We start from the raw sequence: 144179 nt of genomic DNA on the forward strand, positions 1-144179 counted from the left end.
ACAAGCACACTTATCATTGCATTTGCAAAAAGCATACTTTGCACTTATCTTGATTTAGATTAGTTGAATTCCTTATCAATACATTTGCATGCATATAATATCCATGATGATTGATTAACCTTATTGATTAATTGTTGATACACTTAGGAGGTAAATGTAACACTATTTAACAGTTAGTAATATTGCTTTAACACAATTCCACGTGGTCTATGAGCCAGCTATAAACCTTGGTTTACTACATTTTGTTTTGTTTTGTTGCAACACTGCCATCTACCTAGATTAGCCTACCTGACTCTTCCTTCCCTAAAGTACTATCCACATGGGTGCGCTGTGTTCACAAGAAAGCTGCGGTCGCGTGCCATATCCTTTTAGGGAAATGACATCATTTTCGCTTCACGCTGCTGTGTCTAATGGAAACGCGCTAGATTGGAACTTGAAAGTCTGAACATTTGTAGTCGTGGGAGGTAAGACACACTGCAGTTTTATTTTCTATAATGAGATGCGACTATTTTGTACCGTACCGTTAGCTTCTGCCTGCCAGTGCCACATTGTTATAGATGGGTTAGCTTAGTTGTACAGAAAGCTAGCTAGCAGACGTTAGTGCTAGCCGGCTGATATTAGCTAACGTTAGCTAGCTAGCTAGTCAGCCAAGCCATGGTTTCAGCCACGTCTAAATGTATCGTCTAGCTAGCTATCTTGCTTCCTATATTTAAACATGTTGTATCCATCTCTGTACTCATAGCTAACGTTAGTTATCTAGCTAGCAATGGTGCTACTGCTAGTTAGTTTGCTTGACAGAAAGAAATGTCAACAAAGCCCCTCTCAACCCTTTCTGCTTTGTGTTCTCCCCAGGTGTCAAGTGGATTTTGAAACGTGACCCGTCTCGAATAGAATCTTATATGGCTGCCCCAGCCTTGCAACAGCCCAGTTTTCTTCTGGTTAGTGGTAACTCCTATATTGTATTGCTCATCATGAGCTAGTTACATGTGAAATATATGTTGCCTGCCTGAAGTTCTCATGAGCCAAGTCAATGTCACAAAACGTCAGTTAACTAACACTGTGACAGCAGTAACTGTTGTCTACTCTTATGATGTTCTCTTCTCGTTACAGGCCAATCTGAAAGTTGACTCGACCACCAAACCTTTTCTCCAGCGGTGCCAGGAGCTGGTGAAGGTCATTGATGACTACCCTGCAAAGGTGCAGTTTGCTTGTATAGACCAGCGTTGTTGAAGCAAGTTGTCAAGTCTGGATAAAACATTGAATCAAATTGTATTTGTCACCTGCGCCGAAAACAACAAGTGTAGACCTTACCGTGAAATGCTTACTTACAAGCCCTTAACCAACAAAGCAGTTCAAGAAATAGTTAAGAAATTATTTACTAAATAAACTAAAGTAAAAAGTAATTCAATAACAATAACGAGGCTGTATACAGCGGGTACCGGTCCCGAGTCAATGTGCGGTGTGGGCAGGTTAGTCGAGGTAATTAGTACATGTACAGTACTAGTCAAGTTTGGACACCTACTCATTCAAGGGGTTTTTCTTTATTTGTACTGTTTTCTACATTGTGGAATAATAGTGAAGACATAAACTATGAAATAATACATATGGGATCATGTAATAACCAAAAAAGTGTTAAACAAATCTAAATATATTTGAGGTTCTTCAAAGTAGCCACCCTTTGCCTTGATGACAGCTTTGCACACTCTTGGCATTCTCTCAACCAGCATCACCTGAAATGCTTTTCCAACAGTCTTGGAGTTCCCACATATGCTGAGTACTTGTTGGCTGCTTTTCCTTCACTCTGCAGTCCAACTCATCCCAAACCATCTCAATTGGGTTGAGGTCAGGTGATTGTCACCAAACTAGATGGGATGGCGTATCGCTGCAGAATGCTGAGGTAGCCATGCTGGTTACGTTTGCCTTGAATTCTAAATATATCACGAACATTGTCACAAGCAAAGCACCATCACACCACCACCTCCATGCTTCACGGTGGGAACCACACACGCAGAGATCAAAGATTTCAAATGGACAGATTTCCACCGGTTTAATGTCCATTGTTTGTGTTTCTTGGCCCTAACAAGTCTTTTGTTATTATTGGTGTCCATTTTATTTTCATTTAACCTTTATTTAACTAGGCATGTCAGTTAAGAACAAATTCTTATTTACAATGACGGCCTACTCCGGCTAATCCCGGACAACGCTTGGCCAATTGTGCGCCACCCCATGGGACTCCCAATCACGTCCTGATGTGATACAGCCTGGATCCTTTAGTAGTGGTTTCTTTGCAGCAATTCGACCATGGAGGCCTGATTCACGCAGTTTCCTCTGAAGAGTTGATGTTGAGATGTATCTGTTACTTAAACTCTGTGCGGTATTTATTTGGGCTGAAATTTCTCAGGCTGTTAACTAATGAACTTATCCTCTGGAGCAGAGGTAACTCTGGGTCTTCATGAGAGCCAGTTTCATCATAGTGCTTGATTGTTTTTGCAACTGCACTTGAAGAAACTTTCAAAGTTCTTGAAATTTTTTGGATTCACTGACCTTGTCTTCAAGTAATGATGGACTGTTGTTTCTCTATGCTTATTTGAGCTGTTCTTGCCATAATATGGACTTGGTATTTTATCAAATAGGGCTATCTTCTGTATACCACCCCTATCTTGTCACAACACAACTGATAGGCTCAAACGCATTAAGAAGGAAAGAAATTCCACAAATTAACTTTTAAGAAGGCACACCTGTTAATTTAAATGCATTCCAGGTGACTACCTCATGAAGCTGGTTGGGAGAATGCCAAGGGTGAGCATTTGTTAGGTTAGATTACTTGTTAGATATTACTGCATGGTCGGAACTAGAAGCACATGCATTTCGCTACACTCGCATTAACATCTGCATAACCATGTGTATGTGACAAATAAAATTGGATTTGATTTGAAGCTGTCATCAAGGCAAAGGGTGCCTACTTTGAAGAATCTCTAATATATTTTGATTTGTTTAGGACTTTTTTTGGGGGGGGTTACTATATGATTGCATATGTGTTATTTCATAGTTTTGATGTCTTAACTATTATTCCACAATGACTTGGGTGACTGAAGTCTTTGAAAACATTTTGGGCCTTCCTCTGACACAGCCTAGTACATAGTTCCTGGATGGCAGGAAGCTTGGCCCCAGTGATGAACTGGTCTGTACACATGACCCTATGGCAACTGCTTGGTCTAATAACGAGCAGTTATCATACCATGCAGTGACGCAACCGGTCAGGATGTCATACCATGCAGTGATGCAACCGGTCAGGATGTCATACCATGCAGTGATGCAACTGGTCAGGATGCTCGCAATGGTGTAGCTGTAGAACTTTTTGAGGATCTGGGGACCCATGCCAAATATTTTCAGTCTCCTAAGGAGGAATAGGTGTTGTCGGGCCCTCTTCACGACTGTCTTGGTGTGTTTGGGCCTTGATCGTTTTTTGGTGATGTGGACACCAAGGATCTTAACTCTCGACCATCTCCACTACAGCCCCGTAGATGTAAAGGGCGGTGTGTTCGGCCCTCCTTTTTCTGTAGTCCACGATCAGCTCCTTTGTCTAGCTGATGTTGAGGGAGAAGTTGTTGTCCTGGCACCACACTGCCAGGTCTCTGACCTCCTTCCTCCTCCTTCCTGTCTCATCGTTGTGATCGGCCTACCACTGTTGTCATTAGCAAACTTAATGATTGTGTTGGAGTCGTGCTTGGCCACACAGTCGTGGGTGAACATGGAGTGCAGGAGGGGACTAAGCACGCACTCCTGAGGGGCCTCCATGTTGAGGATCAGTGTGGCAGATATGTTGTTGCCTACCCTGTCATTCTTAGTTGCTTGGAGGTTTATGATTTATATAAAACGCTTACTAGTGTTTGTTTTTTTTAAAGGGTTGGGGCAGACCCATAAGTTGGATTCTCCAGGCTTTCATGCCAATGTGGAATGTGTTTAGGCAGCTGTTACTGTGTGGTATGGTGGGATCAGAGGGGATATCAGGGTAGGGTGACACAGTTCCTGGAAATCAGTGTCTCAGGAACAGCTGCTACACTGCAGATGCCTCACTCTGCGTGTGCGCGTTACAGAGGAAGAGCACCTATCTGGCAGTAGGTCAGAAAGAGCATTGAACATCCCTACCCAAACCGATTCAGCTCAAATCAACCATGTTATCCAATCTCATTCATCCTCTTGTCTTCCACCGGAAGTTTCCTCTCCATGATCTGATGACATTGTTGTGGAGGGAGACTTAAGCAGGGATAATGGAGGTAAGCTTGTGACTGACAGCATTAATATCGTTCTCTCTTCAGGAGCTGCACCTGATCTTCCCCTGGCTTGTAGAGAGTGTTTTTGGCAGTTTGGATGGGGTCATCATGGGCTGGAACCTGCAATTCCTGCAGGCACGCAGCAATGAGTACAACATCGTCATGGACTTTCTCGATCCTAGGTAGGCCTCACAAGCTCCTTTGGTGTTAGCTGCTATTTGTAATGCTCGTGTAACACTACAGCGTTGCTCCCTATTGTATTCGGTTGCACAAAAACAGTTTGTGGGAAGCCAGAAGTTACAAATATATATATATATTTCAACTTTCTATGCCAGTGGGCAAGACGGTTGGTCATTAAAACGGGGATAATGTGAGAACGTATTATAAAAGACTTTCCAAACACATAGGGTGTTAATGTTACTTTGGTGTGTGTGTCACTTCACTGTGACACACTATGTATTACAGTGCATTTGGAAAGTATTCAGACACCTTGACTTTTTCCACATTTTGTTACGTTACAGCCTTATTCTAAAATGGATTAAATACTTTTCCCCCTCATCTATCTACACCCAATAACACCATAAAGACAAAGCAAAAACAGGTTGACATTTTTGCAAATGTATTTAAAATAAAAAAACATAAATATTACATTTATAATAAGTATTCAGACCCTTTACTCAGTACTTTGTTGAAGCACCTTTGGAAGCGATTACAGCCTTGAGTCTTCTTGGGTAGGATACTACAAGCTTGGCACACCTGTATTTGGTGAGTTTCTCCCATTCTTCTATGCAGATCCTCTCAAGCTCTGTCAGGTTGGATGGAAAGCGTTGCTGCACAGCTATTTTCAGGTCTCTTCAGAGATGTTAGATCGGGTTGAAGTCTGAGCTCTGGCTGGTCCACTCGAGACTTGTCCCGAAGCCACTCCTGTGTTGTCTTGGCCGTGTGCTTAGGGTTGTTCTCCTGTTGGAAGGAGAACCTTCACCCCAGTCTGAGGTCCTGAGCGCTTTGGAGCAGGTTTTCATCATGGATCTATCTGTACTTTGCTCCGTTAATCTTTCCCTCGATCCTGACTAGTTTTCCAGTCCCTGCTGCTGAAAAACATCCTCACAGCATGATGTTGCCACCACCCTGCTTCACCTTAGGGATGGTGCCAGGTCAGACATGCTGCTTGGCATTCAGGCCAAAGAGTTCAATCTTGGTTTCATCGGACCAGAGAATCTGGTTTCTCATGGTCTGAGAGGCCTTTTGGCAAACTCCATGCGGGCTGCCATGTGCCTTTACTGAGAAGTGGCTTCCGTCTGGCCACTCTACCATACAGGCCTGATTGGTGGAGTGCTGCAGAGATGGTTGTCCTTCCGGAAGGTTCTCCCATCTCCACAGAAGAACTCTGTTAGAGTGACCATCGGGTTCTTGGTGACCTCCCTGACCAAGTCCCTTCTCCCTAGATTTAGCCTGGCTGCCAGCTCTAGGAAGAGTCTTGGTGGTTCCAAACTTCTTCCTTTTAAGAATGATGGAGGCCACTGAGTTCTTGGGGACCTTCAATGCTGCAGAATTGTTTTTTGTACCCTTTCCCAGATCTGTGCCTCGACACAATCCCGTCTTTGAGCTCTATGGAGAATTCCTTCGACCTCACAGCATGTTTTTTGCTCTGACATGCACTGTTATCTAGATAGGTGTGTGCCTTTCCAAATCACGTCTAATCAATTGAATTTACCGCAGGTGGACTCCAATCAAGTTGTAGAAACATCTCAAAGATGATCAATGGAAACAGGATGCACCTGAGCTCAATTTCTAGTCTTATAGCAAAGGGTCTGAATACTTATGTAAATAAGGTATTTCTGTTTTTTTTATTTGTAATTTGCAAAAAAATTCTAAACCTGTTTTCGCTTCGTCATTGAGGTATTGTGTGTAGATTTGAAGAGGGGGAAAAATGTATTTGATCCACTTTAGAATAAGGCTGTAACATAACAATGTGGAAAAGGTTAAGGGGTCTGAAAACTTTCCGAATGCACTGTATGTGTAACTGTGTTGTTGTATGTGTCGAACTGCTTTGCTTTATCTTGGCCAGGTCGCAATTGTAAATGAGAACTTGTTCTCAACTTGCCTACCTGGTTAAATAAAGGTGAAAAAATACATAGAAAATCAAATGTATGTTGCTGTACAATGTGACAATGTCTCTTTTGTACCATTACTGTGTGTCTATGACAACCCCTCAGGAACCTTACATTTTATTCTTTTTAATTGGACATTTATTTAACTAGGCAAGTCGGTTAAGAACAAATTATTATTTACAATGATGGCCTACCGGGGAACAGTGGGTTAACTGCCTTGTTCAGGGGCAGAACAACATATTGTTATCATGTCAGCTCGAGGATTCGATCCAGCAACCTTTTTTGGCCCAACGCTCTTACCACTAGGCTACCTGCCGCCCCAGCCTAAATTACTTTATAAAAAGCATTTTTCGAAAAATAGTAATGTACTGTATACTACCTTAATTATGATTGTATATGCTTTTCAGTGGGCCAATGATGAAGCTTGTGTACAAGCTTCAAGCAGAGGAGTACAAGTATGAAATACCTGTCAGCTTTCTCCCTGTAAGTCTCATCCCTTTTTAAACATTTTTTATTTTCTCAATTTGAAACATAGCAAGGTCGTCCACAACAGTGATTGGTGTAAAGCTTGGATGTTATTTTCTCTTGCAGGGTCCTGTAAAGGCATCTATACAGGAAGGTGTCCTCCCAGATTGTCCACTTTTTCACAACAAGCTGCAGTTTCCTCTGTCTGGTCTCCAGACACTCAGCCTGGCGCTCAGTATCCTTGATGCTCAAACTCAAACTCACTCTGTCCTCACCTTCTCACAAACATACAATGTGGACAATGACAATGTTTGCTTACATTATTTACATTTGTTTTGTAGTCTGGTGGTATGTCCTTAAACCATCTGCAGATCCATTTGAATATTACATGTTCATATTTGCTTCCAGTCTTATCACACCAAAGGTAAACCCTACTCAACTGTCATTACAACAGTACATGTTTTGATAGTTTGTGATAACTTCCATGATAATCAGACGTATTTGACCTAACATGATAGTTTTGATGTGATTTTCTCAGAACTACCCTCTGGGCCAGCATGTGAGCAGCTTGGACAATGCGTACTTTGTGCTTGTGGACACCTACCTCAAGTACTTCCTCCCTACAGAGGGCAGTGTTCCTCCCTCTCCATTCGCCGACAATAGAGGCTCTGTGTCTCCACCTGCTCCCAGGTACTCTACAGTGGGGATAGGTCTTATCAAAATAATGTTTCTGATAGTGGTGTAAAAGGTACTCTGTGGTTATACTTGAGTAAAAGTAAATACCTTTTTTCATATAAAATTACTCAATTAAAGGTCACCCAGGAAAATACTTTTAGACTTTTATTCAAGCAGTATCTGGTTTGAAATGTACTTAAGTACAGTGGTGGAAAAAGTACTCAATAATCATACTTGAGAAAAAGTAAAAGCTATACAAACCAGATGGCACAGTTTTATTACCGACAGACGGGCACACTCCAACACTCAGGCATAATTTACAAACACATTATTTGTGTTTAGTGAGTCCGCCAGATCTGAAGCAGTAGGGATGACAAGTTGTTGTATTGATATGTACGTCTATTGGACCATAATTCTGTCCTGCCTTAACATTAGAAGTACTTTTTGGTGTCAGGGAAAATGTGTACTAGTAAAAAGTATATCTTTTCTTTAGAATTGTAGTGGAATAAAAAGTTGTGAAAAATATATAAATAGGTCAACTCATGTGCAGATACCCCAAAAATGACTTAAGTTGTACTTTACACCACTGGTTTATGTGAAAGGGTTGTGATCAGTAGAGTGAGAAAAGATGCTACCTGAACTTGTCCAATAAGAGCACACACTTTTACCTTTGGCTCCTCTTAGTTTCTCCTTCCTTCCTCATGCTATAACTCTGAGCTCACGGTTATGTCTTTGGCACCCAGGGCTCCCAGCGTGCCTTTTGCAGGGTATGGCATCCACAGCACCAGCCTCCTCAAGCGCCACATATCCCATCAACCCTCGGTCACTGCTGACCCTGCAGCCCAGGAGATCTGGAGGTCAGAGGCATTACTACAGGTGAGGCTCCTTCATCCTTTGTCAGTCATGAATGCATTAAGTCTGAATGATGTCAGTCAGGTGTTTAGGGAATCGGGAATAAGACGTGTGTTTGCGTGTGTTACCCCCAGGTTTTTGTGGAGATCTGGCTGCATCACTACTCCCTGGAGATGTACCAGAAGCTGCAGTCCCCCCAGGTGAAGGTAAGAGCATGTCACATGGACCCTCCCACCACCAAGCTCCCCCTTCACCCCTGCACGGCAGCAACGCACGGCTGACTGGCTGATGAACCCCCCCTCACTTGAACAACGGCAGGGCTCGTCCCACTCAAGTGCCATGCTAGAGCTTCCTCCATGGACCCCACATGGTGATCAGTGTCAAATCAACCTGTCCCCTGGCTGGGACTGGGACACAAAAAGGTTGTCCTATTTTCAACTAGAGGGGAGTATTTCTATAAGACTTGCACTCCCACACCTGGGCTATAAAAATGTAGTTTATATCCATCTCCTTTGCGCTGCATAGATGGGTATACTGTATGTTAGTTGCTGTTTCTTATGCTTCTTTGAGGGTAACTGGAAAATCAGGCAGAGGGAGGTCTGGCTTTGGTTTGTACTGATCTATAGTCTCCTTATTTGCACAGATTAGGAAACATGAATGCTATCAAAATGATCAAAGTTCAATGTTAAACCAATCAAAATGGGGCACAGTAAACATCAGGCATTTGTAATTATTTTTGAAAGGCAGGCTTTTTTTATTTTCTTTGTTGCTGAATTATTGGCTTATGGGCAACTGCAGAGCAAATGTTCTGCACTGATTTGGCATGTGTATCTGGTAGTAGTGCTTTAGCTTCCCGCCTGACCTGTGCATGCCGTGTGTGTGTGTGTGTGGCACCATTAACTGTTTCAGTGCCCTTCTCTGTTGTTTATTTGGCTGCTAGGCTGGTTGCCAACTCTACTTCTGTTCATGTATCATTTAGCCACCACCCTTTGTCATGATCCATACACCTGTCAAATCCCCAATGGTGTACAGGCCATACCCTTCCCATCCCTGCTGTCCCCTAGTAACTTAGTACATTCCCAGTAGAGGTCGACCGATTAATCGGAATGGCGTATTAATTAGGGCCGATTTCAAGTTTTCATAACAATCGGAAATCGGTATTTTTGGACACTGATTTGGCCGATCTTTAATTTTTTTTCACCTTTATTTAATCTTTATTTAACTAGTCAAGTCAGTTAAGAACACATTCTTATTTTCAATGACGGCCTAGGAAAGGTGTTAACTGCCTTGTTCAGGGGCAGAACGACAGATTTTTACCATGTCAGCTCAGGGATTCAACCTTGCAACCTTAGTTACTAGTCCAACTCTCTAACCACCTGCACTCCACGAGGAGCCTGCCTGCTACGCGAATGCAGTAAGCCAAGGTAAGTTGCTAGCTAGCATTAAACTTATCTTATAAAAATCAATCAATCAATAGTTAACTACACATGGTTGAGGATATTACTAGTTTATCTAGCTTGTCCTGCGTTGCATATAATCGATGCAGTGCTTATTCGCGAAAAAAGACGGTCCTTGCTCCAATGTGTACCTAACCATAAACATCAATGCCTTTCTTAAAATCAATATACAGAAGTATATATTTTTAAACCTGCATATTTAGCTAAAAGAAATCCAGGTTAGCAGGCAATATTAACAAGGTGAAATTGTGTCACTTCTCTTGCGTTCATTGCACGCAGTCAGGGTATATGCAACAGTTTGGGCCTCCTAATTTGCCAGAATTTTACTTAATTATGACATAACATTGAAGGTTGTGCAACAGGAATATTTAGACTTATGGATTCTACCCGTTAGATAAAATACGGAACGGTTCCGTATTTCACTGAAAGAATAAACGTCTTGTTTTCGAGATGATAGTTTCCGGATTCAACCATATTAATGACCTAAGGCTCGTATTTCTGTGTGTTATTATGTTATAATTAAGTCTATGATTTGATAGAGCAGTCTGACTGAGCGATGGTAGGCAGCAGCAGGCTCGTAAGCGTTCATTCAAACAGCACTTTCGTTTGTTTTGCCAGCAGCTCTTTGTTGTGCTTATGACATCAAGCCTATCAACTCCCGAGATTAGGCTGGTGTAACCGATGTGAAATGGCTAGCTAGTTAGCGGGGTGCGCGCTAATAGCGTTTCAAACGTCACTCGCTCTGAGATTTGGAGTAGTTATTCCCCTTGCTCTGTATGGGTAACAATGCTGCGAGGATGGCTGTTGTCGATGTGTTCCTGTTTCTTGCCCAGGTAGGGGCGAGGAGAGGGACGGAAGCTATACTGTTACACTGGCAATACTAAAGTGCCTATAAGAACATCCAATAGTCAAAGGTATATGAAATACAAATGGTATAGAGATAAATAGTCCTATAATTCCTATAATAACTACAACCTAAAACTTCTTACCTGGGAATATTGAAGACTCATGTTAAAAGGAACCACCAGCTTTCATATGTTCTCATGTTCTGTGCAAGGAACTTAAACGTTAGCTTTCTTACATGGCACATATTGCACTTGTACTTTCTTCTCCAACACTTTGTTTTTGCATTATTTAAACCAAATTGAACATGTTTCATTATTTATTTGAGGCTAAATTGATTTTATTGATGTATTATATTAAGTTAAAATAAGTGTTCATTCAGTATTGTTGTAATTGTCATAACGACAAAAAATAAAATTGGCCGATTTAATCGGTATCGTCTTTTTTTGGTCCTCCAATAATTGGTATCGGCGTTGAAAAATCCTAATCGGTCGACCTCTAATTCCCAGTCTGTTAAATTGCATAGTTTAAGTTAAGTATGTGGTCCTCCATAGTGTAAGAGATGCAGTATCCCCTCTTCCTCCCCCCCTAAAAAAAACCCGACCTGTCATGGCCATTGGACAGAAACAATCCTTTTACCTGTGGACTGTTCTTCAACCTAAAATAACAAACCCTGTTATTAACCATGTGTTGTGTCTTCTGTGCCTCATTGATGAGGATATTTACTGTTTAATCTCTCCTGTCTTGGGTGTGGAAAAGGCTACTGCATCACCCTAGCTGTCATAGCATTGTGTTCTTGTGGCCAATATCTTTTTGTTTCTTGTTTTCGCCCATATTTGGTGTTCATTCCTTTTCCTTTGTGGATGCACTATATCCCTTTTTTCTCCTTTCTATTCTCATGTTCACCTCCTTCCCTTCTCCCCCTCTCTCCTCCTTTCCCAACTGTGTTGTTGTCGTTTCCCTCCTCTTCCTCCCCTGGTTGTGATGGGTCGTACAGCTGGCGCTGCTGCACTATCGCCTCAGTATGTCCAGCATGCCGTGCCAACCCCTGACCCCTCCTGGCTCTGGGACCCTCGACACGTACCAAGTACTTTTACCTTTTCATCCACTCCCACCGGGCCTGCTGGAGGTAAACCTAGGCCCTGAGGACAGAGTAGTATTAAGGTTAAGGTGGGGAGGTCAAGGGTACTTCTCTTCAACAAAAAAACAAACATTTGAATGCCGTTACAGTGCGTTCTGTAAAACCAACTGCCTGGTTGACGCAACCAGTCAAAGACCTATCCTTGGATGGACCCCATTTTGACGGCACGAAATTCACATAACGTTAAACATCTCACAGTAGGATCTGGCCCATAGAGAAGTATCCTTGAAAGGAGAATGTGCCTTCAAATCATGTTTTGAGTTTGAAGAGTGGCGTTTTCATTGTATGTAGCATGTGGATGTCTGTTGTGTTGCACACTATCCTTAGTTAATGTGTCATTGTTGTCTTTCCCATCTCACATTCTTCCATTGAGCAAACACTACTACAGTATACAAAACATTATAAATAACAATTGCCCTAAATCAATTAAATAATTCATCAAATTGTCTACTTTCCTCATTCTAAGAATAATGGATCTGAATATCAATTTGAAGTACTGTATGTGCCTGTTTCTGAGCTAGACACGGATTGAATTCTGTTTTCAGCTAGGCTTTTTCAACAGCAGGGTAATTTGAGAAACAGTAACAATGGCTAGGGGAGGAACCAGGATTAGGGGAATGTTCCAAGCCCAATGTGTGATTGGTTGTTATCCGAGGAGCTTTGTGTGATTGGCTGCTGCCCCTGTGGATCTCTGTATGACTGGCTGCTGTTTCAGGAGACTTTCACCCCGACAGAGGAGCACGTTCTGGTGGTGCGTCTCCTGGTGAAGCACCTCCATGCCTTTTCCTGCAGCCTGAAGCCTGAGCAGGTCTGCTCCTCGCCCTCGGCCCACTCCCACGCCAGCCCCCTGGAAGAGTTCAAGAGGTGAGCTGAGCAGTGAGCACCCCAATAGTCAGACATCAGGGTCCACGTTCTCTCCAGGAAATCAGTCGATCTAGTTTTGTCTGTAATTCACTGTGGCCCTGTCTCTGTAGGGTGGTGGTGCAGCGTTTTGTCCAGCAGAAGCTCTATGTGTTCCTCCAGCACTGCTTTGGTCACTGGCCTTTAGATGCCTCCTTCAGAGCGGTAGGTGTTCCAACTCCATCCTCAACCTTCTCAGCTTGACTGGTGTCAATCACAACTCTCTCTCATTGGGTCCACTTTTTTATTTTTTTTGTGCTCTTCTCTATACCACCACTGTGTTTAGGTGTTGGAGACGTGGCTTAGCTACATCCAGCCGTGGAGGTACACAGGAGAGAATACCAATCCTCAGACAGACCAGAACAAAGGTGTACCTGAGAAATGGTGAGTTATCTGTTGGATTACAGTATACAGTGCCTTGCGAAAGTATTCGGCCCCCTTGAACTTTGCGACCTTTTGCCACATTTCAGGCTTCAAACATAAAGATATAAAACTGTATTTTTTTGTGAAGAATCAACAACAAGTGGGACACAATCATGAAGTGGAACGATATTTATTGGATATTTCAAACTTTTTTAACAAATCAAAAACTGAAAAATTGGCCGTGCAAAATTATTCAGCCCCCTTAAGTTAATACTTTGTAGCGCCACCTTTTGCTGCGATTACAGCTGTAAGTCGCTTGGGGTATGTCTCTATCAGTTTTGCACATCGAGAGACTGACATTTTTTCCCATTCCTCCTTGCAAAACAGCTCGAGCTCAGTGAGGTTGGATGGAGAGCATTTGTGAACAGCAGTTTTCAGTTCTTTCCACAGATTCTCGATTGGATTCAGGTCTGGACTTTGACTTGGCCATTCTAACACCTGGATATGTTTATTTTTGAACCATTCCATTGTAGATTTTGCTTTATGTTTTGGATCATTGTCTTGTTGGAAGACAAATCTCTGTCCCAGTCTCAGGTCTTTTGCAGACTCCATCAGGTTTTCTTCCAGAATGGTCCTGTATTTGGCTCCATCCATCTTCCCATCAATTTTAACCATCTTCCCTGTCCCTGCTGAAGAAAAGCAGGCCCAAACCATGATGCTGCCACCACCATGTTTGACAGTGGAGATGGTGTGTTCAGCTGTGTTGCTTTTACGCCAAACATAACGTTTTGCATTGTTGCCAAAAAGTTCAATTTTGGTTTCATCTGACCAGAGCACCTTCTTCCACATGTTTGGTGTGTCTCCCAGGTGGCTTGTGGCAAACTTTAAACGACACTTTTTATGGATATCTTTAAGAAATGGCTTTCTTCTTGCCACTCTTCCATAAAGGCCAGATTTGTGCAATATACGACTGATTGTTGTCCTATGGACAGAGTCTCCCACCTCAGCTGTAGTTCTGCAGTTCATCCAGAGTGATCATGGGCCTCTTGGCTGCATCTCTGATCAGTCTTCTCCTTGTATGAGCTGAAAGTTTAGAGGGACGGCCAGGTCTTGGTAGATTTGCAGTGGTCTGATACTCCTTCCATTTCAATATTATCGCTTGCACAGTGCTCCTTGGGATGTTTAAAGCTTGGGAAATCTTTTTGTATCCAAATCCGGCTTTAAACTTTTTCACAACAGTATCTCGGACCTGCCTGGTGTGTTCCTTGTTCTTCATGATGCTCTCTGCGCTTTTAACGGACCTCTGAGACTATCACAGTGCAGGTGCATTTATACGGAGACTTGATTACACACAGGTGGATTGTATTTATCATCATTAGTCATTTAGGTCAACATTGGATCATTCAGAGATCCTCACTGCACTTCTGGAGAGAGTTTGCTGCACTGAAAGTAAAGGGGCTGAATAATTTTGCACGCCCAACTTTTCAGTTTTTGATTTGTTAAAAAAGTTTGAAATATCCAATAAATGTCGTTCCACTTCATGATTGTGTCCCACTTGTTGTTGATTCTTCACAAAAAAATAGTTTTATATCTTTATGTTTGAAGCCTGAAATGTGGCAAAAGGTTGCAAAGTTCAAGGGGGCTGAATACTTTCGCAAGGCACTGTAGGTCAGGCTAAATAAGTGTGCTAGCAGTGTTTCCTTGATGTTTTACTCAGAGGCACGGTTTAATATTGGTGTATTTGTCTTACTGATTCCGAAAATGTTCTGATCCATCTTCTTGACCAGGGGCTTGTTTGTTCAGGAGAACCTGCTCATGTACACAAAGCTCTTTCAGGGCTTTCTCAACAGGGTGGTACGCATAGACCTGGTCAACGTCAAAAATGCACTAATGGTCTTCAGGGTGGCCAAAGTCTTCGCTCAGCCAAACCTATCAGAGATGATTCAGAAAGGTAAGAACAGAAACAATCACCTAGTCTTATGATACTTGTGTGATGCAGATGCACTAATAGTAATGTCCAACTACAGTAGACTGTGCTATCGCTAACCTGTCCTACCCTAACCCTCCTATCTGTCCCTCCCCAGGAGAGCAGCTGTTTCTGGAGCCGGAGCACGTCCTCCACCATCGGCAGCACCGGGTGTTCCTCACGCCAAGCCACGGTGGAAGCTTCCTGTCTGCCCGGCAGTCCGTGGTGACAGACGGGGTTTTCAGGGTGAAGAGCCACGTGTACGGCCTGGAGGGCCAGGACTGCCAGTACAAACAGATGTTCGGCACAGAGCTGAGGGGCGCGGTGAGTGGAGTGGAGGCAGCATACTTGGGGGTGGTTTCATTGCAATTCCAGATTTGCAAGTTTGTTATTCCAATTCCCATTTCTGGATTTGAACCCAACTTTGGGAGAAAAGTGCTAATGAGGCTAATGGTGAGCGTTAACCACCTGCTACAAGCACAGTCTGTGTGGACTTTATTGAATTTGCTAGGCTGACTGTTCACACATTTTGTCATCAGTTAACTGTAGTCTCAGTTGAGTAAAATGAACTATCTACGCTATGCAAGATTAGATTGAACTGTACTGTGTTGCTGACTTTCTGGAGAAGACGATGTTCTTCTTGCTTCTCACAACCGCCCAGGCCTGCCCTTCATCTTAGATTTACATTTGTCATTTAGCTCAGGGTCCAAACTCAGTCATGCCTCCCCCTGGGTAAACGTTTTGGTTTTTGCCCGAGCACTACACAGCTGAATCAAATATCCAACTCATCATCAAGCTTTGAATCAGCTGTGTGGTGCTAGGGCAAAAAACTAAACGTGCACCGAGAGGGGGCCCCGGGACCGAGTTTGGGAAACCCTGATTTAGATGCTTTTATCCAGAGCAACTTAGAGTAGTGAGTGCACACATTTTCATACTGGTCCCCTGTGGGAGTTGAACCCGCAACCCTGGCATTGCAAGCGCCATGCTCTAACAACTGAGCCACACAGCACCACTAGAACCAATCAACAACTACTCCTTTAGTCTGATGTTTTGAGGCTGCATATAAGCATGGTCACTGTCATCCTTCTTTGATGTAGGTCCTGAAGCTCATTCAGATCATCGCCCAGGCGAGGCAGACAGCTAAGAGGATATCAGATCACTCAGCTGAAGTGGCGGCCAATAACTCCTTCATGTCTTGGTTTGGAATGGGCTCCCCCGACCTCAACTACACCTTCAATGGAGGAGAGGTGGATGACACTGGGGAATGTGTCAAGAAGACCCACGAGTTCCTGGAGAGGTCACTGGACTACCTCTGTCTGATATTTCGTGTAGGTTCACACAGACTTTTTCCTTAAGATTTTCGCATGTGCTAAACTGCTGTAATTGATATAATCAAACTTAATTCAACTAATGTTGGGTGAAAATGTGTCATGCTATTCTGTCTCGTCTCCAGCTGAATGCAGGGCAGCTTTCTCAGCTGATGGCAACCCTGGGCTCTGGTCAGGACGATGGGAACTCCAGGCAGCTACCAGACTGTGTTCAGGGTGAGAATGGACTCATCCTCACAGACCTGGGCCGAATGCAGGTCAGACTACTTATTCAACTCACCCAAAACTACAACCCCAACCATGTCATAGAGGGATTGTTAAAAATGTGTCATGTTTTTGCAGATCATCAATGGACTGCGTAGATTTGAGATTGAGTACCAAGGAGACCCAGAGCTTCAGCCCATCAGGAGCTATGAGAATGCCGTCCTGGTCAGACTGTTTTTCAAGATCTCGTCCCTGGTGAATGAGAGGGTATGTGATATGTAGCCTAACAGAATCTGAGTTATCATAGCCCAAGCATTCCGTAATCAGAACCATTCTCCCCTCCATAGTTCGGAGGTCACATGGAAGTTCTGTGCTCGCGGCCGGACTTCCTGGGCCGGTTGGGACGACACTACCTGGCCAGCCCCGAGGTCATGGCGGACGGCAGGCAGAGGAGCCCAGAGACACGGCGAACAGCGGAGAGGAACCGACGGCCGCGGCTAAGTCTGCGCACACTGGCGAGCTACAGAACCCTGCTGATGCTTCTATTTCTCTACCTGTTTGGGGTGCTGTTCTCATTCGGGCCCATATCCAGCACACTGCTCATCCTTACAGGCGGCTTTCTCTATGGACTCTTCATAACCCTGTTTGGAGATAAACTCAAGTCCCAGTAGCAGGGGAATGAAAAGTTTTTTTTTGCCACCTGCCTTTGCTTGGCCATCTTATGATATATTCAGTCCCTTTTTATTCTTGTAAATAAATACAAGTGCATTGCTTTTCAGATGAAGTTTGCAAAATCTTTTTTTTAAGCAGTTTTACTGATTGACAGTTGTATGATTTAATATTCTAACAAAATATTGAATGTTTTTCAATTGAACATTGAAAGGATGGTGGTGATTATCCTCAAACTACAAGATTGACCAGTGTAATAAATAGTTACATGAGTCTTGCACTAGTATTTTGAATTGATGCTAATCATTTAACTGAAGATGGTATTCTTTGCCTTTATCGTTTTTGTATGATTGCTTGTCTGTATGTGTGAGCTTGCAAAGACGACAAATGTAGTTGTACAATGTTGCATTCGAATGGCAGAATTATTTCCCGTCACCGATTGAGACAGTCTGGTTGTCATGGCAAAGTTAGCAGGCGTGCTTGTCCACTAAAGACAGGTGAGAGGAAAAATAAATCGTAAATGCACTTGGGTGATCTGTGTTTTGACCTTATCTCGTTCAATTGTTCCTGAACTTTGCACATTGTGGCGGTGAACAATCCTTGCGCTCGGGAACGTTTGTGGTAAGGGGTTCTGCGCGATTATTGATGTGGGACTTGCTAGCTAGCCGGGTTAAACGGTCGTCAAGTTAATGTATCTTATTAAAATGTGATTTTTAAACGTAAGCTTAACCACACCGCTAACCGTATGCCTAACCTTAAATTAAGGCAAGTCTGTCCGAAATCTACCTCACTGGTCCCATGTTATATGCTTTGACAAGCCTTTTACTTTCCACAACCACTTCATGTCCCAGTCTACGAACCAAGTTAAGTCTCATCTCACCGCAATATGGATACCTGCGTTGCATCCAGTGTTGCCAATTTAGCAACTTTGTCGCTACATTTAGTGAGTATTCAGACCCCTCTAGCGACACATTTTCAAAAAAGCAACTATTGACAAATCTAGCGACTTTTTCTGGTGTTGTTGGAGACTGACGTGAAAGCGCCTATCGTTCTTACTCTTCTCAACGAGCAGCGGGTGCTGCCGTGGGACTCACCCCCGTCCCAAAGCACTCCCAGGATGCCCAGTCCTCGCACAGCAGTGCCTCCCAGCTGCAGTCAGAGCAGGAGATGTTCACCTCTCTGTGTCCAGACTGCAAATGAATCGCCGCCGCTGGCTGATCCCTCCCTGGTTTACGTATTTTTTTTTAACCTGAATTAGGGCCAGACTAGTTACCATAATTTTCTCACATTGCCATTGACAGTTTTTTATATTGTCTCTTGTTGGTCCATTTAGATTGTTAATGTAGATTCTACTGTAAAACAATTTTATGGTTAAAAATGTTTATGTTTTACTGTGACTTGTTGTAGGCTCCTAAGTGGACCATGAGGTTAAAACCAAACCAAATTCTGGAAACTAAACAAAAAAACGAAGTAACTCCGCCAGAGTGTTTATTTTGGGTCACTGTTGCCGGTCCCAAGGAATTGTGACATATAAAAAAAACAAATCGATAGAAGAAAGTTCATTTGTAGTTCTAAACATATTTGGGGTGTTTTTTTACTCGCTTTTTGTCTCCCACGACATTATTCCCCTCTTCTACAGCGTCCATCACAATTACGTTCACATGGCCAATTATGCAAATTCTGCGATGACGTCATTTAGCGACTTGTAGCTACTTTCCTGACTGAGGAGTTGGCAACACTGGTGCATTGCTTCAGATGAATATTCAGTTGTTGCAACTACAGGACAATGACACGTCAGAACCTATGTTTGAACTGCTTCCTCCATGTCCCTGCACCTTTTTTGGGAACCAGGCAAGGGTGACCCTCCCAGCCCTCAAATAGCCTGAACTCCAGAATCGCAGGGAGATACAGAAGGAGGCTGGACAATAGAACGAGTCAAAATTCACCCAAGGCTGAAAACGACTTTAGAACGTTGGCTAAACTGGAACACTAGCGCGTGCCCATAGCAAATGAATGGAATCGAATGTTCGCAGAGCCTGTTTTGACTGGAGTGAAGCTTGTATCCCGTTTTATTTTACCACTACAATCTGTTCTTAGGACAAAACTGAAAAATAACATCTCGTGTAGAAAGTAAACATCCGCACCTCAATGGTGCCAAGTGTGCTTATGTGTCTGCATAACGAGGAAGTAGGAGGAAAAATGGTCTAGCGTTTGATGACGAGATACACTGCCCAGCCTTACTTAATTAGAAAGAGATTCTCATGATTAAAATGGTGTCCAATTAAAAAAATCTAAAATATACACATTGCGAGATATTTGGCAAAATAGACAGACATACCTATATTTCCCTATAGTAAACAATGGGACAACCTCAGAGTAACATTTTGTTGTTTACATTAACTATAAACAACGTGAGCAGGTAGGTCTCCATTGCCAACTATAGCGAAGCTGCCATTGTGACATAGTACAACAAAATGGGATTAGAACGTTCAGAAGGGGAGTTGGTGCCACAGTGTTCAATATAACTAATAGGAGCTGGCAGGGTGAAAAATGCCACAAAATAAGGCCTGTTTTTTCGTGATTACTTCAAAACTAAGGCTGGGATATATGGTAATATTATGAAACTGGGCTCCACCACGGATGCAATGAACTACTTTTTATTATATAAAAGCATTGTTAAAAATGTCATGTGTCCACAGAGGATCAGGCTGAGAAACAATGCATTGAGGGACTAGCAGTACAGCAGGCCCAGCCCACACTAACAAAAGTACAGACTCCTACCATGGCCATTGAAGGACTTCCAGTAAATTACCACTGACTGAATGCTAACTTATAAAGTTTAAGTTCAATGTACATACATTTATATTTCTCCCTATTAAACGTATTTTGGTGTGGCGTTGTTGGTCAAGTTAGTTGTATTTTGTCTTATTGATGTACAGGTAACTGCCAAAACAAACACCATCAGTGTCTTAAAGTAGGGTGTTAGGCCACAACGTGCCTTGGCATAGATTCTACAAGTGTCTGGAACTCTATTGGAGGGATGCTACACCGTTCTTACAAGACATTTCATAATTTGGTGTTTTGTTGATGGAAAACACCACCTCAGGTGCTGCTCCAGAATCTCCCATAAGTGTTCAACTGTGTTAAAATCTGGTGACAGACACCATTTAAACCCCCTGTAATCCTTTGAGACACCTATTTCCAAGACACTGAGATCACTTCTAGCCACAGTAGCCAAAACAATGAGCTACTGGGCATTTTATACATGACCCTAAACGTGATGGGATGTTAATTGATGAATTAACTCAGGAACCACACCATTGTGGAAGCACCTGCTTTCAATATACTTCGTATCACTCATTTACTGAAGTGTTTCCTTTATTTTGGAAGTTACCTGTATCTAGGTTCATGAAAACACAGATGAACAGAAAAGTTTTTATTCATGAGAACAAAACAAAAATCCCTTATGAGTATATACACACACACACACACTTCAAAGCTTTACACCGCAACGTGTTCAGTTATTGGTTATACATTTTCTCAACTCAAAATTCTTTACATAACTCATCCCAAATGGACCTTCTCATAATACAGTTTGTATAGAACCCTCAGCAGCACACCCTAGTGATAGGGGAGAGCTGGTGCTCCAAGATGTGGTAGCCCACTCCTTCCAGTTTGCACCGTCTTAGTGATAAGTTATGCTGGACAGGTGAGGTGAGCTTCTTGTCTATGCTGCTGAAAGACAGGCTTGTCTGACACTCTGGGCCCAAGTATTGAGAAGTGCAGTCACTGAGTGCTTGTCTGGGAGCTGTAGGAGCTTGGAGGTCATATTTCTGTGAACGTTTTGTAGGAAGGGGTTAGCACCTGGAGAGTAGAGGAAGACAAAGTAAAGCATAAATCAACTCGAAAATGCATTGAAACCTGAGACGAGCTAAAAATAAATAAATATATATGTAACATTTTAAACTGTCATGGTAATGTTGAGCTACTTTCTCCATTACACCCAAAGTTAGTCAATTTGACTAATACAGTGCATTCGGAAAGTATTCAGACCCCTTGACTTTTTCCACATTTAGTTACATTACAGCATTTTTCAGCAATTTTATTTTTCCCCCTCAATCTACACACAATACCCCATAATGACAAAGCAAAAACAGGTTTGGACATTTTTTTAAATGTATACAAAATAAACTGAAATATCACATTTACATAAGTATTCAGACCTTTTACTCAGTAGTTTGTTGAAACACCTTTGGCAGCGATTTCAGCCTTGAGTCTGATGCTACAAGCTTGGCACACCTGTATTTGGGGAGTTTTTCCCATTCTCTGCAGATCCTCTCATGCTCTGTCAGGTTGGATGGGGAGCATCGCTACACAGCTATTTTCAGGTCTCTTCCCCAGAGATGTTAGAATGGGTTCTGGCTGGGCCACTCAAGGACATTCAGAGACTTGTACCGAAGCCACTCCTGCGTTTTCTTGGTTGTGTGCTCGGGTCGTTGTCCTGTTAGAAGGAGAACCTTCGCCCCAGTCTGAGGATTTAATCGCTCTGGAGCAGCTTTTCATCAAGGATCTCTGTACTTTGCTCCGTTCATTTTTCCCTCAATCCTGACTAGTCTCCTAGTCTCTGCTGCTGAAAAAAAATCCCCACAGCATGATGCTGCCACCCCCATGCTTCACTGCAGGGATGGTGCCAGGTTTCCTCCAGACGTGACACCTGGCATTCAGGCCAAAGAGTTCAATCTTGGTCTCATCAGACCAGAGAATCTTGTTTCATATGGTCAGAGTCCTTTAGGTGCCTTTTGGCAAACTCAAAGTGGGCTGTCATGTGCCTTTTACTGAGGACAGGCTTCCGTCTAGCCAGTAAGCATAAAAGCCTGATTGGTGGAGTGCTGCAGAGATGGTTGTCCCATCTCCACAGAGGAACTCTGGAGCTCTGTCAGAGTGACCACTGGGTTCTTGGTCACCTCCCTGACCAAGGCTCTTCTCCCACGATTGGTCAGTTTAGCCGAGGGCCAGCTCTAGGAAGTGTCTTGGTGGTTCCAAACTTCTTCCTTTTAAGAATGATGGAGGCCACTGTGTTCTTGGGGACCTTCAATGTTGCAGAAATGTTTGGTATCCTTCCTCAGATGTGCCTTGACACAATCTTGTCTAGGAGCTCTACGGACAATTCCTTCAACCTCATGGCTTGGTTTTTGCTCTGACATGCACTGTCAACTGTGGGACCTTATATAGACGTGTGTGTCTTTCCAAATCACGTCCAATCAATTGAATTTACCACAGGTGAACTCCAATCAAGTTGTAGAAACATCTCAAAGATGATCAATGGAAACAGGATGAGCTCAATTTCGAGTCTCATTGAAAATGGTCTGAATACTTATGTAAATAAGGTATGTGTTTTATTTTTAATGTCTAAAAACCTGTTTTCACTTTGTGTGTAGATTGATGAGAAAAAAAAATGTTTTTAACCATTTTAGAATAAGGCTGTAACAACAAAATGTGGAAAAAGTTAAGGGGTCTGAATACTTTCCGAATGCAATGTATGGGTACAGAGAAGCCAGTGTGTCTTACCATACACTTGCCCGTCGTCTGCCCACTGAGGGCTCTGGTCTGGGTAGTCTGCTGGGATGCTGAGCTGGAGAGGAGGCACACTTGGCAGGTTCTTATCATCTGGAAGAGAGAGGCAAGGAATAACGTCAGGCATCAATTTATTTTATATTTGAGAGAGAATAGTGAGATTTCCCCCGGTCTTCATCTCTTAATGCCCTACACTAGCGGTTGGCCCATAAGTGATTGACTCAGCCATGCCTTCTTGCCCATCCAACATTTCCTCATCTCCCAGCCCTTCTAATGCGACTAGCCCCGATACTCCTCCCACTTTCCCCCCTGCTCCACTACAAAGTTTCTCCCTGCAGGCGCTCACTGAGTCTGAGGTGCTAAAGGAGATCCTTAAACTTGACCCCAAAAAACCCATCTGGGTCAGGTGGTTTAGATTCTTCTTTAAGGTTCCAGCCCCTATCATCGCTGAGCCTGTCTCTCCTCTCTGGGGAAGTTCCCATTGCTTGGATGGCAGCCATGGTGCATCCTTTATTTAAAAGGGGGAGATCAAGCTGATCCTGTTATAGGCCAATTTCTATTTTGCCCTGTTTATCAAAGTGTTGGAAAAATGTGTCAATCAACTGACGGGCTTTCTCGATGTCTATAGTATTCTCTCTGGTATGCAATCTGGTTTCCGTTCAGGTTATGGATGTGTCACTGCAACCTTAAATTTCCTAAATTATGTCACCATTGCCCTTGATTCTAAGCAATGTTGTGCTGCTATTTTTATATAAAGTAGACCATTCCATTCTTGTGGGCCGGCTAAGGAGTATTGGTGTCTCTGAGGGGTCGTTGCCTGGTTTGCTAACTACCTTAAAGAGTGCAGTGTATAAAGTCAGAACATCCGCGGTCTCAGCCACCGCCCGTCACCAAGGGAGTACCCCAAGGGTCAATCCTAGACTCCATTGTCTTCTCAATTTACATCAACAACATAGCTCAGGCAGTAGGAGGTGCTCTCATTCATTTATATGCAGATGATACAGTCTTCTACTCAGCTGGCCCCTCCCCGGATTTGATGTTAAACGCTCTACAACAAAGATTTCTTAGTGTCCAACAAGCTTTCTCTGCCCTTAACCTTGTTCTGAACACCTCCTAAACAAAGATCATGTGGTTCGGTAAGAATAATGCCCCCCCCAGTGTTATTACTACCTGAGGGTTTAGAGCTTAAACAAGTACTTGGGAGTATGGCTAGATGGTACACTGTCCTTCTCTCAACACATATCAAAGCTGCAGGCTAAGGTTAAATCTAGACTTGTTTCCTCTATCGTAATCACTCCTCTTTCACCTCAGCTGCCAAACTAACCCTGATTCAGATGACCATCCTACCCATGCTAGATTACGGAGACGTAATTTATATATCGACAAGTAAGGGTGCTCTCGAGCAGCCAGATGTTCTTTACCATTAGGCCATCAGATTTGCCCCCAATGCTCCTTATAAAACACATCACTGCACTCTATACTCCTCTGTAAACTGGTCATCTCTGTATACCCATCGCAAGACCCACTGGTTGATGCTTATTTATAAAACCCTCTTAGGACTCACTCCCCCCTATCTGAGATATCTACTGCAGCCCTCATCCTCCACCCGTTCTGCCAGTCACATTCTGTTAAAGGTCCCCAAAGCACACACATCCCTGGGTCGCTCCTCTTTTCAGTTCGCTGCAGCTAGCGACTGGAACGAGTTGCAACACACACTCAAACTGGACAGATCTCAATCTCTTCATTCAAAGACTCAAATCATGGACTCTGACACTTGTAGCTGCTTCGCGTAATGCATTTTTGTCTCTACCGTCTTGCCCATTGTGCTGTTGTCTGTTTCCAATCATGTTTGTACCATGTTGTCGTCATGTGTTGCTGCCATGCTGTACCGTTCTCTTAGGTCTCTATGTAGTGTTGTCTCATGTCATGTGTGTTTTGTCCTATATTTAAATTTTTAATTGCAGCCACCGTCCCTACAGGAGGTATTTTGCTTTTTGGTAGGCCATCATTGTAAATAAGAATTTGTTCTTAACTGACTTGCCTAGTTTAATAAAGGTTAAATAAAATAAAATAAACAATTAGCAGAACATCCACTCCAACTAAAATCGCCCCGCGACTGAATCTAGTTGCCTACCTCAGCCCTTAACTCACCTAGTTTACAGATGAGGTGCACAGTGCCGTTGTTACTGCAGAACGAAGGGTCCAGGTTGACCAGGAACTTGGCATTAAGACGGGCCACCTCCCCCTGCAGGATGTTGGGGATGGTCTGACGGTCATCCTCCTCGTGTTTCCTCTTCCGGGCCGCGATGATGGGGCCCCTGTGGAGTGAAGAGAGAATAGACATGGGTGTCAGATGACGGCCTGATCCCACAGCTTCTGTACTCTTTAATACACTTTCTCTATGCACTGTAGGAAATGAGGATGGTCTTGTATCAACGACAGAGTGGTAGACAGATCTAAAACAGGGATGCTCCACAATGCCCGTCGAAAAATACTTTCCTACCCTGACCTAAAGTGTAGTGTTTCTGGACATGAAGGAGTGGTTAGGGTAAACTCACATGATGGGCGGCCCGTGGATGGCTGTCATGGCTGGGGCGAAGGTACGGTACAGGGAATGGTTGAAGACAGGCGAGCGGATGTTTGCCATGACGGCATCCAAGAGGGGCTGGCACAGGTACTGCTGCTTGGTGCAGGGCACAGGTGGAGGGGGTGGCGTCGGCTAGAACAGGTTTAGGAAAAAGACTGTTGTTAAGGAGCTAAATAAGCAAACGTTTTGTTGAATTGTTGACGATTCACATTCAATGGGTAACCTTTAGGAATTCACAACAGAAAGACATTTTGAAAACCAAGGAGCAATTAAACAGCACAAAGATTAGCAACACAGTCTCATGCTTACCACAGCCATATCATTCTTCAGTTTCTCCAGTGCTATCTCACACTTCTGTAAGGTTCTGAGAGGACACCTGCAAGTCCGGGAGAGGAGATATCATTCAATAACCATTGCTGAGACAAACTTGGATGGACACTGACACACATAAGCAACACACTTGTATTATTTTACCTTGTGTTGGGGTCAGTGAGAATGTTCAGCAGGCTCTTCATCTTACTCAGGTCCTTTTTCCTATCTGTTGGGAACGCAAACTCCCTTTAGTGAGTGGGAACAGCCAAGAGTGGCAAGAAAAGTAAGAAAGAGCATGGCGTGAATGCATACCTTCATTTTTGTCTATCTTGTTGATCATCCTGCGCAGCGGCTCGATGTATTTGGAGAGCTGTTTGAGTTTCTCCATGTACTGCTGGTCCTCCTGCTGATTGGCCCCGGATGGACTCATCACTGAACTGGGGTTCCCTTCACGTCACCAGACAACCACGTGGGACAACAATTAGAATCCTCGGGTACATTCAATGTGTTTACATAGTCTTGGGGACACTGGGAAAAGGCTTGATTGGTCTTCCAATATTTGGCATAGAATGTAAATAGAAAATGATACGGTTCCAGACAAATCAAAATCCTACATAGAGCCGATTTAAGGATGTAAACTATAGTAAGTAAAACAATCCTTACTATAAGGTATGATATTTAGGGGCTAAGGCCCCCACCTCTGCTCCAACGAGGAGTTGGGACAGTACCTGGGGTGTTGAGGGGTCCTGGGGAGGGGACGCTATAGTTCTGGGGGGTGCGTGCGGTGGCTGGGCTATGCGAGGGCTGGGGGGATGGGCTAGGCTGGAAGCCACCTGGCGACGGTGTGGGACCAGAACTGCTGTGAAGAAACACAATACAGTTGACACCAGAGAAAGCCATTCTATTTCAAGACTAGACCTGAAATAAAAATGGCATATTCAAGTCAATAAAATCACCACATAAAGGGAGAGAGTGGGCTTGTCATCTTTGCTCACCTGACTGAGTTGGGCTGGGAGGACGGGGGCTGTGGGGATGGCTGTGGCTGGGGAGGGGGGGGCATGGACTGGGGGGTCTGCACCTGTACCGGCGAGGGCGATGACATCATCTGGTGCTGCTGAACCTATGGAGGGAGTGAAAAGAAAAATTGGGGGCTCACACCAGACGAACCAATCACTGGAGACCCCAGCACATCTTTAGCTGGTTGGATGCTGCATCACGTTACCATCCATCCTAGATAGCAGGGGGAAAAGATCCTTCAGCCATTACACCGACCAGGGCCTGAGTGCCTACTGAGGAAGATAGGAAGAAAATACTTGTCTTACTGGTACTTACCATACACAATGAATACTGGCCAGACGCCCTTACACTGAGCAAAATAAACAACATCATTCCCAATCACATCTATAGGCCTGCCCTTAATGGATTCCAAATGGGAACCTGCTTGTAAAAGGCACAGCTCTCTTTCCATGAATCCACATACATATCTATACTGAGCATGAGAACAGATGTTTACTATCCGATCTAATTCCACTGGTCTGTATAAGAAGCAGAAGTGGAGGTTTGGGTAGAGTGGGGATGAGATTTGAGGGCTGCACTGAGGGATGAGGGTTGGCATAAGGAAGCACACCAGAGGGACACGGTTTTAGGAGAAGTGGTGGTCACCATGAGGGTCAGGTCAGAGTAGGAAGACTACCTGGTCACTCTACCCTGGCGTAAATACCTGTGGCATTTGCTGTCCTCCCATGGCAGCAGAGTTTGGAGGTATGGCGGGGTTCGGGGCAGCGCGGGGCAACCGGGGTGGAATTTGCATCCCAAGGCGGGGCATCATCATCTTGGAGGACAGAGGGGACAACATACATGTCACAAGCAAAACAAGAAATGCAATGCATTAGCGGAGATGATGCACATGCACGCACAAAAAAAAAACACATTCGGACACATGCAAGCACACTCCCAGGAGCAAAATCTGTAAAATACATTACACAAGCAGACATGCACAAACACATGGACGCACACTCATTGACACACAGACAGAGCCACAATTACAGTCATATCTTAAACCCTGGTGAGAGAGAGACAGCCAGGCAGCTTTGCCAAGCATGTGACCCTGTCTCTGGAGTCAGAACAAGCAGTTGCTATGACAACAGTGATGAGGCCAGCCGTAGCCAGTGGGAACATGCGCCCTCTCCTCTTTAGGCCAAACCATGCAGTGTGTATGACAGTTATTTAAATGGCTTAGCTAAGTGCAGTAGGTCAACATTGCCAACTGACTAGAAATAACATAGATCTCAATTTTTGGTTACTAAATTATTCAACATTAATTTATTAAACATTCTAGTCTGGAAACTATTTCAATGGTTTCATCAAACAACGGTTGCGTAGATAGGCATTGCATTTTGAATGGTGGAACCTCACTGGTACCCCCAGTAGGAGGTTTGGCAGGGATTTCCCAAACAGTATCTATTGGTCAATTGGATGAGAGAATCGGGGCCCTGTATTTGCATCTACAGTAACAGTAGCGCTGGTAGATGTAGCAGCCGAGTTAATGAATATTGTTGGTTTGCAGGGCAGAGTAGGCATGCAGTTGCAGCATTCACTGCATGAACAACACACATGCATGGAGGGGGACCAAGACATTCTAACGTTGCTGTGAGGTACAATAAAGAGACATCCTCTGGGAGATCAACTTTATTTTCTCTCAGCAGCCCACCCGTGGGTTTCATTCTGAGAAATGCAGTAGCACACTTCCAGGGATTTTTAATAGGGAGAAGTAGCGGGGGGAGAAGAGGTCAAGGTGAGTTGTAGTTTGGTAGAGAAGAAAGGGATGGGGGAAGTGGCTTGTGGAAGTGAATCCTAGCTCCATCCCTATTTTGCTTGGAAGCGATAGAGACAGGAGTACCAAGCCTATCAAGGAATTCTCAGAAAGCATCATATTCAAATGACAACAAACTAAATTGATTTCCTGGGTTATGTAGGAGACTCATCATTCAGTTCAAACCTAAGAACCCCTTAGCCTGAGACATCAAGCAGCAACAGTGCAATTATTAGAATAGATACTAACTTAAGTCTCTGTAGGTAACATTGAGCTATAAAACAAGCATTACTGCCTCCTGGCTATGGCAGTAGCTTAAGTATGGCAACGGGCAACACAGAGAAATATCCTGTGTCTTCCTCAAGTCATTTAACACCAACAGAAGAGCTTGCGACCCAAAATTAAATCAACTGCTGAAATTTCAAAGGGGTGAATCTGAAAGCGTGCACTCACTCCAGGCCAAGCTCAGTGACAAGTGGCAGTCCCCAGTCAGTCAATGAGTCCCACTACACATCAGCTTGCAGTGCTGTGCTCTTACCTGTCCAGGTACTGCTGCAGCTAGCTGGGCCTGGGCTGCCGCCTGTTGGGCTTGCTGCGCTGCCTGCTGGGCCTGCTGGACTTGCTGCTGCTGTATCGCTCTAGCCTGGCCACACAAACAGAACACAGCACATACACAAACACACACGCACACCCGCATAGGGAAGCAAGCAGAGGGGTGTGTAAAAAAATAAAATAAAAACTGGAATGGGTGTGTTATCCCAGAGACTCGAGATTACGAATTTAGAGTGGACAATAAAAAGGTCACCACTATTCTACAGAGGGTGAACTAAACATAGTTCATATCTTTCCATATTTTTCCATAACACCACCTCTGCTTTACCTGCAATGCTTGGATCTTGAGCTGTTGCTGCTGCTGACTGAGCGAGCTGATGGGCACGTGCTGTGTGGAGGTCATCTGTCCAGCGAGAGACTGGGGCACCATGCCCTGCTGCTGCTGGGAGTGGGGGGGTAGCTGGGCCGCCTGGGGCTGAGACTGGGCCTGAACCTGCTGCTGCTGCTGGACCATGTGCTGAATGGACTGCGCCTGGGCTTGTGCTTGGGCCTGGGCTTGGGCCTGGGCTTGAGCTTGTGCCTGGGCCTGGGCATGCTGCTGTTGGAGTTGTAACTGAACTATCTGCTGTTGTTGCTGGAGCCTTGATGGGTGCATCTGAAAAGAGATGGGGAAGGCATGTAAATACTTAAATATAGATTATTTGAAGCCCCAAAATATGCAAATGTTATCCTTATATTTATTTACCAAAAGATCAACCAATTGAACTGCCTTCTGTATGTCTCTGTTAGCTTTTGATGTACATCTAGGCATGCCATCATGGTGGGGATTGGAGCTTATACAGGGACACAAACTGGTGAGGGGCCTAAGGTGAAAAGAATTGTCACAATACCAACATTTTACTAACAATGTGATACCAGGCCAAGTATCACAATACCAAGTAGTATCATGATACCACAGGGTTTGCCCCTTGATCACTTATTATCCATCCAAAAATGTGAGGCGCGCAAGTAGTTTAAAATTGCCAGCGACATGGTTTATAAAATTATATAAAATGTGTACCAATTAGAGGTAGAAAGGGGGAGATGGTAGCTCCGGTAAGGAGTGGTTTGGGCTAGAAACTTATGGCAAACCTGACTGTCAATGTGCTCCGTTTTTCCTCTATGGCACTAAGAGGTTGGGTGACAGCGAAGCCAACTGCCCTTATTGTTCTTACAGGCGAAATGAAAAGAGGCGTATCCACTTCGCTTGCGCAGCGAGCCGCTCCAATAACGTCTGCACACCCCAGCTCGCCATCACGGCAAAATAACATTTAAAAACTGATGGAGATGCACAGAAAGAATGGACAGAGAAGCAGCCGAGTAGGCTAATGGCTGGTTAGGTGATGTGGCTGGCTGCTCACAGCTGTCACGTGATATTGGATGAAGCACTCATTCTGACATGACAAATCTGACATCACGCTCTGATATTCTATTTGTAGGCCGTGTAGGGATACATTCTGTGCTCAGTCATTCATTTTGAGAGAGAAGGTAGTGATCACAGGGAGAAGATCTGTTCGAGGCTCTTTCGTATAGCACTATGGGTGATACACTCTACGCCTGCACACTTTTTGTCCGTTTTTTACAGCTCTACACAACTCACGTAGATGACCTATTTTGAGATCCAAGTGGCGAACATCGTCAAAAATGGACAAGTTTGCATCCCTGTTATACCTGGTTCTGTTGTTGCTGGTTTTGGGCCTGCTGCTGCTGCTGGTTTTGGTGCTGCTGTTGGAGCTGTTGGTTCTGATGGTGTTGCTGCTGTAACTGTTGCAGCTTCAGCTGCTGCTGGACCTGAAACTGCTGCTGCTGTATGGCTGTCTGTTGTTGCATAGCTGTCTGCTGCTGCTGCATGGCCGTCTGTTGCTGTTGTTGCATGGCTGTCTGTTGCTGCTGTGCCTGGAACTGCTGGAACTGAATGGACTGCTGCTGGGCAATCTGCTGCATCTGCATCTGCCCTGGACCTCCTACTACAGGGAGGATGAGGACAAAACAGACACACATCCTCCAGCTGAGAACTTGGGGAAAGCCCTGGAGGAAAAGCACTACACCTGAGCGTTACTGAGGAAACAGAAATATGAGTGTAGAGCAGTGCCTGTGAGCCGAGTTGAGCGGTCGGAAATCCAGCTCACTGCACACAGAGCGCTCCACGTCCATTTCCCCAGCTGCAGTCAAATTCTGCTCCTCGCTCTGCTCCCACTCATCTCTGCTCACATGCTCTGAGCCTCATGGAGGACACAGGAATATGAGTTTGGAGGTCCCTGATCGAAAATCAAAATGTCATGACCAGTAGGCTACTGATCCAATTGTTTCTGTGGGCTAACAGACAGCAGCATTCAAATAAACATGAATAACGTGAGAACGTTAAATAGCTTCAGAAATACACTCACTCGCTTGAGGATTTCCAGCCACACCTGCCATTGCATGCTGACCCATTTGCATCTGCCCCATGGTCCCCATGCCACCCATGGGTGCACCAGGTGGCCTAGGCCCCATGGCGATGCCCCCTGGAACCCCTGTGAGATTTGTCAGGGCATTCATGGGATCTGGATGAGGGGAGACAGTATATACATTTTACACATGGGTAGCGGCATGAGTAGCTACATAGATATTCTTCTGAATGTCTTTCAGTAAGGGAAAACATATTTAGCAAAATCACAACTCACCCAGACCTCCTCCTTGTGCCTTTTTATCTGCAAAACAAAAAATATACCATTACGTAACTCAACTTTACAGAATAGTTGTCTCAAAATATGAACAAGAGTTAGACCTACATTGCAGATAGGAAAAGTATGTGGGGTACTTACGAATGTCTCTGAAGTGAATGATCAACCTTGCTACCAGGGACAAGTATTCTTCCTGTTCAGAATTAAACAATAACACCATTATTATACTGAACAAAAATATAAATGCACCATGTAAATTCAACTAATAGATCACAGAAATGTTCCATTTGTGCACACATTTGTTCACATCCCTGTTAGTGAGCATTTCTCCTTTGCCAAGATAATCCACCTACCTGCCAGGTATGGCATATCACAAAGCTGATTAAAAAGCATGATCATTACACAGGTGCACCTTGTGCTGGTGCCAATAAAAGAGTACTAAAATGTGCAGTTTTTTCAACAACACAATGCCAGAGATGTCTCAAGTTGAGGGAGCATGCAATTAGCATGCTGACTGCAGGGATATCCACCAGAGCTGTTGCCAGTGAATGTAACGTTAATGTCTCTACCATAAGCCACCTTCAACATTGTTTTAGAGAATTTGGCTATACATCCAACCGACATTACAACCGCAGACCACGCCAGCCCAGGACCTCAACATCCAGCTTCTTTTCCTGCGGGATCGTCTGAGACTTGCAACCCGGACAGCCGATGAAACAGCGGGCTTGCACAACCCGAAGAATTTCGGCCCAAACTGTCAGAAATGTCCTCAGGGAAGCTCATATGCGTGCTTGTCGTTCTCACCAGGGGCGTGAACCGATTGCAGTTCGGCGTCGTAACTGATTTCAGTGGGCCAATGCTCACCTTCAATGGTCACTGGCACACTGGAGAAGTGTGCTCTTCAACTGTACCGGGCAGATGGCAGACAGTTTAGTGTGTATTGCGTTGTGTGGGCGAGCGGTTTGCTGGTGTCAATGTTGTAAACAGAGTGCCCCATGGTGGAGGTGAGGTTATGGTATGGGCAGGCATGAACGAAGGACAACGAACAGAATTGCATTTTATCAATGGCAATTTGAATGCACAGAGATACCGTAACAGGATCATGCCATTCATCCGCCGCCATCACCTCATGTTTCAGAATGATAACGCACGACCCCATGTCGCAAGGATCTCCACACAATTCCTGGATGCTGAACATGTCCCAGATCTTCATGGCTTGCATACTCATCAGACATGCTGGTGGTCTGGATCAACATGTACAACAGTGTGTTCCAGTTCCCACCAATATCCAGCAACCTCGCACAGCCATTGAAGAGAAGTGGGACAACATTCCACAGGCCACAATCAACAGCTTGATAAATTCTATGCAAAGGAGATGTGTCACGCTACATGAGGCAAATGGTTGTCGCACTGACTGGTTTTCTGATCCACGCCCCTACTTTTTCTGGGAATAACAGATGTATATCAGTCATGTGACATCCATAGATTAGGGCCTAATGAATTCCTTTCAATTGACTGATTTCCTTATATGAACTGTGACTCAGTAAAATCTTTGAAATTGTTGCATGTTACGTTTATATTTTGGTTCAGTGTAGATGAGATGGTCATTCTTCACCAATAATTCCAGTTAATTATATAGAATGTTACTGAGTGTTGTCTGGTGATCCATGATGAGGTTACTAGTTACTACTAAAAAACGTTCACTCACTCTAGATTTGGCTTTGACATAAACATGATTCTCCATATCATTGCTGGACTTCGTGTGTGCAGTCCCAGCCTTTCTCATCGCCTCTTCACTGAAAAAGAGATTAAGATCAAACGAATGTTGGAAGATTATATATTTTTGCCTGCTGTATTTTGCTAACACACATTCCAGTGATATTATATTCATGGATGATTAACTGCAATTTACTCTAAATGAGGCCAAGAAGAAATGTCACCGGGTCTGTGATGACTATACCTCGCATCTAGCTAGCTAGCCAGCTAACATTAGCTAGCTAGTTACATTGGAAGCGAAGTAACAATAGCAAAGGCTAGTTTGGCTAACCTTTAGCTGAACGCCAATTAGTTCGTCTCAAAAGTTCTCAAACTGCAGGCATTTTTTTTATGGTCAAATTAGAACACATGCAGCTAACTGCATCAACCCAGATGATGCATTGCTTACGGCCTCACATCAAGCATGTTCAGTAGCGAAGCTAACATAGATGGCTAGCCACTGTCGTGATAATAGCGGAGTGAATAAAATATCGCAACGTTTACAAAGTTTTAATAAAACTAAATTGTCTCACATTTGTGCAACAACTTTCTGTCGGAATGCAGGGCTTCTCCAATCGCTTTCTGGTCCTGGGACCTCCATTGCAGACATCGTTTTCAGACAAGCCGCAAACGTAGGCTTTGAATGAATGCAGCACCAAAAAGCAAAAATAGAAAACATAAACGCACTTCCGGTTTAAATTCTCCATCCATTCAAGAGCTGCTACATCTGCAACAATGTAGCTGTAGTTTTCAAAGACATCTCTGATTAGAAAGATTTGAGTAGTGATAAACTAATCTCTGATTGGAAACGAATACTTTCAATGGGGGTGGACTTTTAGGAGTAGGCCTCTGAATTTTGGCAACATGAAGTGAGGCATCTGCATGGGGCTGTTAATCTGAACTGCTAGGATGTACAGTGTACATGTACGAGAGTACATAAACAAGAGTACATAAACCTAACAGACAGGGGAATTACATATCAAGATTCATTTTCAATTTGTTAAATACTTTTATGGTGCGTATTGCTTTTTTGTTTTTACATTTACTGATCATTTCTAAGTAATATTGAAATGATATCTTAAATAATGTGAAGTGGGGTTTGTTCTCTGCCCACTTTCGTTTTATGGATAAAGAATCTTCCATGAAAGATAAACAAATTAACAATGAGTTAAATCAGGGTCCATATCATTTGGATCGAAACAAAACAGAATATCAGAGTCCCTCAGATTAACATAGTCGTTTATTTTAAAATAAATGACTAACTCAGTCCAAAATCTTCTAACATAAGAACAGTCCCAAAAAAAATGGTCAAGAGTCTGGGTCACAACCACAAAATACACATTTGTTATCAATAGCTATTTTAAATCTGTGTATGATAAAGATCTTTACAGGGTAGATTCTATGAATGAGTTTGTATGATACTTCTTTCACCTTATTAGATATACAATATTTACCAGACAACAACAAAACTTTGTTCCAGTTTACTTGTCCTAGGGCTGCATTCCAGTACATTTTAGCAGAGGGAATAGCAACATATTGACATAGTTTCCGTATATACATGTTATTACATTTATAGTTTAACATGTAAATTCCTTCATATTGAATTGAGGCTACAAAATCCTCAACAGTTGCACTTGGAGTATTGTTATATTGTTATAAATTCTTGATAATCATATAGTTGGCCCTCATTGTTCAATAATTGTTTAACCCAAATTATGTTGTTGTCAATCCAGTTATGGAAAAATAAAGACTTGTTTTTGTATTTATGTCTTTATTATCTCTGATAGAGTTCAGTGTGTCAAATCGGAGGGCCTGTTGTCCGGGCCTCTGGCAGTCTCTATGGGGGTGCCACAGGGTTCAATTATTGGACCGACTCTCTTCTCTGTATACCTCAATGATGTCGCTCTTGCTGCTGGTGAGTCTCTGATCCACCTCTACACATACGACACCATTCTGTATACTTCTGGCCCTTCTTTGGACACTGTGTTAACAACCCTCCAGACGAGCTTCAATGCCATACAACTCTCCTTCCGTGGCCTCCAATTGCTCTTAAATACAAGTAAAACTAAATGCATGCTTTTCAACCGATCGCTGCCTGCACCTGCCCGCCTGTCCAACATCACTACTCTGGACAGTTCTGACTTAGAATATGTGGACAACTACAAATACCTAGGTGTCTGGTTAGAGTGTAAACTCTCCTTCCAGACTCACATCAAACATCTCCAATCCAAAGTTAAATCTAGAATTGGCTTCCTATTTCGCAACAAAGCATCCTTCCCTCATGCTGCCAAACATACCCTTGTAAAACTGACCATCCTACCGATCCTCGACTTCGGCGATGTCATTTACAAAATAGCCTCCAATACCCTACTCAATAAATTGGATGCAGTCTATCACAGATCCATCCGTTTTGTAACCAAAGCCCCATATACTACCCACCACTGCAACCTGTACGCTCTCGTTGGCTTCATACTCGTCGCCAAACCCACTGGCTTCAGGTCATCCCTTACCTCAGCTCGCTGGTCACCGTAGCAGCACCCACTTGTAGCACGCGCGCCAGCAGGTATATCTCTGGTCACCCCCAAAACCAATTCTTCCTTTGGCCGCCTCTCCTTACAGTTCTCTGCTGCCAATGACTGGAACGAACTACAAAAATCTCTGAAACTGGAAAAACTTATCTCCCTCACTAGCTTTAAGCACCAGCTGTCAGAGCAGCTCACATATTACTGCACCTGTACATAGCCCATCTATAATTTATCCCAAACAGCTACCTCTTCCCCTACTGTATTTATTTATTTATTTTGCTCCTTTGCACCCCATTATTTCTCTCTCTACTTTGCACATTCTTCCACTGCAAATCTACCATTCCAGTGTTTTACTTGCTATATTGTATTTACTCCGCCACCATGGCCTTTTTTTGCCTTTACCTCCTGGGACCTCAGTCTATTCAGAATCTATTTCAGGATCTTATGACCTCACCACTAGTTTCCATTACCCACTAGACAAGAGGGTGTTGAAATCGAGGAAACCTGAAAGTGTCCTGAATTCTAGTAGTTGCACAAACAAAGAGATTGCATCACCCAAATAGCCTAAATGCATCATTTTTTTACATCAATAACACAACATATTTAATGGGTGATTTTTCTTTTGAAAGGGGAAGTGTATTTCAAATGGACAAAGAAAAGGGTCTTACTTTGATGTGCATAGGACTTCAGTAACTGGAAACAGATTTGTCTGTCCTTCTTTCCAACTCTGCCATATTAGTTGTTATTTTTTGTGTGTGTTTTTATTGATTTTACTGAATTTTCTGTCATTCTTGGATGAGGAATTTGTATGTCCCCCCCTCACTTGAACCAAGCAACCTACTTTTGACTGAGCTGGTGCTGCTTCCTGTGGGAGTTGTAATTTGAGTCATTCTGACCCATTTATTCATAATCACCAAATACCTTTATTGCAATAGAAGGCTCTGCCCATTACCTACATCACATAGCCCTTCAGTAGTCATGTTGGTAAGTTCATCAAGTGACAATGAAACAAATGACCTAGAAGGCATTTTTTGGGAACCAGAACGCAAAAATAGTAGATAAATCAGTAGGGTCACAGAAATTCTGTTAATCCTTCTATATGGTATTTCATTTCCCTCTTGGTCAGTGAAGTAGCCTAGGCCTATGTTTTGGAGTCAGCAGATATTATACATTCACATAAAAAAACTCCTGTAGGTTTTCATCCAATTTGTTGCACCAGTGAGCCTTTGCAAGAATGTGGGAATTGGCCGGCGTTAGCCATTAAGAATCAGTGGGTGCAAATCTATTAACATTCAGACTGTGTTGCCGTGATGAGACCAACTTGGTGCCAGTAGCAATCTCAAGAGGTATGTACTCTGAAAACTATTCTATTTCCAAACCAAGAGAGGAAGATAGAAACTGAATGTGACCAAATGTTATGGTTGACTCACAAAATCTACAAAACAACCTCTCATGCTAATGCTAGTCCTAATGTATTCATGTATTCATTTGCATTGTTTTTTGGAGGGTCTTGGGTGGCAATGTTTCCTGCATTCACATGCATCCTGTCCCTTTCAGAATGGAATGCTGAGTGTGGGGAGGCCTAAGTCGATGTGTCATGGTTCTATGCCAGATGACACTTCAGAGGAGCTTGAATGGAGGGGAAGTTGAGGATTGACAGGAATTGAAAATAAGGAAATATGCTGGTGGGGACATCTATTCATGAATCGTGTGTAGACTGAATAGCGTACACTAGGCTAATCACCAAGCAGGCCGCTATACCTATAAATGTTGATTTGAAGCACAAATTGTCTGAATCACAGCACATTTAAAAACGATACATCAAATCAAATTTTATTGGTCACATACACATGGTTAGCAGATGTTAATGTGAGTGTAGCGAAATCCTTGTGCTTCTAGTTCTGACCATGCAGTAATATCTAACAAGTAATCTAACAATTTCACAACAACTACCTAATACACAAGTGTAAAGGAATGAATAAGAATATGTACATATAAATATATGGATGAGCGATGGCCGAATGGCATAGGCAAGATGCAGTAGATAGTATAGAGTACAGTATATACATATGAGATGAGTAATGTAGGGTATGTAAACATTATATAAAGTGGCATTGTTTAAAGTGACTAGTGATACATTTATTACATCCAATTTTTAATTATTAAAGAGGCTAGAAATTTGAGTCAGTATGTTGGCAGCAGCCACTCAATGTTAGTGATGGCTGTTTAACAGTCTGATGGCCTTGAGATAGAAGCTGTTTTTCAGTCTCTCGGTCTCAGCTTTGATGCACCTGTACTCACCTCGCCTTCTGGATGACAGCGGGGTGAACAGGCAGTTGCTCGGGGGGTTGTTGTCCTTGATGATCTTTTTGGCCTTCCTGTGACATCGGGTGGTGTCGGTGTCTTGGAGGGCAGGTAGTTTGCCCCCCCCCCGGTGATGCGTTGTGCAGACCTCACTACCTTCTGGAGAGCCTTGCGGTTGTGGGGGGAGCAGTTGCCGTACCAGGCGGTGATACAGCCCGACAGGATACTCTCGATTGTGCATCTGTAAAAGTTTGTGAGTGTTTTTGGTGACAAGCCAAATTTCTTTGTTTAAACCAAATTTCTTTGTTTAAAGGTGAACCATCAAGGTCCTCCTATGATTTGGACATAATGATGTCCTCCTATGTGGTCATTTGGACATGATTGGATGTAGGTAGGCTAAGAACATGTTTTTACCTCCACTCATCATCAGTGGGGTTTTTCCAGGCAATTAGGGGGATAAGCCTACTAATTATCCAACACATTGTGTCATTTCAGATTGGCATCTACTTCATATAGGCAGTAATAGTGCTATAATTTTTTTCAGACACTCACAATGTATTTTTTTTTACCATCGCTAGCTAGGTTTCCATCCAATTGGTGACAGATTTTCATGCACATATTTGAAAATCCGCATTAAGAATATATGCGCATTTTCCCCACCAGTGGTGTTTCCACCAAACTGAGTTGCTTCAGATAAAAATCTGTGTGATGAGGTAGGGCAAACATAATTTACTTTTTTGCGTTTAAATGTTCATGTACCGAATAAAAATCTAATGTTCAATGTTTCCATCACATTTTCAACTCTACCGATAGTTTTGTCAGAAAAACTGTTGCCTTAAATATTAGGCTGCAAGTGCCTAACCTGGTTTTGGCACACGCCCTCTAGCCAACAGCTCGCAGATACTGTGTGTGGGTAGGTTAGTCTATGATTAGATTCTTACGGATATAATATTTTTTATAATATATATTATAATATTTTTTATTTGTGTAACGTCAGTCAAGCATTAGCCTGTGCTGGTAGGCTAGTCTACATGATGAGTTTTTATGCCAAGTCATTCCAGAATTAAAAAATCATGACAGCTGTGATGGAAACAGGAAGTTTCGGTACAATATTATAAATGTGTACATCAATTTTTGCTCGACCTGGTGCTATCTTTTTGTGTCATTAAAATGAATTATGCCAGAAATTAGGGTGGAAACGCCTTTATGCGCAAATATCGATATAATAACCATCATATCCAATTCAACTTGGAGTCACGCAATTATATGGTGTATGGTCTCACTATGGCTATTTTTTTATTTTACCTTTATTTAACCACGTAGGCCAGCTGAGAACAAGTTCTCATTTACAACTGCGACCTGACCAAGACAAAGCAAAGCAGTGCGACAAAAACAACACATAATTAATTACACATGGTATAAACATACAGTCAATAACACAATAGAAAAGTATACATACAGTGTGTGCAAATGAGGTAAGTTGAGGAAGGTAAGGCAATAAATAGGCCATAGTGGCAAAATAATTACAATTTAGCAATTAAACACTGGAGTGATAGATATGCAGAAGATGAATGTACAAGTAGAGATACTGGGGTGCAAAGGAGCAACAACAAAAAAATAACAGTATGCGGATGAGGTAGCTGGATGAGTTATTTACAGATGGGCTATGTACAGTTGCAGTGATCTGTGAGCTGCTCTGACAGCTGATGCTTAAAGTTAGAGAGGGAGATATTAGTCTCCAGCTTCAGTGATTTTTGCAGTTCGTTCCAGTTATTGGCAGCAGAGAACTGGAAGGAAAGGCGGCCAAAGGAGGAATTGGCTTTGGGGGTGACCAGTGAAATATACCTGCTGGACCGTGTGCTACGGGTGGGTGCTGCTATGGTGAGCAATGAGCTGAGATAAGGCGGGGCTTTACCTAGCAAAGACGTATAGATGACCTAGAGCCAGTGGGTTTGGCGACGAATATGAAGCGAGGGCCAGCCAACGAAAGCGTACAGGTCGCAGTGGTGGGTAGTATATGGGGCTTTGGTGACAAAACGGATGGCACTGTGATAGACTGCATCCAATTTTCTGAGTAGAGTGTTGGAGGCTATATTGTAAATGACATCGCCGAAGTCAAGGATCGGTAGGATAGTCAGTTTTACGAGGGTGTTAGGCAGCATGACTGAAGGATGCTTTGTTGCGAAATAGGAAGCCGATTCTAGATTTAATTTTGGATTGGAGATGCTTAATGTGAGTCTGAAAGTAGAGTTTACAATCTAACCAGACATCTAAGTATTTGTAGTTGTCCACATATTCTAAGTCAGAACAGTCCAGAGTAGTGATGCTGGACGGGCGGGTAGGTGCGGGCAGCGATCAGTTGAAAAGCATGCATCTAGTTTTACTTGCATTTAAGAGCAGTTGGAGGCCACGGAAGGAGAGTTCGTCTGGAGGTTAGTTAACACAGTGTCCAAAGATGGGCCAGAAGTATACAGAATGGTGTCTGCTAGAGGTGGATCAGAGAAGTCAGGGAAACCATGCAGTGTATACTGGCCTACCAGCATCTGCAAGCTGTTGGCTAGAGTGCATGTGCCAAGACCAGAGTAGGCACATTTGCTATTTAACAACAGTTTTTGTGACAAAACTATCAGAGTTGAAAAAGCCATGGAAACATGTTCAACTTTAGATTTTTAAATCGGTAGGACTACAAGAAAACGTAGACTACTTTTTGCTTAAGTTGTGTGCATTACCTCATCACGCACTGATTTTTATGCAACAAGTCCATTTGGTGGAAATACCAGTAGGAAAATGCACATATTTTTTAATGCAGATTCTACAATATTCGCATGAAAATCTGTACCCTACTGCTGTTGGCCGTGCTTGAGCAGAAATGCTAGTGATGTGCAGTTTGCGAAAGATTAGTTATTTTTGAACGACTCTTTTTACTGACTCGAGAGTCACGATATGTCTTTCTGATTGACTCGTTAATGTTATTCGTTCGTTTGCCATGATAGTGCTGGCCGCAATGAGTCCTAGGCCTACAGCAGGATTAATACACGCTCCTCCGGCTCAGTGGCTCTAGAGACGTGCTCTGACCACCAACTGTGTGCCATATGCGCGCAGGGAAATATATCATGTGCAAAGAGAAGAAAAATACATGTTTGGAACTGAGGATTGGCAAAAAATGTATGCAGTTAATTGGTTGGATGTTATTATTTACACATCTTTGTAAAACCAAAACATACACAGCCTGTATGATGTCAACGTCATACTTTCAAAATCTTAGCTAGCAGTCATCATCATGAATCAAGTCAACAATCAAGTTGCCTGGATTTAAGGTGTCCTATTTATATCAGTACACTCATAACTGAAACCTTATGACACTTCTATTTGATCAAATAAAAACCTATGTGAGAAATGTCGGTGGAAACACTTTGGAGTCACGTGATAACATGTTGCGCGGTATTCCCACAACGACTCCTCAGTAAAGCATGCAGTTTATTAGGCTACATACGAACTAAATAATAATGAACTTCACATGGTGGTGAAAGTGCAAGGTGATGAGCTTGATGGTCCTTTCCAATAAATATCGAGGGTCTTATTCTGGTGACATGATAATCGATGTTTGGTTGCCATTTGACAAAATAATCTCTCTTTTGTCCATAATAATCTCATCATGAAGGCTATTACACGCAATATTGGCAAGAATTTAACTGCCAATACCGGAGGTGGCACACTCGCTATATAACGCAACATTATTTTGTGAGATAGATTTGAAAATGCGGTAGATTTGAAAATGCGATGGAATCTAATTTTATATTTAGAACATCCGAATTCACCCGCAAAATATAGTTTAATGTGGCCTACTTCCTCACGCACATACTTGTATCCACATGTTTGATGGGGAAATATTATTTTTATGCGGATTTTAGAATATTCGCATGAAAATGTGTCGCCAATTGGATGGAAACCACTATTGACCTCCAAACGAAACTCTTTGCTTGGTGGGCGAAACAACGGAAAAACGCTACCTGCTGGAGGAAGAAAGATTTCCCGTCGAGTTGGGCCTCTGTCTTCCTCTTCCGTAGCGCTCGCGCGAGGTGTCAGTGACGTGAAAATATACTTGGTTGACACAATCATATACACTCCGCCTATTTCTACAATTTATTTTCTTAACATATGATTTTAAAACCCAATCGTAAAGACTAAAAAGCAAATGTTTGTTTTTATTTAAAAAAAAAAAAATATTAGCCCTTTTGACTTTGTGGCTGTGCTAGCTAGTAGAACTCGAAAGGCTGGGAGCGCACAGACCCGCCCTCTAGCCGCCATTTTTCGGTCTCGGACTCCATCAGGCAGGAGGAGTGGAGCCGAGTATAAAGAAGGGAAAGACAATTATAGAGGGACCCTATTATTCAACTTTCCAGAGGATCCAAATATACGCAACAAACTCTACATTTTTGTGGCTAAAAATGCATGCATTGGAGCGGAGTCACTATTTAGTGAATTAATTTTGTGGGAAGACGTGTTGCAGGCCGCCATTTTTGTTACTGCCTCAAAAGTCTGTCGGGACTCCAGAATAGGATTTTTAAAATATATTTCCGCGAATCGTGCCAATGTTCGACCAAGAAATTCAACAATTACAATTTAGGCTCCAGCGCTCAGCTATTTGCAACATTGTTTCGACATGGAGATTCGTTTAATCTAGTAGTGAGGCGACCTTTTCTGTTCTCATTTAGACAGTGACTGGATATATATTGTTTCATGACATCGATACGATTATATTTTTTTCGGAAGAGGGAACGAAAAGGGGAACCTTGATTGATCATTGTTGCAGCCAGGCATTCTAAATGTGTGTCACTTCTCGTAGTTTGACACCGAGATCTGGCATTTATCATTGACAATAAACGTAGAAACATTATGCTTCGAAGTTGGCTCAAGCTAGTCACAGCCTGTCTCTGAAACGCCAGGTAACGTTTCTATTGGATGTAGCTAGCTGAAACCTGCAGCCTTCGGCTAGAAATTGATTCAAGACGAGTATAGGGCGACGGCTTGCCCTGCCCTGGATCTTCAACCTTTAGTTGTGAAAATCGGTTTCGCATCGTAATCTATCTATCTATCTATCTAGCTTATTTAGGTAACTAGTGTATTTTTATTTATTTATTGTTTAAACTAATATATTTGTTATTTCTATATTGAGTTAATTTAATTTAGATCAAATATGTCATCTGCACGGTTTGATTCATCGGACCGGTCCAGTTGGTATTTTGGGCCGGTGTCGAGACAGGAGGCGCAGAATAGATTACAAGGACAGAGGCATGGCATGTTTTTGGTTCGGGATTCCTCTACCTGCCCTGGCGACTATGTGCTGTCAGTATCTGAAAACTCCAAAGTGTCCCACTATATCATCAACTCCTTGCCAAGCAAGAGGTTCAAGATCGGTGACCAAGAATTCGAGCACCTCCCAGCTCTTTTGGAATTCTACAAAATCCACTACCTGGATACGACTACACTGATAGAACCTGCCCCCAGGTAAGGAACTGTCATTCATAGGCTGCACCTGCGACCACAAACCACTCAAAGGAATGCAGTTAAATGCAATTAGGACTTAGGTTTGCAAGATATTTAGAATTCCAATTGTTTGACACATTTCCTGGTATGTGATTGACCTATTAGAAACCGATTCTGATGGTTGTACCACATTTCAATCACAAACTATAGGCTACCAGGCTTATACTTAATGAATAAGTGACCGGATTGACCTCTCTTGTAATGACAAGTCTAACAAGGAATTGTGTAGTTCTTTCCAGTGCTTCTGCCGGTTTGAGTTATTGTTGCTGCATAACCATTTGAACCTTGTCTAGTTGTGTGTTCACAAAGAGGGTCACACTTTAAAAACTGTAGTGACTGCTGTTTTGTGAGAGGAATGTATATATTTCCAGCTTGTCAGCTGATGGTTTCAGTAGTTCAGCAGTAAAACTTTTTAATATTATCTTGAAACAGTCTTTTGAAAATCTACATGTTAATCTGTATTTTATCCTCACCCTCCTGCCCAGGTACCCTAACACAGCGATAGGCACCGGACCCATTCAGACGATGGGGGGTCTAGAGGACAACCTGGAGTACGTGCGAACTCTGTACGACTTCACGGGCAGCGACACTGAGGACCTGCCCTTCAAAAAGGGGGAGATCCTGATCATCCTGGAGAAGCCTGAGGAGCAGTGGTGGAGCGCCAAGAGCAAGGAGGGCCGAGTGGGCATGATCCCTGTGCCCTACGTGGAAAAGCTGGTGCGACCCTCCCCTCACCCTGGCCAGCCTCCTCACAGCTCCCGCAACTCCAACAGCTATGGCATCCCAGAGCCGGCCCACGCTTACGCCCAGCCTCAGACGCCCTCGCCCCTGCCTCCTGGCACCCCTGGAGCAGTCATCACCCCCCTACCCTCCATGCAGAACGGGCCAGTCGTGGCTAAGGCCATTCAGAAACGAGTGCCCTGTGCATATGACAAGACTGCCCTGGCTCTAGAGGTAGGAGTTCCTCACTTTCTGTTCTAGTATGGCTTTGTGAAGGGAGGCCTAAATGCTCCCAGTTGTCCCCTATTCTCATATTTGATTAGTTGGTTCACTATGTTGTGTACATTTTATTAGATTTAATGAGCTGGTACTGTGGAATCTGCATTGTAGTTTGTCAGGAACTATAGCCTGCAGCCACAGTACACATTGTGCCAAATATTATGTATCAGGTCATTTAAATACAGTTGTGTTTGAGACAGTTCTGATGCAGCAAGCATATTCTGTCTTGCATCCCTCATTTTTAAGTAATCTCCTTTCCTCCCTTTTCTCCTCCTATTCTCTGCTCTCTTCTCCTGACCAGTGGTATAGATTCCATCAATCAGTCTGTGTAGATATTTTGTGAGGAAGTGCAAAGTTGTCAGCTTTTTTTGGAGTATAAATGCTGAGGTGGGTGGCTTTGAGCTCTCTGGGCTCCTCTCTCTATTTGTTAAGCTCATCCTCAAGAGCCACCCGCTAGGCTTGGGCGGTATACCACATACCGGGGTATTTGGAAATAGCCACAAGGTGGTTTTTCAATGCTGTTGAAACTGTTTTTCAATACATTTCTATATTGTTAGCTACTTTTTAAGTAAATACCTGCAGTCAAATTGTACAATGCGTTAGGAGATAAAGCAGATTGCGTTTTTCATTTCGCCTGACGTGCAAGTATAGTTTATCTTCACAGAAAATATATTAGTGCAACACATTTGGCAGAAAATAGCTTCATTGTCACCAGATGCCAACAGAAGTGCAACACTATTTGGCTGGCAGCCACACAAGTAAATGAGCTTACAATGAAAAAGCAAGGTTTTTTTTGCCAAACATGATGCGTGGCCATCGTATTTCTAATGTGTATCATAGAAAAAAATGTAAACGGCTACATTTCAAAATGTTTTAGCAGAGAAAAGTAAGCTAGCTACACATCAGTCAGAGCGCTGTCTTTTGATAGAAGGCCCATTGCCCTAGTGACACCCACTTTATAAGCTGATTGCCTGTTTTTGCAATTCGTTTATTTTTGCTTGCGCTCGTGAGCATATTTAGCAAGCAGCCTCCATGGAAATTCATTATTACTTGTGCTGATTTTGTTAGCATTCTGGTAATAGGCTTTTTTGAGTTTTGGTGACCCCTTGTGTACTAAGCCGTTAATACTGTAAATCCCGGTATGAGAGGAAGGACTGCATGAGAATATGAAAATTCGGATAATGCCTAACTCCCGCCAGGGTACCCCACAGGGGGAAGCTAGGGCCGATGACATGCCAAGTGGGTATCTAACGCCACCACTCAAACTTCATTTTTGATCTGTTTAACCATTGAAGTCAACTCTCTTGATTATTCTCTGTAGACCTCTTGCTCTGGGAGAGAGAGAGAGATCCTGAGATTATTCAATAATTAGAGGGATGTGTTTTGTGAGTCAGGTCAGTTTGTTCTCATCATGTATCCTCCAGAGCAGATGGAAGGTTTGCGTTTAAATTCCCATCTGCCAGAAAGAGAGTCGGGTTGTGTGAATTGCACCACCACTTTCACAAACTAGAGCAAGGCTGACTAATGCCTTGGATTACCATCCTCCCCCAGAATTCAGCAGAGTTTGAGTCAGTGGAGAAAAATGGGGTATTACGGTAGCTTCCACCACCTTGGATTAAGTCATCTGATGTAATCATGGAAACTGCTGTGGCTCCACATCAGAATCTCTCAGCTTTTGTCCTCGTCTCTCTGACTATAGTTTCCATCACACCACCTGAGGCAATGGTCACTCCTCCTAACTCAGGTGACTTATTTCATGACTTTGAATGTATTGTTTTGGTATGAACATCTGTAGGTAATGTCCAGTCTCCTTTCACCCACAGCCCTCGACTGTAGCAGTATTTTGATTGGAGATTAGCATGTTGTCAAATGTGCCATTAGTCATAGTGCACATTTTCAGAGGGAGAGAGAGAGATCTGCAGCATTAGTCATCAGTAGCTAGAACTAGACCTCCACACTAAAGTTAACCATCTCTCATTTAGAGGTTCTGCTCATGGTGCATCCGTGTTTCCACAGCAGGCCTCTGGTGGGTACAAGTTTGTTGGGGACTTCCCCCTGGTGTTGCTGCACTGTCCTCAAACACCCACTCATCACACATCCACTCTTCATACACACACTTTAAGCATTTATGAGCATGGTCTTATTTCTGTTACAGCATATTGGTTGACTTATTCATATTCCATTCACCCAAGTCTGTAACATGGATAGGTTTAGGCTACTACATGATATTGTGTTAGCTTTGTGTTACACATTATCAGGTTGCTACAACCTAGCTTATGAATTAAAGTTTATAACGTAGGTACACAGTTCTAGAGAATTTTGAATAATCAAGGTGATAGTGACACATTCAATACTGCTTTGCACACTCTTGCCTGCATCTAGCTGATCTAGGGTGTAATCATTAGTCCAACAGTGTGAGTTTCTGTTGGACAAATTCAGGCATTTTTATCTGCTTTCTGTTGCTTTTGTTTAAGAAACATTTTTCAACAGAATCAGTGGAATGAATACACCCCTGATGACACGCAAACACAGTTCACTTTCATAGCAGCCACATAAAAACAGCATGATCACTTTGCTCATTGTGTATATATAATTCCTTTTCGCAGCTACACTGAACAAAAAAATAAAACGCAACATGCAACAATTAAAATATTTTACAAAGTTACACTTCATATAAGGAAATCAGTCAATTTAAATAATTTTATTAGGCCCACCTCTATGGATTTCATTTGGCTAGGAATACAGATATTTATCTGTTGGTACCTTCTTTTTTTTTAAAGTATAGGCGTGGATCAGAAAACGAGTCATTATCTGGTTTGACCACCATTTGCCTCATGCAACGCAACACATCTCCTTCGCATAGAGTTGATCAGGCTGTTGATTGTGGCCTGTGGAAAGTTGTCCCACTCCTGATCAATGTCTGTGCAAAGTTTCTGGATATTGGCGGGAACTGGATCACACTGTTGATACATGTTGATCCAGAGCATCCCAAACATGCTCAATGGGTGACATGCCTGGTGAGAATGCAAGCCAAGTAAGAACTGGTACATTGTCTGTATCCACAAATTGTGTACAGATCCTTGTAACTTGGGGCTGTGCATTATCATGTGATGTCGGCGGATGAATGGCACGACAATGCACAGTATCTCTGTGCATTCAGTATGCCATTGATAAAATGCAGTTGTGTTCGTTGTCCGTAGCTCATGCCTGCCAATACCATAACCCCACTGCCACCATGGGGCACTCTTTTCACAACGTTGACATCAAGACCCTGGCGAGGACGACGAGTACACAGATGTCCCTGAGTCCCTGAGATGGTTTCTGACACTTCGTGCAGAAATTCTTCAGTTGTGCAAACTCAGTTTCATCAGCTGTCCAGGTGGCTGGTCTCAGACGATCCTGCAGGTGAAGAAGCCGGATGTGGAGGTCCTGGGCTGGCGTGGTTACACGTGGTCTGCGGTTGTGATGCCGGTTAGATGTACTGCCCAATTCTCTGTAGAGAAATTAACATAAAATTCTTTGGCAACAGCTCTGCAGTCATCATGCCAATTTCACGCTCCCTGAACTTGAGACACCTGTATTGTGATGCAACTGCACATTTTAGAGTGGCCTTTTATTCCCCCCCGCACAAGGTGCACCCGTGTAATGGGCATGCCGTTTAGTCAAATTCTGGGTATGCCACCCCTGTCTGGTGGCTGGTATATCTTGGCAAAGGAGAAATGCTCACTAACAGGGATGTAAACAAATTTGTGCACAACATTTGAGAGAAATTAGATTTTTGTGAGTATGGAACATTTTGCCTATCTTTTATGTCAGCCCACGAAACATGGGACCAACACTTTTTACTTGTTGCTTTTATGTATTTGTTCAGTATATAGTACCAGTCAAAAGTTGACACACCTACTCATTCCAGGGTTTTTCTTTATTGTTACTATTTTCTACATTGTAGAATAATAGTGAAGACCTCAAAACGATGAAATAACACATGGAATCATGTAGTAACCAAAAAAGTGTTAAACATCAAAATATATTTGAGATTCTTCAAAGTAGCCACCCTTTGCCTTGACATCTTTGTGTACTCTTGGCGTTCTCTCAACCAGCTTCGTGAGGTAGTCACCTGGAATGCATTTCAATTAACAGGTGTGCCTTGTTACTTGTTATGGCTGCAATCCCACTAACGGGATCGATATGACAACTACCAGTGAAAATAGAGGGCGCCAAATTCAAACCACAGAAATCTCATAATTACAATTCCTAAACATACCATTTTAAAGCTATTCTCGTTGTTAATCCCACCAAAGTGTCCAATTTCAAATAATGCTTTTCAGCAAAAACACTACAAATGATTGTTAGGTCTCCACCAAACCACAATAAGCACAGCCATTTTCCAGCTAAATATAGCATTCACAAAAAGCAGAAATAAAGATAATTCAAGGTTAGTGATGAATTTTATCTTCATCAGATGACACTCATAGGACTTCATGTTACACAATACATGCATGTTTTGTTTGATAAGATTCATATTTGTATAAAAAAAAAAAGAAGTTTACATTGGCGTATTAGATTCACTAGTTCCAAAAACATCAAGTGATTTTGCATAGCCACATCGTTTCAACAGAAATACTCATCATAAATGTAGTTGATAATACAAGTTATACACATGGAATTATAGATATAGCTCTCCCTCTTAGAACTACCCATCCCGCATCCGGTATATTTGTCATCAGCAATGCTGAATAGCATAGCGCAACAGTCAAAAAATATTACTAGAAATGTTCATATTCATGAAATCACAAGTGAAATATAGCGAAACACAGCTTAGCCTTTTTGTTAATCACCCTGTCGTCTCAGATTTTGAAATTATGCTTTACAGTGAAAGCAATACAAGCGTTTGTGTAAGTTTATCGATAGCCTAGCATAGCATTATGTACACTTAGCATCAGGAAGCTTGGTAACGAAAAGCAATCAAATTAACCGTTTACCTTTGATCTTCGGATGTTTTCACTCACAACATTAGTTTTCACCCAGTTAGACAGCAAATGTTCCTTTTGTTCCATAAAGATATTTTTTATATCCAAATACCTCCGTTAGTTTGGTGCGTTATGCCCAGGAATCCACCGGAAATAGCGGTCATGACAAGGCAGACAAAAATTCCAAATTATATCCATAATGTCGACAGAAACATGGCAAACATATTTTTTATAATCAATCCTCAAGGTGTTTTTCAAATATCTATTCGATAATATATCAACCGGGACAGTTGGCCTCTCTCTTTTCCGCAAAAATCACTCTGAGAGCCCCCACCTGACCACTTACATAATGTGGTCGTTCACGCTAGTTCTTCAAAATAAAGGCCTGAAACTATGTCTAAAGGCTCTAGACACATTAGGGAAGCCATAGAAAAAGGAATCTGGTTGATATCCCTTTCAATGGTCAATAGGGATGCATAGGAACACAGAGCTTTCAAAATAAGAGTCACTTCCTGATTGGTTTTTTCTCAGGCTTTCGCCTGCAATATCAGTTCTGTTATCCTCACAGACAATATTTTTACAGTTTTGGAAACTTTAGAGTGTTTTATATCCTAAGCTGTCAATTATATGCATATTCTAGCATCTGATCCTGAGAAATAGTCCGTTTTACTTTGGGAACGTTATTTTTCCAAAAATAAAAATAGTGCCCCCTAGCTTCAAGAGGTATGCAACCACTGTGTCAGATTTCAAAAAAAGTTGATGGAAAAAGCAACCCATGCAATAATCTGAGACGGCGCTCAGAACATTAACCAAATTAGCCGCCATGTATTAGTCAACAGAAACCAGAAAATACATGATAAATGTTTCCTTACCTCAGATTGCAGTCGTAGGAATCCCAGGTCCACAATAAATGCTTGATTTGTTCGAAAATGTCCGTTATTTATGTCCAATTAGCTACTTTGATTAGAGCGTTTGGTAAACAATTCCAAAGTCACAAAGCGCGTCCACTATAACGTGACGAAATGTCCAAAAGTTCCGTAACAGTCAGTAGAAACATGTCAAACGATGTACTGAATCAATCTTTATAATGTTGTTTACATATATCTTGAATAACGTTCCATCCGGAGAATTAGAATGACTTCAGATGACCGGTGGAACGCAGGGCCTTCCCCTGTGAACGCGTATGGTGAATGCATGGTCAACTCGTGGAAGTGGTGACTATTTCCTGTCTCATTTGACCCCCCCTTCACATTAGTCATCAGACAAAGTTCAATTGACTGTTGACATCTAGTGGAAGGCGTAGGAAGTGAAAACTCATCCATATCTCGCTGTAATTTCAATGAGAGCTTGGTTGAAAATCTGCCACCCCCAGAAAGAAAAAACAGGAAGTGGAATTTCTCAGGTTTTTGACTGCTATATGAGTTCTGTTATACTCAGACATAATTCAAACAGTTTTAGAAACTTCAGAGTTTTCTATCCAATACTAATAATAATATGCTAATATCAGCAACTATTGACTGAGGAACAGGCCGTTGAATATGGGCACCTCTGTGCACCTTTCATCCAAGCTACTCAATACTGCCCCTGCAGCCATAAGAAGCTAAAAGTTCATCTGTGGAATTTATTTTCTTCTTAATGAGCCAATAAGTTGTGTTGTGACAAGGTACATGTGGTATACAGAAGATAGCCCTATTTGGTAAAAGACCTTGTCCATATTATGGCAAGACCAGCTCAAATAAGCAAAGAGAAATGACAGTCCATCATTACTTTAAGACATTACTTTAAGACAGGTCACTCAATCTGGAACATTTCATGAACTTTGAAAGTTTCTTCAAGTTTCGTTGCAAAAACCATCAAGCTAGCTAAATAGGACAAATGAGATAGCAAGTGCAAGCTAACTAGCTAAATTGCCATAAATGTTTAATGCTTTTTGACCTGTCCCCAAATTAATGTCATTAGTTCAGAGTTTGTTTTGATATTTTAACCTGCGTGTCGTGTTTGGTGTGGGGAGACAAAATAAATGTATGCACGATGGCGCACGCGCGCAGCTGGTTTGGATTGTTTTTCAACAGGACAATGACCCAAAACACACCTCCAGGCTGTGTAAAGGCTATTTGGTCAAGAAGGAGCCTGATGGAGTGCTGCATCAGATGACCTGGCCTCCACAATCACCCGACCCAATTGAGATGGTTTGGGATGAGTTGGACCGCAGAGTGAAGGAAAAGAGCCAACAAGTGCTCAGCATATGTGGAAACTCTTTCAGGACTGTTGGAATAGCATTCCTCATGAAGCTGGATGTGAGAGTGCCAAGCTGTCATCAAGGCAAATGGTGGCTACATAGAAGAATCTAAAATATGTTTTGATTCCTTATGTGGTGTTTTAGGGTTTTGATGTCTTCACAATAATTCTTCAATGTAGAAAAACATTTTAAAAATAAAGAAACGTTTGAATGAGTAGGTGTCCAAACTTTTGACTGGTTCTGTAGCTCTCTCTGCTTCTCCTTAATTTGGGAATAAATGAATTTGTTCAAAACTGTTCAACTATCATTCTCTCTCTCTTTGAGTCAACTACTCACCACATCTTATGCACTGGAGTGCAAGCTAGCTGTAGCTTATGCTTTCAGTGCTAGATTCTCTGATCTTTTGATTTGGTGGACATGTCAGTTCATGCTGCAAGAGCTCCGATCAGATGGAGGACGTCTTCCGGACGTTGTCATAATCACTGTGTAAGTCTATGGAATGGGGTGAAAGCCATGAGCCTCCTAAGTTTTATATTGAAGTCTATGTACCCAGAGGAGGACAGAAGCTAGCTGTCCTCTGGCCATGCCATGGAGCTACCCTACAGTGTTGTTGAGACTACTGTAGACCTTCATTGCAGCACAGTGTGTTTTAATCAAATATTTGGTGACGTGAATATATTTCTAGTTCTATCTAAAAAGGTTAACTTTAAAACATATATTTCACAATTTTTCTGATATTCACTTAGGAGTATAGTCCTCCCTAGGGCTGTCCCTGACCCCCACAAAAAAACCTGCCAACTTCTTTCAACCAATCGTTTTAGCCAAAGTGTATTTTTCCATATAAAGACACACCCCTATGTGTTTTAATAACATCAACTATATGTAGGCTACTGCGCTTGTCTGATGCATTAAGCACACTGATTAAATAATTAAGACGCACAATTCATTCGAGGGAGCCAGAAATCAAGAGCCTAACCAGAATTTTTTTAAATACCCTGTTCCCGAACCATCTTCTGCTGTCTTTCACAAATTCCATATTACGCTCCCAAAGTTGCCGGTAATAGGCTACGTACACCAGGGGTTGGCAACCTTTTCCACTTGGAGTGCCAATTTATCTTGTCAGTTCTATCGATCTGCGTGCCAGTTATGATTTTCATATGCACATTTTTGTGGAATAGTTTATTTTATGATAGTCTTCGTATCTCAGTCATTGTCATGTGATTTAATAATGAAATTCTATGAAAATTATGCAAGTCTAAAAGTAACTTCCATTGCCAACTTTGTAAAAATATCCTAGATAAAGCTAACAAATAAAAACATTGCAGCCTGAAGGTAGAAAATATCCTGATTTTGAAAAATAAATAACTTTGGCTACTCCTGGCTTGTCTGCAAGGAACTTGAAACATTGTATCAATTTGGTCAGGCCTTAAGCTTGTGCTAACAAACTTACAACATTGTATAAAATATTCTGGACCCTCAGTTAACCATGCTGGTGAGCTCTGGATAGGCACAGCTGTAGGCTATTTGCGTGTAGGATAAGAAGTAATCAGATATTTTCTGACTTTTCCACCCACTATATCAGAGCATTACATTTGTTTTCTCTTTCACACAGTGGTTATTGAAAGGGAGAGAGCTGGAATGTTTTTTCATATTCTACATTAAGGAAGCATTGTCATTGGATGTATACACAGACTTTGTTTACTTGCTGTTTGAGCTGAAGCTAAATATGGCTTTGAGAGGCTCCACAGCTCAGTAGTGCTGAGTTAAGACAGTCAGAAATGCTATTAGATTCCCAAATGGGCACATTTATAAGCCTACGTTTGCACGCAGGCCTGGTAGCCTAGGCCTACTTCTATGAGTAGTCAGGTGCACCTTACTCAACATTGACAGGAGCGCTCCAAACAAAACACAATTAATAAATTGCCAACACGTAAATGGAATGAAATTAACCAAAATTTGTTTCTCACAAGTGTAGCCTAGGTTGCGCGCTCTGTAAACGTGTCAATTCCAAAAATTGGGTCAACCCTAGTCCTCCTCTGAGGAGCCTCCACTGGTCCATATGTGTAAAGTGTTTTGTTATTAGTCTTTTACACTTCATCTCTCTCTGTCTCTTTTTTTCTAGTCTTCTCATCGCTCGCTCACTCTCGCTTCCTCTCACACACTCACTAATGTGATCTCTTTCACTCTCTGAATTACTTAGAGTAGGTAATTTCCTACTGCAGAAACCTACAATTTAGCAGCAGTCTATTTTGGGGCCTATCTGCTTCCGGAAACAAAGTCATTATTCTGACTCCATCTGAAGGGAGGAATATACCCTGTGATCTACCACCCACCCACTCTTATTACAGATAGGCTTACTGAAATCTGGTTATTACTAAGGTTTTATTATTGAAAATATATTAAAGTTATTCTTAACCAAATTTACATTGTAATGATAAGGACCATTTGCAAAATCAGTTTAGGAAAATTGTATCACCACACAACAGAATCATTTCTGATATGAAGAAAGTGCTAGTAGCCTATACATTGGGATTTTACACAGGGGTTAAGCAGAACCCCATTCACCCATTACTTTGTAATCTTTGTAGTCAGATTAGTTCTACTAAAGCTTTTTGGTCGACCTGACCCAATTCACATAAATGTGATTTATAGATCTGTCATTCTTCATTGAAAGCAAGTCTTAAGCAGGAGATCTGTTCTATGTACTCATTTCTATGCTTCCTGTTTTTAAATGTAGTGTTTACTACTTTTACTTTCGGTTTTTGTACACAATATATTTCAGTGGTTTAGCTGGTACAATGATTCTCTACACTATACATTGCTTGTTTTGTCACACAAACTGAAATTAAGCTTACTATTAGAATTATCGCAACCAGGAAATGATGGAGCGATTGGTGCATATTGCACCTTTTTAAATGTTGACTACATTAACATGTTCTTTCACTATGCAAGAAGAGCATGCTTTGATTGCAAAAGACAGTATTAAAGCTGAGGAATTTGTCTGAAGGATTATGATTATCGATTGCCGATAGGTCTGGATGACTTCAATGTCCATGAAGCCTCATCTGATCCAATGTTTCTACAACATCTAAAGCCTTCCCTCCACTTTCAGGTTTTAATCTTCCTCTTAACAATGCCAACTTTCCACATTTACTCCTGAGTAAATAGCATGTGGTCTGAAGTTTGGGGTCACGCAGTGTCACAAAGCATCCGATTTATGGCTTTCTGCTCAGCCTGTCATAACCATAGTACAGTGTCAAATACATGAAGGGTTGGCCAAATCATGTGATAGTTGCGGTTGGCACTTATCTTACATTTTCCACCCCATTTTTCTGTGCTATTAAGGAAAACTCTTCTAACGCCATGCTCCATTTCTCCTCAGGTGGGTGATATAGTCAAAGTGACGAGGATGAACATCAGCGGTCAGTGGGAGGGAGAGGTAAACGGCCGGAGAGGTCTCTTCCCCTTCACCCACGTCAAAATAATAGACCCCCTGAATCCAGATGAGTGTGAATGACCTGGACCCCAACCAACCAACCCTTCTACAGTGACACCCAAAATGCTGGCTGTCTCCACCCTGTCTGCCAGTGTCACCACGGTTACGCGCTTGCCTGCTTGAAGCTATACCGCAGCGCTCCCTGTTATTGTCACGCCAACCATCGTGCAGCTTTCTGACTGTTTACAGCTACAGACTTAACTAAACTCCTACATCGCCAACTTGGTTACAGTTTGGTCTGTGGTTTTTGCCTTTATGTCCTTTAATGTGTGTTGCCATGGCTCCCACGACGCCATGTCTTACCTGGTCATTTTTTTTGTTGTGTATATTTTGTTACATTTGAAGACTTGGGAATTTGTTGAGAGCTTGCTTGTGTGTTTCATCTTGTGGATTGGAGGAGGCTAATGTAAAACAAAACACAAAAGAGGGGCGGGGGGGGGAGTGAAAGGTGACTGAACATCACATGAACTGACTGAGGTCAGGAGAGCAAAGGCATAGAGGGCTTCAGGTGTGGCCTGAGGTTAGAACCAGCCAGGTAACTGTCTCTCACCAAACAATCATTCACTGTTGTACCTTAACCACAGCCACACATACACACCGGTAGACCATTACTTGTTTAGGGCAACTGCTGTGTGTGTGAGGATCAGTCTCTTTTCAGCTCAGCCTGTGTCAAGACAGGGACAGGAGGACAAGCCCACATGGATCCTGCCTTGTGGAATAGCCCACAGCCTCAGTGACATGAACCTAGTCGACAGAGTTCCCTTATTTATGTTTTCCCAAGACAACATGTGAAATGGCCATGTGTGATATCTTTTTGTTTTATTTGTGCCATAAATTCAGGAGTTCTGCAAGGTGTTTGTCATAGTGTAAGTGCATGGCTGTGACCAGGCTATAGCCAATGTTATAAGAGGGCTTATAAATACTTTTGAGGGGTAAGGGCTTTTCTATGAGACAGATGCCTCCTGCATCCAATGTTATGGGTCATGGGAGGCGGGCAAAGGTTTCATCCAGCCAATGACATCCCATCAATACCTTTCACTGAAAATGCAACTTTCGCACAAGCAATCCTTTCCTCTTCTCTCTCTCCAGGTTCCCTATGGTGGTGATTGGTTACACTTTTGTCTTGTTGGTAGATGGTGTTTACTGTCGAGCACAGGTTCTGGGCAGACAACATGGTTGTCTTTGGTATGTCTGATGTTGTGATGCCAGAGCTGTCCTGCTCTCAGGTGTGTGTATGTGTGTGTGCACGCGCTGATAAAGTGCTCTACTAGATCTCTGCTGTAAAGAAGAAAACAGACTTACTCTCCCTGAGTGCTTTCCCTCAATCCCCCTGAGCTTTTTCATTGGGTAGAGTAATACCATTGTACAGCTAGCTATCAATCGTGTCCCAACTGTACTGTTTTTGTTCATTATGTTAGCCAGCTGTTAGACTGAAAATTAGACCGAAGGTCGCTTTCTAAAAACGGAGACAAAAATACCTGTTGGTGGCCTCTGCATGACTTCTTGGCCTTGAGGTTTTTCTTCCTGGTCAAATGCTGCTTTGTCAGTTCTAATTTCCTCCCAAGTATGAATTTAACTTTTCATTTTTAATATATATTTTTTTAACATTATTTGTGGAATAAATTCTTTCAAATCTAGTTTGGTTTTCCTTGTTCAACCTCTCATATTAACCCATTTGATTAAGCAATACACCAATCCTAATTCTTGTTTTTGTTAGGTGAAGATGTTTTCAACCTGCTCCAGATTTTTTTTCTCTCAAGGCATTAAAAGTATTACTGTGTTTAAGAGAGCCTCCATGTTGTATTCTTAATTCAAAATGAAAAATTGTGCCTTTTTATTTTCTTATACCATTTACATGTGTTAATATTTCCCATGGTTAACACCCGTGCTGGTATGACCCTTTATGTACAGAACAAGTCAATAAAATGTACATCTACTTCTTTTAAGTTGCTCTGACGTCTTTCTTATGAGATGGGAATACGAATGCCCCAAATAAGTCTCCTGCTCAGCATAGATGGGGTGTACGTTAAAGTGGAACAGGAGAGGAGTAGGTGGGTGGGATGTTTTTGCTCTCTGCTTCATTTCTATTAGTTCCAGTTTTGATTGTGGCTGTGCCCAGGAGAAAGGAAGCAATTAATTAATGTTAATGAAGTGCTAATAAAAAACTTGCACACACAGCGCTGACCTAGAGAGAGACACTTTTAAAGGGCAAGGTTTAGTCTCTTCTCCTTACATGACCGGTATCCAAATATGTACATTTAGGTCTACTACATGCATGTTTCATGTTAATAGGGTATACTTTTGGAAACCTACTCAATTCATTCAATATCATCTTAGTTTGGGCATTGTAAAATTATACTGAACAAAAATATAAATGCAACAATTTCAAGTTAGTTCATAGAAGAAAATCAGTCAATTGAAATGAATTATGTCCTACTCTATGGATTTCACATGACCTGTATTCATGGACGCAAAGGGATGCCAGGCTACTGCCCCCCCCCCCCCCCCCTCCACAGAAAAATACAAATTATGTCAAATAATTGATCTTTTGTCTCTGTGTTTCAGAATTTTCCTTTATTTCGCAAGAGGCTGAATGTATCTCACAAGAGAAAGCATCTGAGTGAGCGAAACAGCGCCCCTCTGTCTCTCTATGTGTAGGCCATCTATCTGATACTGTCTGGTCCAAACGAGTATGACATTGTTGTCACCCATAGCATTGAATGCAAGGGAAGCCCGTGAGCATTTGGCCTCCCTTGACAAAAAAGGTATGCAAAAATAGCCAATCATTGTTGAGCTAGACTGAGCGAGCTCAACTGTGAATGGTCCTGGCGAAAGAAAGAAAAAAAGTGTCTGGGGAAGCCAGGTTGGATGTGGCGTCTCGTATATCAAATCGCTTTGAGAGCATACGTCATTAACAGAAACAACTTATGTTGTTGCATCTCGTTGTCTTGTTCTCAGATGGCTAGCTAGCTAGCTAAAATTGTCCCTTTCCTAAATTAGCCATGGATGGAGATAGGAATTTGGACTTGTAGTTTTACTTAATTCTCCATACTGGCCAATGATTATAACGGCGATTCTGATCCAACCATAAATTCATACATTGTTGTGCCCTTGGCCTGAGAGGATAGAAGTTCAATATGTAGCTAGATATAGAAGGTTAACTAACATTGCTCATGAATGGAAGTTAGGCTAGTGAGCAAGCATTTTAGCCAGGTAGCCTAGGACAGCAAAAAATACAAGTGTGTACTGTAATAGACCGCTTCGTCAACATGAAAGAGAGGAGGATGGCATTGGCGTTTCTCTGCAAGTAGGTTGAGTCAACATGTTTTTCTACTTGCGTGAATGCATGCGCAAGCACACACACACACAAACAGAAATCAGAACCATGGACAGCCACATCATATTTAGCTCATGCTGATTGGACTAAATTGTTTTTGGTATCTTTTAATTGTCACTGTATTAGACTAAGCAGAGGTGATTTGATGATGTTGAAGTGTAAATGGTGCTGGAATAGTGGAGGCAGTTCCTGTTTTCTTAACTCTATGTGGTTCTAAATCAATAGTTGTTCAGTGGTCCGAAATTGTCTGAAACATTAACTTGACCATGCTGTAGGTCATGTCTGTTCCATGCAATTTGCGTCATGGACTTCACCGGACAGAGGTTGCTATCCTGTTTTGTGATAAAACAACAGTGTGGTTGAATTTATTCCGTCTCCGTCTTCTCATTGTCTCGGCCTTTAGGCCTATATATCACAGACACAAGGCATACAACGCAATTATCACACACAACACGTAAGTTGTAATATGGCATTGGGGTGGGGTATGCAGATGAGCATCTCTGAGATGGTTTCTGACAGTTTGTACAGAAATAATACCGTTTCATCAGCTGTCCAGGTGGCTGGTCTCAGACGATCCCACAGGTGAAGAAGCTGGATGTGGAGGTCCTGGGCTAGCGTGGTTACACCTGGTCTGTGGTTGTGAGGCCGGTTGGATGTATTGACAAATTCTCTACCTTATGGTAGAGAAATTAACATTAAATTCTCTGGCAACAGCTCTGGTGGACATTCCTGCAGTCATCATGCCAATTGCACGCTCCCTCAAAACTTGAGACATCTGTGGCATTGTGTTGTGTGACAGAACTGCACATTTTAGAGTGGCCTTTTATTGTCCACAGCACAAGGTGCACCTGTGTAATGATCATGCTGTTTAATCAGCTTCTTGATATGCCACACCTGTCACGTGGATGGATTGTCTTGTATTGTTTTGTGCACAAAATTTGAGAGGAATAAACTTTTTGTTCGTATGGAACATTTCTGTCATCTTTTATTTCAGCTCATGAAACATGTGACCAACACTTTACATGTAGCGTTTATATTTTTGTTCAGTACATCTTTTTGTAAGGTCTTCATGGTGAGAAATAAGATTGTGGTCTGTGTTGAAGGAGGGGAGAGCTTGACTTATCTGGCCTTTGGAGATTGCATTACACAACAGAGGTGCATTGCACATCTGCGTCTATATCCACTCATCTTCCAGTATGTCTCACACTTGATTGAATGGCTGACTCCTGCTTCTAGCAGTCTACGTGGTATATTGTACTCTTTGAGCTCAACGTTTGTCATCTCCAGCCACTGCAGCCCAGGCTGACTGGAAGGCCACAGATGCTTGCAGTGATACGCAAGAACAGGTGCATACGAGCAGAGTGCTCAACTACGGCCAACTCTGGGGATACCACCGCCAACGGGTGTCTCGCAGACAAAGTGGCACTACACTGGCGGCAATATAAATAAGGCCATTACGTAACTGTTTCTAGGCACGTATGCTTCTGAAATAAATGATACAGTAGCCTAGATGTAACTGCATACACAAGAGGGCATTGTTTTACCCCAAATTTGAAACCGTTGTGTTCCTCTTTCTCCTCCCCTGTTGATCCTTCCTTTTACAGGTATGGGCCCCCATTTGATCGAATGGACTTCTACCCGCTGCTCCACTCCAGCCAAGTAGACTTCTCTACCTTCTCGCCCTTGCCACAAAGACTCGAAATCAGACCAACCTGCATCATGTTCTGTCCTATTTAGCTTCCAACACAAAATGCCAGGTTCAATTAGTCATTAAAGGCTAACTTGATGTATTCATTTAGACTGTTAAGGCTTCAATGGTACTTCCTGAAATGAATCAGGCTGTGTAGCACAAGGTCGATACAGGCCTCTCTCCATTCCATTAGCAGCTCGCCCCCAAGCTATCTGTTGGTGGCTGCCATGTTGGAGTGCTGAACCCATAGTGATGTGTTACCCTGGGACGTGTGAAAGAGAAGTCAGGCTCTATCTTCTCTACAATGTCTATATGCTAAGTAGTGGAGCAGGATGAAATTCTGTGGCAGTCTAGATAGGTTAATGAGTCAGCATTGATTGGCTTTGTAAATGCTAGTGTTTACCCAATCCATATATTCTTTTGGCTATTTCCGTGTGTGTGTGTGTGTGTGTGTGTGTGTGTGTGTGTGTGTATGTGTGTGTGCATTTGTTTCTGTGGGTGTTAGCGTGTGTGAGAGAGAGGAGATGCTCCCTGACTTTCTTCAACCTCAGAGAAAAGGAAGTCTTTGTGGCATGCCTCTCCTATGTTATGTTCTCTCCCTGTGATGGCCGTTCCTCATCTCTGCTTGGTCAGTCACGTCTTCCTCTCTGACGCCTCATCTCCCCTCTGGTCCATCCATTTGTCCTGTCCGGGGAAAGGAATCCGATTTTCTCCTTGGTTGACTTGCTCAAATGAAGCAGAAAGCACAGAATGAATGATGAGCCTATTTTTAGCCAGTTTTCATTAGTCACGGTCAGCTGAACGTATGGCCAGCTCAGGCTCTTGTCATGCTAGGAACAGCTAAAACAGATGTTTAATTGGCACACTGGTCCTGGAGTATCACAACCACTGTCTGTACTCAAGCAGCTGCAGTGGTGTAACTTAAGTGGTGGTGGTGTACTTAAGTAGTATCTGTACTTTACTATTTATATGTTTGACAACTTTTACTTTGACTTCACTACATTCCTAAAGAAACTAATGTACTTTTTACTCCATACATTTTCCCTGACACCCAAAAGTATTCGTTACATTTTGAATATGCTTAGCAGGACAGGAAAATTGGCTAATTCTTGCAGTTATCAAGAGTTATCAAGAGAACATCCCGGGTCATCCCTACTGCCTCTGATCTGGCAGACTCACTAAACACAAATGTTTGTAAATTATGTCTGAGTGTTGGAGTGTGCCCTTGGCTATCTGTAAAAAATATAAAAGGAAATTGTGCTGTTCAGTTTACTTAATATAAGCAATTTGAAATGATTTATACTTTTACTTTTGATAAAATTGTGCTGTTTGGTTTGCTTAATATCAGAAATTTGAAATTATTTATACTAAGTATATTTTTGCAATTGCATTTATTTTTGATACTTAACTATATTTAAAACCAAATACATGTAGACTTTTCCTAAAGTAACATTTTACCGGGTAACTTTCACTTTTACTCAAGTATGGCAATTGGGTACTTTTTTCACCACTGAGCAGCTGTCACTCACGGTGTTTGCATGGGCATCAGTCCAATAATAATTTTCTACCTAGTTTAATATCTGTGAATATGTTTTCGGCACTTTTGTGCGATTTAGATTACGATAATATAAAAGATAAGAATGTCTAAATGGTTCATGAATATTGAATTTAAATGACTGAATAGGAATGCATTTTGTTCATTGCATTGCAGCTCCTTACATTTCAAAATAGGTTCCACTAACTGATCTGTGCTCAGGTATAAACTAACAATATCTAACTGATCTGCTCTCCGATATAAACTAACAATATCTAACTGATCTGTGCTCAGGTATAAACTGCATCTGTTTTGGGGGTATCTGTACTTTACAACTTTTACTCTACTACATTCCTAAAAATAATGATGTACTTTTTTCTCCCTACATTTTCCCTAACACCCAAAAGTACTTGTAACATTTTGAATTTTTAGCAGGACAGAAAAATGGTCCTGCAATTCACACACTTATCAAGAGAACATCCCTGGTCATCCCTAATGCCTCTGATCTGGCGGACTCACTAAACACAATTGCTTAGTTTGGAAATTATGTGTGAGTGTTGGAGTGTGCCCCTGGCTATCCGTAAATGTAGGTTTTGACATTCTTACGTAGGTGCCATAACCAGCCATAAAATAATGCAATATATGACACAAACATTCATGGCAGTGTTATGACTGTATTATGACAGGTTATGCAAGTTATGTCAGCTGTTGTGACATTGTTATGACCGTGTCATAATGTGTTACCAACTATTCTTAGTGCCCTTCTATGTCCGTCTGTACCCTGCATTACCAACCATCCTATGAGAATGACAAACTTATGGACTTGTGGACTTGTTTACGTGCTGCTGTGCGGTTTGTTGCTAACGCTACTTTGCTACCTGACAATTTTCCAGTTTTTACTTTTTAATTACCGTATTATATATTTTAAAAAATGTGCTTGCTCGACTTTCCTAATTCAACTTTTTCACCCTAGACGCTTTATCTGGACATGGTTCTACAGGGCCTCCACCAGCCAAAGCTAAGTAGTAACATTAAGCCTTCTAATTGCAATCTCTGTACTCATAATATACAGGAGAACAATCGCCTTACGGAACCCAAACCGGCTGCGTGCGTGCGCCATCGTGCATAGATGACACGCAGGTCACGACATGCAGGTTAAAATATCAAAACAAACTCTGAACCAATGACATTCATTTGGGGACAGGTCGAAAAGCATTAAACATTTATGGCAATTTAGCTAGTTAGCTTGCACTTGCTTTTCTAACTTGTCCTATTTAGCTAGCTTGCTGTTGCTAGCTAATTTGTCCTGGGATATAAACATTAGGTTGTTATTTGACCTGAAATGCACAAGGTCCTCTACTCCAACATTTAATCCACACATGAAACGGTCAACCGAATCGTTTCTAGTCATCTCTCCTCATTCCAGGCTTTTTCATCTTTAAACTTATATTGTGATTGGCATCTAAACTTTCATAGTATGACCACGACAACCGGCAACACGGTTCGTCTTTCAATCACCCACGTGGGTATAACCAATGAGGAGATGGCACGTGGGTACCTGCTTCTATAAACCAATGAGGAGATGGGAGAGGCAGGACTTGCAGCGCGATCTGCGTCAGAAATAGAAATTACTTCTATTTTAGCCCTTGGCAACGCAGACACTCGCTGACGCGCGCGAGCAGTGTGGGTGCAATAATTGAATAACATAGATTTCAAAATGTATTTTGCAACGCTTGCGCACGCGACACGAGCGGTGTAGTCAGGGTATTATGGTGAGGTTGACCCTTCAGCAAGCCCAGCTTCAGACGCAATTGTTAGGCAAGGGTAATTTAAGTGTAGGAAAGGATGAAACAGCATCTGTGCCACCAATAAGTACAAATAGTAGTATAAATTCCCTCGCAAAATCCCCGCAGACGGACAATTTTCTCATGGCTTCTGGAAGGAAATGCTGTAGGAATGCTCAACCGATGTCGCTAATTCAGCCGACAGAAACTTTCAACCGGTTCTCCCCATTAAGCAACGAGTCGGAGTCAGAGGCCAAGCCTTCTCTGGTCTCTCCTCCTCCCATTATGGGGTCTGAGACGTCGAAGCCTCCCACCATTAGTTCTGACAAATTGAAATCCCTAGTCATTGGAAACTCCATTATCCGCAGTATTAGACTCATCCAGCGATCATTCACTGTTTACCAGGGGGCAGAGCTACCAACGTTAAGGCTAATCTGAAGATGGTGCTGGCTAAGGCTAAAACTGGCGAGTGTAGAGTATAGGGATATTGTTATTCACGAAGGCACCAGCGATGTAAGGATGAAACAGTCAGAGGTCACCAAGCGCAACATAGCTTCAGCATGTAAATCAGCTAGAAAGATGTTGGCATCGAGTAATTGTATCTGTCTCGTCCCAGTTAGGGGGAGTGATAAGCTCTACAGCAGGTCCAATCGCTGGTTGGAAACTGTTTTCTGCCCCTCCCAAAAGGTAGAAATTGTAGATAATTGGCCTTCTTTCTGGGACTCACCCACAAACAGGAACAAGCCTGGCCTGCTGAGGAGTAACGGACCCCATCCTAGATGCAGTCGCACCCCTAAAAACAAAAAACATTTCTCATAAGAAACTAGCTCCCTGGTATACAGAAAATACAGAGCCCTGAAGCAAGCTTCCAGGAAATTGGAACGGAAATGGCGCTACACCAATCTGGAAGTCTTAAGACTAGCTTGGAAAGACAGTACTGTGCAGTATTGAAGAGCCCTCACTGCTGCTCGATCATCCTATTTTTCCAACTTAATTGAGGAGAATGAGAACAATCCAAAATGTGTTTTTGATGCTATCGCAAAATTAACTAAACAACAGCATTCCCCAAGCAAGAATGGCTTTAACTTCAGCAGTCCATCTGTCCTCGTGCTCCTAGACCTTAGTGCTGCTTTTGATATCATCGATCACATTTTGACATTTGTCCTCTGACAAATCAACTGTAAATTTCGGTGTTCCTCAAGATTCCGTTTTAGGACCAGTATTGTTTTCACTATATATTTTACCTCTTGGTGATGCCACCCGGAAACATAATGTTAGCTTTCACTCCTATGTGGACGATACACAGCTGTACATTTCGATGAAACATGGTGAAGCCACAAAATTACCCTCCCTGGAAGCCTGTGTTTCAGACATACGGAAGTGGATGGCTGCAACTTTCTACTTTTAAACTCGGACAAAACAGCTTGTTCTAGGTCCCAAGATACAAAGAGATCTTCTGTTGAATCTGACAAAATTAATCTTGATGGTTGTACAGTCGTCTCAAATAAAACTGTGAAGGATCTCTGCGTTACTCTGGACTCTGATCTCTCTTTTGACGAACATATCAAGACTGTTTCAAGGACAGCGTTGTTCCATCTACGTAACATTGCAAAAATCAGAAACTTTCTGTTAAAAAATTATGCAGAAAAATGTATCCATGCTTTTGTCACTTCTAGGTTACTTTCCGGCTACCCGGATAAAGCACTAAATATACTTCAGTTAGTGCTAAACACGGCTGCTAGAATCTTGACTAGAACCAAAAAATGTGATAATATTACTCCAGTGCTAGCCTCTCTACACTTGCTTCCTGCAGGGCTGATTTCCAGGTTTTACTGCTAACCTACAAAGCATTACATGAGCTTGCGCCTGCCTACCTGTCTTTCCAATTTGGTCTTGCCGTACATACCAACACGTACGCTATGGTCACAAGACACAGGCCTCCTTATTGTCCCTAGAATTTCTAAGCAAACAGCTGGAGGCAGGGCTTTCTTCTATAGAGCTCCACTTTTATGGAATGGTCTGCCTATCCATGTGAGAGACGCAGACTCGGTCTCAACCTTTAAGTCTTTATTGAAGACTCAAGCATTTCCCTTCACTCGCATTAACATCTGCTAACCATGTGTATATGACAAATAAAATTTGATTTGATCTCTTCGGTAGGTCATATGATTGAGTGTAGTCTTTTGCCCAGGAGTACTATTATTTGACCATGCTGGTCATTTATGAACATTTGAACATCTTGGACATGTTCTGTTATAATCTCCACCCGGCACAGCCAGAAGAGGACTGGCCACCCCACATAGCCTGGTTCCTCTCTAGGTTTCTTCCTAGGTTTTGGCCTTTCTAGGGAGTTTTTCCTAGCCACCGTGCTTCTACACCTGCATTGCTTGCTGTTTGGGGTTTTAGGCTGGGTTTCTGTACAGCACTTTGAGATATCAGCTGATGTACGAAGGGCTATATAAATAAATTAGATTTGAGTGTGAAGGTGAACGGAAAGGCTCTGGAGCGACGAACTGCCCTTGCTGTCTCTGCCTGGCCGGTTCCCCTCTCTCCACTGAGATTCTCTGCTGTAACCCTATTACAGGGCCTGAGTCACTGGCTTACTGGTGCTCTTCCATGCCGTCCCTAAGAGGGATGCGTCACTTGAGTGGGTTGAGTCACCGACGTGATCTTCCTTTCCGGGTTGGCGCCCCCCTCGGGTTCGTCCCGTGTGGAGATCTTTGTGGGCTATACAGGGCCTTGTCTCAGTGTAGTAAGTTGGTGGTTGAAGATATCCCTCTAGTGGTGTGGGGGCTGTGCTTTGGCAAAGTGGGTGTGGTTATATCCTGCCTGGTTGGCCCTGTCCGAGGGTATCGTCGGGTGGGGCCAGTGTCTCCCGACCCCTACTGTCTCAGCCTCCAATATTTATGCTGCAATTGTTTATGTGTCGGGGGGCTAGGGTCAGTCTGTTATATCTGGAGTATTTCTCCTGTCTTATCCGGTGTCCTGTGTGAATTTAACTATGCTCCCTCCAGTTTTCTCTCTCTTTCTCTCTTCTCTCAGAGGACCTGAGCCCTTGGACCATGCCTCAGGACTACCTGGCCTGAAGAGTCCTTGCTGTCCCCAGTCCACCTGGTCGTACTGCTGTTCCAGTTTCAAGTGATCTGCCTGCGGCTTTGGAACCCTGACCTGTTCACCGGATGTGCTACCTTGTCCCGGACCTGCTGTTTTCAACTCTCTCTCTCTATCGCACCTTCTGTCTCTAACTCTTAATGATCAGCTATGAAAAGCCAACTGACATTTACTCCTGAGGTGCTGACCTGTTGCACCCTCTACAACCATTGTGATTATTATTATTTGACCCTGCTGGTCATCTATGAACGTTTTAACATCTTGGCCATGTACTGTTATAATCTCCACCCGGCACAGTCAGAAGAGGACTGGCCACCCCTCAGAGCCGTGTTCCTCTCTAGGTTTATTCTTAGGTTCCTGTCTTTCTAGGGAGTTTTTCCTAGCCACCGTGCTTCTACACCTGCATTGCTTGCTGTTTGGGGTTTTAGGCTGGGTTTCTGTACAGCACTTTGTGACATCGGCTGATGTAAAAAGGGCTTTATAAATACATTTGATTGATTGACTTATTTACATGTGTTCCTGACCTGTCCTCCTGTGGGAGTGAAGGACTCACCTCTGTGTCCCTTTGTATCTCTCTGTCATGCAGTCTCTGCTGGGTAACATTGATGACCCTTCATGTTGGAACCACTTGTGGCTTGTGAGAAACCTCTTAAGAGTTGTCATATTTACAACAGTTATGATGTAGAGAACTATACCGATATGGGAATCATATTATTATTTATTTTTGGATATCATGATATCCTTTTGGTCATAATCTGATCTCAATTATCATCACTTTGATAAGTAAACAAACAAGCATGCGCACATCACATGCGTAATACAAGCATGAATGCCCACAAACATTTGAATGCAGTTCATATGGAGCACCAGGCACAGTATGAGGAGGCTCAGTCCATTAAGTCCAGTATATAGCTCAAATAGCCTTCTGCTATTTCCGCTAAATATGACTGCAGCTCTGCATAGACTTGGAACAGAAAATTGCACACACTTCTCTTGACACACATGTCCATAGCAGAGAGCAAGTTTTTTTTTTAAACACACTTGACGATATTTTGGTTTGGACCTCGTGCACAAAGATCATAGGCTCTCACTTTTCTGAAATGTCACAAGTAGCTTTGTTCACAGAATGAATCTCAGCTCCTTCACTTTGTGAGTCAGAGTCAGCTATTCTGATCATTATCCAAACTCAAGTACTGGCTCCAGCTCCACTCTGCCTCTGTGTTGCCATGGTGATGGACGCTGCGTTGGTGGGTGCCGTGGTCTGCAGTCAGTGTTTGACTGGTGAAGAAGGGCAGGTGGTGAGTCAAGGACTGTCCAGGGTACTGTCCTGTACCACCCTCACTCCACTGACCCATGCCCTGGTTAGTAGTGTAGTGGCCATAGAGGGGGTAACTGTAACCCAGGTACCCAGGGTAGGTTTTGGAGGACGTGGGCAGATGGACAGGGGACATTCTATAGTCCTGGGGCATAGCTTGTGCCAAGGGGGTGTGTCCCATGTCCCTGACAGGGCCAGGACTGTTAGTCTTGTGCCCAGGGACAGTGGCTACATCACGGAGGTGAGACTCATAGCTGCGCCTGCCTTTGCAATCCTCCACTACAGAAGATGGAGATGGAAGTCTGCCATGCTCAACAGATCTGGAGAAAATAAAAGTATGTAGCGGGTTACTAATATGTCATCAACCCACATACAGTATGTGAACTCAAACACTCTCTGACTCAAAGTGTCACTTTTAATTGCACAGTATGGAGGTGTAGTCTGCACCATAGAGTGCCTGTTAAGTATAGCGCTGAGTCACTGAGTTTTCTATTGGCATAATGGGTCAGGATTCTGCATATGAACCTGTGTGGGTGTGCAGGCTGTTAGAGTGGGGATTCGCCTGTATGTTGGGTTTCACCTCCATAAAATGGAAGTCAAAGTATGCTTTACAATCTAGTTTATGATGCTACAATGTTGCGCTTATACATGCATGCATGTGTGCCTGGTGGTTGTACAGTACCTGCATGGTTGGGAGGACATAGATGCAGGGCCAGGCACCATCTGCTCCTCGGTGCTGTAGTCCTGTCTGTGGTCGTGGAGCTCCAGTAGTTCAGTGTGCAGGCTGTGGCTCTGGGACGGGTCCTGTTCTATGGCCCAGGGGGAGAAGAGATCCTCCTTAGCCGACACCATGTTCTCCGTTGTTCCCGAGGTTATCCCCCGTTCTGCTGGCTCACAGTCTAATGTTGCCCTTTGGAGGTCTAAATGGGAAACGATTGTGGATCAATGAGACTGCCTGTAGGCCTACGGACTGGACAACCTTTGACATTATACAGATCTGATCAGTCTAATCTTACTGTATAGAGTTAAGATCCACACCTGAAGGACTTTTGAATTCTGTTTCTCTGTCTTGTTTGGCTTTCTTTGAAGCATTTCCAGAACTCTTGTTGGATCGACACCTATATAAAAAAAAAAGACAATAAAAACTTGTAAAGCACATCTCCCCAACTCACACGCGCGTAGTGTTATAGTTCTATTGATCCCTACCTCTTGCTATGAGTACGGGTGTTCTCCCCTTTGAATCCTTTAGCAAAGGGGTTGTGGTCAATCTTCAGTTTAGCGATCTGAAAGCAGGAGTGGAGATGAAGACATCAGATTGGGTTACACCCATTCCCAAAGAGCAAGTTAATTACGAGGCTACGCCGTTTGTATGTGCTTAATACGTGAGTTGATAGACGGACCTTAGTGTTCTGGTAGGCCGTGACTGCAGTGAAGGAGGTCTCAGGGAAGGAGAAGTAATGGAAGTGTCCCCAGCGCACACTGTGCAGACTATCAGCCTGGACCACAGAGAAGCGTGGGATGTAGCGATGCATAGAGTGCAGGATGATCTGAGGAGAGAACAGACACCACTAATGAGTCAACTAATAATGTTGTTTACAGAAGTGACAGCTGTCTACTCTCAGACTGTGAGAGGTTGCGGGCTGGGGATCCAGTAGAGAAGGAGATACGTGTTCTTACATGGCCGTGCTGGTCCAGTGTGTGGTTGGTGAGTTTGAGCTTGAGAAAGGACACCGATTGTTTCATCCAGTAGGAGCCCGGGGTGGGGGAGTCTGGATGCACGTACGTCCGACAGGGGAGCTGGGGCTCGGCTTTCCCAGCCATGTCCCACTGGCCTTTATTCCACTACAAAGAGAGAAAGAAGGGGGGAGGGGACGGGCGTTACTCAGGTGTGAAACGAACCACAAGACAAGCCTCGACACGTAGACGCTCCACAAAAACTCACATACCCCCAGTCTTTACACTGATATATATAAGGAATCTGTGGTGCATATTATTGCAAGCTTGAACAGTATCCTATAGGTATGTATATAATTGCGTATAATCTACCAACATATATACATGAACTGCTATAGCAAAGGAAAAACACTCCTCTCTCTCTCTCTGGAGCATATGGTCAAAAGCAATGTGTACTGAGGGGAGGGCCAGTGGATGCATGGAGGGGGTATTGCTCCCCATTCACTTTGATTGGAGCGGGGGGGGGGGGGGGGGGGGGGTTGTTAAATGGCCGTGGCTGAACCTCCAGCCGGGGGTAGAAAAACAGGATGTAGTAATGGTCTTTGATATGCAGTGTGTGTGGTGATTGGCTGGGTGTGGGCGGGGCACCGTCTGGACTGTATGCTGGATGCAGACTGACTGCAAGCTTGTCTTCTACTTCATCTCCTTATGTTTCCTTTTAAAACAATGCCTGGCTATATTCCAAACTGTGACACATTTAGCTTATCTAATTGGAACTTTCCCAATAGAAATGTATTGTAATGTGTGTGTAAGACGTGATATATCAATCAAATGTATAATCAATTAAATGCATTATCAATCAAATGTATTTATAAAGCCCTTTTTACATCTGCATATGTCACAAAGTGCTTACGCAGAGACCCAGTCTAAAACCCCAAACAGCAAGCAATGCAGATGCAGAAGCACAGTGGCTAGGAAAAACTCCTTGCAACTGAGGCATTATATAAGGATGGTGGACATGTTGTTTTTACCCTGTATCTGGAGTTGTCCACCGGAACCATTTCCACCATGAGGACATAGTTGGTATAGGGTTGGAGTCCAGATAGACTGACGTTGCAATGGGGAAACATCCTCCTGATACATACAAATCCACACTAATTGTATTATCCTCTCAATTCCTGATCACAACTCTAGACAAAGCATACTAGCAGCAGATACAGTTTCACAACGTTGGTAAAGCTACAATATTGGTAAAGCTACGATATGGCATGAAAGTACGGGTGAATTGTACTTTGCAGTAAACACACCATAGCATAGAATGTGTTTAGGAGATTTACGCAGATCAAAAATGATGATGAAGGATATAACAACAATTGTACCGGCCATGTTTGGTGATTATCATCTCAGTCCCCAGGTTGTGGAAGGACTTCCAGAGGTCAGCCTTTTCCAGGGTCATCCTGACGTTGCCTTGGTGGTAGGGTTCAGCTGTAGGGGGGGACGGGATCATCATGTTGGGCCTCGGTTCTGGAGAGAGAGAGGGGGACATGGAGCCTTACAGAGTGGACCAGTGCTGGAGAAACCCTTTGTACACAGGGATTTCCACAGACAATGCAACATTTCAACTATGCAATAGACTTGCTGTTACTCTCTTGCTAGACCACTGACTGACGTAGCAAAGGTTGAAAAAGTGATGCTTACCAGAGATATGCTGCATTGCCTGCACGGTTCACCACAATGGTCAAAGAGAAGAGAATTCCTTATCCAAATGTGTGTGCTGATATCGCTGCTGTCAGACCCACATCACTGTGAGAATACTGTGAGAGGAGCTGTAGACTTAGTGGTGGTCCTTGGATCATGAAAGGTTTCCTATCAATACCAAGACTTTCCTTTCCATATCCTTAACTTGTGGAGTCAGAGGGGCTGACCTCTGGAGTTCATTGGTCAGCCCAGAAGGGGAATGGCCCGTGAGGGCAAAGTGGGTGTGGTTACAACAGAGTGGTGTGCCTGGTTTCAAACCTTTGAAGTGTCAGACAAGAGGGTGGGAAATGGAGGGGGTGGGCATACTGTGGTGCTGTGAAGAAATAGCTGCCTGAACGTGACCTTTTGTTTCTAGAAATCACTGTTTTAAAAAAAATGTATATTTTCCAAATAAACTAATGTACCTTTATTTAACTAGGCAAGTCAGTTATTTACAATGATGGCCTACACCGGCCAAACCCGAACGATGCTGGGCCAATTGTGGGCCGCCCTATGGGACTCCCAATCACGGCCGGTTGTTAAACAGCCATCCCTAACATTGAGTGGCTGCTGCCAACATACTAACTCAACTCCAGCCACTTTAATAATGGAAAAATTGATGTAATCAATTTATCACTAGCCACTTTATATTATATAATGTTTACTTAACCTACATTACTCATCTCATATGTATATACTGTACGCTATGCCATCTACTGCATCTTGCCATCTTGATGTAATTAAATGTATCACTAACTACTTTAAACAATGCCACTTTATATAATGTTCTCATACCCTACTTTACTCATCTCATATGTATATACTGTACGCTATGCCATCTACTGCATCTTGCCATCTTGATGTAATGTATCACTAGCCACTTTAAACAATGCCGCTTTATATGTTTTCATACCCTACATTACTCATCTCATATGTATATACTGTACTCTATACCATCTACTGCATCTTGCCTATGCCGTTCGGCCATCACTCATTTATATATTTTTATGTACATATTCATTCCTTTACACTTGTGTGTATAAGGTGGTTGTTGTGAACTTGTTGAAATTGTTAGATTACTTGTTAGATATTACTGCATGGTTGGAACTAGAAGCACAAGCATTTCGCTACACTTGCATTAACACCTGCTAACCATGTGTATGTGACAAATACATGTGATTTGATTTATTTGTGATACAGCCTGGAATCAAACCAGGGTGTCTGTAGTGACGCCTCGAGCACTGAGATGTGGTGCCTTAGACCGCTGCGCCATCCAGGAGCCTCATTTACATTGACCCCCCCATTTGTTTTGTTTTTACACTGCTGCTACTCACTGTTTATTATCTATGCATAGTCACTTTACCCCAACGTACATGTACAAATTACCTCGACTAACCTGTACCCCCGCACATTGACTCGGTACCCACTTTATATAGCCAAGTTATTGTTATTTTATTGTGTTACTTTTTATTATAATTTTTTACTTAGTTTATTTGGTAAATATTTTACTTAACTCTTTCTTGAACTGCCCTGTTGATTAAGGGTTTTAAATGGGGGAGCGGGGGGGTTGAGTTATCTCCGTCCTTGACAATGGGAGGCAGTTCTGGCTAATCGTGGCCGATGGCCCCCCAGGCCTGGAGAGGTGCCGTATGGGGCCTAATGGGGCTGGCACAAGTGGCCTGTTAGCCTGAAAGGACAGAGGGAGGGGATGGGGGGACGGATGGAGGCTCCAGTGTTTCTGATGTGTGATAACCCCACCGCAGGGCCCTCCATTCTGGCTGGGATCTCTGATCCCGTGCGGCCCCTGTCTGGGTCTGGAGCACCCTCCTGATCCCCGGCTGAGATCCACACACATGCTAAACACACCCAGAGAGCAGTGAAGGAGTGACGGTCACACAGCCCAGGCACATCCTATCTGAATTTCAGACGCAATCATCATTGAGGTTTGAGAGGACTCCAGAAGTTGGGTTTGAGTCTGTGTTGTGCATACTGTATTTGTGTTAATTACGCTGTGATAAACTATTACTGCACTGTTTTTGAGCACATGACATGGCCCAGATTGGTGAAGAAGTGCTTTGAATAAACATTGTTTAGATTCTGAATAGGTTACTGTGTCTGTGTGTGGACATTGTATGCAACACTTTTCATAGCACAAGGGTAGAGGGTGAGGCCTTTGTGTGTGGTAGCTTTAGTGGCTATTGTCTCAAGAGTTAGTATAGGGATATAATTAAATTCACACAGTGCTAAATGGAATATCTCATAGGGATACAACAGAGGACGTATAACAAATGCATGACACAAACTTTGTATGTCAGTGTGAAACTCATTGTTGCAGAAGGCTTAGTATCTCTGTTCGACTTTGCACCTTCAGCTTTAAGAATGTTCCAGATGGGAAAACCAGGATGACTCAGGCAGGCCTAAATACTCAGGTAAAATCAAGGTGTGTTTGTGTGCGTTGTACAGTAGCCTCGGAGAAGTTGAAGCACATCGGAGTGTTCAATTAGGCCCATCTACTTTCCAGACTGACATGCAGAGACACGTCCCTACCGCCTAGATCAATCTCAGCCTGGAAGGTGGAATTCTGTAGGCCTATGTGCCTGAAGTGTAGGTTTTCCAGATGACCTTTGCAACTCTGATACAGTATGCATGGTAAAAATGGTTACACTTACATATCTTTTGCGTTGGGGCCGTATAATGTCAAAAAAGTTAGACATTGGCTTAATAAAGCGACAGGCCAATATACCACGGCTAAGGGCTGTTGTTAGGCATGACGCAACGCTCGACTTCATCTCAGGCCTAACAACACCTGTGCCAATACATCCTTCAAACACCGGCTTCTCTGGCATTCTCTGGTCTCTTCAGATGAAGTTTCTCTGCTGCAGTGAGCATCTCTGTGGGACGAGCTCACCCTGGTGGATTCTGGTTGCATGGCAACCTATTGGGCTCAGCTGCTTCTGTCTCCCCACACATGCTATTCTAATAATGTGGAAAATAATCTGAGTCACTCAACAGATAAGAACACGTTGAACCACTAGAGGGTACTCTAATTTCTCCTATAGATTATACATTGATACTCTAATTTCTCCTATAGATTATACATTGATACTCTAATTTCTCCTATAGATTATACATTGAACAACTCTGGTATTTACTTCCATATCAACACCACTGTTAGTAGGTAGCATTTAGCCTTTGCCTGCTCAATAGCACATTCAACATTATAATTGTGTTTTATATTTGAAAAATGGAGAGAAGTCAGTTCTGGAGCTTGATCATGTATTATGTGGATGAATACTTTTCACTTTAAATGAAGGATTTTATTCAATGCAAGAAGAGAGAAAAAACTATTTTTGAAGCAAGATTGATTGGAAAAGCTAAGTTGTTTGTGTCAGTGAAGACATGGATACCTTACAGAATAGAACCTGAATAAGAACATCTGAATGCCTTACAACGCACTGCTTTATAAGGTTGGTTGTAGTTGAGAATTTAATTAAAGATTTTCTAACTTAATTGACGGAAGTATGATTTTATTTATCCACTTTAGAACAGTGCTGTGTTTAGGATCCAGACTAGTTAGTGTAAAATGTTATTTTACTGCTGTCCCAGCTCTAGGTTTGATGTCATTTGCGTTCAATCTAATGTGAAGGCAATTCCTTTTAGTGTCCCCTTCTGTGACCCAGTCATCTGACATACAGCCATGATCTAAATTATTGGCACCCCTGATTAAGTTGAGCAAAATAAAACACTAAAATAAATCATACAAATACTGAGCTATATTGCCACACACACTGACTTTGCCCTGGTACCTCACCCCCTAAACACACACACACACACACACACACACACACACACACACACACACACACACACACACACACACACACACACACACACACACACACACACACACACACACACACACACACACACACACACACACACACACACACACACACACACACACACACACTATCCCCTGCACCTGTCCTTTTGTCTCCGGAGAGAGCGACTAGTCCAGTGTTAAACGTGTCCCTGGCCCTGAGCCAGCCCCAGCCAGTGTACTGTGTCTGTACTGAGGAGATGAGAGGGATGGGGAGGGACGGAGTCAGACAAGGTGCTGCTGCACCACAGGAACGCTGCCAAAAGGAACTCAGTGACCTTCCTCTTCTCTCTCCTCCCCGCTCTGCTCTGCTATCTGGATAAGATTACACAGCACCACCATCGCCATGCTGATACCAGTGAATTACCCATCAGGGAGAGAAGGAAGATCAGGTCATGGAGGATAAATTTCCATTGAGAAAAGGTGGAGCAAGAGAGGAAAGGATGAAAAAGATTATAAAGGAGGAAAAATGTCAAAACAGATGGAGAAAGAGGAAAGAGATAAAAGCAGAAACAGGAAAAGACACAAAAAGGTGTTTTCTTTATTTGTTGTGTCAGACTGTTGTGCCCTTAACACAGGGCTTCACCAACACCTACAGTGGGACTGTGACACTCCACAATAGTGTGTGTGTGTGCGTGTGTGTTTGGTTGAGTGGACAAGGCTTGAGCGGGGGGAGGGACAGTCACTTTTTCTCTTTCTCCTCTTGATGTCTCCAGGCTGGCTTACTTCTTAGCTTTGCCCTGGGCAGCTACAGCCTCCATGGCCTTCTTCACAGTCTCAGCGTCTCCCAGGAAAGCCATGGGCTTGACGGGCTTCAGGTTTGCATCCAGCTCGTACACAATGGGGATACCTGTTGGCAGGTTCAACTCCATGATGGCAGCGTCTGACATGCCTGACGAGACAGACAGAAAGACGTGTTAGGAGTGAGCAGAGGTTAGTCTGTGAAATCAAGACTGATCATCCACATAGAGGAAATTCACATAAGGCAATGTATTTGACATGTGTATTCCCAGTGGAGGGTAAGTACAGATCCTCAAAGGCTGGTATATTTCTTAGCTAGTACCACCTTTGACAGGGGAGGTCGTCCATACTCCTCTTTCAGGGGAGCGCTAGGGGGGCCACTAAGTAGCTTGTTTCAGCAGACTTTACCTTTCTCTGCCCTTTCCCTCTGCCCTTTTGTCACCCCCTCTCCCTCTGCAACCCTACAACCCAGCAACCCTGTCGGCATCACCCCGGTCCCACCACTCCTGGAGAATGCAGAACCTTTCTGCAGAAAGGTCGTGTCAGTAACGGGAACCGTGCCCATGGCCTTTTCCACTGTGTCTGTCTGAGCTCCAGGGAGAGAGCAACAAGCTATTTATAGACTCCTGGTTATCTGGAAATGTGCCTTCAGAAAATATTCACACACCTTAAGTTTTTCCACATTTGGTTGTGTTACAGCCTGATTTTGTTTACACAGTACCCCATAATGTCAAAGTGGAATTATGTTTTGAGAAAAATATATATATTCATAAAAAATAATTTAAAAAGCTGAAATGTCTTGAGTCAATAAGCACTCAACCCCTTTGTTATGGCAAGCCTAAGTAAGTTCAGGAGTAAAAATGTGTTTAACAAGTCACATAATAAGTTGCATGGACTTTATGTGCAATAATAGATTTTAACATGATTTTTGGATGACAACCTCATCTCTGTACCCCACACATTGTCCCTCAGTCAGGCAGTGAATTTCAAACACATATTCAACCACAAAGACCAGGGAGGTTTTCCAATGCCTCGCACATTCATAGACTTGTCCTGAAGCCACTCCTGCATTGTCTTGGCAGTGTGCTTAGGGTCGTTGTCCTGTTGGAAGGTGAACCTTTGCCCCAGTCTGAGGTCCTGAGAGCTCTGGAGCAGGTTTTCATAAAGGATCTCTCTGTACTATGCTCCGTTCATCTTTGCCTCAAACCTGACTAGTCTCCCAGTCCCTGCCGCAGAAAAACATTCCCTCTGCATTATGCTGCCACCACCATGCTTCACTGTAGGGATGGTGCCAGGTTTCCTCCAGACGTGACGCTTGGCATTCAGACCAAAGAGTTCCATCAAACCAGATAATCTTATTTATCATGGTATGAGAGTCCTTTAGGTGCCTTTTGGCAAACTCCATGCGGGCTGTCATGTGTCTTTTACTGAGGAGTGTCTTCCTTCTGGCCACTCTACCATAAAGGCCTGATTGGTGGAGTGCTGCAGAGATGGAAGGTTCTCCCATCTCCACAGAGGAACTCTAAAGCTATGTCAGAGTGATCATCTCCCTGACCAAGGCCCTTCTTCCCCGATTGCTCAGTTTGGCTGGTGTTTAGCTCTAGGAGGAGTCTTGGTGGTTCCAAACTTATTCCATTTAAGAATGATGGAGGCCACTGTGGTCTTGGGGACCTTCAATGCTGCAGACATTTTTTGGTACACTTCCCCAGGTCTGTGCCTCAACACAATCCTGTCTCGGAGCTCTACGGACAATTCCTTTGACCTCATGGCTTGGTTTTTGCTCTGTGCTCTGACATGCACTGCCAACTGTGTGACCTTATATAGACAGGTGTTTGCCTTTCCAAATCATATCCAGTCAATTGAATTTACCACAGGTGGACTCCAATCAAGTTGTAGAAACATGTCAAGATGATCAATGGGTACGGGATGCACCTGAACTCAATTTCGAGTCTCATAGCAAAGGGACTGAATACTTATGTAAATAAGGTATTTCGGTTTTAAAAAAGTATAAATTTGAAACAAATTCAAATAACCTGCTTTTGCTTTGTCATTATGGGGTATTGTGTGTAGATTGCTGAGCAAATGTTTTCTTTAATCCAATTTAGAAAAATCAATTTGACTACTACATGATTCCACATGTATTATTTCATAGTTTTCATGTCTTCACTATTATTCTACAATGTATAAAATAGTAAAAATAAAGAAAAACCCTTCAATGACTAGGTGTGTCCAATCTTTTGACTGGTACTGTGTATATATTTATATATATATATATATAATGTATAGACACTACAGTTCAAAAGTTTGGGGTCACTTAGAAATGTTCTCGTTTTTGAAAGAAAAACACATTTTTTTGTCCATTAAAATAACATCTAGTTGATCAGAAATAAAGTGTAGACATTGTTAATGTTGTAAATGACTATTGTAGCTGGAAATGACAGATTTTTCGTGGAAATCTACACAGGCGTACAGAGGCCCATTATCAGCAACCATCACTCCTGTGATCCAATGGCACGTTGTGTTAGCTAATCCAAGTTTATCATTTTAAAAGGCGACTCCGGGATGCTAGCCTTCTAGGCAGAGTTGCAAAGAAAAAGCCATATCTCAAACTGGCCAATAAACATAAAATATTAAGATGGGCAAAAGAACCCAGACACCGGACAAAGGAACTATGCCTAGAAGGCCAGCATCCCGGAGTCGCCTCTTCAATGTTGACGTTGAGACTGGTTTTTTTGCGGGTACTATTTAATGAAGCTGCCAATTGAGGACTTGTGAGGCATCTGTTTCTCAAACCAAACACTCTAATGTACTTGTCCTCTCTCTCAGTTGTGCATCGGAGCCTCTCACTCCTCTTTCTATTTTGTTTAGAGACAGTTTGCGCTGTTCTGTGAAGAGAGTAGTGCATAGCGTTGTACGAGATCTTCAGTTTCTTGGCAATTTCGCACATGGAATAGCCTTGATTTCTCAGAACAAGAATAGACTGACGAGTTTCAGATGAAAGTTATTTGTTTCTAGCCATTTTGAGTCTGTAATCTAACACACAAATGCTGATGCTCCAGATACTCAACTAGTCTAAAGACCAGTTTTATTGCTTCTATAATCAGGACAACAGTTTTAATTTGTGCTAACATAATTGTAAAAGGGTTTTCTAATATTCATTTAAAATGATAAACTTGGATTAGCTAACACAACATGCCATTGGAACACAGGAGTGATGGTTGCTGATAATGGGCCTCTGTACGCCTATGTAGATATTCCATAAAAAATCTGCCGTTTCCAGCTACAATAGTCATTTACAACATTAACAATGTCTACATGGTATTTCTGATCAATTTGATGTTATTTTAATGGACAATTTTTTTTGCTTTTCTTTCAAAAACAAGGACATTTCTAAGTGACCCCAAACTTCTGAACGGTAGTGTATATATATATTTATATGACTGGGTGCATGTGGTGTACCATACTATGCCTACAGGCCCAGCAGCTGTATTCTCACTGAACCACAGTAAACAAACAGTTAGGTGATTAACTGTAATGTCATGAGTGTATCATTACGTTAGTATTATCATTGTATTGCCATTACCATCATTACTACTGTGTACCATCATTACTACTGTGTACCATCATTACTACTGTGTACCGTCATTACTACTGTGTATCATCATTACTACTGTGTATCATCATTACTACTGTGTACCATCATTACTACTGTGTATCATCATTACTACTGTGTACCATCATTACTACTGTGTATCATCATTACTACTGTGTATCATCATTACTACTGTGCATCATCCTTACTTGTTGCAGGCTGCAGACCTTTCAGTTTGTGCAGGGGCTATGCATCTGTTAGATCTGTGAGTCATGTGATGTTTGACAACATGCCAACATTCCTTGTGAAACATTATCTCTAACCTTTTCTCTGTACCTCCTCTACCACTTCCTGACTCCCCTGTGTCCGCCACTGCAGCAGCCCATAATACCAACCCTCTAAGTGCTTGACAATTCCGCGGAGGCTGTTGCCGTGGGCAGCGATGATGACATTCTTGCCAGCCTTGATCTCAGGTACGATGACATCGTTCCAGTAGGGCAGGGCACGGGCAATAGTGTCTTTCAGGGACTCACATGTGGGCAGCTCACCGGGCTTCAGGCCCTTGTAGCGCCTTGACTGGTGGGAGGACAGAACAGCATGTTGGGTTACACTGCACAAATGTATCATCACAAAAGCAGGTATGATGTAACATCCTAGAGGGCTGCAAATGAAACCTGGCAAAGCCTACGTAGTACCTCAAGCAGTACATGTCAGAGGAAATCACCCAAGTCATAGACTGTTGTCTCTGCTACCTCACGGCAAGCGGTACCGGAGCGCCAAGTCTAGGTCCAAAATGCTCCTTAGCTTCTACCCCCAAGCAATAAGACTGGTGAACAATGAGACTGCCCCCTCCCCTTTATTTTACACTGCTGCTACTCGCTGTTTATTATCTATGCAGTCACTTTACCCCTACCTACATGTACAAATTACTTCAACTAACCTGTACCCCTGCACATTGACTCGGTACCAGTACCCTCTGTATATAGCCTTGTTATTGTTATTTTATTTTGTTACTTTTAAAAAACATTTTTACTTTAGTTTATTTAGTAAATATCTTCGTAACTTAACTTAAAACTTAATCGTTGGTTAAGGGCTTGTAATTAAGCATTTCACGGTAAGGTCTACACCTGTTCTATTCGGGGCGCATGTGACAAATAACATTTGATTTCATTTGATTCGTACAGTACATGTTTTGGCTCATACAAGTAACAAGTCTTACATGAGAAGTTCTAGAATTTCATCCAACACTGTTCCATCCATCCAATGAATGCTTTTTTACTTCGACTGAAACCTGCAAGTCTTGCAGGATCTCCTAAGCAAGTCATAAATCTCCTGAAATTGACTGGTTTCCTTGTACAATGGGAACATATTCCAGGGGTAGTTGCACGCAACGCTTTAAAATAATGTGTCAGGTGTTATTATTATTATTATTATGTTAGCAGTCACAGACCTAAAATGTGGTTCACAAGTCTGTTTTGTGATGTACTACTATTCACCACCAGCAACACCGGCCTCTTACTTCACTGATGATCTTGTGGAAGGCGTGGTCGTGTTCCATGGGGGGAGGGGGGATGTCGAAGGAACGACGCCAGATCTTGACCTGCTCCTCTCCGTGCTTCTCGGCTGTCTCTGCCTTGTTGAGACCTGTCAGGCCGCCGTAGTGGCGCTCGTTCAGACGCCATGTGCGGTACACGGGAAGCCACATCTGGTCTGTGCCCTCCAGGATGGTCCACAGGGTCTTGACTGCTCGCTTCAGCACGGAGGTGTGGCAGATGTCAAACTTCATTCCGGCGTCCTTGATGGCCTTAGCACCACGTTTGGCCTCTTCCAGGCCCTTCTCGCTGAGGTCGGCATCAAACCAGCCGCAAAATTTGTTGTACTGGTTCCACTCACTCTCGCCATGACGGACGATCACCAACTTATGGGCAGTAGTCATGCTTGCAGTGTTGCTTTAAATTCCTTTACCAAACACACGAGACACGGCCCTACCTTATGGTACAAACACTCTGAGACCAACAGCCCAGAGCGACTCCTCACACACTCTTTTTATAGCATTCTGGAATGAGGCCCTGCATAGCAGCCGGGCGTAAACTGCTCTCCACCAATGAGGGCACTTCACCCCCTGATGGACAGCTAGGCTCAGCCAATAGGGCAGTGCCTCACATGGACTGGAGGGACATGTCCCAGCTGGGAAGGCCAGAGGTCAGGGATTGAGCTAAAATAGCAACATGACTTTTAAACCGAGAGCTGTGAAATAAAAGTGTAAAGATCAGAGTAAGCTTCTGCTGCTGAGGTGCTGTAGAGTGCACAGGAGGCTGCAGAGGGGAGGATGGCTCATAATAATGTCCGAAATGGAGCAAATGGAATGGCATCACACACATGAAAACCATGTGTTTTATATATTTGACCTATTCCACCTATTCCGCTCCAGCCATTACCACGAGCCCGTCCTCCCCAATTAGGGTGCTAACAACCTACTGTGGTAGAGTTTCTGACATCAATAAAAGACAATGGAATTAGTAATCTAACTCCAAAACTAGAACTGATACAGGCAACTATACTATGCAATGAGGTAGTAGTGACTAGGGTAAAACAGACTAAAACATTCTGTCTCAACATGGGGTTACGTTAGGGGAAGTTGAATAATATCACACATACTCCAGTGGTCCTACTGTTTAATATCACACATACTCCAGTAGTCCTACTGTATAATATCACACATACTCTAGTAGTCCTACTGTATAATATCACACATACTCCAGTAGGTCTACTGTATAATATCACACATACTCCAGTAGTCCTACTGTATAATATCACACATACTCCAGTAGTCCTACTGTATAATATCACACATACTCCAGTGGTCCTACTGTTTAATATCACACATACTCCAGTAGTCCTACTGTATAATATCACACATACTCTAGTAGTCCTACTGTATAATATCACACATACTCCAGTAGGTCTACTGTATAATATCACACATACTCCAGTAGTCCTACTGTATAATATCACACATACTCCAGTAGTCCTACTGTATAATATCACACATACTCCAGTAGTCCTACTGTATAATATCACACATACTCCAGTGGTCCTACTGTTTAATATCACACATACTCCAGTAGTCCTACTGTATAATATCACACATACTCTAGTAGTCCTACTGTATAATATCACACATACTCCAGTAGGTCTACTGTATAATATCACACATACTCCAGTAGTCCTACTGTATAATATCACACATACTCCAGTAGTCCTACTGTATAATAACACACAAACTCTAGTTGTCCTACTGTATAATATCACACATACTCTAGTAGGTCTACTGTATAATAACACACATACTCCAGTAGTCCTACTGTATAATATCACACATACTCCAGTAGTCCTACTGTATAATATCACACATACTCCAGTAGTCCTACTGTATAATAACACACAAACTCTAGTTGTCCTACTGTATAATAACACACAAACTCTAGTAGTCCTACTGTATAATATCACACATACTCTAGTAGGTCTACTGTATAATAATACACATACTCCAGTAGTCCTACTGTATAATATCACACATACTCCAGTAGTCTTACTGTATAATAACACACAAACTCTAGTAGTCCTACTGTATAATATCACGCATACTCCAGTAGGTCTACTGTATAATGACACACATACTCTAGTAGTGCTACTGTATAATATCACACATACTCCAGTAGGTCTACTGTATAATATCACACATACTCCAGTAGTCCTAGTGTATAATATCACACATACTCCAGTAGTCCTACTGTATAATATCACACATACTCCAGTAGTCCTACTGTATAATATCACACATACTCTAGTAGTCCTACTGTATAATAACACACAAACTCTAGTAGTCCTACTGTATAATATCACACATACTCCAGTAGTCCTACTGTATAATAACACACAAACTCTAGTAGTCCTACTGTATAATATCACGCATACTCCAGTAGGTCTACTGTATAATAACACACATACTCCAGTAGGTCTACTGTATACTAACACACATACTCTAGTTGTCCTACTGTATAATAACACACATATTCTAGTAGTGCTACTGTATAATATCACACATACTCCAGTACGTCTACTGTATAATATCACACATACTCCAGTAGTCCTACTGTATAATAACACACATACTCTAGTAGTCCTACTGTATAATATCACACATACTCTAGTAGTCCTACTGTATAATAACACACATACTCTAGTAGTCCTACTGTATAATATCACACATATTCTAGTAGTCCTACTGTATAATATCACACATACTCCAGTAGTCCTACTGTGTAATATCACACATACTCCAATAGTACTACTGTATAATAACACACATACTCTAGTAGTCCTACTGTATAATAACACACATACTCTAGTAGTGCTACTGTGTAATATCACACATACTTCAGTAGGTCTACTGTATAATATCACACATTCTCTAGTAGTCCTACTGTATAATATCACACATACTCCAGTAGGTCTACTGAATAATATCACACATACTCTAGTAGCCCTACTGTATAGTATCACACATACTCTAGTAGTCCTACAGTATAATAACACACATATTCTAGTAGTGCTACTGTATAATATCACACATACTATAGTAGTGCTACTGTATAATATCACACATACTCCAAAGAACACAAATTAGAAACTGTACTTATTCCCAGTACAACCACTTTTGGGTCTCCACAGGACAACAGTCAGCAAATAAATACAGTCAGCAAATATTTATTTGGGATGTTTGAAATTCTATGTAGAAATGCACCAAGGTTTCAAACCACCCACTTAAACTCTGGGGCCATTACAGGTGAAAATACTGATTCAGCATTAAACTGACCGAGAGTCAGGGCGGAGCCCAAACTACAGGGCCAAGTCAATCAATGCCCCCTTTTACCAATCAAAGTATGAGCCACGTTGAGGAAAGAGAGAAATACAATATCAGCGAAGACAATAGTAATGGAACTCTGGGCATGTAGCCAATCTGCATATCTTATATCACAAAAAAGGACAGAGAGATAGAGGAATCACAAAGAGAGAGAAAGACTGAGGATGCTGCCGTGAGAGAGAGCGAGAAATAGAGAGAAAAGAGAGAGGTAGAGAGAAAGCAGGTAAAGCTGAAAGAGAAGGATGTATGAGAGAGAAGTGGAGAGGATACTGCGGGGCTGGGTGTGGAGGGGCTGGGTGTGGAGGGGCTGGGTGTGGAGGGGATGGGTGATAACACTACATAAGCCCCAGGCATTTTAAGAAATCAGTCGGGGGCTCAACTTACTGTTGAGAGTTAGAATAGTAGAGTATACAAGGTGCAATTTAGATTGTTGTGCATCGGCATTTTGACAGTCACTCAATTAGCCCATGTCAGTCACTGACAGTCCCTCAACTAGCCCATGTCAGCTAAAATGTTTTAGATTGGTAAATGAGTCTAGCCAGGTATCTATACTTGTAGTTATCATGGTCAAATTACCCTGACCTCCATGGGGCCCCCATTGATTTTGTTAGTCACTCTCACTCAGAAGTCATATTGACATGGCAAATGTGTAAAATTGCAGCAAACTTGCTTTGAAACTGCAACATTTTCTTTACAGCCCATGTTGTAAAAATAAATTAGCTTAGAGCCCCAAAAAGTGAAAGCCAGCCCTGAATACAGTTGATAACGCCTGGAACCGGCCCCGACTTTACTTATGACTCAGCTTGCGGCAGCACCCCGCACCTACTGTAGCCTAGCAACCCACATCCATCTCACCTTCAATGCTTCTGCTTTGAGAACTGTCAGCAAAATACACACATACAAAAGAGACACACAAACACACGTAAATTCATACACTCTCCTCAAATGTGTACAGGCAAAATGCATAATATACTCCACCTAAACATGGACTCATACCAGCCTGTTCTCTCACAAGATCCTCATACTATGCTTAAATGTATGGCAAGTCACTGTGCTATCCATTCTCTCAATCAACAGTCTGGGACAGTATAAAATGTGTATCTCCCCCACCCCTCTCAGGAGGAAGTGGAGGAGGAAAAGGAGGAAGTGGGTGTCAGCAAGGAGGAAGCAGAGTGTTATTGACCAGCTATGGTTCCCTCTTCACTCTGGAGCTGAAAGATAAGAAGCCTGTTTCTCTTGTTAGGGAATAAACATGACAATATAAAAAGACCATTCAACTTCTCTTCAAATTCCTCAGTGTCCCTTCCAACTAAGGCAATCATGAAAATGTATTTGAATTCATTTGACCTATTTTGTATAATAGATGCATTATCTATCATTATTATTATGATGATCTATTATTATGATTATCAATGCATTATCATCCCAAAAACACAAACACATCTTCACAGGCATCATCATATTTATACACATTATCATTACAGCATCTGATTCAGAACCTCACAAGTATCTACAGGCACCAAACAGTAGCTTCCCAGCCATAATGTATAAATAAATAAACACATACCATCCAGCCATGTGTTCGGTGTTTATCAATGTGGGTTTTCTGTGGTCATGGGTGTCGCTCTCTAATTGGCCAGCAGGGCAGGTGCTGTGTCACTGTATGAGGAGAAGCTGTGTATAATATCAATGCATAGGCTGCTGTAGAATGAGGACAGCCCATTCATTTTCTTCCCCTACAGGGAGGACTGCGAGACCTACATTCAAATGAATGACTCAAGTAATTTCATGCGACTATTCATTTTTACTCTCGGTGCAGGTACAGTGCAGATTTATATTTCATTATCCAGAGGCTTTAGCTATCTAACTCTACTTTCATGAACATTAACTTGTGAACATTAGTAGTCAAGGTTACTGTGTATGACAGAAACAGTGTAGAGAAACTAGAAACATGTTAACCTCCTTTGTACCCTCAAAAACACAAATATCTCTCCATCTGCAACCTCTCCCTCCCCCTCTCTTTCCTTCTTTCCTTTCCTTTCTCCCTCGCTGTCCGTTGCAGTGTAAGGCTATCGATCCCGCATAGTCAGAGTTTGGGAATGCGCCTGCGTCAGAGTTCTTCCTCCTGCTATAAAAGCTGGAGCCACTGCAGCAGCATCAGTCTGGGTTCTTCACCTGAGCCCTACAGACACATTGACACAGAGCCAGACAGCTGCCTGCCCTCCCAGCCCAGCCATGAGTACCCTCGGCTTTGACCCTTACTACTCATCCTCCTCCTATCGCCGCTGGCACGTGGAGGGAGCCCCCCGCGGAGTGGTGACCAAGGGGAGGTCACGATCGGCCTTCTCCTCCCACGCCTCCCCCCTCTCCTCCTCCGTGAGCTCCCGTCTGCAGTATTCCTCTCCTGGCCGGGCTCTGCATTCATCCATGGCCTCTTCCTCCTCTGTGGAACTGGAGCTGAGCCAGGCGACCCAGGTGAGCTCTGAATTCCGCACAGTGAGGACCCAGGAGAGGGCCCAGCTGCAGGACCTCAATGACCGCTTCGCTGGCTTCATCGAGCGTGTGCGGGAGCTGGAGCAGCAGAACCGTGCACTGGAGGCTGAGCTGGTGATGCTGAGGCAAAGGCACGGTGAACCCTCCCGCCTGGCGGCCCTGTATGAGCAGGAGGCGCGGGCCCTGAGGGCCGCCGTGGATGAGGCGCGTGGGGAGCAGCAGGCCGCCTTGGGCCAGAGGGAGCGTCTAGAGCAGGCCCTGAGCGCCCTGCAGGCCCGCTACGAGGAGGAGGTGGTGGCCCGCGAGGACGCGGAGGGCAGGCTGCTGGATGCACGGTGTGGGGCCGACCAGACTGCCCTGGCCAGGGCTGAGCTGGAGAAGAGGGTGGAGACCCTGCTGGACGAGGTGGCCTTCCTCAAGAAGCTCCACGAGAGGGAGGTGGTGGAGCTCCAGGCCCAGGCCCAGCTGGGGGCCCAGGTGGCTGTGGAGATGGAGGCAGCCACACCAGACCTGTCCGGTGCTCTGAGGGACATCCGGGCCCAGTACGAGAGGCTGGCGGCCAAGAACATGCAGTCTGCTGAGGAGTGGTTCCATGGGAAGGTGGGCTCCCTGACGGAGAGTGTTGCCCAGCACAGCGACGCGGTGAGGAGCTCCAGGGATGAGGCAGGGGAGTACCGCCGGCAGCTCAAGGCCCACCTGCTGGAGATCGATACCTGCCGCGGTCTCAACAAGTCTCTGGAAAACCAGCTACACATCATGGAGGACAAGCAGAGCGCTGAGATCAGCAACATGCAGGTCAGTGGTGGTACTGCAGGACGAATTAAACAGCAAATCTGGATTGATGCAAATACCTCAGAATAAATGCAATCTTAATGTGAATTTATTTATGTTTAGAAACTGCTTACTAATAGGTAAATTACTATATCAGAATACAAGACACCAACAATGTTTTATATTTTGTGCCAAGTGTAACTGATTTAGTAATACAGAATAGGAACAAATAAGATTATTTTGAATACATTTAAAATTTCATCCATTCAGACATTTTAGGCATATTACCTGTATTTTTTTTTATCCACTTCATAACCTTTAAACGTCTCCCATAGGACACTATTGGCCAGCTGGAGAATGATCTGAGAGCCACCAAGCAGGAGATGGCTCGCTACCTGAAGGACTACCAGGACCTGCTGAATGTTAAGATGGCCTTGGACATTGAGATTGCTGCCTACAGGTAGGATGCTATGAGGAGCATTGGCCAGAGCTTCAACTTAAACAAATATAATGTGATAATACTAATGCCAGTCCAGGTCAAGGAAAGTCTTTTGCTCTTTTATTCTAAAGTTTTATCTTTCCCACGATCCTTTACTTTTCCAGGAAGCTGCTGGAGGGGGAGGAGTCTCACTTCAGTGTGGGCGGATCAGGGGGTATGTCCAATGTCTATGGCCACAGCTTGTCAGTCATGCCCTCCTTCAGCCGCTCCATGTTCTCAATGCAGTCAAGCCTGAGCTCTGGCGCCCCCTACCTGATGACCTCACGCTTCCTCGGCTCCTCATTCGTCTCTGGAGAAGACATCATCTCTACCAGCCTGGCCCAGCGGGACTCTGCCAGCCCACCACAGGAGGAGGAAGAGGGGGAGAAGGAGGAAGAGGAGGCGATGGCAGAGGAAGAAGCAGAAGAGAAGAAAGAGGAGGGACAGGAGGAGGAAGAAGAGGGTGGAGAGGAGAAGGAGGAAAAGGGAGAAGAGAAAGAGGAAGATGAGGATGAGGGAGGCGAGGAGGAGAAGGAAGATGGAGAGGATGCTAAGGATGGAGATCAAGGTTAGCGTTGGGATATTTCCCCTCAAAGAGTATTCTCTATTGTTGTTGTGTATGGCTTACATGCTGACATTTTTACAAACCTGTATACTAACTAAATTATTCCTCTATTCTCAATTATTTCCTTTTTTGATATAGGTGGAGATGAGAATGCAGAAGAGGATGGAGAGAAAGATAAGGACGAGGGTGGGGAGCAGGATGGAAAGGAAGGTGTGGAAGAGGAGCGGGTAGAGAAAGAGGGAGGAGATGATAAAGAAGGGGGAGATAAAGATGAAGAGGTGAAAGATGAAGGTAAAAGTGAGGAGAAAAAAGATGACGACTCAGAAACCAAAGAAGGGAAGGGCGAACCAGAGATGTCCAAGAGTGAGGAGAAGAGAGAAAAATCTGCCGAAGAGAAAGACTAATCTGAAATACCAAAGGCTGAAAAGTAAGTTTGTGGCCCAAGACCACACAAGCCAAAAGACAGTCTAATAAAACCTCAGCTCGGCAAACAGCAGAAATACCCAACATTATCGACTCCAGTATGCTTGTTAACAAGGTGCTCAATACAATGTCTTTTAGTGCACTAATGCATCAAAATCAAGGTTATCTGCTAGCAGTTATAAGTCAATAAAATCAATAAAGGTCACACAATTCCTCTAGTGTGTGTGTAAGAGTGTGTGTGCTATGCCTGTGCAAGTCTGTGAGAGTGTGGTTTTGGATGGTTGAATAAATACTTTTGAAAGCCATGCAGAGTGTGAAATTGATTGTTTTTGTCCTTATACTGAATCATGCTGAATAATAACTCAGTAAACAGTATTTATCATAGTTTGGGTTTTATCAGGATGAAATGTTGAACATATCATTGATACATCTTGAAGGTGCTTAAAAACATGACCACATAGTTAACCACAATGTGAAAACATATAAGGCCTGTTGTTCATCATACATGACGGCAGGTCCTTTCTCAATGAATTCATTAAAACATTTAACAGGTTATGTGTCATGATTTATAAACATTTTGTAAATGTTGAAAAAAACGATCTATAGAATGGTTTATAAGCTGCTTGTAACAAGACAGAGTACTGTTTAACGATGCTTATTAGCCTATCAGACACACACACACACACACACACACACTGGTGTGTTGCACAGAATTAGATATCTCTGTGTGTTGCATTTCAGGTAACCTGTCTATAATGCCGATCATGAATGCCGAACACAGCTAGTTCTCTGGGTTTGGAGTTGCCTACATCGACATTCGGGGCACGCAGGCACAATCACGACGCACTGGCAGGGATCTGATCTTTTTTTGTACTTTATTCCATCTTGAGGGAGCACTAACCTGGCAAGGTCCACATCAGAGGCTCCATCAGCTATGCAGCTCAGGTCCAATGTGTCTGAGAACAGATGCCGAGGAACGGGAGGAACTTCAGAGAGGGATGGCATTTTTATTACCTAATTTCAGGGCTGAGAACGATCAAATCTGGGATCAGTCCTGTGTTTTTATTGCTTTTAAGACATTGAAATACTGTGGAGCTGATTTTATGACTCTTCACAATTTAGTTGCTTCCTTCGGCACTCTACGTGAGTGCTGAGCTAAAATCCTGAGAGGAAGAATGTTAGCAATCAGCAGAGTCACCCATGGACAGCACCCAACATGGGTCTGCAATCAGCAGAGTCACCCATGAACAGCACCCAACATGGGTCTGCAATCAGCAGAGTCACCCATGGACAGCACCCAACATGGGTCTGCAATCAGCAGAGTCACCCATGGACAGCACCCAACATGGGTCTGCGATCAGCAGGGTCACCCATGGACAGCACCCAACATGGGTCTGCGATCAGCAGTCACCCATGGACAGCACCCAACATGGGTCTGCAATCAGCAGAGTCACCCATGGACAGCACTCAACATGGGTCTGCAATCAGCAGAGTCACCCATGGACAGCACCCAACATGGGTCTGCGATCAGCAGAGTCACCCATGGACAGCACCCAACATGGGTCTGCGATCAGCAGAGTCACCCATGGACAGCACCCAACATGGGTCTGCGATCAGCAGAGTCACCCATGGACAGCACCCAACATGGGTCTGCGATCAGCAGAGTCACCCATGGACAGCACCCAACATGGGTCTGCGATCAGCAGAGTCACCCATGGACAGCACCCAACATGGGTCTGCGATCAGCAGAGTCACCCATGGACAGCACCCAACATGGGTCTGCGATCAGCAGAGTCACCCATGGACAGCACCCAACATGGGTCTGCAATCAGCAGGGTCACCCATGGACAGCACCCAACATGTCTTCAATTTAATATAATAGTCACATACTAAATTCCAAACAACCAAAATCGCTTAAAACAATTAACTTGCGCGTAATGAGGCACCAGGCAAAACTGCATTGCAGAGGACTGGATACAGCACCTTCAGAAAATATTCACACATCTTGACTTTTTCCACATTTTGTTTTGTTACTACCTGAAATTAAAATGAATTAAATTCAGATTGGGTGCCACTGGCCTACACACAATACCCCATAATGTCAACATGGAATTATGTTTTTTGACATTCTTACACATTTATTCAAAGTGAAAAGCTGAAATGACTTGAGTCAGTATGTATACATTCCCTTTGTTATGGCACGCCTAAATAAGTTTAGGTATAAAACTAAAAGCTAATCAAGTCACATAATAAGTTGGATGTGTGCATAACAATGTTTAATATGATTTTTGAATGACAACCTCATCTCTGTACCCGACACAGACAATTATCTGTAAGGTTCCTCAGTTGAGCAGTGAATTTCAAACACAGATTCAAACACAAAGACCAGGGAGGTTTTCAAATGCCTCGCAAAGAAGGGCACCTATTGGTAGATGGGTAAAAATAAAAAACGCAGACATTGAATATCCCTTTTAGCATGGCAAAGTAATCAATTACACTTTGGATGGTGTATCAATACAACCAGTCACTGGTTGGTCGGGGTGGGTGCTCATATAACATGATTGTCTAGCAACCGCTTGGTGGGTGGGCATATAAAATGTACTTAACAGATGTACTTTTACTATGTTACTGCTATGTTACTGCTATTTACTATGTCTGCCCCTGGGTCCAGTTTGACGTACTAGGGCAGAGGCTTTACATGTATTGGAATTAAAACGTGACAAGTTTTATAACCCACTGCTTTTTTGCCTGCTTTGGTTTGTTTTTATTCATGCAATTTGGCAAAGTCCACTGATGAAAAGGGTTGAAATCGCACTGAGTGAGCATAGAGCGTCGTCCCCGCAGTGTCGTCCCCGACCAGCAGTGTCGGCAGGGGCAGTAAGGTTCAGCCCAGATCAGATGAGGACAAGCAACGTGAGGACAAACAACGGAGAAACAGCTCATATAGTCAATTTACAGTCGTAGCCGACAGGCAGACCTCTCTAAGGTTTTTCTTCTTGTGATATATGTTGTAATCTTATTTGTTTATTTTACTTCATGAGATTACAGCTGGATGCGCTCACATCGGACAATTTAACTTAAATTGAGCTGCTTTCGTGTGTCCCTTTTACAGCACGCAGCAAAGGGAAAGTGTGCAGACACATGCCACAGTCCTAGCTAGGCTACTAAAATGTTGCAGTCTGGTTTGGGTTTTTAAAGCTTGACAATGAATAACCAAAAAACAAAACCTGCAAGAAAACACCATGCAAAAGAGAAACACGGAGGCATATTTTAGCAACATATTGAGCAGTAACCCAGGCTGGCTACTCAACTACAATATAATGTTGCATTCTACCGCACCTGTGATCCATGCAGTGCAAAAAAATGTAAAACATGTTTTAAGTTTAAATGTTAAAACAAACCTATAGCTATGTTTTTGTTATTTGTTGTTAAATACTTTCTGATTAGGGTCGCAGCATATTATGCACATCTGCAAGCATAGCAGCCAAGGCTGGACAAATATTATTTATAAGAGATAAAATAGCATGCAAAATAGCATGTTTAAATATGTTAGAACGCTATATACAGCATTCTCTGTATATAAGTGGACATTGTAAAGAGCCATATTTTTTCTAATAAAACAATGGCCAGTTTGGGTTGCAGTTGCACGTTTTTTTGTGAAAACAAATAGGTTATGTCTGGCCTGCAAATTCGTTGTGTTTTTTATATAGGTCCCCTGCACTGATTGAGTTTGACACCCCTGGGCTAGCTGATCTACATAGCAAGCTAAAAACACAGTGCCTAACGTTAGATAGCTAGCTGCTGGGAGGATGTCATGTCATTGGAGGAGTGGGTGAGTGACCAACAACCCCCCCATATCGTTTCTCAGTGTCTACAGCTAGAGATGCAGTTGTCATTTGGTTAGCTGGCAAGAAATGTGATTCGCTTAGCTAGCTAGCTATCTATGCTGAATTTGAACGATTGTTATCCACATTTAGCATATCTCTTAGTTGTCAGTCAAATGTATTTGGCATTGATGAAATGGGTGGGCAGGCAGACAAGTTCCCATTCAGTTGTCTAAACGTGGGTTGGGACAAGCATGCATTGGCAGGCAAGATGCAGAAGGACAAGCAAGCTACTATTCCCCATTGTTTCACTGCAATGCTGATGAGCAACTAGCATCAAAAGCTTGAGAGGGTTTATCCAATGTTCCCTTGTTAGATTTTAGCTTATCTTGCTCTGGCTAGCATTAGTTGTTAATCTTGTTGTTGTAGATGTGCAAAGGCAACTGAGGGAGAGATACCTTGTTATGGTTGTTTGATCAATAGGACTGTGAAGTTCCCAAATGTAAGAGGACTCCTGTGGTATGTACATATTTGCAGAAATCCATTCAGGTGTATTTTGTGGCTTTTGGCCAATGCCTTGTAATGCTCTAAAGTCGGCACTGTTGCTTCTGCCTGTAAACACACAGTCCATTCCAAAGTGAATGACAGCAGGCCTGTGTGGCAAATGGCTTATTTGATTGGCTATTAGCTCTGATTGGCTATGGCATACCATTCTGCATAGACACCAGTCCTGGACAAGACAGTTGTTTTTATTAGGTTTTATTTGCTGCAGTGTCTATTAATTGTCCAAACAGAATTTTCACAAATGCCTTACTATACGTCATTCCCAAACATTCTACAAATGTATGAACATTTGAAAATGACCATAGCTAAGTGCTCGCTTGTCAGAAAATAAAAACAAGGTGTCATATTCTTACTGGAGGTGTATATGAACCAATTTTAATACGATGTCATGTTACTAAAACACTGTCAGTTCCACTTTAAGTGCCATTGAACAGCGTATGGTAGTAGGTGCCAGGCACACCATTTTGTATCAAAAACTGAAATGTTGCTGGGTTTTTCACGCTCAACAGTTTACTGTGTGTATCACAAATTGTCCACCACGCAAATGACATCCAGCCAATCTGACACAACAGTGGGAAGCATTGGAGTCAACGTGGACCAGCATCCCCGTGGAACGCTTTCGACACCTTGTAGAGTCCATGGCCCGACGAATTGGAAGTTCTTAATGTTTCTACTCTCAGTGTATGTGGATAGGATTTCAAAGAAACTTATTCAGAGGTTTTTCCAGTGTGGATTGCGCCTGAGACCGTTGCTGTCCACTTTCCTGTGGTGCTGAACTTCCAAACGAGTCGCTGTCTGTTTCAATGTTGCTGAATCTCCAAATTACCTATCACTCCATTGTTTAAGTTGTAAATTATGTATGTAAAATGTAAAATACTTTAAAACAGGTATAGTTTCAAATCATGTTTAACATCGTAGGTAATGTTGTTCTCGAATAATATAGCTAATGGCTGAAAGACTATGTCATATACCATACATTTCTCAGTCTAAATCTTTCATATTAGTCTCTCATGTCCACTGTTGTTTTATTTTCTTAATTAATCTATCTTCATTGTATATTTGTCGAGAAATGTATGTATATATATATTTTTTTTAATCTTTCTCACTTTTTATTATTTTATTTATGTACAGTATGTAAAGCACTGAAGTGCAATTTTCTTTGTTTCAGAAATGTGCTTTGCAAATAAAGTTTGATTTGATAAATCAACTCTAATCAAGTGCTATTTGCATGTGATGGCATAGGATTGCATTGTTCATATTATTGTTGGTGGCCTATTCTTAGATGGCATGCACGTATTACCTACCGATTGTGACTTTAAATATCTGTAGAGGACAGCCTGTGGATGTTTATGTGGCTTTGTATATATTCTAGGCTGCAAAAGATAATGAAGGATGCAATCTCATCCCCATGAAAGCAGATGAGGAAGTTGAATATTGTGTGCATATTGTGGTGAGAAACCTACTGTATATACAAAAGTGAACGTACAGGACAGAAGAATTGCACAAAGCAGGGGTGTCAAACTCATTCCACTGAGGGCCGAGTGTCTGCAGGTTTTTGTTTTTTCCTTTAAATCAAGACGTAGACAAGCAGATGAGGGGAGTTCCTTAGTGACCTTAATTCATTAATCAAGTACAAGGGTGGAGCGAAAACCCGCAGACACTCAGCCGTCCGTGGAATGAGTTTGATGTGTCATAAAGGAACAAGAGACCATATTTTGTATTTCAGTACGACATTTATTGAGCAAATGCTGCTGGGAAATCATTCATGATGAGTAAAGACATGGGATTGCAAACTGTAGCACCTCATGTATGTTCGGTATTTAAATTCAAGTCCATCCTATGCATACAATAATGTATGTGTGCGCATTTACAGATTTATTTTCAATTGCACTCGTAAACATAATAGACACGGATACAAAGCATGTTTAAGGCTAGGAGTTTCTTCAAGGTTATTTATGCGTTAATTGCTTTGGGTTCTGTATGTTCATGATCATGAGTTCATTGCACCATCGTCATTCTCTTTCTTCACTGTATTGTATTGTAGTCGATTGTATTTTTTTGGCTCAATTGGTATCGTCACATAATAAGTAAGCTTACTTCTGAAGTGGACCCTCCCACCTGGGCCCCCCAAAAAACGTCATTTGAATGAAGATACATTTCTATCACTCTCCCATCCATCCATACATACATACATGTTAGAGAGGGGACTCCCTCCCTGAGCTAGCATGCAGACGCCCCCACCCGTGAGCCCTCCTGTGAACTGCAGATAGAAAGAAAGAGAATTAATCATCTGTCCCATTCCCAAATTTTCCTGACCACATCTGCAGAAAAGCTCATTTATAGCTTCACTCAACATGCATTTTAGAAATTTTAGCTTAGTCACATCATATGGCTTCTCTCTTTGCTTTTCTGTATGTTTGAGAGTGGTTATCTTTATTACATCGCTCTAGCTGTATGATTGCTTGTCGTCGTGTCCTCCTCCCTGACCCTCCTGGGTGGATTGGTTGGAGCGCAGTCACTCGGTTTCGGTCACCACCTTGACGGACTTGGAAGAGTGTTTCTCCATCGTCTTGCTGGACACCATCTTCTCCTGAATCATATCCTCAGTCTCCTTCACAGTCTCGGTGACAGTGACTGATTTAATGACATGCTTGGCTCCATCCTCTCCAGTGGTGATGGTCTCCACCGTTTTGGTGATGACCACCTTCTGGCTGGGGTCATCTTTCTGGCTGAGGTCATCTTTCTGGTTGGGGTCATCTTTGGTGGGGCTCTCGTCCACTCCATTTGAGATCACATCCGTCTCCTCTTTCTTCCCATCGTCCTTTTTGTCCTCTGGGGCACCCTTCTCCACTTCTCCGCTCAAAGCTGCATCTTTCTTTTCTACCTTCTCTTCCTCTGAATCACCCTTTTTGTCTACTTTCTCTTCTGCAGCCTTGGGGGCCTCTGACTTGGGAGCTTCTGGTTTGGGAGCCTCATCCTTAGGGGACTCTGCTTTAGGGGATCCTAATTTGGGGGATTCAGATTTGGGGGACCCTGCAGGTTTGGGTGATTCAGATTTGGGGGAACCAGTAGGTTTGGGGGATTCAGATTTGGGGGATCCTGCAGGTTTGGGGGTTTCAGATTTGGGGGAGCCAGGTTTTGGGGATTCAGATTTAGGGGAACCAGCTTTGGGGGATTCATGTTTGGGGGATCCAGCTTTTGGTGACTCAGACTTAGGGGACCCAGCCTTAGGGGATTCAGCTTTCAGGGAGTCTGGCTTGGAGACCTTTGGGGCCTCAGATTTCTGGACCTCAGCTTTTGGGACCTCACTCTTGGGGGCATCTGTTTTGGGAGACTCTGTCTTGGCTACATCTGCCTCATCTGTTTTGTCATCTTTCTCATCCTTTCCTTTCTTATCTTTCTCATCCGTCTCATCTCCATCTTTGGATCCTTTGTCACTACTTGCAACTTCCTCTTTATCACCACCCTCTTCTTCTCCCTCTCCCTCTGCTGTCTCTTCTTCTCCTCCACTTCCTTCCTTCTCTCCAGCCTTCTCTTTGTCAGGAGAGACCTTTGATTCTGGGGCTGTCTCCTCTCCCTCTTCCCTTCCTTCTCCCTCATCACCACCTTCTGCATCATCTCCCTTCTCACCCTCACCTTCTTTCTCACCCTCTTCTTCTTTTTCTCCCTCCTCAGCACCCTCTCCTCCATCTTCTTCTTCATCGCCACCGTTTTTGTCCTCCTCTTCCTCCTCAGCAGGGGCACTGGAGCTCATTTGGGATTCAGTGGAGGCTACAACCTCTTCTGAGTCACCCTCTCCCTCTCCCTCTTCTCCATGTCCCACTGCTTCTTCTCCTTCCTCTTCTCCCTTATCCTCTCCTTCCTCTTCTCTGTCATCTGTTGCCTCTGCCTCCAGTGCGGCAGACAGCTCCTGGGCAATCTCTTCCAGGGCCTCGTCCATTTCAGACTTCTCATCCTCCACCCTGGTCTCCTCAATGATCTCCTCTACAAACTTGTGCTGGACCTTCAGTTTGGGAGGCCCAGACTTGGACTTCTTAGAGGAGGTGACAGCTTGGCGGTAAGGGAAAGTGCTAAAGTGGGTCTCCTCACCTTCTAGGAGTTTCCTGCAAAAACAATAGAAAATTAGATATAGTATAGTGTAGGCTTAATATAAAAGTTAGGGTTGATATATACTGAAAAAATATATAAATGCATCATGCAACAATTTCAAAGATTTTACAGTTCATATAAGGAAATCAGTCAATTTAAATAAATGAATTATGCCCTAATCTATGGATTTCACTTGACTGGGCAGGGGTGCAGCCATCGGTGGGTCTGAGAGGGCAAAGGCCCACCCGCTTGGCAGCTGGGACCACCCACAAAAGGGCTTTATTACAGACAGAAATACTCTTCAGCACCACCAAACCACCCCACCACCCCTCAGACGATCACGCAGATGAAGAAATTGGATGTGGAGGTCCTGGGCTGGCGTGGTTACACGTGGTCTGCGGTTGTAAGGCCGTTTCGACGTACTGCCAAATTCTCTAAAGCGACGTTGGAGGCAGCTCATGATAGAGAAATGAACATATCTGGCATCAGCTCTGGTGGACATTCCTGCAGTCATCATACCATTTGCATGCTCCCTCAAACCTTGAGACATCTGTGGCATTGTGTTTTGTGATAAAACTGCACCTTTTCAAGTGGCCTTTTATTGTCACCAGCACAAGGTGCACCTATTTAATGATCACGCTGTTTATTCAGCTTCTTGATATGCCACACCTGTCAGGTGGATGGAATATGTTGGCAAAGGAGAAATGCTCACTAACAAATGTAAACAAATGTATCTACAACATTTTTGAGAAATAAGCTTTTTGTTCATGTGGAACATTTCTGGGATTTATTGTTTCAGCTCATGAAACATGGGACCCACACTTTAAATGTTGCCTTTATATATATATAAAATATATGTATAAATGTAAAAAAAATGTGTAAAAAAAAGTATATATATATATATATATATATATATATATATATATATACTTTTTTTTTACACATTTTTTTTTACACTTGATGAAATACAATCTTTTTCCTTAATGTGTACAATTTTTGTTTCCTCCTGTTTCCTTTTTAAATATTTGTTTTGACCAATGATAGGCCTAATTAGCACACTACCGTCGCACTGTACCTGTATGCAGCAATCTCGATGTCAAGAGCCATCTTGACATTGAGCAGGTCCTGGTACTCGCGCAGATGACGCGCCATCTCCCACTTCGTGCCCTTGAGCTCATTATCCAGCTGGTGGATGGTCTCCTGCAGAAAACAAGACCAAGAGACATCAGCTGGTTAGGAGCTGTTATTACCTAGGCCTATGTGGAACTCTGAAAAAATACTTGATTATCTATTTTTTGGTGCAGGGAGGATATGTCTCCAAAAGGACAGAACCCTCTGGAAGTAATATGAAAACTGAAAATATAGATATATACAATTTTGTATTTTGTTCCTAGTAATTGCGCTTTATCAACCAGCACATTTAAACGTGTGTAAATTTACAACACATTAAAGCACTGTGAGATTTCATTACACTATCGTTGCAATAACAATTGAAAGTGTGAAGTCACCCTGTCTCCTTGTAAAAGGGCAAATCAATTGATATGTTGGAGACCGTTCTGCGCAAAAGGTTAGGCTATTATTGTTCTGTGAAATAATTTATTCTGACGCAGTGTACACTGTTTCAAGGGCAGCCTCTTCACACTTGTTCAACAGTCGAAAATCTGTGTGGGGTGAGGCAAGGACACAGCCAATGAACGCATCGACCTGCGTCTCTGACTCGGCAAAAAAAAAAAAAAAACGTTTGCTGCATTATGTCTCCCCTTAATTAAGAACCATATAATGTCCTGACTTTCACCAATTGTCGCAGCGTATAAGTAGCCTAATGCTTCAACAAGGATGGGCGATGTAAAAGCTGTGCCCATAAGATGTCAGCATTGTGCCATTTATCTTAAAGCAAATGCGCAGACACCACCATTGCGCAGAGCTTATATGCCTAGATAAAACACATCTATCTATATTAACACAATATAGATTATAATATGTATACGTTTCATTCTCAAAGTAGGGAACTCTCCTTATAGGTAGACCTATATTAAAAATAAGAATAAAAACCTCAAAGGAATCGTGATAATATCCTCACACGACTCTGGCACAATTTGATAGCCTATATCATAAACGAAACACATCTGATAATATTATTTAGCCAACTCTCTCCACTACATTGCTTCTCTACTTACACAGAGAATACAACTTTATAGAACACTTCACCATTAAGCCTGTGGCTGTGGGTTTCTGTATGAAAACAATGCCAACAGCGGGTCTCATCATACCTGCAGGCTGGACAGGTCGTTGTTGTGTCGGTCCTCGATGTCATTCAGCTGCCTTTCCAGTGACTCCCTGGTTCCCCGGACCGATTCTAATTCCACGGTCTTGGACTGGAGCTGGCGGCGGTAGTCTGCAATCTCATCACGGGCGGACTTTATTGCATCTTTGTTTTGTTCCGCAGCATCAGTGAGCTTGGAATAGCGGCACATGAACCAGTCCTCTACCTGCTGCAGGTTCTGGTTGGAGTGGCCCTCGAGCTGGGTGCGGATCTCCCGGAGCGCCTCGGTGATGTCCGTCTTCTGGAAGTCTTTCCTCTCCATGGTCACCTGCGACGCCTGCACCTGGGCAAACAGCTCGCTCACCTCTTCCTCGTGGTTGTTACGGATAAAGGCAATCTCATCCTGCAGTGACTGGACTTTCTTCTCCAACTCCGACTTCACTAACTCAGAGTCGTTCATATCTTTTTTTAGCGCCCGGATGATGCCTTCCGTCTCATCCCTGATGCGAGCTTCCTCATCGAAGCGGTCCCTAATTCTCTGGATGTCCTCCTCGATGTGGTCTGTGTCGAGCTGGATCTGCGCCTTATCGTGGTGGATCTGCTCCAGCATGGAGCGCAGCTCCTGGAGCTCCTGGTCGTATAAATCGCCTAGCTGGGACTGCGACACCTGCTTCTGCCTCAGCGCCTGGATCTCCTCCTCAATCTGGCTGTTCTGCTGCTCCAGATAGTGCACCTTATCGATGTAACCGGCAAAGCGGTCGTTTAACCCCTGGAGCTGCTCTTTCTCATTGGAACGCTTGTAGTCTCCGTTAGTTTGACTGAAATCAACGCTGTCGGCGGAGCTGAGGAGTGTGGAGCTGTACGCTCTGGCTACAGGCATATTGACGCTCCTCTTGTAGGGCTTGTTAGGGCTTGACCGGGACCAGGACTGAGAGCGGAACCCGCTGGAGGGGGTGCCGGAGGAGCGGCCGTAGCTTGTCCTACTATCCATGCTTCTCCTGAATGGACTCCCTACGGTGTCCACCGGGTGGTAACTCATCCGGCCAGACAAGGGGGTGCGTGTGCAAATGGAAGGGAAGGTGTGCGAGGTGGAGTATTGGGGTGGGTGCGTGTGTGTGTTTGTGCAGGTGCGGGGTGGATGGCGCTCACAGCATTCTTAGCCTCACCGGCTGTCCTTTATATACCGCGCAATCTCTAAAAAGGCAAGTAGGAGCTGTTTTTACTGGCTCGTTGATCTAAGGGGAGGGCCATGTCTCAACCAACCCCTCAGACCTTTCAAGAAACACCACGTGGAAGTGTGAGGGTTCGTGGGTGGCGGTTTGAAAGGCAGAGGAATAATCACACAGGGGGAGGGGGGGGGGGGGGGGGGATTATCATTAGGATGATTCCAGGACTGGAATCATTCATTCGAAACCATGCAGATGCTGAGTCATTCATTAGGATAGCCTATGCGTTCAGGTATTTATCCGTTGTCGCTTGTCACCGAGTGAATATATAACTTTCTCGCAATATTGAACATTGGTGTGAGAAAGGAAATTATACATACATCTCTGCATTTGCTCATTCGAACAACCAATGTGCAGCATTTCTATGCATGAAGATGTGACTTATGGAGGAGTTCAATTTCCCATGTTAATTCTTATGTTCCCTATTGTTAGTCAGCAAAAAAGGTTACACCAGAAATGATCAATTTACCAATGTAATTCAGAACGAGACCAATATCAGCACCTTGGAAAGAGACAGTCCGCCAGACGCGAGTCACTAGTTTAGCGCTAGCAGCACCCTGGGCAGCGACTTAAAGCAGCAAAACACAATTCCCGTATTTATAAAACGGGAAAAAGTGTTCATACATTTTCTTTCAACTCGAAAGTATTGTAGAATGGTCGATCCTTAAATTAATTGAATGAGTATTTAATCTTTGCCAACGAACATGTATAAAGCCGACCCTAATTTGTTAGTATTGATGTTATGTGTTTGTGCTAAATCTTCAATATAGGTGATCGATTACTTCTTGACATCAAATCTCCCGATGACAGAGGGATTACCATCAGTGACATACCGATGACGTATAAACGGAGACCACCATAAGGGCATAAGGGTTCAATCAACAAGGCTACATCATGCATGAATCATCTGTGAGCACTTGCTAGTTTCAGGAAATTATGAAGCATGAAGTTCACCTTGGACAAATTTGCTCTCTTGTGCTCTTTTTGAGACATTTCTAATCAAATCATTTCTGTAGTGATGAAAATGCATCCAGACTGTACACTGTAAAAATCGAAAGTCTCAAAACACCATGATTGTGTAATGAAACCATGAAAAGTAGTGTGCCTAAACTGAGATCTGGTGTTTGGAGGGTGTTTGACTGTAAACGCAATGTAAGTGTTTTAATAGACAGCATGTGTTTTAAAACAGAAATCAAGTCCTCTGAAACACTCACAGTGGTTCTTCAACCTGAATATTGGCGTTTTGAAGAGAGTCTTGTGAAAACACTTTTTGGCGTTTCAGTGTGTCAAAACACAAAAACTGTTTCTCATACAATCAATGGTTTAGAAATGCAAATGGTTTATAGCCTAAATACTTGATTGATGGTAAGGGCCTATAGATAATATTTTTTTGTGGAATTCCATTTTTATTTGTTCAATGCTTTATCTAGACAGATTAGAAACGGTGTAAAACGGTGCATTTCAATGGCATTTTACCAGCTCAACCAGGTAGCCACACTGTAAGAAATGATTCTGGGGTGAATGTAAATTGACCAAAAAAAAACAAAAACAACATACACTTAATAAAAAGGAATTCAAGTCTTGCAGTGCCCTTGGCTAGTGGTAACACATCCGGCTTAGACATGTCACCCCTCTCCCCACCGAAGACCGGGGTTAAATTCCCTGCTCCAACCCTTCCATCTGTTTCTCCCACCTATCTGTATCCCCGCTGTCTTTTCAGAACTGTCTCAATAAAGTGTCAAAATAAACCCAAAATATATATATTTTAAATGTACGCAAGTCCTTTCTTTCATTGATTTGTTCATTTCGTTTTACGTAAACCTAATATGTTGATTCAAATGTAAATATATTTCATGAAGATAACCAAAGAGAAAGAACATTTAGTGATTGAACTCACTGGAAGTCTTTTGTTTAATCATCTTGACACAATGACTCTGTTTTTAGAGGATTGTGGATCATTCAAAAAATGTTGTATGCACAAAAGAACGAAAATGATATTTCTATATTAGTATTAAGCTTGTTGAGCCATGAGGTGCAATGGATCATGATGAATGGATATCAAAACTGTCAGGCAAAGTTAAGTTCAATGAGGACAGCACCCATTCCCACATTCATGATTGTCAATGGAAGAGTCAAATGCAGAATCCTCAATACTTGCAGTTAAACCTCAAGTTACTGATGGTGGTTTGAACACTGCTTGAAAATGCCTGCCGAAACGATGACCAAATGACCAAATACACAAGGTTAAACATTAAGACACCAGAAAAACGGATCTTATTCTGCGCTAGACAGTAAATCAAAGCCTCATAATGGTGTTTAGAAGCTTTAGAGAGATGAAACGGCACCAAAAGAGAAGGGATCTCATTCTGCACAATTTATTTATTTAACCTTTATTTAACTAGGCTAAACAGGACTCGAAACACCAAAAATAGTGGGGTCTTTTCGCAGTCCCAAAATCCAGAACAAATTCAAGAAAGCATACTGTATCATACTGTAGAGCCCTTATTCCACGGAAATTCAATTTCATATTGCTCAAATAAACAGCAAACCTGGTTTAAAAAAAAACAGATAAAGCAACACCTCTCCCCTATTTGACCTAGAGAGTGTATGTGCGTATGCATGATATGTAGGCTACGTGTGCCTTTAAAAAAAAATGATGTCCTTGAGCTGTTTTTGTCTATTGGTGTTCTGCATTATGTCATTCTATATTAGGTTTCATATTTTGTGTGGACCCCAGGAAGAGTAGCTGCTGCTTTTACAACAGCTAATGGGGATCCTAATAAAACACCAAATACCAAACCTTTTCTGTTAGTGCTCCCAATCCCTGGCAAGGTGTTACACAACACTTGATAAAGTGGTGTTACAACACACCATGTAATGTTTCAAAACATTTCAGGATGATGTGTTTCACTACTCCAGCAAAGGTTAAGGTTTCGTCTCCTTCAAGTTGTTGGCAGCTCATATGCCACTAGTTTGAGTGTTGTTACAAAGCACCTCATTTTAAACGATGTAACATTGTTTCCATAATATAATGTCTCCCCCGTGGCTCAGAATCTTATCTGGCCATCTGAATGGGTGCTCCCTGCACAGTAACACTCATGAGTATGGGTGGCTCAGCCTGACAGATTGGTGACTACTGCCTATATCTGGTGGTCCTGGAGATGATTTTCAATCATCTGCAAGGTTTCAGACAGAGCTAGTTTCCTTTGGGAGATAAGATGTCTGGTGGATTCTGGAGCAGACTGCCACAGATGCATAATACAACCCAGAAACGATTATTTACGATCTTTGACTAGTCATGCAAGGTAGCTGGCATACTTTAACTCACTCATTTTGTTAACCCACCAAAGTTCTGTAATTATTTTTAGCCCACCCATGAGCTGTGGTTTTATATCACTTCTGCAGCCTCAGAAGGACTGTAACTCCATCTGTCTAACTCTAACAATGATGGGAAACACCAACTGCTCTGTACTCACAATTTAAAGAGGGCTAATCTCTTCCTAGCATCATTTTTTCTTCTTCTCTGAGAGCTTAACGAATTGGAAGAAAAGTACTTTTGTGAATAGAGTCATTACACGTTTGAATTTTCAGCATGTTAACGTTAGACCCTGCCCCCATTGGATTTGACATTGAATCTGAGCATAATGAGAAGCAATTGGACTGCACTTAGAGTCCTGAATATGAGTACAATCAGTATACCATATCATCTAGCAGTTTCTCTTCAGGACAATATTTCACTTTGATTAATATGCTTTCGCTAAGAGATACAGAATATAATGCATACGTTAGTCTTTGGGTTGTGGCTGAGATCCCATGGGACGGAGAGGCTGCTATCTCCTCCCTGCATTGAGATGTTTTCTCTAAGGAGTGAAGCCGCAGTGTTGTTTGCCAGATCTGATTGGCTGCAGTCTGCTGTCATTCTTATTGATCCCCCATCAATCCTGCTCTAATCCTTTCAGAGGTAACAGAGGTCACTGCAAACCCTGTATCTGCAACTGCTGCAGCTAATGCAACAAAATGGCTGTCTCAGGTTTTGGCCAATAGGTTGCCTTAGATGGCCATATTTCATCGAATGAAAACTGGCGAGGCTATTTTTGACAAATGACAAGGCTATTTTTGCCCCCCAGGACATTATTACCCACAAAATGAAAATCAATGAGATTTGAATTGTATTTTTCACTTTTAACATTATTTGTTTTATATCAAGCATAAGAGGGGAGAATAAGTTATTCCCATTTCTGAGATAGAATTAGACTCTTCCCATTAATCACCCATCTGTATTCTGTTATCTCACTCATTGTTTTTCCATCGCAACAGCTAGCTCTGCAGAGCGAACCCTAATGCGTTTGAGAGCTCAGACAGTTTTAGATTGTGTTTGTACCAGAGAGAGAGAGAGAGAAGGGGACACAGAGAGAGAGAGAGAGAGAGAGAGAGAGAGAGAGAGAGAGAGAGAGAGAGAGAGAGAGAGAGAGAGAGAGAGAGAGAGAGAGAGAGAGAGAGAGAGAGAGAGAGAGAGGGACAAGGAGAGAAAAAACAGGTAGTTACTGTGAATCTCCGAGCAGAATGTGTGTACTAGAGGTTACTTGGGTGATTATACTTGTATAAAGCACTAACTCACTTTCTCCGTGCTGATCCTTCAGTGTCCTAGACCACTGGCCTCTGCTCATTGCCCCTCTCTCTCTCTCTGCTTTCCTGCTGGCCTCAGCCTTTTAAACATGTAAATCACCACACAAGTACAATAGGCCAGCCACTCAGCCAGCCTTCAAGGTGCTTTTGGCTGGCACAGCTAGGGGTGGTGTGATGCATGGAGGGGGTAGAGAAAAGGGGTGTTGTTTATATTCAGTCTGGGGCTCGGGCTCCAACGCACTGCAGAAGGCTTGGAGTGTTTTCAAGTGGCACTGCAGCAGAAGCAGGCTGTGAACAGAGAGCAAGCAGCCAAGCCCAGTCCAGGCTACAGAGCAGAGCTCTCCCTGCTAGCTCCCAATAACATCCTGCATCCCCCTGCAACACCCTGGCCACCATCACCGCAGACTCAGCTTCAAACAGGAAGGAGACCCGACCCAGACCTGATATAGGTTCACTCAGATTAAAGTCTTATCTGTTCTTTTAACCTATCGAATTAGATCTTATTAAATAAGATAAGTGTATCAATAAAGTTATGTTCAGGAGCATCTTCTTGACACCCAACAGGATATTACAAACTCAGTTCCCCTCTCTTGTTCTATTATGTATGTCTCTACACATTATTTAATGCATGAGCGACTACATTAATTCAAAGACAGTAGAGAGCGCCACAAGAGATCCCTCTGGCCAAAGATGGGAAAGGTAGGCAGAAGAGAGGTCATTGGATATAGAGGTAATCAATACAAGTACTGGGGTGATTAATCTGATACTTATTGGAGCTAATAGGGCGTGGCAGAGGAACAGAGATGTAAATAAGTAGATCCAGAAAACACAGTTTGGCAAATCACACCACCATGCAAGGAAATACAAGTCTCTGGCTAGCACACTGCATCATCAGCTAGATGCAAATGAACCCAATGTATGATCTATAGACTGTTATGTTTTACCTTTATTTAACTAGGCAAGTCAGTTAAGAACACATTTTTATTTTCAATGACAGCATAGGAACAGTGGGATAACTGCCTTGTTCAGGGGCAGAATGAAAGATTTTTACTTTGTCAGCTCAGGGATTTGACCTAGCAACTTTTGGTTACTGGCCCAACACTCTAACCACTAGGCTACCTGCTGCCCTGTGTCCTACCATAACATACAAGTTATTTTATTGTGTTAATTTATTGTGTTACTTTATATAATTTTTTACTTTAGTTTATTTGGTAAATATTTTCTTAACTCTTTCTTGAACTGCACTGTTGCTTAAGGGCTTGTAAGAAATAATTTCACGGTAAGGTCTACACATGTTGTATTCGGCACATGTGACAAATAAAGCTTGATTTGATTTGAACTACCCTTCGAGTTCATGTGAGGACTCATGAACCTGGCCCATGCCAGACTGTAGTGGTGTAAAGTACTTAAGTAAAAAATACTTTAAAGTACTACTTAAGTCGTGTTTTGGAGTATCTGTACTTTACTATTTATATTTTTGACAACTTCTACTTTTACTCCACTACATTTGTCAAGAAAATAATGTTCTTTCTACTCCGTATTTTCCCTGACACCCAAAAGTACTCATTACATTTTGAATGCTTAGCAGGACAGGAAAACAGCCCAATTCGACTCACTTATCAATAGAAAATCCCTGGTCATCCCTACTGCATCTGATCTGGCGGACTCACTAAACACAAATGCTTTGTTTGTAAATTATGTCTGAGTGTTGAAGTGTGCCTCTGGCTGACCGTAAATTTAAAAAAACAAGAAGATGGTGCCGTCTGGTTTGCTTAATATAAGGAATTTGAAATGATTTACACTTGTACTTTTGATACTTAAGTATGTTTAAAACAAAATACTTTTAATCAAGTATTATTTTACTGGGTGACTCAGTTTTACATTTTCTTTTAAGGTATCTTTACTTTTCCTGAAGTATGACAATTGGGTTATATTTCCACCACTGCCAGACTGCTGCTCATGCTTGGGATGGAAGTTACTCCTTACAAAAAAAGCACATCAAATTTGCATTTTCACATGTCATATCGATTCACATGTTGAGCTACAATTTCTGATTTGAAGCCATATTTTCACATGTATTACATTTAGAATTCACGTGTTAAAATCAACTCCACGTGAAAATCTCAAGTCTCAAAATGTTCTCATGTGAAAAATCAAATTAACAGGTTCACATGTAAGAAGAGTCCACATGTAAAAATGTAACTTTCACATATGGAATTGCATTTTCACATGTGAAAAACAATCAAATGTTAAAATCTAATTTGCAGTTTCATATTTGAAAAACTTTCACATCTTATTGTTCTTCACATGTGAACTTGCAATTCCACATGTGAAAGTGAAAATCTAATTTGCAGTTTCATATGTTAATGTAAGAAAACTCATTAAATTAACACAAACACTGTATAGCCAACAAAACATGGTTAAAACTACAATTTTTATATCATGGATGGTCATTGAGAGTGGTTGCATTTCTCCAGCCCCATCCCTCAGCTTTTTACTAAAACTGTGGCAGAAAGAACACCTTGTTAATGTTTAAATTAATAATTCCCGCTTTAAACACCTTTAATAATAGGGTAAAAGTGTTATTATATGGTACAGTCCTCTAGTGAGTGAATTACTTTTGTGCCATTAACCTGTCTTGTCGGCGGTAAAGGATATAATGGCCCTCCACGTCCTCCTCACTATGGCTTCAAACCCCAAGGCCTGCTGAGAGGGGGGGCACGGATACTGGGGTGGCACTCCAAGCCTGGCTTACTTTTAGGGATCACCGTAGCAAGTGTTGACGTTAGTATTAGCCTGTTCCAGGTGCCCAGGTTTCCTGATTTGTTGAGGGCAACCACTACAGCAAGCAACAGTTCATGGGCAGCAGGTAGCCTAGCGGTTAAGAATGTGGAGACTGTAACAGAAAGGTTGCTGGTTTGAATCCCCGAGCCGACTTGGTGAAAAACCTGTCGATGTGCTCTTGAGTAAGGCATTTAACCCTAATTGCTCCTGTAAGCTATATTGAATTTTTTAATTAAGAGGGTCATAACAAGAATCATTTTGCTATTTGATTTAGAATTTTAAGAGCTAAACAATCGACATGTACAGTGCATTTGCAAAGTATTCAGAACTTTGACTTTTTCCACATTTTGTTACATTACAGCATTATTCTAAATAGCCCATAATGACGAAGCAAAAACAGGTTTATATAATTTTTTTCAAATGTATTAAACATAAAAAAATGAATTATCACATTTACATAAGTATTAAGACCCTTTGCTATGAGACTCGAAATTGAGCTCAGGTGCATCCTGTTTGTCACGGCTGATGAAAGGAGCGGACCAAGGTGCAGCGTGGTGAGCGTACATTATCTTTAATGAAGAAAAAGACGCCGGACAAAACAATACACACTACAAAACAAAACCGTGAAGCTTAAGGCTAAGTGCCATAAAGAAAGTCAACTTCCCACAAACACAGGTGGGAAAAAGTGTGGTTCCCAATCAAAGACAACGATAGACAGCTGTCCCTGATTGAGAACCATACCCGGCCAAAACATAGAGATAGAAAATCATAGAAACACAAAACATAAAAAATGCCCACCCCAACTCACGCCCTGACCAAACCAAAATAGAGACATAAAAAGGATCTCCAAGGTCAGGGCATGACACTGTTTCCATGAATCATCCTTCAGATGTTTCTATAACTTGATTGGAGTCCACCTGTGGTAAATTCAATTGTATGGACATGATTTGCAAAGGCACACACCTGTCTATATTAGGTCCCACAGTTGACAGTGCATGTCAGAGAAAAAAATTCAAGCCATGAGGTCGAGGAGATTGTCCGTTGAGCTCCAAGACAGGATTGTGTTGAGACACAGATCTGGGGAAGGGTACCAAAAAATGTATTCAGCATTGAAGATCCCAAAGAACACAGTGGCTTCTTCCTAAATGGAAGACGTTTGGAACCACCAAGACAATCTTCTGAGCAATCGTGGAAGAACGGACATGGTCAGGGAGGTGAACCCGATGGTCACTCTGACAGATATCCAGTTCCTCTGTGGAGATGGGAGAACCTTCCAGAAGGACAGCCATCTCTGCAGCACTCCACCAATCAGGTCTTTATGGTAGAGTGGCCAGACGGAAGCCACCCCTGAGTAAAAGGCACATGACAAACCACTTGGAGTTTGCCAAATGGCACTGAAAGGACTCTCAGACCATGAGAAACAAGACACTCTGGTCTGATGAAAACAAGATTGAACTCTTTGGCCTGAATGCCAAGCGTCACACCTGGAGGAAACCCTACGGTGAAGCATGGTGGTAGCAGCATCATGCCGTGGGGAAGTTTTTCAGCGACAGGGACGGAGAGACTAGTAGGGATCGAGGGAATGATGGACAGAGCAAAGTACAGAGAGATCCATGATGAAAACCTGCTCCAGAGCGCACAGGACCTCAACAATTTCTAAAAACCAGTTTTTGCTTTGTCATTATGGGGTATTGTGTGTAGACTGATGAGGGGAAAAAACGATTTTATACATTTTAGAATAAGGCTGTAATGGAACAAAATGTGTAAAAAATCAAGGGGTCTGAATACTTTTTGAATGCACCGTATGCGTTTGTGAGAGTCTCACCTTTACACAGTGTGCAGCCCAAATTGTTCAGACGCTATTCGGACGCTAAGACGCTTGTGGGGGTCGTAGGCCAAACCGTTCAGACAATTTTGTGAGAAGACTGATTTTCGGGATGTCTCATGATCTGACAAACACCTCTCTAACTCTGTCACCTTTCACCTCAAAAGCGTAAGCGTTACATAGGTGGATGCGGTGGATTGAGACCCATCCAATGCTAAAAAACAAATACAGTATCTCTATCTTAAATTGACTGATTATTATGGGGATTATTGTATTATGTTAATTCAATTTACTTGGGGGCGCGAACATCGACCTCAGGAGGTTCAATATCAATAAGTTGAGAACAAAGTTGTTGGTATAACAAACAAAAATAATGGTATTGAAATCCAAACATAAACCAAAAAGTATTGATAGTAAAATAAAATATTGCGTGTCCACAACAGCGAAAATCTCCTTTTTCAGCTGAAAGACAATGTCATTTGATGTTGTACTTACTTTTGATGTTGTACAACGATTTAAGTCATCGTTTTAGTCAAAGTATGATAAATTTGGGCTTGAACAGGGAAATCCAACACGGGAGTGTGGCCAATGGCATGGATGGAGTAGAAAGTGCTGCTGGGTATTTAGACCACACCCAACACCACTTTTACCTCAGGCACATAGAGTAGTGTTTTCTATCTAAGCCAATATGTAATATATAGGCCTACAGTGTGTTGCATTGGGACCAATGGAGAGGGTGGAGTAAAAAGGTGCTGCTGGGTATTTAGACCTCAGTCCCCCAAGAAATAACACCATATATATATTCTACAGACCCCACTGAGTATTCCCAACCTACTTTTACCTCGGCACATAGAACAGTATTTTCTTTATAAGCCAATATGTAGTTTATAGACCTTCCGTGTATTGCATTGGGAGCAATGGAATGGGTTGAGTAGAAGGTGCTGCTGGGTATTTAGACCTCAGTCCACCAAAAAATAACACCATATATAGATTCTACAGACTCTACTGAGTAATCCTAAACCCAGTTTTACCTCGGCACATGGAATATAATTTCTCTATAAACCAATGTGTAATTCAGATACACTCACTGTATTGCATTTCTGTGAATGGAGCTATATTTGATTTATTTAACTATAGCCTACACAATAGTTTTCAACATACCAGTATGTGTGTAAACTTTCTAAGGAAATGCTGGTATAAATAATACAATATAAAAAAGATCTATCAAATTATCCATTTATTTTTTCAAAGGTTGTGAAAACAGTTGTTCAGCACTGGAGTGCAAAAAAAAAAGGATTCTCCCAATGTTTAGCATTTCTTTGCAAGGGGAATCTTATAAAAAATAAACAAAGGGAATCTGTGATCGTGCTGCCTGCATAATGTCCTGCTGCTAGGAGAATGGTAATATTTGGTGTGTTTACAATGACGAAGGTACAAAAATAAGTCCGAATTCAGACCTGATGTCATGGTTTTACCACTATCCATGGTGTTTTTGTCGACGACGCAACATATTTCAAATTTGCCAACAAACTGTTTTTTTCAAATTGCATGCGTCTTGGAGCTTAAATTGGGATCATGTATACTGTGCTAATAACGACAATACAAGAAAAGGGTAAGAGTGAGCAATGTACAATACAGCGAACTTGGTAAACAAGGCATTTGTGATAAGTGCATGGAGGCCACCATCTTTATTCAACTTCGCTATTCGCAGAGCGTGGGCTGTGCCAGAGACCGTATATGGGCTGTGCACACGGACAAAGGTGGAGCTCATAGAGATAGATAGAGGACTCATCTTTGTATCTGTGCAATTATAGCATCTGTGACAGCATTGGCAGCGCCATTGAGGCTGTCTCCATTTTGAAGATGTCATTTTTCTTCCTCTCAATTGGCTGATCCCTCCTGATGACCCGGTTGGACATGACTTCAACAGGATCAAAAGGAGGGATCAGCCAATGAACTTGGAAGTCCCACCCAGTTGACTACATTAAAATGGTGGAAGGCCTCAATGGCGTTGCCCATGCTAATACGGCCGTTTGGCCACTAGAGGCCTCTATTATTCTCTATGGTGGAGATGTGCACGCCCGATTAATCAATATTTACAAGGAGCACAGGAGGTTGGTGTCACCTTAATTGGAGATAACGAGCTACTGGTAATGGCTGGAGCGGAATAGTGGAATGGTATCAAATACATCGATGCCATTCCATTTGCTCCATTCCGTCCATTATTATGAGCCGTCCTCCTCTCAGCAGCCTCCACTGATAAGGAGCCATGCGCCAGTGTTCAGAGGGTGGAACGAAACCAGCATTTCCACACTAGGACAGGAATTAAGTTGAAATAGTGATGTTAACTTCCATTGGAGGGGTCCCTTAAAAGCAAGAGCAAATTAATTGTTACTGAAAAAAAAAACCAGAGCTGCCGGAGAGGATGGCTGCCGTTTTATTGGCTCTTAACCAACCTTGCTATTTTATTTCTTTTTTCGCATTGTTTGTAACTTATTTTGTACATAATGTTGCTGCTCAACAGAGAAAAATGTCCTCATGTGTGCTACCTATATCCCCCCAAATAGAATCCCCATACTTTAACGATGACAGTCAACAAATTCCATGCTCAGTGACATACTAGTCTGTGGCGCCCTAAATGCCAGAAATGGACAAGAAACCAACACCCTCAGCACACAGTGGGACAAACACCTGGCGGTGACAACATTCCCTCCCCCATATGCCTCCCTAGACACAACTATGACAACATAACCAACAAAAACGGGTCACAACTCCTGCAGCTCTATCAGACGCAGAGTAAATCTAATCAAATCACATTTTATTAGTCGCATACACATGGTTAGCAGATGTTAATGTGAGTGTAACGAAATGCTTCTACTTCTAGTTCTGACAGTCCAGTAATATCTAACAAGTAATCTAACAATTCCCCAACAACTACCTACTACACACAAATCTACCATCTCTGTCGGTGCCATGCTGTGTATGTACATAGTCAATGGTAGGCTTCGAGGGGACTCCTATGGTAGGTACAATTATAGCTCATCTCTTGCAGTAGTGCTGTAGGTGACTGTATTACTGACCTCAGCCCAGAGTCTCTTAGAGTGTTCACAGTCAGTCCACTGATACTGTAACGCTCACCTGAAGAAGTGGACCTAGGTGCAGCGTGGTAAGTGTTCATGATCTTTAATACTCAGAACACCAAACAAAAACAACAAAAGGAATAACGAATGTCACGTTCTGCCGGTTTCACAGAGCTAACCATAAACAAGATCCCACAACATAGGTGGTAAAACAGCCTACCTAAGTATGATTCCCAATCAGAGACAACGATAGACAGCTGCCTCTGATTGGGAACCACACTCGGCCAAACGCAAAGAAATACAAAACATAGAATGCCCAGACATAAAAAGGCTCTCTAAGGTCAGGGCGTGACAGTACCCCCCCCCCAAAGGTGCGGCCTCCGGCCACAAAACCTGAACCTATAGGGGAGGGTCCGGGTAGGTATCTATCCTCGGTGGCGGCTCCGTTGCGGGACGCAGACCCCATTCCACCTCTGGCTCCCCCCACTTTGGTGGCGCCTCTGGTGCGGGGACCCTCTTCGCCGACCCCGGACTGGCGACACTCTCTGCAGGCCCTGGACCGGGGACCCTCGTTGTAGGCCCCGGGCTGGGGACCCTCACTGCAGGCCCCGGACTGGGGGCCCTCGCTTCAGGCCCCGGACTGGAGACCGTCGCTGGAGGCTCCGGACTGGGGACCAACAATGGAGGCTTCATGCCATGGATCCTCACTGCAGGCTCCGGGCCATGGATCATCACTGGAGGCTCCGTGCCATGAATCATCACTGGAGGCTTCATGCCATGGATCATCACTGGAGGCTTCGTGCCATGGATCATCACTGGAGGCTTCGTTCGTGGAACTGGCACAGGATATACTGGGCCGTGGAGACACACTGGAGGTCTGGAGCGCAGAGCTGGCACCACCCTTCCGGGCTGGATGCTCACCCTAGCACGGAAACTGCGGGGCGTAGGCACAGGACGTACTGGGCTGTGGAGACGCACCGGAGACACAGTGCGCAGAGCCGGCACAGGATATCCTGGACCGAAGAGATGCACCGGAGGCCAGGAGGGCTGAGCCGGCACAATCCTTCCTGGCTGAATGCCCACTCTAGCTCGACTAATGTGAGGAGCTGGCACAGAGCACACCTGGCTGAGACACTGCAGAGAGCCACATAAGATGGTGCCTGACTAGTCACACTCTCCCCACGGTAAGCATGGGGAGTTGGCTCAGGTCTATAACCTGACTCTGCCAATCTCCCCGTGTGCACCCCAATTGTTTTGGGGGGGGCTAACTCTCCTGCCTGCGTTGTCATGCCAAGTCTTTGTATCTTCGCCATTCCGCCTATTATCCAGCCTGCGCCCAGGGTCCCTTGCCTTCCAGTATCTCCTCCCATATCCACTCCTCCAGAAAACGATGCTTGGTCTTTTTGTGGTGGGACCTTCTGTAACGCTCGTCTGAAGAAGTGGACCAATGTGCAGCGTGTTAAGTGTTCATGATCTTTAATACTCAGAATACCAAACAAAAACAACAAAAGGAATAACGAAAGTCACGTTCTGCCGACTTCACAGAGCTAACAAAAAACAAGATCCCACAACATAGGTAGGAAAACAGGCTACCTAAGTATGATTCCCAATCAAAGACAACGATAGACAGCTGCCTCTGATTGGGAACCACACTCGGCCAAACGCAAAGAAATACAAAACATAGAATGCCCACCCAAATCACACCCTGACCAAACCAAATAGAGACATACAGTGCCTTGCGAAAGTATTCGGCCCCCTTGAACTTTGCGATCTTTTGCCACATTTCAGGCTTCAAACATAAAGATATAAAACTGTATTTTTTTGTGAAGAATCAACAACAAGTACACAATCATGAAGTGGAACGACATTTATTGGATATTTCAAACTTTTTTAACAAATCAAAAACTGAAAAATTGGGCGTGCAAAATTATTCAGCCCCTTTACTTTCAGTGCAGCAAACTCTCTCCAGAAGTGCAGTGAGGATCTCTGAATGATCCAATGTTGACCTAAATGACTAATGATGATAAATACAATCCACCTGTGTGTAATCAAGTCTCTGTATAAATGCACCTGCACTGTGATAGTCTCAGAGGTCCGTTAAAAGCGCAGAGAGCATCATGAAGAACAAGGAACACACCAGGCAGGTCCGAGATACTGTTGTGAAAAAGTTTAAAGCCGGATTTGGATACAAAAAGATTTCCCAAGCTTTAAACATCCCAAGGAGCACTGTGCAAGCGATAATATTGAAATGGAAGGAGTATCAGACCACTGCAAATCTACCAAGACCTGGCCGTCCCTCTAAACTTTCAGCTCATACAAGGAGAAGACTGATCAGAGATGCAGCCAAGAGGCCCATGATCACTCTGGATGAACTGCAGAGATCTACAGCTGAGATGGGAGACTCTGTCCATAGGACAACAATCAGTCGTATATTGCACAAATCTGGCCTTTATGGAAGAGTGGCAAGAAGAAAGCCATTTCTTAAAGATATCCATAAAAAGTGTCGTTTAAAGTTTGCCACAAGCCACCTGGGAGACACACCAAACATGTGGAAGAAGGTGCTCTGGTCAGATGAAACCAAAATGGAACTTTTTGGCAACAATGCAAAACGTTATGTTTGGCGTAAAAGCAACACAGCTCATCACCCTGAACACACCATCCCCACTGTCAAACATGGTGGTGGCAGCATCATGGTTTGGGCCTGCTTTTCTTCAGCAGGGACAGGGAAGATGGTTAAAATTGATGGGAAGATGGATGGAGCCAAATACAGGACCATTCTGGAAGAAAACCTGATGGAGTCTGCAAAAGACCTGAGACTGGGACGGAGATTTGTCTTCCAACAAGACAATGATCCAAAACATAAAGCAAAATCTACAATGGAATGGTTCAAAAATAAACATATCCAGGTGTTAGAATGGCCAAGTCAAAGTCCAGACCTGATTCCAATCGAGAATCTGTGGAAAGAACTGAAAACTGCTGTTCACAAATGCTCTCCATCCAACCTCACTGAGCTCGAGCTGTTTTGCAAGGAGGAATGGGAAAAAATGTCAGTCTCTCGATGTGCAAAACTGATAGAGACATACCCCAAGCGACTTACAGCTGTAATCGCAGCAAAAGGTGGCGCTACAAAGTATTAACTTAAGGGGGCTGAATAATTTTGCACGCCCAATTTTTCAGTTTTTGATTTGTTAAAAAAGTTTGAAATATCCAATAAATGTCGTTCCACTTCATGATTGTGTCCCACTTGTAGTTGATTCTTCACAAAAAAATACAGTTTTATATCTTTATGTTTGAAGCCTGAAATGTGGCAAAAGGTCGCAAAGTTCAAGGGGGCCGAATACTTTCACAAGGCACTGTAAAAAGGCTCTCTAAGGTCAGGGCGTGACAGATACCCCTATCAGATCACAGCAAAATCACACTCAACAGAGCTATGCCCAATCATGAGGCATCAAAGCCAAAGGAACTGAAGAATATTAAGAAATGCTATAGATGGAAGGAAAATAGTTTGGTAATCTACCAAAAAACTATGAAGCAGTAACAAATTCAATTCCTTCTAGACAATTTCCTGGAAAAAGGTTTCACTGTAATAGTGAAGTTGTAAACTTGGCAGTAGAAAACCTAAACATATTTGACCTCTCAGCATCCCTATCAAATCTAAAAATGTCAAGCAGACAACCTAAGAAAATGAACAACAATGACAAATGGTTTGATGAAGAATGGAAAAACCTAAGAAAGAAATTGAGAAACCTTTTCCAACCAAAAACATAAATACCCAGAAAGCCTGAGCCTATGCCTTCACTATGGTGAATCACTAAAACAATACAGAAATACACTATGGAAAAAGAAGGAACTCAGGTCATTGTAACAAACAGAAAACATATACATGGTCAAATACAAATCTTAGCATCAACTATTAAAGACTACCAGAACCCACTGGATTCTCCAATTACATTGAATGAATTACAGGACAAAACTACAAACCCTCCAACCCCAAAATGCCGGTCGGATTGATGTTATCCTAAATTAAATGATAAAATATACCCACCACAAATTCCAATTGGCTATACATAAACTCTTTAACCGAAGACGGATCACCCCAATCCACAAAGTGGAGACAAATTTGACCCCAATAACTACCGGGATATGCGTCAACAGCATCCTTTGGAAAAACATCTGCATTATCATTAACATCAGATTCGTACATTTCCTCAGCGAAAACAATGTACTTGAGCAAATGTCAAATTGTATTTTTAGCAAATTACTGTACGACAGACCACATATTCACCCTGCACACCCTAATTAAAAAACAAACAAACCAAAACAAAGGCAAAGTCTTCTCATGCTTTGATGATTTCAAAAAAGCTGGAATGGAATGAGGGTCTGGTATACAAATTGATGGAAAGTGGTGTTGGGGGTAAAACATACGACATTATAAAATCCATGTACACAAACAACAAGTGTGCGGTTAAAATTGGCAAAAAACACACATCTTTCCACAGGGCTGTGGGGTGAGACAGGGATTCAGCTTAAGCCCCACCCTCTTCATCATATATATATCAACAAATTGGTGAGTGCACATGAACAGTCTGCAGCACCCGGCCTCACCCTACTAGAATCTGAAGTCTAATGCCTACTGTTTGCTGATGATCTGGTTCTTCTGTCCCCAACCAAGGAGGGCCTACAGCAGCACGTAGATCTTCTGCACAGATTCTGTCAGACCTGGGACCTGACAGTAAATCTCAGTAAGAAAAAAACAATGGTGTTCCAAAAAAGGTCCAGGACCACAAATACAAATTCCATCTAGACACTGTTGCCCTAGAGCACACAAAAAGCTATATATACCTTGGCCTAAACATCAGCACCACTGGTAACTTCCACAAAGCTGTGAACGACCTGAGAGACAAGGCAAGAAGAGCCTTCTATGCCATCAAACAAACACAAAATTCGACATACCAATTAGGATCTGGCTAAAAATACTTGAATTAGGTCCGCTCTCCAACCAAGAATTCACAAAATGGGACAAACACCAAATTGAGACTCCGCATGCAGAATTCTGCAAAAATATCCCCTGTGTACAACGTAAAACACCAAATAGCCGAATGCTTGCAGAAAAGAGCCATTCAATTCAATAACCACCTAAAAGGAAGCGATTCACAAACCTTCCACAACAAAGACATCACTTACAGAGAAATTAACCTGGAGAAGAGCCCCCTAAGCAAGCTGGGTCCTGGGGCTCTGTTCACAAACACAAACAGACCCCACAGAGCCCCAGTACAGAAACACAATTAGACCCAACCAAATCCTGAGAAAACAAATATTGAATTACTTGACACATTGGAAAAGATTTACAAATTAACAGAGCAAACTAGAATGCCATTCGGCCCTAAACAGGGAGTACACAGTGGCAGAACACCTGACCACTGTGACTGACCCAAAATTAAGGAAATCTTTGATTTCTATGTGTACAGGGTCTGCCTTCAGCAGCCTTTCTCAATAGCAAGGCTATGCTCACTGAGTCTGTACAAGTTTTAATCACACCCATCTCCAGTCCTACATGGAATGCACACACAATCGATGGGTTTAAAAGTGGAAAAGGTTAGCCTATGCTACTGTATAGGAGTATCCATTTCAGACTTTTTATTTTTCTAAAAGCTTGTCAATTTGATAAATTAAACAAAGCATTATCGTAAAGAGAAAAAAATGCTTATTTTTTATAGTGCCTCCATATAGAGACAGGTGTTTTATGGATAGGGATTTAGTGATAATTTAATGTTTGTGTGTTGGCATGGTGTAAGGAATGTTTATGGGTGAATAGTGAAGTGAGACTACGTGTAATTGGAAACGATATTGAGGATGTGTGTGTGTGTGTGTGCGTGTGTGTGTTTGTGTGTGTGTGTGTGTGTGTGTGTGTGTCTGGAAAGGAACTAATGGAATGGCATCAAACACATGGAACCCATGGGCTCTATATATTTGATACCATTCCACTAGTTCTGTTCCAGCCATTACCATGCGCCTGTCCTCCCCAATTAAGGTGCCACCGACCTCGTGTGGTGTATATATGTGTGTGTGTCTGTGTGCGCTGCATGAGTGGGCTCAGTTAGAGGACAGACATGGTCTGATACGTGGCCAGACAGTCACAGCCGCCACCAGCCATAAATAACAGGTTGTTCAGAAATACCAGCTGGAGCGTCGCCCCCTTTGCCCTTTCTCTCTCTCTCCAATTTATCTCCCCATCTCCTTCTCCCCCGACCCATCTTTATCGCCTTCTATCCATGTCATGCTTGCCACTTTCAGTCGCCATCTTTTGTCCTCTGTTGTTCACAATGATAACATACAGTAGTTGTTTGTCTGTATACTCAGACACCTGTTTGCCTGGACATATTTACCCTTAGTAAGCAGTTTTGTTGCCACAGAGGTGTCCTTTATTGGATTTGCTACATAAACTCCCTCAATATTACCCCAGTAGTTGGTATGTCCTGTTGCACTTCAGGACTGGAAGGTCATGTTCTGAAATAAACCTCAAATATCATCCCAATTCTAATATCCCAATCAACCAGTTTTATGACTACAGTATGCTGATGCCGATATTGGCATCATAGTGAGGTAGAGTATTTTGTTTTATTAATCAGTGTCAGCCTCGTAGATCAATATAAATATGTAGTATACCGAGGAAAGTATTTCGATCAAATCTATAAGCAGAGCTGTGAGCTGAATGTCATAGTGAATAGCATAGATGGGCGTGGCTGGATAGTGCTTGCTAGTGTGGGGAGAGGGACGTAACCTGGGATATGGCGTGAGTGAAGCAGCACCAAACTGTACTGGGATGGGGTGTGTGTGCCGGGAAGGAAGGAGGAGGAGGGAGGGGGGTTGACGAGTCAGAGGCTCTGGGGAGCCGAGCTGCATGGGGTGAGGGTGGGGAGGCAGTGATGTCATATCGAGCATTTGGGGCGGAAGGGTGCATGGAAAATGAGATGGGAGGGGTTATCCAGGATCTGCAGTTTATCTGCAATGCATCAGCAGCAGCTCTCTCTCCCTGTTTCTCTCCCTCTCCCTCTCTCTCCCTCACTCTGAATTTGTGAGTAGCATAAGGCAGATGCAGCATGTTCTACTCTAGATGGTCCTTTAATGACTTCCATGTAGCCACACAAATTGAGCCATTCCCTATTTCCCCTCCCAGGGGAGAGATTTTCAAAACGGTTTTAGTTAGATAGCCTTAAAATAGTGTGTTGGGTTTAGACTGCATTTTAAATGTGGCTACAGTAATTGCCACTTATAGAGACAGTGGGTAACTAATTAAGTCGCTCTGCTAAAATGTAAAATGTACATCCATCCATTGACTACAACCTTGTGCCATTGTGAACATTTCCATCCCAATAACATCTTTCTCCCTGCCCTGTGATAGAGATAGAGCCCTTCAACCAACCACGCATACAGTGCATTCGGAAAGTATTCAGACCACTTCACCTTTTCCACATTTTGTTACTTTCACCGGGAGTCTATGGATCCGGAAGACGTGCTGCCCCATGAGCTGGGCCATCTCTTTGGCAGAGGGTACCTTGAGGAGAGGAATGAAGGCTTGGAAAACCGGTCCACTACTGTCAGGATGGCGGTGTTACCATCAGACGGGGGAAGACCCATGATAAAGTCCAGGAATATGTGAGACCAGGGACGTTGAGGGACAGGCAGTGGTTGAAGAAGACCAGCCAGAGCTTGCCGAGGAATCTTGTTCTGCGCACAGACCGTGCAGGCGGCGATGAACGTGGAGAAGTCAGGGACCATGGTATGCCACCAAAAGCATTGTCGCACAAAGGCCAGTGTCCAACGCAAGCCTGGGTGGCAGGCAAGCCTGAAGGACTGGGCCCACTCCAGGACCCAGTAGTGGACAGCGTCAGGCACAAACATCCGGTTATCTGGGTCCTATAGTGGCGTGACAGCAAATCCGGCTTGATGTTCTTGGATCCTGGTCGGTAGGAGAGGGAGAAGTTGAACCGGGTGAAGAGCAGGGCCGACCTAGCTTGCCTGGAATTGAGATGCTTGGCGGTGCGGAGATATTCTAGGTTCTTGTGGTCGGTCCACACAATGAATGGATTATCCGCCCACTCCAGCCAGTGCCTCCACTCCTCTATCTCCTCCACAATGCCATCTTCACTGTGAGAAACTCACGATTCTCCACATCGTAGTTCCTCTCCATGGCATTGAGGCGATGGTAAAAGGCGCAGGGATGTAACTTGAGGTCCAGGGCAGAACGCTGGGACAGGACAGCCCCCACTCTGACAGCCGATGCATCGGCCTCCACCATGAACTGGCGGGATGGGTCAGGATGAATCAAGATGAAAGTTGTGGGGAAACGGTGTTTGAGATCCCTTAATGCCCGGTCAGCAGCTGGGGACCACGTGAACGAAACCTTGGGAGAGGCATGTGCAGACAAGGGGGAAGCCAGGGTGCTGTAACCCTGGATAAAGTGGCGATGACATTTGACGAATCTCAGTAAATGTTGCAGCTGCACTCTGGACGTAGGCTGTGGCCAATCCACCACCACTCTCCCTGCAGCGATGATGTAACCCAGGAAGGGGATAGTGGAGCGATGGAATTCGCACTTCTCCGCTTTCACAAAAAGCTGGTTTTCCAGGAGGCGTTGGAGAACCTGTCGGATGTGGGGCACGTGTTCTTGAGTGGAGGAAGTTGTCAAGGTAGATGAAGACGAACCGGATCAACTAGTCGTGGAGGACATCATTAACCAGAGCCTGGAACACAGCGAGGGCATTGGTAAGGCCAAGTGGCATGAACAGATAGGTAGGTTGATGGGAGTGGTATTGTGAGTGACCCGGCCTATAGACCATCCCGTCCAGCGCTCTAACATCTATAGGAATGGAGAGGGGCTGAGTGGGGATGCCAAACTCGGATGCCAGGGTAGAGTCCAAAAATCTCTCATTGGCCCCAGAGTCGATGAGTACCCAGAGAGATTTCGACTGAATCCCCCACAGCAGAATGGCATGGAAAGGGATGCGAGTAAAGTGAGAGGAAAAGTTCTCCATAAGGCCCACCAGAGTACTCGACCCTTCTTGATTAGCCTGGTTTTTTAATGAGCAGGTGTCTACGAAATGTCCTGTAGCTCCACATTATAGACAGCTCTGGTGAGGAGTCGGCGTAAGCACTCAGCCTGAGTCAATCTATCCCTGTCCAGGTGCCCGGACTCCAAAGGAGGCGAGCCGGCAGCCCTCTGTGATTCCCAAGAGAACTCGGGTGACGTCGGGTTCACTCGGATATGTAGAATTCGGGGGTCTCCGGGATTCTTCGGAGACGAGGTGGGAATCGAGGGCGAACGAGGGTGACAGGGCACAGATTCTCTCTCCCTTCTACGTTCTCGAAGCCATACATCGATCTGGATGGTCAAGGCTATGAGAGAGTCAAGGTCCATGGGGCAGCTCCCAGGCTGAAAACTCATCTTTGACCACCTCTGATAATCTGTGAAGGAACATGTCGAACAATGCTTCCGGGTTCCAGGCACTCTCATCCGCCAACATGCGAAAATTCACTGCGTAGTCTGTCACACAATGAGAGTCTTGACGTAGCTGGAGCAGCCTCTCTCTCGGACAACGGAGAATCAAACACCTTCTGAACTTCCGCCACAAACTCCTCTAGACTGAGGCATACGGCGGACTGTAGCTCCCACACCGCCGTAACGCAGGCGAGTGTCCTCTCGGACATCAGCGTTATGATGTACTCTATCCTCGAGCGGTTCGAGGTGATCAAAGAAAGCTGCAGCTCAAAAATGAGGGAGCACTGGGAGAGAAAAGCCTGGCAGGTCCCGGAATCTCCAGCATAGCACTCTGTAGGAGGTAAGCAGGGTTCTCGGGACACTGGGGTAGGCTGGGAGATTACGGGTGTGACCTGCTGCCCAGTGTGGAATCCGCGGAATCGCTCCAGCAAAGTCTTGAACGCCTGGTCATGGTATTCTCCCAGTGTATGGAGTCCCTCCATAAGACATTGCAGTAACTCCTCGTGTCGTCCAATGGTGGCTCCTTGCAGGGAGCCGGCATTGTGGAGCTGGTCTGAGTCTGCTGGGTCGGTTGTGGCCAGTTCATACTGTCATGTTTTAGGGAAGACCCAGATGCAGACAGTGTCGAAGTAACACATTTCATGTGTCCAAAGGTACAGAACTGCAGGCAGTCTCAGGGTAGGCAGAGGTCAATAATCCAGTGTGGTGGGACGAGGTTCAGGACGGCAGAAAGGCTCAGGGCAGGTAGAATGGTCAAAACTGGGAAAACTAGAAAACAGGAACTTTAGAAAAGAAAGGCGCAAGGGGAAAACCGCTAGTAGGCTTGACAAACAAAACTAACTGACAAACAGAGAGCACTGGTATAAATACTCAGGGGAGATGGGAGACACATGGTGGGGGGTGGAGACAAGCACAAAGGCAGGTGAAACAGATCAGAGTGTGACATGGAGTCCACCTGTGGTAAATTCAATTGATTGGACATGATTTGGAAAGGCACACACCTGTCTATATAAGGTCCCACAGTTGACAGTGCATGTCAGAGCAAAAACCAAGCCATGAGGTTGAAGGAATTATCCGTAGAGCTCCAAGACAGGATTGTGTCCAGGCACAGATCTGGGGAAGGGTACCAAAAAAATATATTCAGAATTGAAGGTTCCCAAGAAGGCCTCCATCATTCTTAAACGGAAGAAGTTTGGAACCACCAAGACTCTTTCTAGACCTGGCTGCCCAGCCAAACTGAGAAATCGGGGGAGAAGGGCCTTGGTCAGGGAGGTGACCAAGAACCCTATGGTCACTCTGACAGAGCTCTAGAGTTCCTCTGTGGAGATGGGATAAACTTCCAGAAGAACAACCATCTCTGCATAACTCTAACAATCAGGCCTTTATGGTAGAGTAGCCAGACGGAAGCAAAAAGGCACATGAAAGCCCGCTTGGAGTTTGCCAAAAGGCATCTAAAGACTCTGTCTCTGGTCTGATGAAACCAAGATTGAATTATTTGCCCTGAAAGCCAAGCGTCACATCTGGAGGAAACCAGGCACCATCCCTACGGTGAAGCATGGTGGTGGCAGCATCATGCTGTGGGGATGTTTTCAGCGGCAGGGACTGGAAGACTGGTCATGATTGTGGCAAAGATGAACGGAGTAAAGTACAGAGAAATCCCTGATCAAAACCTCCAGAGCTTTCAGGACCTCAGACTAGGTCGAAGGTTCAACTTCCAACAGGACAACGACCCTGAGCAGACAGCCAAGACAATGTAGTAGTGGCATCGGGGCAAGTCTTTGAATGTCCTTGAGTGGCCCAGCCAGAGTCTGGACTTTAACCCGATCTAACATCTCTGGAGAGATCTGAATATAGCTGTGCAGCAACGCTCCCCATCCAACCTGACAGAGCTTGAGAGGATCTGCAGAGAAGATGGGAGAAACTCCCTCAATACAGGAGTGCCAAGCTTGTAGCATCATATTTTCTGTGTAACCAACTGCACTGTTGGTTACGGGCTTGTAAGTAAGCATTTCACGGAAAGGTCTACACTTGTTGTACTCGGCGCATGTGACAAATAAAGTTTGATTTGATACCCAAGAAGACTTGATGCTGTAATCACTTCCAAAGGTGCTTCAACAAAGTACTGAGTAAAGGTTCTGAATACTTATGTAAATTCGTTTTTTATTTTTTATATTTTTAATACATTTGCAAAAAATTCCAAAAACCTGTTTTTGCTTTGTCATTATGGGGTATTGTGTGTAGATTGATGAGTAAAAAAAAGAATTTGATACATTTTAGAATAAGGCTGTTACGTAACAAAATGTAACCAAAATGTAACCACAGATAATATTATGACCCTAAATCATTTATTTATGACAAACTGAGCATGGAAGCCATATTGGAGCCGCCTCATTGACCCTCTTTGAAGGAGCTGTGGGTTCTTTATCCTGGGAACAGAGAGGGCAGTCTCCAACATCCACAAGGAAACGTTAATGACACTCCCTCACCCAACCCAGGTATTCTACAGACTATTAATCCAACATGACTCAAATGTAATGAGGCCCTGCAGTAACGCCTCAGTCATCAACAGCACCCTGGCTCTGAGACCCCTTGTTTGCAGTCTGAGCCCACCATGTGAAGTGCCCAAATGGGCTTTAGGGGATCTCCTCTTAGCTGGTCTGTCTACGCTGCAAGGAGTCTGTATGAACCTGAAAGTCAGAGTTACTGAGGACACAGAGCAGCATATTGCTCTAACACACAAAAGCACACACTCTTTTGTACTGACAAGGTTTTGCCCTCATGCTGAGGTTAAAAGCGATGTGTGCTAAAGTCAGCTATTTTTCATCAGGGAAGGACGTGAATGGATGCCCAACCACCAGCAGAGTGAATAGATTAACCCTATAACAGTGTATGTGACTGGAATAGAATATGTCTCTAATGCATTTACATCGTCTCTTTCCTCCATCTAATCTTACCCCCGCTCTGTCTCCCTCACCCATACTCTATTTTGGCATATCTCCTCCTCTCTATCCCTACCTCTCTATCCATCTCCCACTCCTCATCTCCCCCTTCTCCTCTCCTTTATGTCTCTCTTCCCTCTACTTATATTGCTCTATTATTTTTGGCAATTCACTGGAGATCAGTAAACTGACACACTGTTTTTTTCTGCAGTCACCCATCACACTCCTTGTCCTCTGCATTCCCCCTCCCCTTCCATCCCTGCACTTCTTCTCTTGTTTCTCACACTGTTTCTCTCTTGCCTATAGGTTCTGTAGATTCTGAGTAAGATGCCTTTGGTGGTCAAAATGTCCACTGTCAGAGAGAAGCTGCACAAATACCATTGCAATACAGTGACCTCACCTGACTTTGTCATAAACCCCCGTTTTGTCTGCGGTCAATAATAACATGGGTTAACCATATGCCCTGTCTGTCCATATTATCTCTGGTTGTGCTGGCTCAGCTAAACCAGACTCTGAATGAGTCAATAGTAGCGCCATGAAAGATACACCACTTGGAGTCCATCCCTCATGAAAAAGTACCACTGAATTACTACTCATCCCTACTACACAATATTTACACAAAACCTACTGTTTTCACTACTTGTTTGCTATTGAGTTGTGTACTAAACTAGTAGTGATTTATGTAGAAATTTAAATAGTAATGAGTGATAACTTGGGAAGTTTCACTATTTCCTTATCAAATCACTACATTATTCTTCCTTAATGACTACTGCGTAACTACTGAGCTTTAGGGTATCCACTACTTAAAACCTAAACATACCTACACAATTCCTCTTCTTATGTTCACAATTACCACACAATGCCTACACATTACTGTGAATGCCATCTGTGTGTGTAGTGTTGTGTCACTACGGATCACTACTGAATTACTCCTGATCCTTATTTATTTCCAACATAAACCCTTTTGAATTACCATTCAAAACAGTTACTCTGTTTGCCTCTTCATCATCACTACTGACATCATCTTGATTCACTACTGTGTCACTACTAGACTAGTGCACATGTTATTTCCTCAAGTGTAAGAGGTGTGTAACTGGCTGCAGGGAAGTCAGGCGCAGGAGAGCAGAACTGGGTAACAACCGAGTTTAATGTTTAATGATGCAAAACAAACTGCACCCAGAACAACAAAATACGGGTTGAAATAACCCGTCGCAAACCAGTCTGAAGTGCACAAACACTTTACAACAAACAATTCCACACACAGACATGGGGGGGGGGGGACAGAGTGTTATATGCACATCAGGTAATGAGGGAATGTAAACCAGGTGTGCGGGAAAACAAGACAAAACAAATGGAAAATGAAAGGTGGATCGGCGATGGCTAGAAGAGCGGTGACGTCGACCGCCGAACGCCACCCGAACAAGGAGAGGAACCGACTACGGAGAAAGTCGTGATATCAAGTTTCTAACTGCAGTTATAACATACAAAGATTAAACAATATGCTTATACAAACTTCAATGCAATATTTTATTTATTGAATTATGTATTTACACTTTTATTTATCCCTTTGAGGCTTTGTCTTCATTCAGCTTTGATTTAAGCTTCTTCAGATCCTCTTTTTTTTTTGCAGCCACATTTCTCCACCACGTGCAGTAACTGTTTAGAAAATAAAGACAAGCAGAAGAGACAACCAATTATAAGCCATTATCAATCATCTGCTAACAGAGGTCACATAAAACAACACAGAAAAACATTTGATAAACAATATTAATCTTATCAACAATAGCCTCCAGTCTTCTTATGTCGAGGGCCTCCTTGGCAGCAGGTCAAAAGAGGTAAGAAGAATTGGTAAGTACACCAATATGAACACACTGTACATTTGCATACAAACACAGCATGGCGAAAACAAAGGCTAGATAGCTACATTTCAAGGGAGATAGCAAACAGCTAGGCTAAACTCAATACAACTCTATGGCAAGGCTAACGGTTAAGACTGTTTTGGCTAGACAACCACATGAAAGTATTCATAAAACATAAAGGAAAGTTACATTTTACAGATGGTTCCAGCATAAAGGCTATGAAAGACAGGATGACAATGGATGGAAGATGATTACATTCGGGATTGTCAAAAACAGTAGCTAGCTAACCACCAACTACTTCCTGTTTTGTCTTCTTCTGCAGTCGCAAAAAGCCGGTGTAGTCTGGCTGTAGTGTTGTGATACTTATTTACTACCATCATCAAGTAGTAAAAACTTTACCTGATTACTAATGAAAAGCCTGTTTAGTAAAGCTATATAGTGTTTTGACTACTTATGTTACGGTTCTTCCGATGAAGGAGAGGCAGACCAAAACGCAGCGTGGTTACTTCCATACATCTTTAATAAAGATAATGATGATGACAATACAATACAATACAATACAATACAATACAATACAATACAATACAATACAATACAATACAATACAATAACCGTTAAAAAAAAAAAACCTAACCAGCCCTATCTGGTGCAAACAAACACAGAGACAGGAACAATCACCCACGACACACTCAAAGAATATGGCTGCCTAAATATGGTTCCCAATCAGAGACAACGATAAACACCTGCCTCTGATTGAGAACCACTCCAGGCAACCATAGACTTTTCTAGACAACCCCACTATACCACAATCCCGATACCTACAAAAACCCCAAGACAAAACACACCACATAATTAACCCATGTCACACCCTGGCCTGACCAAAATAATAAAGAAAACACAAAATACTAAGACCAGGGCGTGACAACTTATTAACAACCAACATCAACATCAATCAACCTGACTACTACTGGAAACCCTACTGTTTTCCTACTGAACACTATAAAACTCTACTTGTGTATCTTGACTAGTGCGTAACCTACGCATTCACTACACAGTCTCTGCATAGTCACTACTGCACGAACAGGTTTTGTACAGTAATTAGTACTTTTTCATGAGGGATTACATAGTAAGGCACTGTCTGTATGTGTGTATCTATATATATTTATGTGACTATTCTGTGTATCTGCCTATGTCTATGTGAGTTTGTCTTTGTCTGCGTTTTAACGGTTTGTGTGTTGAAGACAATCTCACTGTGACTTGTGAATTTTTGTTTCTCTTCTGGTAAAGCTGTGTGATGTGCTGTGTAATTGGCAGATTTGTTTTGCAGGCATAATGATCTCTTCCAGATGTAATTAGCCCCCGCGTGCGCCAGCCTCAGTGTCAACACTGGGACACTGTGGTAGACTGCTACAAGGCTGTTTTTCTTTATTTTGAAAGATTTTGGGACTATATCAACAATTGACTCATAGGTTTTGGGTGGAGTCTTCCTTTAAGCCATAAAGTCTCACTCTGGAGGATACTTGTTAAAGAGAGATGAGAGAGAAGGAAGGAGATTTAAGAAAGGGAGAGGGAGCACACTGCAGACTCTCTTGAAGGGAGGGGAGGGTAGAGGGCGTGTGAGTGGTGCATTGAGATGATTAGTAACTGATGAGGGAGGAAGATAAACAAGGGGGATGATACAATAGAAGGAGGCGCCGTAGGTTCCAGTTCACCCTGGGAGGCAAAGACAATAAATATCTAGTCAAAAGAGGTTACGTAACAGTCGGATCCTGCAGTGTGAAATATACAACTTGCCACACTCTGATGGCAGGCAGCCTCTGGCTGGTGTTTGATTCATTTCTGACTTATCTACCTCTTGAACCCAATCAGTGGGAATGATCTAATGGTGTCTAACTAATGAGAGTGAAGAAAATGGAGTGTGTGTGTGTGATTGACAAGCATTTCGCTACTCTCGCAATAACATCTGCTAACCATGTGCATGTGACCAATACAATTTGATTTGATTTTGTGTGTGTGTGTGTGTGTGTGTGTGTGTGTGTGTGTGTGTGTGTGTGTGTGTGTGTGTGTGTGTGTGTGTGTGTGTGTGTGTGTGTGTGTGTGTGTAATAAGGCTGTCTTTACACAGGCAGACCAATATTGGTATTGTTTCCACTAATTGGTCTTTTAACCAATCACATCAGATCTTTTCACATCAGATCCAGAGCTGATCAGATTATTATTTAAAAAAATAAGCATCTTTAATATTACAGATTATGGGTCAAATCAATTTAATTGTTTGCATCATTTCTAATCTCCCTTATTTATTTTTATAGATTTTTCTCACAACCCTACCATCCCTCGCCTGATTGGAGTAAACTAATGGACAACAATACTTCTACTGCTATTTACAGCTCTTTTCGCTCACATGTCTGGTACATGTACGTGTAGTTGAATAATTATACATATATTCCCAATTTCCTCTTTCTGCAAGTGCTGGGTCTTCACCCAAAGCGGCCAATACACCATTAATTCTGATCAGTACAGTACAGTACAGGTGCTGGGACCGAGAGACTGAAAAACAGCTTCTATCTCAAGGCCATTAGACTGTTAAACAGCCATCACTAGCACAGACAGGCTGCTTCCTCCATACAGACTTGGAATCATTGGCCACTTTAATAAATGGAACACTAGTCACTTTAATAATGTTTACATATCTTGCTTTTCTCATCTCATATGTATATACTGTATTTTATACTATCTATTGCATATTAGCCTATGTCGCTTTGACATTGCTCATCCATATATTTATATATTCTTATTCCATTACTTTACTTAGATGTGTGTGTATTAGGTATTTGTTGTGGAATTGTTAGATATTACTTGTTAGGTATTGCTGCACTGTCGGAACTACAAGCACAAGCATTTCGCTACTCTCGCAATAACATCTGCTAACCATGTCTATGTGGCCAATACAATTTGATTTGATTTGATCTTAACTCCAACTCTCTGATTTCCACAGATGAACTCATCTTTCCCTGTATAATTTTGCTATTTCCTTTTACAATACATCCCTTCATTTTACGGGGAGGGTCCTGAACCTCCCTATTTGTAACATTTCTACCGATATTGCCCTAAAACAAATATTTTACCCAAGAGTATAATGATATTTCCCATGACTGATCGTGGTTTTTCAGATCACCTAACAATACAGTCTGCAGGTCCATCGGAACCCAGATTTTTTGGACATAACAACCATTCTGAAACCTTGCTCCAAAAACGAGCCACCAATGGGCGTACCAGAAAATATCCTCTCTTGATTCTCTCTTGATTCAGAATCTGCACAAGGCTGACTGTTCAATGCCCAATATATTGAGCATTATTTTCGTAGCAAGTATTTTATATTGATGATGTGATGTGTCAATTGTTGTTTTATAGGTCAGTTCATAGACCCGATGCCAAGGTGGGACATCAAAAACCTGTTCCTAACTGACTTGAATGGTATATGGCATTGCTGGCAAACCTTTTGACTTAAAGTGAAACTAATATTTGTATTTATTTATACTAGGCATTGTAAGTCAGTCATCATTTTTATGAGCTGATCTGAATGGTCAGAAGACCAGTTAGTGAAAAATATATTAGAATTGGGCTGCCTGAACAAGGCTGATCTCACAACATGTGAGCTTTATTATATAGGGCTACTCATGTAAAGCTGCCAACCAGGAATCAGGGAGGGAGGGGCACAGGCTGAGGGTGAGGCTGGAGGAAAATAGAGGGGCGAGTTATCCACAAAAACACAGGATCGATCTGGTTAAGCCAATCGTAGTGTCTCTTTATATTTCGCAAGAGAGAGGGCAAAATCCCTCAAGTCATTGTGACTGCTGCTCTGTCTCCCTGTCACAGCTGTGAGAGGGTGCAGACAAGGACACGCCTGCCGTAACAATGTCCCAGGCACAGGTTCCAGATACTGAAACCAACCCCTCATCCCACATGACAAGTGTGGGCAGAGAATTTGGATTCGCCTGCCTCTATGTCAGGGCTCTCCAACCCTGTTCCCGGAGAGGTACCGTCCTGCAGGAAAACTTACAGGAGGCTAGCTCTCCAGGAACTGGGCTGGAAACCACTGCTCAATGTGACTCTATAAAGGAGCTATTTAGTGTATCCTGTTATTTCTATACTCCTCCGTGTCCATGTATCACCAGTGACTTAGTAGATACATTAAACAGGCTGTTTAATACTGTAAACCCTTTGCTGCTGGCTCTCTCTCTCTCTTTGTTAGGGCAAGGGAAATGTGCTGCGTATGCAGGGAGGCTGGCTGATGTTTGGTGCAGGAGACAGGGGTAGTATATAATGGTGCAACTTCTTTTGCTATGGTGGTGAGCTACCTTCGCTTTAAGTATGTGTGTGTGTGTGTGTGTCTGTGTGTGTGTGTGTGTGTGTGTGTGTGCGTGTGCGTGTGTGTGTGTGTGTGTCCAGGTTCAGCTTGGTAGGTTGTAGATGACAGTCACACTGCCCTCTGCTGGATGTGCACCCACTCACTGCAGCTTTCTCTGCTCTAGTGTAGCATATAACATATAGTAGTAGAGGAAGTTCTTCTGGAAATACAGAGTTAATAGCTAAATCTAGTGGAATGTATAACTCATTGGTAAAGTTTGTTAAAGACTTCTGAAGGCTGAATCCTGTGCATTAACCTTAAAGTATGTATTCAGTGTTATTGTTTTAGAATGTGTATGTGTCGTCCACCTTGTTTCCTGCATATCGCTATCACAGAAAAAACAGTTTGTCTGTTGGGTCTTATGAGACATAGCTAGAAATGATAGTAGCTAGGTACTAGACTGTCTCTCAGTGAACAGCACTGAAGCATACTGTATAACAGTAGAGGCTGATACAGGGAGGACGGCTCATAATAATGGCTGGAACGGAGCAAATGGAACGGCATCAAACACATAGAAACCATGTGTTTGATCTATTTGATACCATTCCACCTACTCCGCTCCAGCCATTACCAGGAGCCCGTCCTCCCTAATTAAGGTACCACCAACCTCCCGTGCTGTATAATGTGGTTTCCTCCCTATGAGATTACAACAACACTGATCCACCACTGACTATGTGACTGACATATTGATGAGAATATCTTTCTCTGGCACTTGCTTGAAATTATGTCATAGAAAATTCTAACTCATTAAATGCACAAGCACATTTACGGGGTCAGTTGTCACAAGGTAAGGAAAGAGTCAACCATGATTATTTTCTGACCTCAATGTTTGAGTGCACATTTTTTGTTTGCATTTTTTATGTCATTTAAAGCAGGGGCATCAGAGCGGCATTCTGGTATTCTATGTGTGATAATGAAACCAAAGAGGATGAACTAATACAAGAGTCAAAAGGTAAGATTCTGTAGACGTGTCGGTGGAACAAAAAAAACTAAGCCCAAACTTGGGTAACAAGAACAAAGACCGTTGTATTTCTAATTTGAATCCTTTGACGAAAAGGCTAGTTTTTCACTTTATTCTCAGGGGAACGTTTGGCACGTACTCACATTGCAAAATTATACTTTCCCTCTCCCTTCTGACAAAAGGACGAAAATATGCTGATAAAGTCTAGACTATTCCCTGGTATTGAGAATGGTGCATTGCAATGCGGTTTGGTTTTGGGCATCAAAGTAAATATGGCAACCCGAGGGAGAAACAGTTGCTGTTTCATCTTTTGCTACTTGACAGCTTTATGCTTTTATTCACCTACACTACATAACCAAAAGTATGCGGACACCTGCTCGTCGAACATCTCATTGCAAAATCATTGGCATTAATATGGAGTTGGTCCCCCCTTTGTTGGTATAACAACCTACACTCTTCTGGGAAGGTTTTCCACTAGATGTTGGAACATTGCTGTGGGGACTTGCTACCATTCAGCCATAGGAGCATTCGTGAGGTTGGGCACTGATTTTGGGTGATTAGGCCTGATTCATCACTCCAGAGAATGTGTTTCCATTGCTCCAGAGTCCAGTGGTGGCAAGCTTTACACCACTCCAGCGGACGCTTAGAATTACGCATGGTGATCTTAGGCTTGTGTGCGGCTGCTCGGCTATGGAAACCCATTTCATGAATCTCCAGACGAACAGTTCTTGTGCTGACGTTGCTTCCAGAGGCAGTTTGGAACTCAGAAGTGAGTGGACCACCGATTTGCATACACTACGCGCTTCAGCACTCGGTGGTCTCGTTCTGTGAGCTTGTGTGGCCTACCACGTCGCGGCTGAGCTGTTGTTGCTCCTAGACGTTTCCACTTCACAATAACAGCACCTACAGTTGGCAGCTCTAGCAATGCCAAAATTTGACTAACTAGCTGTGTGCTCGATTTTATACCTGTCAGCAACGGTGTGGCTGAAATAGCCAAATCCACTAATCTGAAGTGGTGTCCACATACTACCAGAAACAATGCGCAGTGGTTACTAGAATCTATCTATGTGTCTTGGTCTCCCTGTTATTTCACAAAGGCTATGTTCCAGTTAGCTTTTATGAGCCGGGCTCTCCTAAAGATTTAAAGACCTCACACAGACTGCTAGCAGCCATTTAGCCAGCCTCTGCAGTTTCTGTCTCATGAAATATGTACGACGTTAAGCACAGTCATCAGTCACTTACATCTGCATGATATCCTGTTTTCTGACCAACTGACGCGGCCCTGATATTCAGGCCACTGACTGACTGAACTATAGTAGAGTTCCTGTCTATCGACAATGTCCGAAAACAAAAAGAAAATACCCTTCTTCCCTGTTATGAATATTTCAAAAGCTACAGTATGGTTGGTCACTGTACCGTATGGTATTTCTGAACTAATATGAAAATGCCTGCCTGGTATGAATTTCATGACAGCTGCAATCCATTCTCCCAGAGTGGAGCAATGTAAAAGTTTGATTAGATTCTGTGTGTGATATATGGTGTACCTGAATAATTGTGAATCAGTAAGGGATGAGTGTGTCTTTATTTCATATTGGTATATTGGAGATGTACAGGTTGAATAAACATTTTTACCAGTGGGTTGGGACAGCAGTGGGGGGATAGATGGGTTGGAGACCAGGTTAGGGGTGTGGGTGGGAGGTATGACTCTGGCACCAGGGTGCTGTCTCTGAGCCTTTCCAAAAGTGGTGAGTCATCTCTATCTGGGCGGTACACCTCCCTCACTCCCTCCCTCCTTTCCTCCCTCCCTCCATCCCTCTGCTGCTATGCCTATTCTGTCTAAGTAATTAATGGTTTCCCTGGAAGCCCAACAAGTGCATTTCATACACATAGCCATATGATTAACAAGCAAACCAGGTAAAAATGTAATTTATAAATATCAATATAATATTTGTAGTGTACAGTGTGCTATAGCTCAGTTAATAGACCCTTGTTAAAATGTACTGAGCAGCTCTTCAACGATGCAGACACAAAGCTGGTACAGCTGCATAGTGAAGCTAGAGTCATGTATAAGGAAATGAGAGGGGAGAGAGTTGGGAGAGCAGGTGTGCTAACTAGCCGTCCTCCTTAGCCTTGATAGAGAATGAAGCAGGACTTTACCTGAGCTTGGCCAAGTGTGAAACACAAACTGCCACTCAGTGGGCCACACACACACACACACACACACACACACACACACACACACACACACACACACACACACACACACACACACACACACATAAGCACCTACATTTTCTTAATGCAATGGAGCTTACTCATTAACCTGTCACCATTGACAAATCAGCAATATATTTTGCTAACCAAAAAGTTACATATTAGTTTCTAACTGTCTGCAGGGATTCTTCCCTCTCCTATTTAGTTTCATGTTCCTTCTATCCACTTTTTCACTTTCTACCAGACAGATACTCCCTATCTTCTGTCTGTCCTCTAAACCTTTCTCAAAATAACATATTTTATGTTCCTGCACCTCTTGGATGTGTTTCATTCTCCCTCTCCTCCTCCTTTCTATTTTTCATCTCCCCTAATGTGGAGCCAACGCCCAGTTTCTGCAGTGCTGCGCAGTCTCTCCCCTCCTTTCCTCTCTGCAATGAGTGGGAGGAGGGAAGAGAGGAGAGGTTCACTATCACTCAGTAGCTCGATGCTGCAGTGCACCTAGGTTGGCCATATATATGAACATAATACACATTTAGATCAGATCGTTGGTCATTGAAATCTTTTGTCAGTCACTTGCCTATACCCTCGTTCAATAACAAGGTTATTATAGTTTTGGTTTCTATGTCTTTCAATTTTTATTTGGAATTTAGTTTAGTTTCAGTTAGTTTTCAAACCTGATTTGCTAGTTTTTATTTAGTTTCAGTTGTATAAAAATGCAGTATTTCCATTTTGTTTTTACATTACTTAGCTTCAGTTTTAGTTTCAGTGTTAGGGACAGGAAGCATGTGTTGGCCATGTTAGGAGGAATTTGTTTTGTATAGATTTTTTTGTGTGTTTTCTAGGATGTCACTTCTTACTGGGGGACAGTAATACATAAGGTGATGGACGAGGTCATAGGTTAGGTTAGGTTAGGTTAGGTTAGGTTAGGTTAGGTTAGGTTAGGTTAGGTTAGGTTAGGTTAGGTTAGGTTAGGTTAGGTTAGATTAGGGGCAATCAGCAGTTGCTACATCCATTTTTGGACTTATAAATGAATTATATTTATCCATTGATTCTTGAAGAATATAACTTATAAATGCCTCATGAGATTATTAACTATCAATCCCCATCATAACCAAAAATATAAGCTTGTTTTTCTCAAATGTTTGTAAACAAAGTAAATGTAAACAAACAATGTAAAGCCTCAAAACATGACTCAAACTTGAATTTGTATATCATGTATCGTCAGTTATTTGAACCAATAGCTATGTTAATTAATTTTAGTGGTTACATTTCTCCAGCCACATCGCTCAGCTTTTATTTTTAACCAAACTGTGGTGGGGAAAATCTTTGTTATTGTTTCAATTGCTGATTGGCCCTTTAAATTATAAAGTAACCAATCCAATGCTATTTCACCTCAGTAGGACATCATGTTAACTAGCTAGCTGATTCATTCCCTGATAGCTAGTGATAGTTAGTGACAGTGATGTAGTCATGGATATCCCAGACCTTGGAGCATCGTGAGCTAGGCAAGCAACCCATCTGTCTAGACTAGAGAGACTAATAGTGATGCACAAAGTAGGCATTGCCATTTCCTGTCAGCATTTACCCGCCAGATTCAGTAGCTTCAAAACGCCTCAAAGCTTTTTTTTTTTTGTTTATTTCAGTTTGTTTTGGAGTAAAATATAATAGTTTCAGTATAGTTTTAGTTTTTCAAAGGGTCTGTAAATTATTTTATTTCAGTTTACTAAATCGTTTTTTATGATTTGTTTTAGTTTCAGTTTTATTTTACTATAATAACCTTTCTTGGTAACTCGCAATCACCTATCTAAAGACTAACAATTCACAGACTCACTCATCTGAAAGTTCAATAACTCATCTAACCACCTGCTCTCTCACTCGTACAGTTCCTGCCTACCCCATCTAGGGACAAGCCTTCCCAGCCATCACTCTCAGCTCTTTAATGTGATGTAATATAAAACTAGTCTGGAGATGGGGACAGTAATTGGAGCATGGAAAGAGGCCAGGGTTAAATTGCCTCAGCGAGGAGGATGGAGCCATAAGGAGAGGAGAAATATATGTTGAGGTATTACATGAGCAATGATTCACTCAATCCTTCAAAGCCAGCAGACTTCAGATGCCTTGGTCTGTGACTGTAGAGTCTGCTCTGTAGAGTAGAGCTATCCCAGGATGCATGTCTGTGTGTCTGACACATCTAACTAATGACATAGAGAAGCAGAGGAGCCACTTCAGGACAAGGGAAATAGGGGGTTTACAGAGGTATAGTGTACCATAATGTTTTAGTTTAATGTCATACTAATCTGGGAAATCATATTTTTGGTCACATCTGCACCAGATCCATATCCCATCAGGCACTATTTCTGATATCCTTGAGTGAGAGTGTCAGTTGAATGAGGTCAGGTCCAATAGATAGAATATCAATAGACCTGGCTTAATCTATGGAACAATGGAGTTGCCGGTTGCAGAATCACTGCAAAGCAAACACATTTACAGTAATGTATTACTTGTCAAAATGCAATTCGACCTGCATTGACCTGCAGGCAGTGGCACTATTCTCAGGAGGCAGATCAATCTAGCCCTCAGAGGTCAGCACATTTCTAGGCAGGGCCAGGGAGAAGCCACTCAATAACAGGTACTGCCACTCTGCAACGCGGGCCTATACTGGGTTCAGAAAGAATGGGATGGTCCAAGAATTAATCAACACCTTTTAGAAGATCTAATTTTACCTAGCTAGCCCCATGACATACATTTGGATGGATGGTTTCGTCATAAACTGTGAGGATAATGATGTGGTACCAGCCTCGTACACACCGAGTGTACAAAACATTTGGAACTCTTTCCATGACTGTTACTGTCACGTTCTGACCTGTTTCACCTGTCTTTGTGATTGTCTCCACCCCCCTCCAGGTGTCACCCATCTTCCCCATTATCCCCTGTGTATTTATACCTTTGTTCTGTTTGTCTGTTGCCAGTTTGTTTAGTCAAGCCTACCAGCGCTTTTTCCCTCTGTTCCTGCCTCTCGATTGTTCCTGTTTTCTAGTTTTCCAGGTGTTAACTTTTTTCTGCCTGCCATCCTGTACCTTTGCCCCACCTATCTGGATTACTGACCCCTGCCTGCCCTAGACCTGGATTTTGCCTGCCCCCGTTGGATTAATAAACTGTTGTTACTTCAACGTTGCCTGCATCTGGGTGTTACCGGAAACGTGTTAGTACGAACTGGACATGACTGACCCAGCAGACCCGGGCCAGCTGCACAACGCCACCTCCTCCCAAGGAGCCACCATTGGTGGACACGGGGAATTGCTTGTGGCCTTATGGAGGGGTCAAAACGTTGGCTGAACGCCATGACCGGGCGTTGGACATTTTGCAGGAGCAATAACACGGGATGTCTGGGAGGCAGCCTAACATGGTGGTAACCCCACAGCCCCTCAGTAACTCAGCTGTTAGCACGCCATCTCATCGGTCACTCTACCTTCTAGAGAGCCCCCCTCCTCCTTCACCGAGGATTGCTCCAAGATAGCCTACCTCATCACGCTGATGTCCGGGAGGGCTCTCACCTGGGCTACTGCTGTATGGGAACAGCAGCCGGTCATATGCGTTAGTCTGGAGGGGTTCATGAGAGAGGTGAAGAAGGTTTTTGATGCCCCGTTCTCCAGGAGAGAAGCTGCCCAGAATCCAACTCCGGCAGGACTCACGCAGTGTGGCAGACTATGCGGTGGATTTCTGAATGTTGGCAGCGGAGAGTGCTTGGAACCAGGAAGAGCTGTTCGATATATTCCTGCACGGCGTCTTGGAGGAGGTCAAGGATGAGCTTGCAGCTCATCACGTTGACCATCCGTATCGTTGAGCGTTTACGGGAACGATTTGATTTCGCTCGCACGTCCAGGGATTCCACCTTGCCTCCGAGTCACCCAGGAAGTTCCCGATGATCCCATTGCCGAGAGAACCCGAGGCTTCCTGACCTCCCCCGAGAGTCGCCGAAGATGGCTGAGTCACCGCTTCCTGAGCCTATGCAACTAGGCAGAGCTGGGCTGTCGCCAGCGGAACGGCAATACAGGATCAACATGAAGAGTTGTCTGTATTGCGGAACTATTGGTCAATTTGTGTCTTCTTGTCCTTTAAAAGACCAGGCTCACCGGTAGGAGCGAGTACTCTGGTGAGCCACATGGAGAACTTTTCTGCTTCCCTTGCTCGTACCCCTTTTCATGCCATTCTGCTTTGGGGAAACCAGTCTAAATCTCTCCGGGTCCTCATTGACTCTGGGGCTACCATGGCTTCCGAGCTGAACATCCCCACTTAGCCCCTCTCCATTCCCATGGATGTTAGAGTGCTAGATGGGTGCTCTATAGGCCGGGTCACTCATTATACCACTCCCATCACCCTACGGGTGTCAGGGAATCACAGCGAGACAATTCAATTTCTGCTCGTCAAGACTCCTCAGATTCCTGTGGTTTGGGATTCTCCTGGCTTCAGCGACACAATCACCTCATCAACTGGTCTACGGGTGCCATCATGGGCTGGAGTCAGTTCTGCCACGCCCATTGCATGAAGTCAGTGCAACCTGCCGGGAACATATTCCTGGTGGCTAGAAAGTTGCCCCGGACCTCTCCGCCATCCCCGCGGAGTACCATGACTCTCTGGGAGGTTTTCAGAAAGGCCCGGGCCACTTTGCTTCCGCCGCACCGACCCTATGACTGCGGGATTGACCTTCTCCAAGCTACGGCTGGTCTTCTTCAACCACTGCCTGTCCCTCACTGTCCTTGGTCCCACAAAGAGTACACCACATAGACATGCAACTGCGAGAGGTAGAACTAAAGGCAAAATGGGAAAAGGGTTGTTGCAGTGACATATTACCGCCACACCGGAAATCATGAGTCATGACTGCAGTAAAATTCCACAGTAATCTCCTCTTGTTCACTCTGGACATGTTTTGCTGGTACCCAACTTACTAACAACTATCAGGTCCTAATTGCCTTGTACTGAGGAATCTATTGTCCCTCTAACCTCTCTGACATCAATGCAAATGAAATCAAAAATCACATCAAACACTTATCATCAAAAGAGTAGACCTATCATACTTTTAAAACTCACCTTACTGTGGTGATCAATTTGAAGAAAGAAGTTCAACAGTAGGTTGAAACAATGTAAAACATGGTTGTTGTGGATGTTGTTCCCAAGCCTAACACAATGACATGGACAGCGCTTTCTAAGGTGATGTTTAATTCTAAACAACCATATGCATATTAGAGCTTATGCATGTGTGCATATGCGAATGAGCCCGAGCCCAAAACTTAAATAAAATTATGATTGTGCCCTTACAAAATACATATCCTACCGCATATTACACATTGGCAGAAAAACATAAAACAAAACTAATTTAAGATGTCTGATAATTAATTGCGCTGGCCTATACTCCAAAATTATACTAATTTGAGTAATTGCCTTTGATTGTGGACTATATTATTATGCATAATGGATGGACTAGTTACTGAATTCAAGGTTGATGCCTCTGGAATTTCTACACTGTTTGAGTAAGTGAAGTTATGGAGATTGTACTCTTATTAGAGAGACGTGAGAGAAACAGTTCCTCCGTTTAGGGTTCTTTAATGTTGATTGGAGATTAACAATGTTTGCAATTCTGTGCCATGTCAATCACCTGTGATTATTCAATTACCTGTTCATTTATCCACACAAGATGTGGTCTGGAAATAATAATACACATGAATACAATGGCATCAGTACTAAGTTAAGGCACATTAATTTAGCAATGACAAAACAAGCCATTCAGCTCTCATCTGTTATAATAATCCAATGACTGAAACAAAAATGCAAGTAGCTAGCTAGATCAGACTAACTAGCAGAATCCAGTATCTACAGCACAGTTCTTCCAGAACACTCTCTGGGCTGGGATGGAGAAGAGTCTCATCAAAATCTTAAATGAGTAGCTTGGTCAGTGGATGATGCGGAACCAAGACGATGGGGTGCATAGCATCCATCTCCAGTTGCTCTGCTCTGCGCAGCCTACCGCCAACTCTAAGGAGTTCTGAAATCTTATCGTACTCAGGAGACAACGGACCGAGACGACTGTTAGAAGGTATAAACCGGTTTGACATGACGGACTTGACCTCATCAGGAAGCGATTCCATCTGAGCTTGCTTCAGGAGGAGATTCTCTGTGGCTATGTAGTCTGTTGCTTCGCTGGGTGAACTGGAGAGTGGATTGGCCACCTTCATGAGGTCTTTCCATGTATCAAACTTGCTTGTATATGGGAGCTGAGGGCTGGAACTGACAGAAACATATCCACAGAAGGCTGATTTCTTCTGTTCGCTGTCATCAGGCTCCGGGTCAGAAGGCATTGAAGGCCACTGATTTTCTGAGTGTTGGAGGATCTCAGGGCCTTGGTGCCATCAATGTGGTTGGGCCAGCTCTTTCAATGTCTTTCCCCAAGTGATGTCATCTGCTGTGTTGTTTGCGGTATCCACATTCCTCCAGTTGGCTACATCTGTAAGGCTCTGAATCTCTGCAACACGAATTCCTACAAAGACCTTGTATCTACAATTTTCTTACTTGAGCCAATGAAGGACTGTGGTGGAATTGGACAAGAAACTTATGCACCAGATAGTGCATTTGGCTCAACTTGTTCGATGGGCAGGGTGAGTTCTGCTCGGAGGACAGTGGCAAGCTGAGCCCCAGTGAGTGCAGCACTCAGCTCCAAGCGAGGCATTGACAGCTGCTTCTTTGGTGCCTGGCTAAAACAAAGAAAATGTTTAATCCACAATCTAGACAACAGAGCCAAATGCACTCTCTGGTGCATAAGTTGTGGAATCTCTTGTTCCCAGACAAGCCATCTGTCCAGCAGGCTCTGGGGCTGAACAGGGTCGTCCCAACCTATCCCTTCATTCCACAGGTTCTGGACAAGTACCTTGGCTCAGGTTATTCCTCATTATAGGTCTGGAGCGCTCCACATTGCAGTGCTTCTATCTCAAGGAGTCTCTGAGGCAGTTCCAACATAATCCCAGGGTTGGTTCATGGAGATTCGTGCTACTTTGGGAAAGCCACAGTTCGCTGCTTTCTTGATCTGGCCTTGGGTGGTAGGAGTTCGATGACAGCTGGTACATTGCTAGCCCACTGGTGTGTCTCAAAGTCTCCATTCTGGGAGTAACTGCCACAGTCCGTTAACAATATATCTTGCTTCATTGGCAGAGGGCGTGTTTCAAAGGCAGTTGTCCACGTAAATTACTTCACAGGGTCTTGGTTGGCTCCTAAGTTGTCCTAAATGTGTCGCTGCATAGATAGCGCAACAGGGACAACAAGTTGTGCCGAATTGCAATACCTATCACTCAAAGATGGTTGGTTCTAAAGTTCTATGCTTGTTCTGCAAGATGAAGTGTAGCACCTGTTTGTCAGCTGGTAAGAAGCGGATCTGATGGAACACGCCTTTGATATCACCACTCACAGCGATGGCATGTTGACGGAATCTAAGGAAGACACAGATCATGCATGATCCCAAGTTTGGTCCAGGGAGGAGAAGGTCATTGAGCCACTGTCCTTTCTGCTGGAGTAAACAGTTAAACACAGTCCTATCCTTTCCATTGTGATGCACCATATGGTGGGGTATAAGCGAGGACTCGATAGATTGTTCAACAACCTCTGGTGGCACCAGTAATATGTAGCCTGCCTCTGCAGCTTCTTGATTTCCTGGCAGTACACCTTGGCATGTTTTAGGACTTTGGCGAGGCTTCGCTCCATGCTATGGAGGCTTGGCAGCACAGCATCCTTGGGGGTATATAGAGTTGCATCGTTGACTTGATGAAGCATGGGTGTAGCATAGCACTGAGCGCCATCAACCTCTATCCTAGAGGTGGACGTCTGGAGGTAACTGAGTTCAGAAAGGTAATAATGTCCTAAACGTGTTACTGCAGTTAGAGTGCAGTATAACTGCAGTTCAACTGCAGTACACTGCAGTTATTCTGCAATTACTGCATCCAAAATACAGATGCAAATACTGCATACAAAAAGTGGTGTCGGGAGCAACTGCTTACACGCACATTATCACTCCACTATGTCTCCCTGTCATGGCTTTTGCGGCATCAGTACAGATAGCAACATCTTGATCACCAAAGTTAATTTGATGTCACAAAGCTGTCCAGTACTTTAAAAATATTCTCTCCTGTTGTCCTGGTTTCCAGTGGTTTGCAGAAGAGGATGTCTTCCTTAATTCACCCCCATAAACATAATGGACATACTGTATACCAGGAGCTGTGCCAGGCCTGCCACTTCTGTTGACCCATCCAGCTGCAGCACATATAATTCACTGGCTTGTATGCAAAGCAGTAATTGTTTCA

General features: G+C 43.1%; 7 protein-coding genes across 11 annotated transcripts; 3 read left to right on the forward strand and 4 right to left on the reverse strand.

Annotated features, from left to right (window-relative positions):
* The first annotated feature begins 304 nt into the window (after positions 1-304).
* Positions 305-17778, forward strand: LOC110509745 (sphingomyelin phosphodiesterase 4). Its single transcript, XM_036967296.1, is given in 21 exon segments — positions 305-464; positions 853-938; positions 1111-1197; positions 4320-4456; positions 6793-6868; positions 6977-7085; positions 7222-7274; positions 7389-7540; positions 8269-8401; positions 8512-8583; positions 11675-11806; positions 12534-12682; positions 12793-12883; positions 13005-13102; positions 14869-15032; positions 15166-15371; positions 16145-16375; positions 16501-16632; positions 16718-16846; positions 16927-17215; positions 17218-17778. Coding segments are annotated over 20 exon segments (2496 nt in total). The 5' UTR covers positions 305-464; positions 853-899; the 3' UTR covers positions 17235-17778.
* A 2893-nt stretch (positions 17779-20671) lies between these two features.
* LOC110509746 (mediator of RNA polymerase II transcription subunit 15) lies at positions 20672-38387 on the reverse strand. Of its 5 annotated transcripts, XM_021590827.2 has the most exons (19): positions 38369-38387; positions 34076-34179; positions 33496-33583; positions 31929-31980; positions 31788-31814; positions 31512-31667; positions 30796-31091; positions 29414-29740; positions 29072-29176; positions 27442-27552; positions 26717-26841; positions 26450-26580; positions 26034-26168; positions 25884-25947; positions 25719-25785; positions 25381-25541; positions 24974-25140; positions 22817-22915; positions 20672-21112 (listed from the first exon to the last, which is right to left on the reverse strand). In XM_021590827.2, the coding sequence occupies exons 2-19, from the start codon at positions 34150-34152 to the stop codon at positions 20976-20978; spliced, it is 2325 nt and encodes a 774-aa protein (XP_021446502.2). In that variant the 5' UTR covers positions 34153-34179; positions 38369-38387; the 3' UTR covers positions 20672-20975. The 5 variants fall into 5 exon arrangements, with proteins under 5 accessions (XP_021446502.2, XP_021446500.2, XP_021446501.2 ...); XM_021590825.2 differs by lacking the exon at positions 38369-38387 and having other exon boundaries at positions 30796-31088; positions 34076-34270; XM_021590826.2 differs by lacking the exon at positions 38369-38387 and having other exon boundaries at positions 26450-26577; positions 34076-34270.
* A 4250-nt stretch (positions 38388-42637) lies between these two features.
* Positions 42638-57568, forward strand: LOC110509747 (crk-like protein). The gene is made up of 3 exons (XM_021590830.2): positions 42638-43879; positions 44404-44872; positions 55509-57568. Exons 1-3 carry the CDS (start codon positions 43569-43571, stop codon positions 55641-55643), a joined length of 915 nt encoding a protein of 304 aa, XP_021446505.1. The 5' UTR covers positions 42638-43568; the 3' UTR covers positions 55644-57568.
* Positions 57569-68238: 10670 nt separating this feature from the next.
* LOC118945262 (T-box-containing protein TBX6L-like) lies at positions 68239-76032 on the reverse strand. The gene is made up of 11 exons (XM_036967241.1): positions 75963-76032; positions 73563-73660; positions 71766-71784; positions 71447-71591; positions 71099-71201; positions 70071-70235; positions 69794-69940; positions 69600-69676; positions 69432-69511; positions 69076-69313; positions 68239-68713 (listed from the first exon to the last, which is right to left on the reverse strand). The coding sequence occupies exons 1-11, from the start codon at positions 76030-76032 to the stop codon at positions 68239-68241; spliced, it is 1617 nt and encodes a 538-aa protein (XP_036823136.1).
* Positions 76033-76195: 163 nt separating this feature from the next.
* Positions 76196-82058, reverse strand: LOC110509748 (phosphoglycerate mutase 2). The gene is made up of 3 exons (XM_021590831.2): positions 81537-82058; positions 80413-80593; positions 76196-76576 (listed from the first exon to the last, which is right to left on the reverse strand). Exons 1-3 carry the CDS (start codon positions 81951-81953, stop codon positions 76407-76409), a joined length of 768 nt encoding a protein of 255 aa, XP_021446506.1. The 5' UTR covers positions 81954-82058; the 3' UTR covers positions 76196-76406.
* A 5037-nt stretch (positions 82059-87095) lies between these two features.
* Positions 87096-89979, forward strand: LOC110509749 (neurofilament light polypeptide). Its single transcript, XM_021590833.2, has 4 exons — positions 87096-88232; positions 88544-88668; positions 88812-89254; positions 89390-89979. Exons 1-4 carry the CDS (start codon positions 87180-87182, stop codon positions 89653-89655), a joined length of 1887 nt encoding a protein of 628 aa, XP_021446508.2. The 5' UTR covers positions 87096-87179; the 3' UTR covers positions 89656-89979.
* Positions 89980-95775: 5796 nt separating this feature from the next.
* Positions 95776-101579, reverse strand: nefma (neurofilament, medium polypeptide a). The gene is made up of 3 exons (XM_021590834.2): positions 100422-101579; positions 99227-99351; positions 95776-98165 (listed from the first exon to the last, which is right to left on the reverse strand). The coding sequence occupies exons 1-3, from the start codon at positions 101451-101453 to the stop codon at positions 96578-96580; spliced, it is 2745 nt and encodes a 914-aa protein (XP_021446509.2). The 5' UTR covers positions 101454-101579; the 3' UTR covers positions 95776-96577.
* Positions 101580-144179: the final 42600 nt, after the last annotated feature.

The sequence above is a fragment of the Oncorhynchus mykiss genome, chromosome Y (assembly GCF_013265735.2).
Source record: "Oncorhynchus mykiss isolate Arlee chromosome Y, USDA_OmykA_1.1, whole genome shotgun sequence".
In the NCBI taxonomy this organism is placed as follows: Eukaryota; Metazoa; Chordata; class Actinopteri; order Salmoniformes; family Salmonidae; genus Oncorhynchus; species Oncorhynchus mykiss.

Coding starts and splice junctions, on each gene's coding strand:
- LOC110509746 (XM_021590824.2), bottom strand. CDS start 34,221: ATGTTTTCTATTTTTGCTTTTTGGTGCTGCATTCATTCAAAGCCTACG. Junction 29,177..29,413: donor TCAAGATCCAAGCATTGCAG/GTAAAGCAGAGG, acceptor TTGTGTGGCCAG/GCTAGAGCGATACAGCAGCA. Junction 25,786..25,883: donor CTCACTGACCCCAACACAAG/GTAAAATAATAC, acceptor CCGGACTTGCAG/GTGTCCTCTCAGAACCTTAC.
- LOC110509747 (XM_021590830.2), top strand. CDS start 43,569: ATGTCATCTGCACGGTTTGATTCATCGGACCGGTCCAGTTGGTATTTT. Junction 43,880..44,403: donor CTGATAGAACCTGCCCCCAG/GTAAGGAACTGT, acceptor CCTCCTGCCCAG/GTACCCTAACACAGCGATAG. Junction 44,873..55,508: donor AGACTGCCCTGGCTCTAGAG/GTAGGAGTTCCT, acceptor ATTTCTCCTCAG/GTGGGTGATATAGTCAAAGT.
- LOC118945262 (XM_036967241.1), bottom strand. CDS start 76,032: ATGGCGATGGTGGTGCTGTGTAATCTTATCCAGATAGCAGAGCAGAGC. Junction 69,314..69,431: donor AGAATTCAAAAGTCCTTCAG/GTGTGGATCTTA, acceptor TTTCCCATTTAG/ACCTCCAAAGGGCAACATTA. Junction 68,714..69,075: donor ATGTCCTCCCAACCATGCAG/GTACTGTACAAC, acceptor TATTTTCTCCAG/ATCTGTTGAGCATGGCAGAC.
- LOC110509748 (XM_021590831.2), bottom strand. CDS start 81,953: ATGACTACTGCCCATAAGTTGGTGATCGTCCGTCATGGCGAGAGTGAG. Junction 80,594..81,536: donor TCCACAAGATCATCAGTGAA/GTAAGAGGCCGG, acceptor TCCTCCCACCAG/TCAAGGCGCTACAAGGGCCT. Junction 76,577..80,412: donor AATTGTCAAGCACTTAGAGG/GTTGGTATTATG, acceptor CTGTCTCGTCAG/GCATGTCAGACGCTGCCATC.
- LOC110509749 (XM_021590833.2), top strand. CDS start 87,180: ATGAGTACCCTCGGCTTTGACCCTTACTACTCATCCTCCTCCTATCGC. Junction 88,233..88,543: donor CTGAGATCAGCAACATGCAG/GTCAGTGGTGGT, acceptor CGTCTCCCATAG/GACACTATTGGCCAGCTGGA. Junction 89,255..89,389: donor TGCTAAGGATGGAGATCAAG/GTTAGCGTTGGG, acceptor TTTTTGATATAG/GTGGAGATGAGAATGCAGAA.
- nefma (XM_021590834.2), bottom strand. CDS start 101,453: ATGAGTTACCACCCGGTGGACACCGTAGGGAGTCCATTCAGGAGAAGC. Junction 99,352..100,421: donor ACGACCTGTCCAGCCTGCAG/GTATGATGAGAC, acceptor TGTTTTCTGCAG/GAGACCATCCACCAGCTGGA. Junction 98,166..99,226: donor ATCGAGATTGCTGCATACAG/GTACAGTGCGAC, acceptor TTGTTTTTGCAG/GAAACTCCTAGAAGGTGAGG.